Below are 144,179 nucleotides of genomic sequence, written 5' to 3' on the forward strand. Positions count from 1 at the left end.
TATTTTCATTGAGTGTCTGCTAAATTTGAGCCAATAGTCCTTTCCAGCTTGAGATGCAGAGGCTTTATACCTAACCTATGTATTGATTTCTCTCATCATAACTCTTTGTTGAGTATCTGAACTGACACCTTATTTTTACCTCATTCTACTATATTTAGATTAGGGAACTTTCTTTATGGAACACGGTTGTTGCATTATGACAATAATCACTGTTATATTGATTCATTTTATTTTACCTTATATTGAAATATCAATTGTTAGATTATGTTAATTTCTAGTGCTAATGTTAAAAGGAATAATTCATATTGAATAAAATAATAAAAAACTTAGAATAAAACTCTTTAACTCATTCAAAATCTTTTTATTGACCATATTAAAAGTGCTTAAGGAGTTAACATGTCAGTTGGATTAATTAGATGATTGCTCCTTACTTCTCCGTATTGATAAAGAAAAGTTCATATGATCAGAGGCAGGGGTTATTTAATGATTGCACCTGAAGATTGAGATATAGAAAACACCGCTCCCTCAATTGGTAGCGAGAGGCACGGTTTATGACACAGGAAAAAAGGAGCTTACATAATTTGCCCAAGTTTAGAATTGCCAATGTCCCCTAAGTCCAAAGCTCAAACCTGAAGACTGAAGGATTTCATAGTTTTAAAGGCATTTGCAGTGGTGGAAGTGTGAGCATCAATAGGGTTATGCATCACAATTGCTTAACAGGAGTTTGTCATTGTTTGAAGTTATGTGTTTTATGTTTGGTAAAATTAAATAGAATAGTTGTGTTTATCCTTAAATGTTGAGCAGTTGAAGTTGTGCCTAAGGAAGTTGCAGGGTGTTAAAACCATATTTCCAATTGTTTTTTGCATGAGTGATCTACTTTGACAACAAAAGCCATTTGTTCATTGCGCTTGCTTGGAGTTGTAGAATTGTTGTGTGTGAAATTTGTAAACAAGGATGAACCACTGCAAGGAATGAAGAATTACATCAAAGTGTGCCTCGCTGGGATGGCTCAGTTGCTGTCAAGTGCTGCACAGAGAATGGTTGATGAGTCATCAAGTATTAAGCTGCAATAAGCTAGTGAAAAAATTGTGACAGGATTAGAGGAAAGTATGAATGTACAAGAATGTGTACACTGAACAAAAACCTTGAAGTTTTATGAATTTTATTACAGTCCAATTATTGTTGAATTTTTGCAGTCATGAAATGCTTTAAGGTTCTTAGAAATTTGATGAAGGGTGATGCATAGATCTCAGTTCAGGAAAGTGAAAAGGCACCACTGAAACGTATGACAGCTCATTATATGGCTACCAATGTAAGACTTTTTTCATTTTTGTGGCCTTGTTAATGGTACACGATTACTGAAAACAAGGGGCCCTTCATATTTCCACAATAACGTCCTTGTGATTAAAAGATTATTGCAAACTAAGGAGAAAACATATATGAAATGAAGCCACCTCCTAGCCCTACACAATATGAAGCATTAAATGCTTAGGAGTGAGTATCTCATGCCCAAGAGAAAGAAAACTGACAGAATAGATCAAAGAGAGCAGTGCAAAATTAGTGCTCAATGGGATTACGGGCAGCAGGGATGGAAGAAATGCAAAGTCGAGGGAGCTAGAATGTACTCAGCAATGGCAATAGAAATTACCATAAAGAACCGAAAACAAGGAAATGATGATAAGGAAGCTATATGAAAAACAGGCACTAATAGCGATTCAGACGATGACAATTTAGATGCTATGTTATCCTCATGTCCACTACCATATGTGGCCTCCATAACAAACATGCAGGGTGAACACTGCAGAGCATATAAGGGTGCTGAGTGGTATTCACAGCAATGCAAAATACCAATTGCACTTACAGTGCATACTCCTCAGCACCTTTGCATACTCTGCAATAATCACTGCAAAATATGTAAGGGTGCCGACATGTATGGACTGTAAGTGCATTCGGTATTTGGTTGCACTATTTCTTAGTACAAAATTAATCCTCACATCCATTTTTAATACAAGGGTGCATTTTGCGCTAAGAAAATTGGGTCAAATGCCCACTCTGCCTGACACTGAATCTTTTGGAATTTTACTGTAATTCCACAGAATTCTGCAGAATCAAATTCTGCCAATTTTGCCCACCCCTACTGAGCCCCCTAGAGATGCATGTAATTATGCATTTTCATCTGTGGTAATGACCAAGTATGATGAGGTGATTACCTTTCTGAAAGGAACATTTCCAGCTAGGGACATCGATTGGCTAACGATCAATAGAATCACCCAAGAACCTAAAGAATCAGGGATGCTTATTATGAATGATTGTTGCAGTTGTTTAGACAGCATAGCAGACAGGAAAATCCAGGCAACAGAATTTGATTTGTTGGCAGACAAAATCGTTAGATAAGGTCCCGAGGTATGCAAAAGGCTGTAGTGATTGTCACAACCAATAGAGGTTAACTAACCTTGTACCGGATACAGCAGGAGTGATGCTAAGATACCTTATCCCTTTCTATGGCACTACCTGCGAGTTTTAGTTACACTCCACAGACTATATCATATCTGGGGAAAGGGTAAAACGGGACAAAGTAAACAATAAAGATGTGGCAGCATAAAACATCTAGTGGCGGGCGGTGGAATGTAGCGACCTCACCTTCTTAATCGCCCCAGGTTTTCTGTAGCAGAAACACAAGAACAAGGTGAGTATGTCCCTGCCCTCCCCTAGATAGACATACGATATCAACCAGTAATTCAAACACTTAAATGAATAAGCAACCACATTCACTCCAAGAAAAAAGGCTCAAAAAGGAACAAATAAATGAATGAAAATAAACAAGGTGCAATGTCTTTGCGTTCGTCACAAATTGAGATACAGCTCTCAATCCAAATAGGTCAGAACTCCTTAGAGAGGAATAAAGGAAATGTTCTTAGCTCAATTCACAATGTCGAGGATATTTCCAAGCAGCGGTACATCAGTTCAGCATGAAACTTCAATAAAGCGCATTGTCTCGGGCCAAGCCTGAAAATAACACAACTCCGGCTCCAGTTAAACGTAGAACTTGACAGCAACTGGATTGAATGTAAATGGATCTCTTCCAACTGGTACGCTGTGTTAGACTGCCACACAGTGTCTGGGATCAATACCGCGCCGACAACAAACAGCGCATAAAAATACAAACGCGTTGTTCAGCGGTCTCTCTGTTACTGTACATCACCGCGTACAAAGAGAATTTCATTACTGGCGAGCTGAATCAATAGGTCTCTCGCTTATCCTTAGCGAGGCAAGGAACAAAGCCGGGCAACGGCGCGACTCGAGGAAATCCTATATTTCATGGAAAAACAAGCCAAGGCAGTTTGTAAGCAGGGTATCTCTGGAGATTCGAAGATTATTAAAAAAAAACAGGGAACACGAAGAAAACGCCAACGAGCCCTCTGAACACGGATAGAATCACAGGTGACAAGCAAGAGGAAAAGGGAAGGAGAGTGTTTAGATAGCAGTGGAGATGAAAGAGAGGAAGGACTGCCATACAGGTTTTCTGGGATACGTAGTCATCCTCACATTCCTCCTGATCTCAGCCTATCCCCTAGGTGTGACAGTGATGAGCATGAAATGTAGCATATGAGACTTAAAAAGAAGTTTTTTGCTTGTACAGACTAATCTGGCTCAAAAGGGATGCCAGAGTCAATTGCGTGGAGGAATTGTTATCGGAATGCAAGGTGTTGGTTTTCAGGTTGGAGGTCAAGTTGCACAAGGTAGAGTTGGCATTCCACAGGGTAGAGGTTGAGCTGTGTCTGTTGATTCAAATTCTGGAGTAGACATTTCAACACTAAAGAATTCAACTCCTTGTTGCTATTGCAACAGGATCGGGCATTGGCAGAGGGAGTGTAGACAGAATTCAAATGGAGTGAGTGGTATTGTGCAAATGCAAGGGATAAATCAAGCACAAACGCAAAATGTTCCAGTTCAGGTTACAGTCCAACACATGTGTATGCAAATGCAGTCATAAGTTACTATGCTGCAGGTCCCACAAGTTCACGTGGCCCCATAGAATATGGGTAATTCCATATTCAATATGAATCAACTATCAAGAGAAAATGCAAATCCATTTCAAAATCAGAACTTGTTTCAAGAGTTCGCCATGTTGGAGAATTACATTTATGATTCTGAAATTTACCTGACAGTGCCTGAAGTGAGGGGAAGATTTCATACTTGTGGCAGTCTAAGAAACAGACCACAGTGGGTCATTTCTAGGGGAGCTGAATGGCCACCAAGTGTAATTTCTCATTGTTACAGGTTGTACCTAATCAACAGTGTAGAACCTGTCTGTTTCACAATAAAGCCAAATGCAGTTTTCCCCAAAACACCAGCATATAATCTAATGCCTGAGAGAGTGGCTGGAATAACTCCAGTGACTGAAAATATTCTAAAACACAGGATTTTGAAAGACGTTGTCGGAAGTCCTTTTAATTTGCCTATTGCAGGTTTACAGAAACCCAATGGGAAATATAGAATTGTACATGATCTTTGAAAACTTAACAACGTAATTGTCCCATGTTGTCCTGTAGTATTGAATCCAGCTACAATCCTATTTTAGATTCCCTTCACTGCAGAATGGTTTATCATTGTGGATCTCTGTCTTGCCTTTTACTCTGTCCAGTTCTTGTTCTCATTTTATTCAGAAATAGAGTTTTGGCATGGTGATGAGTTCCACAATCTTGAAAAGCAATCTTGAGACTCTGCAGATGACTTGCAATTCAATTTTTGTGCAATATAATGATGACATACTTGTGGCATCAAGTGCTCAAGAAGCTTGTAAACAGGACCTGGTTGCTCTTTTAATTCATTTAGCTGAGAACAGACACAAGGTGCCCCTGAGTAAGCTAAATTACTGTAAAAAAGAAGTCCTATATGAGCGACATCTCATTGAGAGGGGAATGAGAAAGGTGTGGCAAGAGAGAATAGAGACTATTCTGAAAACGAACCTACCCAGAACTCAGCGAGCAGTCACAATGTTTCTGAGAATGGTTCGCTACTGTAGACTGTGGATACCAAACGTTTCCCAAGTGGCCAAGCCTTTACTGAGGCTCATGTACAAAGATGTGACTCATCCAATTCCATGGGACAATAATTGCTTGAAAACATTGCTAGAGCTGAGAGAAAGTCTCTGTCTGCCCCAGCACTAGAAATGCCTGATTACAGTACAATGTTTACATTGTTTTGCAGTGAGCGGGCGGGCTGTGCTCTGTCAGTACTTACTCAGTTACATGGAGACTCCAAAGACCTGTGGCATAATTTTCAACCACTCTTGACCCTCTTGCCGCTGGACTACGTGGCTGCCTCAAAGCGATTGAAGCATTTGGTGTCTGTATTGAGAGATGTGAGAGCATAGTGATGGGGCATCCACTTAGAGTAACGGTCCCTCACTCAGTGGAAATGTTGCTCATCCGTACCAAAACACAGTACTTGACAAATAGCAGACTTACAAAATATGGAGAACAAATACTGGCTTCTGATAACATTGCTCTGGAGAGGTGTCAAACACTCAATATAGCCACTTTGTTACCGTTGCCATTAGAATTAAATTGATGGGGATGAAGTTGAGCATGGCTGCCTGGATGTTACTGATTTATGCACCATGTCAAGACCAGACATTAAAGATGAACCTCTTGTTGAGCTTGACTATGTAATTTTTGTGAATAACTCATTTTTATGAGACAGTGAGGGAACTCTAAGAGCAGCTTTGGTTGTTTAAACAATTCAGAAAGTGAAAGAAGCCTCCTGGCTTCACGGTGTTGCCTCTGCACAAATGGCAGTATTATTTGCCATTACAAGTGTACATGTTTTCAAAACAAGGGGACCCACAATTCGAGAACCTGCGGTATTTAATATTAGACGAACAATGGTTCAATTGGGGCCAGTGGTCCTGTATAAGTTCCTTTTCAGGGAAAGGAAGAAGTTTTTTCATTAAGTCCTATACATTTTTTTGGGGACTCAAGAATATGCATTTTTTAATGCACAAAGGCAGGAATAAACCCGCCTCTAATATTTTTAATATAGTGCAATAATGTATTCATTGCAACATATTAATTCGTTTTTTAATATTATTATACTCTTTTTTTGTTATATAATTTTCATGATCCAGTCCTCACAAAGAAGTGAAAAGAAGGTGCTCTAGTGTGTGGGGGAAGGTAAAAAAAATGCAACTCTTAAAAAAACATAACATTAAACTCCTTTTGATGAATTTATATAATGAACCAAGGAATTAATTAGTTTGAGGGTGTTTTGATATCATTTGCTGGGGGTCACACACAAGAGTATGCAATTGTTTAGCTCAATTGAGAGTGACTACTTTTACAGAGAGTTAGTATAGCTTTGGTGTGGTCCATGATTTTGGGAAGTTATGGTCACACAGGGGATTTACAACTTCACCTGGCTCCCCTATCAGAAATGCACAGTATGTGATGAAATTCTTAGAGGATTCACATTGCCCAATGAGATTGATGTAGTTAAACGTGCAGCTCACATAAGTTGAAATGCTTATCTCACTGTTGGAAATAGATATTCAGATAAAGTTTAACAATATTGAACACTATCATGCACATTTAACTGAGAATATATAAATGAATCAGATAAGAACACTACCTTTTTGATGTTGCTGTCAGTAGCTGATATGGGGGAAGAAATAAAAAGGCTGCAGGAAGACGTTTCAGCAGCATAACAGTAAGGGTGGATCAGAACAGGATGTTTTGAAAATGCCAATGGAATTTGGGTTTCAGCTGATGAAAGACCAGTGTTGCTAGATAGCCTGATATTTCCAATGGCATGACATTTCCATTGTCCTGTGCACTTTGGAAGGGATGCAATGGTTAGATTGTTTAGACAGAATTGGTTTAATCCCTGATGCACAGTTCTAGCAGAAGAGCCATGACACAGATGTGCTACATTTCAGCAGATAAATGAGTGGAGGAGAAACCCTGTAACATTGAGTCACATTAGTGGAGGAGTGTGGCTCAGTGGAGGAGTGTGGCTCACTGATTAGAGCGGCAGACCCTGATGCAGAGGTCTGGCCTGGGACCAGGGTTCAATTCCCGACGCGGCAGGGTCCTGAGCCCAAAATGTCCACGGACTCGATAATTCTCGCCTCGGTGCCTATTCTAATCATGGGGTCCCACGCTGCAACTCTGGGCAGTAGTTGCTTAATCTCCACTACGGCGGCCCACCCGCTGCGGGATGCCTGGATTTCACCCTGGGGATACCCAGTAGGGGTTATCTCACAGGGAAAAGCCAGGACGGGTTCCCAATGCAAGCGCCTTGATGCCTTCGGGTGATACGTGCGCTATATAAGTCGCAATACATTTACATTTACATTTACATTAGAACATCGGGAGGAATTTTAATAGAATGCATTTGGATTTTATTGAAATATCTGCTTGTAATGGGCTGAGATATATCCTGGTTATAGTATTCATTGTCTCCCTATGGCTAGCAGTCTTCCCAACATGGAGAAATGACAGCCTTACTGTAGCTAAAGTACTGCTCTTCGAACTCATTCCACAGTTCAGATTCCTGGTCTCCCTGATTTCAGACCGAGTGACCCATTTTAATAATGAGGTCCTTAGAGTGAGGTGTGTGCAACTTCAATAGGAAAAGAGATTGCACTGTAGCTATTATCTCAACGCTTTAAAGATAGTCGAGTAGTTGAATGACAAACTGAAATCTCAATTGGCCAAAGTCTGGGCATCGACCTCTCTGAAATGGCCAGATTTGTTACCACTATTTTGATAAGTCTTTGAAGCACCCCTGACTGGATTATCTCCACATTAAATTTCAAAGGGTAATGATATGAGGAATATGTCTCATTACATCACACTGCATTACATCGCATGCTTTCAACACGACTGTGTTGATAGTACACAATGCATTTACATCGCAAGTCATTACAACGACTTACACTAGGGGGCACGCTGGACTTACGAATATTATTAATTACTATTACTACTCCAGTTTGCGCAACAGTAGGGAAGGTGTTGGAATTCATTTTCAATACCTCAGCGCCCCCTAGTGCAAGTCATTGTAATGACTTGCGATGTAAATGCATCGCGTGCTAACAACACAGTCGTTGTAACAGCTGCGTTGTAATAATAGCATAATGTAATAACAGCATTGTAAACGCTGATTCCCACTATGAGGCTTCCATGCTGCACATGCAAATGTGCTTGTAAACATCACAGATTACATTATACTTGATTACCGCAAAGGATTAGCTGAATATCTCCCACCGCAACCACATCATTGGCCACCTGAGAGACTTCCACTGGCTTATAGTCAACAAAAGAATCAACTTCAAGCTCCTAACACAAGCCTGCAAAGCCCTACACAATTCAGGACCTGAGTACCTCAACCACCATCTCAAATTCCACATACTTTCTAGAGACCTCCGCTCCCCCCACCTAGCCCTGGCTACCGTCCCACATATCCATAAACCCAGGAGGAAAATCCTTCTCCTACCTTATAGCAAGGACCTGCAACACTCTGCCTCTCCACCTCAGGCAATCGCCGTCACTGCCTCATTTCAGGAAGGACCTTAAGACCGGGCTCTTCAACTGAACCACAGTGCCTTTCAATAGATCAGCCTCCCTCCCAGCGCGTTGGGTCCCTACGGGTGAGCAGTCGTGCTTTACAAGTCACCTGATTGATTGATTGATGTGGTACATTCTGTTTCTCACCAGGTTGCAGCTGCTACAGCCAGTCCACATCAGGAGGAGTGTCATTACATTAACCCAGGTGACTGGGTTTTGTTGGAAAAGCATGTGCGAAAATCCTGCCTTGAGCCAAGGGGGAAAGGTCCCTACCAGGTGATCTTGATTACCAACATGGATGTCAAATGCGCTGGGAATCCAGATCGGGTGCAATCCTCGCACACGCAGAGAGTGAGATGTCCATATAAAGAAATAGTGTTCTTTGAGGCAAATCCAAGAGTATCTGTGTCCAGGGGGGGTAAAGTACAGCAATATCTCCCACCGATATAAATTCCTGAAATCTTGCAAAGTGATGTGAAAATACCCACTGAAGAAAACAAATTAGGAACAGAAAAAAGAACTGTTGAAGCATTCACGAGAAATCAAATGATACAGTTGAATGAACAAGCGTGAGAAGAGAAAGGCCCCTATGGAGATACGAATGGGCAAATGGTAAGAGGAAATTGAGGGCAAGTGTTTGAGTTGAATGCATACCACAAACCATCATCAGAGAAATAGAATATAGTGGTGTAAGCGAAACAGAAGATCAACAGACAACAAGGAGACCTAAGCGAAAGAGAGTACCTTAATGCAGGTATTCTGCACCTAAATGAGCTTATTGCCAAATGAATGTGCCGAATGTATCAGGTCACATTCTTATGAACGGAGATCAGATTCATTTGAACCTCCATGATATACCATACTAAAACAGTATTGGTTAAGTAAGATTTCTGAAATTAAAAGTTTTAAAATGCAATTAAGCGCTTAACCAGCACTACTTAGAAAATTCATAAACTGAAGGGACTGTTGTGACACAAATAAAAAACTGTTTAAAGCAGATAATAATAAGACTGAGATAAATAAACTTGACAATAAAAAACTGACAAGGGTGAATAAAAAGAATTAGGCAGAATTCTCTAGGGCCAAGGTTGGAGTAGACATGTAGGAATAACTAATTTAGATGAGGATGTTGTAGGGCCAGGGATATCTTATTAGGATTTTTGTATTCACGCTGAACGAGATAACTGCAAATTAATCATTAAAAAGGTTTTTCTCATTTGCACGAGTAGAAGTCAAGCACAGAATATGGAATTTGTCTGCTGCTATAGTCTACTTATGGTCTGTTTATAGACTAAGATGTGTGTCCTTACCAAGGCTAATTGTAGAATAGTGATTATTGCCAAAGTTGTTGTCTTAACATTTATAATCTTCTTAGCTGGGATGAGTTTTACACAGTAAATAGAAACACTTTGATCTACACCTGCACCAACAACTCCTGCTCACTCAATAGATGAAACAAAATTAAAAGCTTCATTATAAACATATCAAAAAAAGAGTATTCAACCATTGTCTAGTCTAGATGAGTTCAGGCATTCCCTCAAGCTTTTAGACACTAAAGACTTTTATGTCTGCACACGCATGCCTTCTTCAACTGCTGAAGATGTGACCTACCATCAAGTCCTTCTTTCATATGCAATTACATGCGGTATTTTACTCAGTTTATGTTATAGACAGAAATCTTTTATATATTATTTATCAAATTATGACGTGACTTACTACGGCTCCCCTTCAGAAAATAATGAACCCTCATCCACAAGCAAAAGACATGGAAGTTGGCTGATATATTTTTTAGATCTCCCACAGTTATAGACACTGTTAAGGCATATATGAGAAGAATCTAACCTTTTTAATGAGGCCTTTAGAAAAGAAGATCATTTTACCATTAGAGGAGGGAAGAGCTCACATTTTTCATAAGATAAATGAAGAGGAAGATGTTTTAAAAAATGTTTGGAAGAAAGAGGAAGAGGAATACAATAAGAAAATGGTATACCCTAAATTAAAATTAGATAGATGACAACAAGTGAAATTATGGGTTTACAAAAGGAGAAACCAGTTTAGAAAGAGACATATTGGAATGGGCAACTGTGAACACACATCCAAAGAGTTGGGTGGACCTGTTCAAATTTTAGCAGGGCAAGAAGGAGTGATTCCGGAGTTTATATTTTTTGTGGATAGGATGCCTATATTTAGTTACCTGCTATTTGGGAGGAGGTTTGCTATTTAGCTTAATTGATCCAGGGGAGGTTATTGTCCTGATGAAAGCCCAAGGACCCCTAGTGGCCACAATCTATATCTGAAACATGTCAACATGAGAATATAGTTATAGAGTTCTTGTTCCCCATTGTTACCCACCATATAGTTTTTAAATATACCTGAGCAACCACCAAGAAAGGGGAAGCCTGGGTTACCTACGGTATTGTTATTCTTTAAGGCCCTGGCTGCTAACTTCTATTCAAAGTGCTCCCTGGAATATGGTCAAACCCATCCTTTTTTATGGCGAGGATGAGACCCAATGATGAAGCATGCCACTACTGGAGTAGGTGATGTTCCTCAAAAAGTAATGCTCATATTTATGGAGCAGATGGTGTTCAGCCCAAGAGATCTGATGTAAGACAGACAGTGAGGATACCAGCGGCGGTCGGTAGTAGGAGTTTCTGCAGGGCGGTGATGTGGGGGGGGAGGGGCAGGGTGGGGGGAAGTAATGCATGGATTTCGGAGTTTAACAGGTAAGTAAACATATAAATAAATAAAACGAATTTCGTTGCACGCACTGCATTGCATTTTGTGATGCAGTGCACGCAACAATATTTGTTTTATTTATTGATATGTTTACTTACTTGATACACTCTGACATCTATACATTATTTCACCCCACCCTGTCCCTCCCCCTCCCCACGTCACCGCCCTGCAGAAACTCCTACTACCGACCGTGGCTGGAGGATACCCTTTTGTGTATGTATAGGACAGTGTTGGGAGAACTTTTCCTTTCCCCTTAAAAATTATCTCACCACTCCAATGGAAGACTCACTGCTGTTCTTGTGTTCATTTTAGATTTTGTAGATCTCCCACAGTTATAGGCACTTGTAAGGTACACAAGAACGATCTAACCTGTTTAATGAGGCCATTAGAAAAGTAGTTCATTTTAACAGTAGAGGAGAGAAGAAGTAATATTCTTGTAATACAAATACAGAGGAAGATGTTTTAAAGCTTGTTTGTAAAAAAGAGGAAGAGGAATACAAGAAGAAAATGGTATACCCTAAATTAAAATTCAATAGATGACAAAAAGGGAAACTGTGGCTAAAAAAGGAGAAACCAGTTTAGAAATCAACACATTAGGATAAGCAATTGTGATCACACATTCAAAATGTTAGGTGGATCTGTTCAAATTTTGACAGGGGAAGAAGCAGTTTATTTTTTGTGTGGACAGGATTCCTATTTTCAGTTACCCATTGATTGGGATGGTGTTTGCTATTTAGCGTTATTGTTTCCTAAAATGTATCATGTAAATAGTAAGGTTGATTTAACCATCACACCATCCCATAGACACCCACATGATACAAATGATCATACACAATTAGTGACAGACATTTTCGGAGCAACCATACCACTAGCAGGGGCAGTTTCCAATGATGAGAAAATTAGAAAGTTATCAACAGTAGTAGATAAACCAGCTACTAGTACATCTGCTGCTTTGCTGGCTATTACCAGAGAATGGCGATTCTCCAATTATCATACAGAGAGAACCTTGATTTCATTAAAGACAACGGAGGCTAACATTATGCAATATCTTTTATTGCTGCCCAGAACATGCAGTCCTTTAAAGAATATGCAATACATCATGAATAAAAACTTCCATAGAACGTAACAAAATGTCATGGCAACCAAGTATCTTCCTCTTAGAGCTATGACAAGAGGAAATAAGAGTAGCTTCGACTTCTTCCATTTTAACTGCACTTGATAAGGAGAAAATAATTTTCACAAAGATGCTGAGTCTGGAAGAAAAGAAGGGGAGCAAGTAATATCTGTGAGAAAGTGCAATCTTTCTTGCATGGTATTCCCCCACTTTTTGCTGAATTGCTGATGTGCTTTGACTGAGTGTGCCCTGGGCTCCTGCCAATCAGGTGCCTATGGCCTGTGTTCCTTCCCTAAAACTGTATTGAAGCTGAAACCCAGTTGACATCCCTGGTCACATGTCAGCCCCTGGTAAATGGTACCCTAGGTACCTAGGGCATTATGACAAGGTAAGACCCCTAAGGGCTGCAACACTGATTGTGCCACCCTTAGGGGCCCTGCACCATGACACACACACACACTGCCTTTGCAGGCTGAGTGTCCTGGTGCAGAACTAAACAGAGTCGACATGGCATACATCCCTGTGTGCCAAGCCCACAAACCCACTGCCCTTGCATACATCAGTCGCCCCTCTAGCTGGGTGCCGTATGCCAGTGGTGTAGACATAGGTGCATGAGCCCTGTGGCCCTACAGTACCCAGGGCCATTCCTGGGCACTGTAAGTGCAGTGATGCCATTAGGAGTATATGGTGCTGAAAGGTTGTCATTACGATCTCCACATCAACATAATGGCTACACTGAAGACTGACAGGTTAGATATCAAACTTCTCAGCACATTAAACCCACACTGATGCCAGTGTGGGATTTAATGTAAAATGCACTACAGAGGGCATCTTAGAGATGCCCCCTGAAACTTAACCTACAATCCACGTCTTGTCTGAGAGGCTGCCTAGACTGCCACACAGCAGAAATGTTGCTGAACCCTGGGTGGAGAGCCTTCTGCTCTCCTGGGCCTGCAACAATGCACATCCTGGGCGCGGTGCTAGGTCTCCTCCCCCAGGTTGGGCAGTGGGAAGCTTCAAATGCATACCGCCTTTGTGAGCTTCTCCAGACCACTTGCTGTACTCAGCAACTGGCCTCCACCGGTTCTGACCCCCACTCTGGCAGGAAGACTGGCGGGAAACCCTACGTGAGGAAAGGGGGTATGCCAGCCTGTGCCAACTCCACCCCTCAGGTGGGAGAAGCGAGGTGAAGCACAACTCCGGGCTCCGGCCATCTTGCGGATGGGGAGCACTGCCCAATTAAAGATAGGCTCCTGCCCCCCTCCCACAGGAGAGGAGCTGGATAGGGGGTGTACTCACCCCAGGACAGGGACCTATTGGCCCCTGCCCTTCCCCTACCTGTAACGCCCCTAAATTTAGTATTTAAGGGCACCCTGAACCCTCCTTCCTGAGATCCCGATTTTGAAACAAGAAAGAAGACGAAGAAGAAGAAGTCTTACCGTGCAGCTGCTAACAAGAGGACAACACCAACTGACTTGGCCCCAGCCCTACAGGCCTGTTGATCCTTGAACCTGCTCCTGCCTAATCCCGGCATCGCCTGTGGACAGCAACCTTGAGAACCCTGGAGGACCTGCCTGCCTTGACCCTCTTAGAGACTGTTACGCCCACAAGCAGTTGTTCTGCTCAAACAGCAATATCCCTGGTGCCAGCCAGGAGCCGCAAATTCAGCCCACTCTGCATCCGCCGTGCACGGCCTGTGCCTGAGTGGACAAAGACCCTGAAGACATCCCCCCAAGCAATTCTGCCCTGGAATCCAGTGCCCAAGGACCCACCTCGACGACCCCGAAGACGCCTGCAGCCTCAGAACCAGGGACCCCTCCAACCGCGACCAGCAGAGGGTAAGAGTTCCCGACGTCAAAAGACACCCCTGCACCCGGTGCCCCACTGCCCCCGAGCCTGCAGCCTTGGTCCACTTTCCAAGATCTCCGTTGAATAACATTGAGCGCCCGACGGCTCAAAAGCACCCTGCACCCAGCCGCCCGAGTGCCTCTGCCAGTGCAACCTTTGTCCTAACCTACTTCCCCATTTGCTCTGAGCAAGTGACCAGTAGCCCAGCTCCCACAGCCGCGTGGCCTGCTTGCCAGTAGCCACCAACCGAAGGCCCCCTGCCTCTCTTTGGATAACATTCGGCCTAACTACTTCTGCACCCCCATCCCCCTGTGGAACGCGGATAAACTTGGGAGCTTGTGGAAATCCAAGGGATTTCATAAGTGGGATCTCATTGGAATCTCTTGAATCAAAGATGTTTGGAGTGGTGATACGATACATACCTTTGAATCCCTTAAGCAACAGTACAGTCTACACGATAACGAGTATTATCGGTAACTCCAGATTAGACATGCCCTCCTCGCCCACATACCCGGGGGAACCCAGCTTCCGGAAGCCTCAACCCTCGAAGACCAAGTGCTAGATGGACATCTCCCCGAGAAAACAATCTCTTTAATATACAAAAAGCTTATCAACCATATGGAGAGCCCCCTGGGACTTGTCAGATCGCAATGGAGCGCGGACGGGATAGAGCTTGATGATGAGGATTGGACTGTGACGATTTCCTCCCCGAAGGTGGTAGCTATCCAGATGAGGCTTCGACTGGTGCAATTAAAGATCTTGCATAGGTAGTATATTACAGGGCCGAGATTGGTGCGGATGGGGTGAGTGGAAAGTGGTGAGTGTCGATGGGCATGCGGAGAGCTGGGCACCTTCATGCACATTCTGTGGCACTGCGTAGACATGCAGGAGTATTGGATGAAGGTTTATGACGAGATAGCGGATGTCATGGGGGAGAGGATTAGACCAGAATCCCGGCAATGTATTCTAAATGTTTGGGAACCCACAGACCTGAATGTGTATCGTAAGCAATGGGTGACGCTGGCATGTATGATAGCCAAACGGAATATTGTTCAGTTGTGGGGAGATAGCCAACCTCCCCGGGTTACTAAATGGGTGGAGGACCTAGATTGGTGCATGTTCAGGGAGAAGTCGGTATATGTGGCCAGGGGTTGTCCAGAGAAATGGGGAAAAGTCTGGGGTGATTGGAACAGCCACCTTGGAGAGATCCGGCGCAGCGAGCAATGGAGGAGGCGCAGGAATCCCCGTGATCCTTTGAATCATATATTGTTTTATTGATTCTGTATGTGCGATACTGGATTCATTAACTGTGAAGTTATCACCTCACCTGATGTATTTTCTTTACTTTTGATTCTTAAAAAAACTGCTTCTGCACCCGGCTGCCCTTGTGCCGCTGAGGGTGTACCAACTGTACCTACCTGACCCTGGAGACCCCTGAGTCTATGCCCAGAACCTTAACTCTGCCAGTCGAGTACTTACCTAAAAGCCAATAACTCACTTTTCTTCTATAGGCTAACAAATTCTTCCAAGTGTGGAGTTTTGGAACTTTAAAATATTCATCTAAAATAAGCCGAACACCAAATTCCAATTTACTCACCTGTTATCAGGAGAGACCTCAGTGCTGCATCTTTTAGCCCAGTACTGACCCTGAAAAGTAATTTTAACTGTACTTACCAGTAACTTGAATTTCCTTCCATAGGATATCATTTACTGATTATTGATTATTGCTGAAAAAGTTTGTGTCGATTTTTGAAACTTACAAATATTCTTTAAAAATCGTACCAACTAAAAAAACCTAATTACGTGCCTGTTTTAGATAGATGTCCCAGTGCTAAACCTAGGAGCCCAGCTCTGGATTACAAAAGTAACGTAAACATATTTTACCTGCAAACTGAACTGATTTTAATAGTAGCAGCCCAGGGGCACAATTAAAGTTTTTTTGCCACCCCACGAGCCAGGTTCCTTTTTAAACTTCACTCACTTAGAAAACCCCACCCCGCACTCACATAAAAAACCTCCTCCACACCACACATAGTCATTAAAGTGCTCCCGCGTATCTGTAGGTTGCAGCACGCCGTACCCCGTAGAGGGGCACGATGACCCCGATGATGAAGCATGACACCAAGGGGCCTGTTGGTGTGTGAGGGGACCAAAAAACAACGAGGGTGTGCCCCACCACTGGAGGTAACACCCATCACCAAAGGAGTGGATTCCTTTTGTTTATTTGTATCAGCCCAGGGAGAACAAATCCACCTCGGTTATTACTCTCTCTCTCTCCCCCCCCTTGTTATTACTTATATCTAACTTTAGCCTCTACTTAACCTTTGGGGACTGTGGTCTCTGTACACACTGTACCTTACTTTTGTCCAGTATATACAGAGTCATTTTCTTACAATATCTATTGTAGGATATGAAAAAGAAAAGACAACAAATCATTACTTAAGTAGAAGAAAAACAAGAATATACATTTCTTAAACAAAAAATATATATCCACCAGGGAGTGGTGGGAGATAAAATGTTAGCCTCCGTTGCCTTCAATGAAATTAAGATTCTCTCTGTAGGATAATTGGAGAATCGTCATTTCATTACAAGACCGGAGGCTACATTATGCAAGTTTAAAGCTTTTCAATGCTATATTGCTTACATGCTCCACAAGTTTAAGGTAAAATTTAACAAAAGTGGAAGCGTTCGACCAATCAGCAGCTTTGAGAATATCAGAAAGGGATCCTCCACCCCAGAAACCTTACCGGCCATGGCGCCACGGGAAGAATGTGCGCCAAACTTGGATGAATCTATACCTGCTTCCATTTCAAAATTGTGGCAGAAGAGACTGCTTTAAAGAGTTTAACAAAGGAAATTAGTAATTGACTTTCGTTACTAGGTCTAAAAGTAATCATTTTCTGTTTGTACACTTTTTATACAGCTCACTACACAAAGGCATATTATCAAGTAGGGTGTTAAAATTATCGCCGCTTTGGCGGCAGGAAACAGCCGCTAAAGCGGCGATAATGAGCTTGATAATATGCCTTTGAGAATTCCCATAGAAGCCCATATTCACACCAGACATGGGCTTCTATGGGAATTCACAAGGGCATATTATCAAGCCCATTATCGCCATTTTAGTGGCTGTTTCCTGCCGCCAAAGCGGCGATAATTTTAACGTCGTTTCTTGATAATATGCCCCATAGTTTAGGACAGTCCAAGAAATAAGGGTAAAACATGTTCTCAGTCACGGTTTTGGTCCTTTTTCATATTACAAACAGTACTCCATCTGGGGAATAGATCCTATTACAAGTTTCTAACACTTTAACACCAGACACTCATCCAAACGAAATTAGGCAAAGAAGTGTTGCTAACCTAATGGATAATTGTTTTTTTTTTAATTTGTTTTTTTTATGGTGATGGTTGTTTAGGAAAGAAAATAATTAATTCTGTTGATCTTAAATGCTATAATAAAATATCAGAATATTCCCCTCTTGAATGCTTAATCAATATCACTTTTCCTACCATAAATTGGGTTTACGAGGCTCTCAACAGCTCTGAGAGACAGAGTCTGTTCGCTCTGCGCTGTGCGTTGTCATGGAAACGCATAGCGTGAGCCACAGCAGGTCCACCTTGAGCCTTTAATTTTCATACTCAGGGCCCAAAAAGGGAAAAACATCAAGGCAAAAAGGCCAGAATTGGGTAGGCCTTGTCCCACGACCATCGAAGGATGAGGCAGAGCCAGAGAGCAATGGAGAAAATGTAGGAGGTCCACGAAGTGTGGAGATTGAAAAAGTCGTTGTGAAGTCTATTGGTGGGGGTTGTTCTCCTTCCCACACACCGTGATTACTAGAAATCTAACCGAGGTTTGCAGGGGAAGGGGAAAAAACCCTTCTTTCGATGCGGGCCTGCCTCGGGTGCGACACAGATATTACAAATACTCTAAGGAGGTAAAGAAACGGCTGAATTAGGTAAAAACATAGTTAAGAAGTGAAAACATAGTTAAGGAGGCAAAACAAGAAAAGGGAAAAGAGACCCAGCCATACATTTGGATGGGTGTTGAATCTGGAAGTTAGGAATTAACTTAACTGTTAATCAACCATACAATTAAAGTGTAAGGTTGATAAGGTTACCTACCTTACCAGGAATCTTAAATAAATTAGAACTAAAGGTCTAAAAAAATACTCATAATCATTATACATATTGGAGATAAGGAAGAAGTATACTTAACTGTCCTGGAGCAGCGAATAAAAGAGGAAGATACTTGGTTGCCATGACGTTTTGTTATATTCTATGGAATATTTTTATTTATGATGTATGGCATTTTCTTTAAAGGGCTGCATGTTCTGGGCAGCAATCCAAATTATTGCATAATGTAGCCTCAGGTCTTTTAATGAAATTAGTGGCTATTAGATCAATGTTTTTGCAAGATCGATTAGCATTAGATATTATCTTAGCAGAGAAAGGTGGAGTCAGCAAAATGTTGAAGTCTCCAAATAGCTACTTATACATTCTCGATGAGAGTAGAAAGATAGAATTTGCAAAGAACATTTTTGACCTGAAGTCGGATATAGAACCTTTATGAACTAGTAGTGTAATAGGTAATTTAAGCAAAGGAGCTTTTTTTATTGGCAAATGCTTTGCAACAGTTGGAGGAGGACTTTTTCGAGTCACTTTAAGACCTGTATTACTCCTTAGCATTTGTTTAATATGCTTATATGCTTCGCATAAGGGATTAAGAATCTATATAAAAAGGAATCAAAATAAAAAATGAGAAAGAGAAATCCTAGGAGAATTAGAAATGGGAAATAGAAAGAATTGAAAATATAGGGAGTTGAATGGAAAATATAGGGAGATGAAGGACATTGAAACCCCAAAAATATAAAGAATGACTCAGCAAAGAAGGAGAGTGCACGCTAAAGATTCATTTTTTATCCATCAGAGAGAGGAAACTGTCAGAGCAAATATAATTTGCAAATCTGAAAATGTGTTTTTTTTCTTTAATTAAAAATGTGCCAAACCTATGTTTAGATAGAACATATACTAAACACAAAGATTTGTAGTAGGCAATCATACTTAAAAGTTATAATCCTAAAAGCAAACTAAATAAGTGCTGATTTAAATTAGCCTGATTGTCGATACCATCCTTGTTAACTGGAAACAATACTTTAACATCCAAAGGCCTGTTTGCACAAGATGTTTTTCTCATCTTTGTTGTAGATGTTGTAATTTTCCAGAAGCTTTCTGTTAGCAAGTGAATAGGCAGTTGTTTTGTATTTGCCACTCTGATAGTCACGTTATCACAGAGAGGAGAGGAGGCAAGAGGAAGAAAGAGTGAACAGTCTTGACCTCGATGTAACTTTTCAAGGTCTAACATCTGAAGACAATTGTACAAACATAAGAAAAAGGGGCGTCTGCCTATTCCCAGGAGTTTACTCAAACACTATTGGAGGACACAGAAGGCAAAAGAAAATATTGTTGCAACATAAAATATTGTGTGTTTATATTAGGGCCTGTTCCTGGAGTAGCAGCCAGATGAGGAATTCCTCAATTCTTTATCCACTGTCTAACAGGACTCATCATGGAGTTTTATACTTCTCTACATGAGAAGTTGCTTAGTCGATTTTACATTGATTATCCACTGATTTTAAGCTGAGAATACTTTCCACTTTGAGATGCAGAGGCTTTACGTCTATATACTGATTTCTCTCATCGGAACTCTTTATTGCGTATCAGACCTGACACCTTATTTTCACCTCAGTGTGATGAATTTAGATTAAGGAACTTCCTTTATGCAACAAGCTTATTGCATTATAATAATAATCACTGTTATTGTGACTAATATTAATTTCACCTTATATTGAAATATGTTTATATTTGCTGCTGATGCTTAAAAGATTCATTCTTATTGCATACAATAATAAAAAACAAAAAATAAATAAGAAAGAAATCTCATTCGAAAAACTGTTTATTGACTGTACTGAAGCTTTAATGATTTAACTTGTCTTGGATAAATAGAGATCACTGCTCCTTACTTCTCCTTGCAGACAAACAAAGGTCCAGTGGCGGGGGTTATTTAATGATTATTTAATGATTACACTCTAAGATTGAGCTATAGAAAACCTTGCTCCTAAAACTGTATCCTGACTTTGGACACTACAAGACTTTACAGTGGCTGATCAGGTCTTGAGGGAAGTTCTATTGGTGCTTGACAGGATACCATTCTCGGAGAAGTCAGTTTTTAAGCTGCAGAGCAATGTACCTAAGGTGGGAATAGCAAATTCTTTGTATTTATGAAAGCACATTAGTACATTTGTTTAAGTGAGAAACTACACTACATTAGCTAGATACACAAACTTTCTTTTTTCATTATGGCACTTTGTTCTCATTAAGATATTTATTTTATTTCTGGTAATAAAAAAAAAATAAACTTATTGTGTTTTCCAATTTTCTTTTTTTTACCTAGTTGGAAAGCATAGTCATCTTCTTGTACATGAATGCTCATTTTAGAAGAACATTATATCTTGCTGCGATCATTACAAATTTTACCTCTGCACTCAGAGTGGGATCTAGGTGATTTGAAAAGCAATAAAGTAATCTCGGAAAGCTTCAGTCTCTACCATTTTGGTTGCTGCCATTCCTTTGAATCTAAATGTAAGTTTTGACACTGGAATAAATTAAAAGCTTGGGGCCAGATGTATCGAAGAGCATTTTGCAATTCTCAAATAGCAATTTTTACTGAATCGCTATTTGGGAATTGCAAAATGCTATTTATGTAGGAATTTGTAACGAATTAACGGTTTCTTAATAATACCTAATAGCGATTCGGAAAATAGCAAACCGCTATTAGGTAATATGACTTCATTCATTCTTATAGGCCTAAAGGCCCATAGGTGCGAATGGTTTTGCATGTATTAATTTGCAATTACCGAATTGGTAATCGCCAATTAGCTAATGCAAAGCCAAGGGTGCCAGGAGGCCTAACACCCCCTGAAGCACCCCCAGAATTTATTGAGCACATGTAAAGCGCACCACTGCCCTAGGAGCATATGTGCACAACATTGCACATTGAAAAATACATTTTTGTGCATTTTTCAAAATTCACACATGGTTACTATCAACTTAAAGTTGATGGTAATTAGCATTTCCTAAATGCACAGTTCGCATTTAGGAAAGGCTTCTTACATGTGCATTAGGAATTCGCAAATTGTGATACATTATTTACATTCACAATTTAGGTAATCACAAAAAATTGTGATTACCTAAATTGCGAATACAAAGCCTTTCATATATAAAGAAAGGTCTTTTTATATTTGCAAACAGCTGAATTTTGTTATTCACACCGTTTGCGAACCCAAAATACTTTCATACATCTGCCCCTTGGTCTCCTCAATGTTAGTTGTGATTAGAGACCGTACTCTTTGTTACAAATTGTAACTGGCCTTGTAGATTTTGTCTGTTTGGGCATTAGTTTTATTAAATGGATGTGAATAATGGGATATGACCAGAGTTAACCCCTATATTTTTAACTTCCGTAACGCTCAGTTTGTGGATCTCTGCTGGAGTGAGTGTGAGAAAGTGGATTATTAGTATGGGTGGAGGTTAGTCCTACATAAGTAATAATTTTACCATTCGTTTTAGGTCCAATAAAGGTACCAATAATTTAAACCTGAGCTCAACCCCTGGTTGCCATAGCACAGTGCAGACAGGCTTAACCTAAGAAAATGTGCAAAGCATTTAGAAGTATCAAAACAGTCAAAAAGCAGAACCACAATATCCCACTCCAATTTATAAAACTAGACAGTATTTCAATTACAAAAGAATGACCAAAAATTCAACAAGGGAACTGGAGATGTTATGTTTTAAAGTTTTAGATAGAAACAGTGCCAAAATGGGCAACTCGCCAACTGTGGATAACTTGTTGCTGTAGATTAGGAGAAAGGTTAGGTTTGAAGCCGACCACGAATGAGAGTGAGTCGGACAAGAGGACCGGGTTAGTCGCAGTTAAAGGGTTACCTTTAGACTCACAAATTAAGGTAGGATCTTCAGCGAGCCAAACCTGCAGGCTGGATCCAAAGGCAAACTTATCAATAATGGGATGATGAAGGACGAGGTCTCGGGGAGGCTGTTTACAAAGACGGGAAATGCTCAGAGCTGAAAACGTCTTGAGTTCACACCCAGGAACTCGTATAGTCAATTTGATGGTGTTCATCCAGTGAAGATTTCTCCTTTCAGAATATACTCTTTTCAGGAAGTTGGACGAGGTCTCGGGGAGGCTGTTTACAAAGACGGGAAATGCTCAAAGCTGAAAACGTCTTGAGTTCACACCCAGGAACTCGTTTAAGTCAATTTGATGGTGTTCATCCAGTGAAGATTTCTCCTTTCAGAATATACTCTTTTCAGGAAGTTGGATTTCCTTAGCAGGGCAAGGATGCAGGCTGCGGCTGATAAGCTGACGAAGGTTCGATGTTGTTGTATGGCTTTCGCTGTTAGGACTGCTGAATTGGATTTACTGCTGCAGAGAAGAACGTAATGGAAGCTGCAGTGAAGTCAAGCCCGTTGACGATGCGCCCATGGTGGATCGGCTGGCATGTGTAGGTCTCGTAGAGGCGGGGGCTGAGCAGCGAAGCTGCTGCCACGCCCTGTGAAAGATATTGTTCTAAAAAGGGTACTGTAAGCCTCGCCCCTCCTTTTCATTGGGTAGCATCAGCGTTTAGGGTAAACGCTGGCTTCCCATTGAAAAGGAGGGTTTTCAGTTGCCGCCTGATCCAGCGGGCTATAGAAAATATATCATAAACTACGCTACCCAACTTCATAACCTATAAACAAAATTCTATACTAAACATGGACCCATTTATGAACCTGATATATTTTGGGCCTACTGAATCAGGTGGTCAGAATAAATCTATATACACATTATTTACAAACTATAAACATTTTATACATTTGCAGAAAGAATATTGTCATTAGAATAAAACCCAACCATTTAAACGACCACCATAGGCGACGTGATCTAGCTAATGGTAACCTATACTTCTAAATAACCAAGACCAGCTTGTTTGTTAAAAGTAAGATTTTATTTTCTAAATTATGGTATATATGTTGTAAGTTTTATAAATGAAATTTATTTGCAATAAAGCAAGCATGATAGTAAGAAATAAGAAAAATACAAATTAAGCAATTGAATCAATTTAAAGAAATTATATAAAGTTTAGCATTTCTAAAACCTATTTCCTTAACTGAGCTAAATAGACAGAAATTAAAGTAAAGTTCTTTGAGGATTCTTACGTGCTCCACGCAAAGTCCAGCAGCACATCACCCTCATCGGAAAGTCAGAAAGCAGTAGCCAGCCCAACCCTAAGGGCATGACTTTTTATACCTTTCTACGCTAACTAAACTAGCAAAGGAAAGTTTTCAGAAATACTCGACGTCCCATTGGCTGAGAGTGACAAGTGACATGTCACCCGATTCTTAAAAAGTTCCACAAAATCATGTCTTACAAAGACCATTGTCTCTTCCACGTGAAGCCAGAGGCTTCCTGCGATTGCAACTTTGTTTTAAGTCATCCTCGCAGCTTCCATAGTCTTACGATGCAACTTCCGCGGATGCCAAGTTAAGGACTGACAAAAAGTTCACTTTCGACCTTGGCCATGTCCGACAGAATGATGTCAGCTCATCAGTTTTTGCTTTGTGAATGCAGCTTCAATAAACGTTTTAATTCAGAATGGGCGTCTCGTGACTTTCTGCAGAAATATAGATCAGCTTTTATTTTGCGGCTCAAATAGCTAGGCCTCAAAAGCAGGCAACTTATGATTTCTAGTATAAAACAAACACAAGAAAAGTATTAATGTAAGAAATAAAGTATATTCTGTATCCACCCCATGGTTTACTAAATAATTAACCCACCCGATTAATCAAAATGTTACCTAGCCATTGCAAACAAATAAAGCAGCGTTTATATTTACCAGTCTCCGTTTTTCTATGAGACCCATATGCACCTAGAATAGTAGAAATGACATCACACAGACAAGGAAAAGCAAAACAAGCACATGCTTATTTTAAATATGCAGCAGTTAGTAATGACAAAAACGAAAAAAATAAATTATTTTATTATTTTGCACGAACAAAAGATGCAACAATTATGCACGTTTATGAGCACACATGTTAGTCCCCCCACGTGTAAAGTTTAATCTAGGTTGTATTAGCACGACATATCACAAATCATTAATAATTTTATTCATGTTATGGAAATGTGACTTTGCGAGTTTAAACAAAATTTTGTTTTCTATCTCGCTCCATCAACTCCCTCATCTGGTGATTAACAAATCACCACACCAGCACTCAAAATTTTGGTAAATTTAATTTATAAGAAATCGATTCAAATTCATTGTATTAGTAAACCTAAAAGTCTGTTTCAGCATAATCTTTACAATTAACATGACGCTCTCTATGTAACTCCTGCAACTCAATCTCCCTTTCCTCTTCTTTTCTGAGTTTATAAATTCTCTTCTTTTCTCTTAAATGCTTCTTTCTTTTATGCAACAAACAACCTACTTTAGTCAAAATAAAAATAAATATAACTATAATCAAAGGTGCCAGAATCTTGCCAAGAATTGAACTTCCGATATTATGAAACCAGTTTTTAATTGCTTGAAACCTATTTGAAAGTTTCCCAGTAAAATCTTCTTCTTCTAAAGGAATTATTTCAGAATGCATTTGTGTAATATTCTTAATATACATTTCAATATTTTTACTTTCATCCGGTATATATGTACAGCAATGTTGGACATGTAAAATGCCACAGACTCCTCCCTCCTTTGCTAGGAGTATGTCTAAAGCAAGACGGTCTTGAATTACCATGGATCTAATTGCAATAACTTCAACATTCACTAATTGAAACCCATCAGCAGTGTCAGTTGATAATCTATCAACTATAGTGGACAATTTTCTGATTCTCCCTGCATTTAGGGTTATACCAACAAAAGGTATTACAGCTTGGAAAATATCTCCCAGAACTTCAGTAAAAGTTTCTCTTTTAGCTCTATTTACATAATTATGAATTTTAAATAATCCTTCTGAATCTCTGTCAACATGAAACACTTTAGGAAAAACAATTCCCACATAACAAGTTCCATACCAATGGTCTGGAAGGTTGTAGTAGGCTTTGTCACCACAAACAAAATAAATTCCAGGAAAGATAGGATCTTTTCCACCTTTAAATCCCCAACCTCCCATAATCTGATAAGTATCTTCACAGTTGCTTGCACCTACAAAATAATTATCAAAAAGTGTGTTATCTCTTCTAATGCAAAGCTTTCCACTAACAGGTTTGTCTATGTGAATTGCAATATTTTCAAGCATTTTGCCATTTAGTTTCTCATCCTCTTTTTGCCAGAATGATGACTTAGTCTGCTTGACTAATTCATTTCTCTTATAAATTGCTCTTCTCTCCTCAACCATATTCAGAAATTTCTTCCCTTCAGCACTTAATTTACATGTTAGATTATTCTTGTAAGCATACTCATAAGTGAGTTCGTTAGTAACAAGGAAATATTCTCTCATTTGTTTAGCTTTCTTATGCTTATTTAAAGCATTATCAATCTTGACATTAGCAAAAATCTCATCATAATTTGAATAGTAATATTCTAAACGACCAGTTTGATAAAATAAACTAGTTAATACACTACATGTAACAGCATAAGTGAGAGGAAGCATATTATATGTTACTCCCTCAGAAACAGAAGCGGGTAACTTAACGCATACATAACAATCCTTTGCATCCATTACCTTTACATATTCACTCAAAAGCTTTGTGAAAGTATTACTTGAAAAATCACCTATTGATTTATCTTGATGAATGTTAGGCTGATGATCAATTATTTTTGCAGATGCACTATGTTTAGTTTGGCTAACCAGAGCTTTGCTTGTTAAATTAACTTTGTGTAATTCTCTATTCATTTCTAAAGGTATAATCACAGCTAGTACCAACCAGAGCAGAACTAAAATGAGCAGACACACCAGAGTCATCTTACAGCATCTTTTAAAAACAGAGCATTTTGAAGTGCTCTCCTTAATGTAAGGCATTTTTAGGTTAGTTTTAGCCTCAAAAATAAAATAAAAAATAAATTTTAAAATTTATATACACCCCCCTTTTAAAATATATTTTTTCTTCTATAACCCTAAACAAGATTTCTTCGACCTTATGTCATACATAAGTTTTCTTCTATTAGACAGTTTTCTTCGACCTTGTGTCAACTAACAGGATTTCTTCAGCCTTATGCCAATTTAATAATTTTGTACTTCAATCATTGTCACTAATTTCTTGGATTTCGTTTTCTTCTTCACTACTATCATATATGTCTATAACAGGTGGAATTACTAAGTAAGTCCACTCAGGAGACTTGTATTTCTGGTTTGGTCTAATTATTCTCTTCCCTTTTCTTGATATCACTTCTATTTTCCTTCCAACTCCAACCTCTTTTCCAGGACTCTTTTGACTACTGATTTCTTCAACTTGTTCTATTGGCTTTTTAATCAATCTGACTCTCAATCTTCCACCAGGCCAGTAGTCTGCTTTTCTCACGTACTTTTTCTTTGGTTCAGAATTATTCGATTCAGATTTCCAAGTCCTTTTCTTTCTGCTTTCACTTCCACCTTCCACGTCACTTTCCTCAGTTTCGTAGTCTGAAATTTCAATTGACTCAGGAACTTCTCTATTCGGCAATTTCACTCCTTCAGGAACTTCGCTTTGTCTTCCATCACTGGTACTCGGTAATTCGTTCTCCTCCTCTTCCTCAATTACCTCTAATTTCCCAGATTTCGGATTTTTGTTCCTTACTTCAGAGCTTGTTCTCTGCCTTTCGATACTCTCCTGGTCTGAAACTTCTTTTGGTTCAGCTTCTCTGTCTTCAACATAGACAACCGAATCCTCAGTTATTTTTCCTTTTAGCAGATTCTCTTCACCTTCAGAATCTATTTCAATTATTTCTAAGTCTTTTCTTGTCAAATTTCCATTCACTGGCACAGTTTCCAGATGTCGACTTTCTTGTCGATCTTCAGAATCTGGAATTACTTCACCTTCTGTTCTGTCTTCTGCTTCAGAATCAGAGTCATCTGTGGTATCACTTTCAACATCAGAACTCTCAGGAGTTGGTATTGGAATAGTATGACTTGGATGAATCCAGCGCTTCAATCCTCTGCACTTTACAGCATTAGTAGTGATCAAGATTACCTGCCTAGGTTTCTGCCATCTAGGAGATAGACAATTCCTCCTCCGATGTACTTTCGTTCTGACCCAGTCTCCAGGTCTCAGATCATGTGTCAAAACTTTGTCATTTGATTGTGCTTCAGTTCCCACCTGATTAGACACAGAAGTTACCATATCAGATAACCTTTTACAGTAATCCAAAATTGCACTGTCATTTATGCTCAACAGTTTACCTACAGGTACAAAAGCTTGCCTCATAACTCTTCCCATCAAAATTTCATGAGGACTCAAACCTGTCTTTTTATCTGGTGTACTTCTTATTGACATCAAAACAAGTGGAAGAGCATCAGTCCACTTAACTCCTGTCTCTAGACACATTTTTCCAATTCTGTTTTTGATAGTTCCATTTATTTGTTCAACCACACCTGATGCCTCTGGTCTGTATGCACAGTGTATTTTCTGCTCAATGCTCATAGCTTCACAAATTAACTTCAACAGTTTATTATCAAAATGGCTTCCTCCATCACTCTCAATAGTCACTGGAAAACCGTACCTTGGGATGATTTCTCTGAGCATTAGTTTTGCTACTGTAATTGAATCACAATGTCTTGTAGGAAAAGCCTCTACCCACCTTGAGAACAAGCATACAATTACAAGTACATATTTCAAACAGTTGTGTAAGGGCATTTCAATGAAATCTATTTGTAACCTGGTGAAGGGACCACCCTCTCGACCAATTATTCCTGTCCCCACCACTGATTTTCTGTTTGGATTCATTTGTTGGCATGACAAACACCTTTGACAAAAAGATTCTGCAATGGTTCTAAATTTGGTATTGAACCATGTTTCTTTAAACAGTCTGACCATAGAATCTCTTCCTAAATGTGCAGGACCATGATATAATCTGGCCATGTCAGAAATCATGCAATTTGGTAAAACTACTCTGCCATCTTTGTAAACCCACACTCCATCTTCATCACGTTGTCTACAATCTGATCTTAACCACTGGTCTTTTTCTTCATCATCTGCTTCGTTTTGTAAATCTCTAATCTCATTCCATGTTTCTACAATAGTTGTTAGCATTAATGAATTTGAATCAGTTTCTGTACTTCTATTCCGATTGTAAGAATAATTTTTCCTTGCGCAGTACTTTGCTGTTTCATCAGCGAAGGCATTTCCTTTGGAAATATAATCAGTTCCTCTAGTGTGTGCTGCACACTTGACTATGGCAATTTCTTTTGGCAATTGTATTGCTTCAATTAATCTTCTAATGAAAACTGCATTTTTAATTGGTGATCCTGTTGATGTCATGTATCCTCTCTGTGACCAGAGTTGTCCATAATCATGCACAACTCCGTACCCATACTGACTATCAGTAATGATGGTAACTCTTATATCTTTTGATACTTCACAGGCACGAATTAAAGCAATCAATTCAGCCACTTGTGCTGAACGAACTCCTTCAAGACATGATGCTTCTTTAATGTTTTCGACTGTACAAACTGAGTATGAAGCTTTCAAGACACCACCTTCGGATCTTAAGCATGAGCCATCTACAAAGTAGACAAAATCCGATTCAGGCAAAGGTCTGTCTTTGATGTCTTTTCTTGGTTTTGTGCAGAATTCCATGACATCTAAACATTCATGTTCTGTCTCAATGTCATTAACGATTTCTGAATCAGGCAGTAATGTAGAAGGATTCAGATTCAAACATCTTGAAATCGAAACATTATCTGCTCCTAGTATGATTTTCTCATACTTTGTCAATCTGCTACTTGTTAAATGTTGAGTCTTACCTCTTGTCAGTAATATTTCAACTGAATGAGGCACAAAAACTTTCACAGGAAATCCCATAATAATTCCTTCACTTTGTTCAAGACTGATACTTGTAGCTGCAACTGCTTTTAAACAACCTGGTAATGCTTTTGCAATTGGATCAAGAACTGCAGAGAAATATGCAATAGGTTTCTTTAGGTTTCCATGTCTCTGTATTAACACAGATAATGCACATCCTTCTCTCTCACTGCAATACAGTTCAAAATCTTTCTCATAATTTGGCATACCCAAAGCAGGAGCTTGGCATAAGCTCTTTTTCAAGTTTTCAAAAGATTCCATCTCAACATCATTGAGAATAATTGGATCTTTTACATCTGATTTGGTCAGTCTTTGTAGTGGTTTCGCAATTACTGAAAATCCACTTATCCATTGTCGACAGTAACCTACCATTCCCAAGAACATTCTGACCTGTCTTTGTGTTCTTGGCGGTAACATTGCTTGAATCATTTTTATTCTCTCTATTGTTACTTGTCTTTTTCCTTTCGCAATTCTGTGACCAAGATATTTCACTTCCTGTTTGCAAAACTGTAGTTTTGCTGGGGACACTTTATGTCCTTCTTCTGCAAGGCGATTTAACAGAATTATTGTGTCTGTTACACAATTTTCTCTTGTCTTAGCAGCTATTAACAAATCATCAATATACTGCACCAACGTAGACCTACCTGGTAAGTCTAAATCTTCTAATGATCTTTTTAACAGTTCGTTAAAGATTGAAGGACTTTCAGTATAGCCCTGAGGGATTCTTGTCCATCCAAGGGTCTTACCTTGGAATCTGAAAGCAAAGATTTCATAACTGTCTGGGTGTAGAGGAACAGTAAAGAATGCATTGCAAAGGTCAATGACTGTGTACCATTCAGTATCATATGGAATCTGAAATAGAATCACTGCTGGATTTGGAACCACAGGACAACATGGAATAACAATTTGATTAACCTTTCTCAAATCTTGTACAATCCTAAATGTTCCGTTAGCCTTTTTAACTCCCATAATTGGTGAATTACAAGAGCTACTCTTCATTTCTTCCAATACACCTTGCTTGATTAATTTTTCAATTACAGGTGTAATACCTTCAATTGTCTCTGTTTTCATTTTATACTGTGGAGTGTTTGGAAATTCTATTCCCTGCTTCAATGCAATTTTAACAGGATCTACGTTTTTCATCAGACCCATCTCATTCCCAGTAAAATCCCATATTTCAGATTTCACTGTTTCTTTTAGCTCTTCAGGTAAATCTTTTTCTTCAAATGCAGGAAACAATTTTGTTTCTTCTGCTTCCATCATCATCATTGTCATTCTGTACAAACCATCTTCCTCCATTGTTTGTAATTCAACTCCTTCAGGAGAACAATATATTCTGCAATTCATTTTACATAGGATGTCCCTACCTAATAGATTTACTGGACTACTATTACAAACCACAAATCTGTGTTTGTCTCTGTAATTTCCAATTTCAACTGGTACTGGATCAGTTAAATCTGTTTTAATTTGCTGATTACTTACTCCGACAACTTGGATGGTATCCCCAGAGAGAGGTAGGTTTTCAATTTCCACTGATCTAACAGTAGAACGGGTAGCACCAGTGTCCACTAGAAAAGTGATGTCTACATCATTAACTTTCCCGTTTACATAAGGACCGGACTGGTCAACCTCAAGAGTGGCTCCAACAACACACTCTTCCTCCTCTCTCGGGCACCGTCAGCAATAATCATCAGAATCACTGTCTTGGCTTTCTGTTAATAAAAATTGTTGTGAAGCATTTTGCATTTGAACCCTTTGCTGCTTTTGCTGTTTTTGTGGTTTTATTACCTGTTCACATCCCTGAAATCCCACGTTTGGATTATATTTTTGAACTCCCCCACAATTCGGAAAAGGTGGTTGTGGCAATTGGTCTTGACGATTATTCACCTGTTGTTGTTGCTGTTGTTGTAATTGTCGCTGAATATTAAATTCATTTAACCCCTGTTGCATCTGTAGCTGTTGTTGCACGTTAACACCATTCTGCATCTGTGGATTCAATAAGGGATTCTTTAAGTTTCTAGGAGGATGAGGACACTCGTCCCTCCAATGTCCAATTTCGCCACAATTAAAACAAGGTAATCTTTGTTTCAGCTCTTCTATCTTTGGGCTAAATTTCTTTTGGAAATTATTACCTTTAAACTTTCCTTGTATCTGGTTCGTATTTCCAGTTTGAACAAAATTAGTGTTCTTATTTCCCATGCTGGCAATTTGTTGCTCAGCCACTTTTACCTGTGCCCACATGGCTTTCTCCTTTAGCTTCTTCTGTTTTACTTCTAATTCATCGCTACAATATTTTGCTTTTCTCAGAATATCATCAATAGATAGTGCTTGCCATCCGACAATGCTAGTTCTGATCATTTCTCCAATTTCAGGTTTTAGTCCATAAACAAATCTATAGATAAAATGACTCATGTCTTTCTCATCTAATTTTTCATAACCACTGTATTGTTTAAAGATTAACAGTAGTCTTTCATAAAAAGAATGAACTGATTCTTTTGTTTCCTGCTCTGTTCTTTCTATTTTAACCCAATCAACTTCTTTGGGTGGAATTTTGTTTTTCATCCAAACAATTACTTTCTCATAAAAATCCATTACAAGTGGATTTGGGGCACCTGTTTCTTTGATTCGCTCAGGTTCTGTTTTTGGCCAACTAATAGATATTTTACATTCTGTCCAAAGATCAGATGGAACAACAATGTCAAAAAATCCATCCAAATCAATCCACAGAACTTTTGACACTTTGATAAATCTATCGACTTGCCTGTACCACTCAACAGGTTTCTCTCTTAATTTAGGAAAATCATTTGTGAATAACAGAATGTCTTGTCTCGACCATGGGACATGAACATATCCTCCACCTGCAACTTCTCTCATTGGAAATTGTTTTGACATTCTTTCTAATCTTTCATCTTCCTTCCTTTTAGTCCATTTCACTCTCCATTTGTTCAGTTCTCCTAGCTTTTTGATATAGACAATTAAATCTTTAATGTGAACTATTCTTCCCATTGAGTTCAAACTCTCAATGTCGCTTTCTGAGAAATCTAATCTGTAATGTTTTGCAAAATTCTTTTGTTTACTCACATCAATTTCAAGTTCTGCAGCTAGATCCTCTAGTTGATCATATTTATTTTTCGTTTTCCATTGAATACTTTTGCAAATGAATAATAGTTCATCATCCCGATAGTAATTTAAACTATCTGGGCCAATTGTTCCAATTATTAATTCTTCAATATTTGCTTTTAATTTGGCCACATCAAGCTTTGGTGTGGTTACCCTGACTTCAGGACTTCCTACATCTGACATAGCACCCATTGGTGTTTTTGGAGATAAATCCTCATTAAAGGTTAAATCAGGCATTCTCGATCTAGAAGTGTTTAATTCAGTCAAGTCTGAATAAAATTTTTCAGCAGGCTTTTGAATTTCTGTATTTAAAGGAATAGTTAATCCAGTTTTGTTTGTATTTCTTTGATCAAATACAGGCTGAACAGGACCTATTGTTACTGGAACTGTGACAACTTCCATGCCTTTTGTCATTCTTTTAATTAATTCTTCTTTAGACCTTAAGTATTCATTATAATCATCATCCTCAACATTTCTTGTCTCTCTTGTATAATCTTTTGGAGGTTCCCTTGCTCTTGGAGTCATTGAAAAATGTCTACCCTCATTTCGAGCATTCTCAAATTCTGGTCTTCTAGGAGTTTCAGTGATTTCACAATTATTTGGATAAAGTTTAGGAGCTTCACTAATTGGAGGTGCACTCGGTGAAGTTTCAGTAGAAACCACCGGAGTAGACCATGATCTAGAAGGTCTCAAAGGCTGATTAGATTGTTTATTTTTAGCAGTTGTATATATTTCTTCCATAATTGCATCCTCAGATTCACTTTCCATAGATTTTCCTGTAGGAGAACCCATTACCATTTCATGAATTAAATACAATCCTTCACTCATGTTTCCCTGTCTCCACATTCGTAATCTATCTTCATGAGTTTCTCTTTTCCATGATGGATTTTTAGAAGGTCTTTTAATTCCACTAGCTTCTCTTTGTAACTGATACATTTCATCTTCCCACTCAACTAAAGCTTCAAATTGAGTTGGTCTCGGTTTTGGAACAAGAGCATTCATTTTCTCTCGTAAGTTTCTTAAAACTCTTACATTAAATGAACCATCATCAGGCCAAGCCAAAACACCATCGTTTTTAGTATAACGTTTCCAACTGTCGAACCATAAGACAGTATGATATCCGTATTCACCTTCCATGTACGCTGCAGGTGTTTTATACTTATGAAGTAGTTTACCACCTCGCGTTTCGATTTTCTTGTCAGGTGAAAATAAATTCTTAAATTTCTGAAATAATGTTGTCTTTTTCTCAGCATATTTAAAATGATAACTCATTTTTAAAAGTTAAATTCAATTCACAAAATCGTTCGTAAAATATTTCCGGGATGTTCCGCAAAACAACCAATCCGTGCGCGAAACACACCAACAAGCCAATGGCAGTTGAGTTACGTCAGTTTCCTGCTCAACCAATAAATTTGGAGATTTTCCTAAGGACCAATCAGCTCACAGGCCGTCAGAGACTCAGGAGCCAATCAGAATACAGCTTGTGACGTAGGTCACCCAATCCCAGCGCGGCTCTGTGACGTACACAGCAGCTGCGGTTTCTCGCTTCTCACTCCTGGCGCTTACCCCTCCTTCACAAAATCTTTTCACAGCGCCATTTTAAGAACACTTTTCAGTGTAAATTAATTCTTAACAATGACTTATAAAGACAACACCTGTTCGTTTCACTAATTAGGATAGTTTACATACATTCAAGTATCCACACTTCGGAATAGACGGCGCTATTCACACTAAGGATAATATTCAATTGTCAGTAGAGTAACCTTACCCCACCCTTCAAGCAAGTATAATTATGAACTCGCTTTGCTCTGAACCCACCGCGAAGTGAAAGTTCTAAGAGTTCCACTTGAACATAAAATACAACTCAAACTCGCACTTTTACACGGAAAATTCCCTAAATTCAAACACACACGAAATCCGTACAGGACTCTCACCTGTTTATAGAAATCATGCACCGTTAGCAAAATAACGACGTTATCCGTACAGGGCTCTCACCTGTTTATAGATATGAAACATGTACCCGTACAGGACTCTAACCTGTTTATAGATAATCATGCACCGACGTAAAATTTTACCCTTCACTCAAGCTTGGATATAACTAATACTCTCATCACAGTGAGTTTTATGGAAGGCGCTTTGTCCCTATTCTCATGCTGCTTTGATTTCTTAGAAAATCCTCACTATACAAGATTCAGACCTAGCCCTAAAACTGTGCTGCTCGGCGACAACACTATGGTACACGGCGATACCTCTTGTGATACTCGGCGATATCACTACAAACGAACAGATGGCTTGCGTGACTAATTTCTCGCCACACAATCTATACCGGTATAGCTTACAGATAGGCACGAAAAACGAACTTAACAAGTGTTAAAACATTGATCCTATTTTCATACCATAACGCAATCCTTAGCAACCAACATGTTACCTTGGTTACCGCTTAGCAACCATCAATTTCTGCTACCAGATAATTGATCCAGCGGGCTATAGAAAATATATCATAAACTACGCTACCCAACTTCATAACCTATAAACAAAATTCTATACTAAACATGGACCCATTTATGAACCTGATATATTTTGGGCCTACTGAATCAGGTGGTCAGAATAAATCTATATACACATTATTTACAAACTATAAACATTTTATACATTTGCAGAAAGAATATTGTCATTAGAATAAAACCCAACCATTTAAACGACCACCATAGGCGACGTGATCTAGCTAATGGTAACCTATACTTCTAAATAACCAAGACCAGCTTGTTTGTTAAAAGTAAGATTTTATTTTCTAAATTATGGTATATATGTTGTAAGTTTTATAAATGAAATTTATTTGCAATAAAGCAAGCATGATAGTAAGAAATAAGAAAAATACAAATTAAGCAATTGAATCAATTTAAAGAAATTATATAAAGTTTAGCATTTCTAAAACCTATTTCCTTAACTGAGCTAAATAGACAGAAATTAAAGTAAAGTTCTTTGAGGATTCTTACGTGCTCCACGCAAAGTCCAGCAGCACATCACCCTCATCGGAAAGTCAGAAAGCAGTAGCCAGCCCAACCCTAAGGGCATGACTTTTTATACCTTTCTACGCTAACTAAACTAGCAAAGGAAAGTTTTCAGAAATACTCGACGTCCCATTGGCTGAGAGTGACAAGTGACATGTCACCCGATTCTTAAAAAGTTCCACAAAATCATGTCTTACAAAGACCATTGTCTCTTCCACGTGAAGCCAGAGGCTTCCTGCGATTGCAACTTTGTTTTAAGTCATCCTCGCAGCTTCCATAGTCTTACGATGCAACTTCCGCGGATGCCAAGTTAAGGACTGACAAAAAGTTCACTTTCGACCTTGGCCATGTCCGACAGAATGATGTCAGCTCATCAGTTTTTGCTTTGTGAATGCAGCTTCAATAAACGTTTTAATTCAGAATGGGCGTCTCGTGACTTTCTGCAGAAATATAGATCAGCTTTTATTTTGCGGCTCAAATAGCTAGGCCTCAAAAGCAGGCAACTTATGATTTCTAGTATAAAACAAACACAAGAAAAGTATTAATGTAAGAAATAAAGTATATTCTGTATCCACCCCATGGTTTACTAAATAATTAACCCACCCGATTAATCAAAATGTTACCTAGCCATTGCAAACAAATAAAGCAGCGTTTATATTTACCAGTCTCCGTTTTTCTATGAGACCCATATGCACCTAGAATAGTAGAAATGACATCACACAGACAAGGAAAAGCAAAACAAGCACATGCTTATTTTAAATATGCAGCAGTTAGTAATGACAAAAACGAAAACAATAAATTATTTTATTATTTTGCACGAACAAAAGATGCAACAATTATGCACGTTTATGAGCACACATGTTAGTCCCCCCACGTGTAAAGTTTAATCTAGGTTGTATTAGCACGACATATCACAAATCATTAATAATTTTATTCATGTTATGGAAATGTGACTTTGCGAGTTTAAACAAAATTTTGTTTTCTATCTCGCTCCATCACGCCCTGTCCATTTTTTTGACAGCCCCTAAGGACACTGTGGCCTGTTTTCCGGCTTGTTGTGACTTTTCTTATCTGCTTGTTTATTTAACAAGCAGATAAGAAAAGTCTTCCAGGCATGGAGAGCGGAGGCATAGGGGGAATAGGGAGTGCAGCTCTCCCCCCACCCACCCACCTCAGCAGGGCTCTCCCTCTCAGCGTCTGCCGGCAGACACTGTAGCAGGGGAGAGTGTCTCCCAAGCCCTCCCACCTTCAGCCTCTTCAGTTGTTAAGGCTTTCTTTTCTTGTTATGATACAAAGAAAGGGAACATTACCTGCCCCATATATTAAAGGGAGGCCTCTAAAGGTCCGACTATGTTCAAATGAGCCTCAAGCCACACAGAGAGTTCTTGAACACAAAGTTAACAAAATATAGAAATGTTTTTTTTATTTATTATTATTTTGCAAGACAATGATTTTTATAGCGTTTAAAATAACCCAGAAAAATCTCATTATATGTAGTTCACAAATATTAAATACAACAGAACTATAGCAAAAACACGATTTCCAATAAAATTCATACTTTGGCCCTCGCTCCAAACTACACAGTCATACCAACATGCATACATCTCAATTCATACTACTGCCACATATTCGTAAATCACTCCACGCAGATGTATAGATCAGCGAACAATACGGGACAGTGAGAACAATATCCCAAATCACTCGGACGATCTTCCGATGGTGAAAACGCCAACGCGCGTTTCGGTGTGAGGCCCCGTCCAGGGCTACACCTTCATCAGCGCGGGAGAGTACGGGGGGGGGCACAGGATGACAAAGCATCTGCAAAGGAAATATGCATGTATCAAAATTCAAGAACTATCTCATGTGGTTTCAGGGAGGTCAAAAATAAGGAAACAATCTTAAAAGAAGAGAGACTCCCAGAGGATCACTGCAAATGGGGGTAGATAGGAGCATGTATGAACTAAAATCACAATGGGGAAATAACTAAACAAGTGAAGGTAGAGAAGTTGGAAAAGGCTAGCGCCCATTTGGGGGATAAACCTAGACCAAAAGGGAGACATCTGCATCCACAATAGAAATAGACAAAAATAGTGCCAGAACAGATATCACACCCAGAGAATAATGAAAGACAGAGAACCTGTCGCAATGATTTCACACGGGTACCTTGATACACAGGGCCAGGCCCTGAAGAAATTTTCACACAAGCCGGACAGGTCTTGGAGACACCAAGGTTATCTTGATAACGGCTAAAAATGAAAAAGGAATGGCCCTAGTGGTAAGATCTCTGAGGGGGGGGTTTATTCGAGACAAAGGTATAAAGGATAGAAGGGGAAAACACAAATCTCATACCAACACACGAAGAAAGGGGGGCCTCCAAACGCAGATCTTGAAGAAGTTTTTTTCTTTTTTTCCCCCGGTCTTAAGTCAGATATCAGGCAGCCTGGGAGCAGGTTTCCTTCTTCTTTATTTCTTGCAATTTTGCGGATGGGCTCTTCTGGGTACAGGGGGAAGAACAAGATAGGAAAAGACACCGTCAGGGGACCATTGGAAGGAATAAGAACACGACTATAGCAAAAGTCAGTAAGCCCGGGTACTCAATATGGTCGGGGAGCCACGTCTTAAAAATATAGGAAAAGGCGCATTTAATACTGACCCCAGCGTGGTCCAGATACTGAAGCACAATAGTACAAGTGAAGTCTCATATGTAAAAATACATGACCAGCAAACTTAAAAAGTATATATATACATAGGTGGGTTCAAGGAGAGTATATGAGGAGGGAGGGGTTTCTAATCTGTCCTCCCCAAGGTCCCGACGGTTGGCTGCTAATACAGGGAGTCTACAAAATGAACACGGGCACTATCGCATACCGCTGGGCATATCCTAGATCAGGATTCCCCCCTTAACTATCCGATAGAAAAGTGCCAGCAGGGCGGGAGTAGGATTACGGGGAAGAGATGCCGCGATCGAACAGGTGGTCTTTCCTTACCTCTAAGGATGAGAGGATGATCGGACCCTTGATTACGGCGAAATGCGCGGCGATGACTCCGGCAGCTGCCGGACGTGACGTGAACCTATTTTGGAGATCCGGGTATTTAAAGGAAATACTAGGGTCGCGATCAAGATAACCTTGGTGTCTCCAAGACCTGTCCGGCTTGTTTGAAAATTTCTCCAGGGCCCCTTCATGTGTATCAAGGTACCCGTGTGAAATCATTGCGACAGGTTCTCTGTCTTTCACTATTCTCTGGGTGTAATATCTGCTCTGGCACTATTTTTGTCTATTTCTATTGTGGATGCGGATGTCTCCCTTTTGGTCTAGATTTATCCCCCAAATGGGCGCTAGCCTTTTCCAACTTCTCTACCTTCCCTTGTTTAATTATTTCCCCATTGTGATTTTAGTTCATACATGCTCCTCTCTACCCCCATTTGCGGTGATCCTCTGGGAGTCTCTCTTCTTTTAAGATTGTTTCCTTATTTTTGACCTCCCTGAAACCACATGAGATAGTTCTTGAATTTTGATACATGCATATTTCCTTTGCAGATGCTTTGTCATCCTGTGGCCCCCCTACTCTTCGGCCCTGATGAAGGTGTAGCCTTCATCAGGCCTCACACCGAAACGCGCGTTGGCGTTTTCACCATCGGAAGATCGTCCGAGTGATTTGGGATATTGTTCTCACTGTCCCCTATTGTTCGCTGATCTATACATCTGCGTGGAGTGATTTACGAATATGTGGCAGTAGTATGAATTGAGATGTATGCATGTTGGTATGACTGTGTAGTTTGGAGTGAGGGCCATAGTATGAATGTTATTGGAAATCGTATTTTTGCTATAGTTCTGTTGTATTTAATATTGTGAACAACATATAATGAGATTTTTCTGGATTATTTTAAACACTATAAAAATCATTGTCTTGCAAAATAATAATAAAAACATTTTTTTTTCTATATTTTGTTAACTTTGTGTTCAAGAACTTTCTGTGTGGCTTGAGGCTCATTTGAACATAGTCGGACCTTTAGAGGCCTCCCTTGAATATATGGGGCAGGTAATGTTCCCTTTCTTTGCATTGTACTTTCCCCGTCTACCTGCCGTTATTTGATGTGGGGTCCCCCTTCTTTGTGGTATTCTTTTTCTTGTTATCCTAGAAGCAGTTAGCTGTTCTTCTGTTCCTCTGTCTCATGAGAGAGGCATGAAATAAGTCCTCTCTCACGAGCCCCAACTTCCTCCCATTGACCCTGTGCAGGCCTGTGCGTCTAAAATTAGACCGAAATATGCCAACTTGTATCATCAGTAGAACTAGAAGACCAGACACCATTAGCACGCTGGGTGATATCGTCTTGGTCCCAGGGCCTCAGTTCTGTTATCTGCCAGTTTCAGAGATTTTAGAAACTGTGTGAACTCCACTTAATGTTGGTGCTAGACAAGGGCTGGTCTCCACCGCAGGTCTGGTCCAAGCTCAGGTCGACAGTACAGAGGAGAGCTGCCCCAGGTGCCCCTGGAGAAGCATAGCTAGGGTGTTGTGACCTCACCAGAAATCCCAGAACATGGCCCACCCCACAGACTCAGCCCAATACACAGGTAAGGGAAGATCGCTCCACGAGTTGTGCACCTACTGCAGAGATCTGCATGGAACCGGATAAGCATTGGTGTCATCATTCCACTGGACTCTCAACATGCCTCCGTTGCTCGCCCCACCCCCTCTGCCTTCCTGCTCCCCAGCTGAGTAGCTGGTGGAAGTGGGACAGCTGGTACACTCAGGGGAGGGGGCTTAGATGGAGAAGAGAAGGGAGGCCCTAGCTCTGCATCGGCACCCTCCCCCGAGCAGACCTGCGCCGAGGCATAACTATGCATTTCTTACAATGGATCCAGCTAATTAGGGGTATTTAAGTAGTTCGAGCGTCATCTCCTGAAAATAATAGCTGTGATTTCTGACTCACTGGATGCGAGCAACAGGGGGAACCTGTCACACTTATCACAGCCCGGCACGGCTGATGCCCCTCCATGAGTGACGTAACCAAACTTAAGTGGTCCCCCTGCAAGATACATGGAGGGGCCACACTCCGGATTTAATCAGGAGCTCTCTGACCAGAGCGCAGTGCTGAGGGGCCCTCTGCAGCTTCCCCTCCCCCTGCACTGCGGGGGCCTGTGTTACACCAGTGACCTCCATCTGAACCACCCCTGGTGCCCCACTCTTAGGACCCACACCCAGCTCAGACAAATCACCTCAGTCGTAAAGTGGCCCCCACAGAGTTCCTTTGAGTACCGACCCCAGCGCTGATGGTTCACCCCAGGCTTGTCCTGCAGAACCCCGTGCTATTCTAGTACTGAGGCTCAAGCGTGGCTCTCTCAGGACCCCTCACTCCTGGCCTGCAGCAAACCGTGCTTTTCTAGTACCGTGGCTCTCTCGGGACCCCTCAATCCTGGCCTGCAGCACCCCGTGCTATTCTAGTACCGAGGCTCACGTGTGGCTTTCCCAGGACCCCTCAATCCTGTCCTGCAGCAACCCATGCTATTGCAGCACTGAGGCTCATGTGTGGCTCTCTCGGGACCCCTCAATCCTGACCCACAGCACCCCATGCTATTCTAGTAGCGAGGCTCACGTGCGGCTCTCTCGGAACCCCTCAATCCTGTCCTGCAGCACCCCATGCTATTCCAGCACTGAGGCTCACGTGCGGCTCTCTCGGGACACCTCAATCCTGACCCGCAGCACCCCGTGCTATTCTAGCACCAAGGCTCACGTGCGGGTCTCTCGGGACCCCTCAATCCTGTGCTGCAGCACCCCGTGCTATTCTAGTACCGAGGCTCACGTGCGGCTTTCCCGGGACCCCCTCAATCCTGTCCTGCAGCACCGAATGCTATTCTAGCACCGAGGCTCACGTGCGGCTCTCTCGGGACCCCACAATCCTGACCCACAGCACCCCGTGCTATTCTAGTACCGAGGCTCACGTGCGGCTCTCTCGGGCCCCTCAATCCTGTCCTGCAGCACCCCGTGCTATTCTTGAACCGAGGCTCACGATCGGCTCTCTCAGGACCCCTCAATCCTGACCCACAGCACCCAATGCTATTCTAGTATCAAGACTCACGTGCTGCCCTCTCGGGACCCTTCCATTCTGTCCTGCAGCACCCCATCCTATTCTAGTACCGAAGCTCACGTGCGGCTCACTCGGGACCCCTTAATCCTGTCCTGCAGCACCCCGTGCTATTCTTGTACCGAGATTCACGTGCTGCTCTCTCGGGACCCCTCAATCCTGACCCGCAGCACCCCGTGCTATTCTAGCACCAAGGCTCACGTGCGGGTCTCTCGGGACCCCTCAATCCTGTGCTGCAGCACCCCGTGCTATTCTAGTACCGAGGCTCACGTGCGGCTTTCCCGGGACCCCCTCAATCCTGTCCTGCAGCACCGAATGCTATTCTAGCACCGAGGCTCACGTGCGGCTCTCTCGGGACCCCACAATCCTGACCCACAGCACCCCGTGCTATTCTAGTACCGAGGCTCACGTGCGGCTCTCTCGGGCCCCTCAATCCTGTCCTGCAGCACCCCGTGCTATTCTTGAACCGAGGCTCACGATCGGCTCTCTCAGGACCCCTCAATCCTGACCCACAGCACCCAATGCTATTCTAGTATCAAGACTCACGTGCGGCCCTCTCGGGACCCTTCCATTCTGTCCTGCAGCACCCCATCCTATTCTAGTACCGAAGCTCACGTGCGGCTCACTCGGGACCCCTTAATCCTGTCCTGCAGCACCCCGTGCTATTCTTGTACCGAGATTCACGTGCTGCTCTCTCGGGACCCCTCAATACTGACCCGCAGCACCCCGTGCTATTCTAGTACCAAGGCTCACGTGCGGCTCTCTCGGGACCCCTCAATCCTGACCTGCAGCACTTATTCTAGTACCGAGGCTCACGCGTGGCTCTCTCTGGACCCCTCAAACCTGTCCTGCAGCACCTGTGCTATTCTAGTACCAAGGCTCACTTGTGGCTCTCTCAAGACCCCTCAATCCTGACCCCCAGCACCCCTCGAGGGCCCAGAAGCCCCCGTCAGAGCCACCCCTCTAGTAAGAGAGGGCCCAAGGAGCCCCCGTCATTGCCCCCCGGAATCCAAGCTCACCCCTGCAGGTGGCGGCCTCGGGTCACACCGCCGCTCAGCCTCTCTGCAGGGCCGGGCTCTTCCCTCCACGCAGAGCCCCGGCCCGCACTGAGCAGGGGCCGTGCATCAGGAAATGAGAGGCGAGCCTGGAGCCCTTGGCAGAGATTACAGGGTCCCCCGGGGGCCATGTCCAGCACAGCCTAGCAGGCAGATCTCGGCAGAGGGTGCGATGGAGAGTCTGCTCAGGCCTGGAGAGGGAGGGGGGCATCTCCAGACGTCAAGCGAGAATGCTAGGACACTAATTCAACTATCCCGAGCACCTAGGATGAAGGGGCCGGGGCCGAGTCACAGGAGAAGTGCAGTTCGATGGTTGGAACGGGAGATGGGCAGAGGCTCCGGGCAGTGGTTTAGTGGTGGTCTCAAATGGGCCTGGAAAACATCCTCTTTTGACTACTAATCCTAGAAATCCCCCACTTCAGCCCCTGATCCCCCGGAGGCAACTCTGGGAGAGAGAATCAGTGGTTTGTGGTGAATTCTGGCCAACAGGATGCCAACGTCAGCGCCTCACACAACTCTGGGTGCCGTCGAGGAAAAGCGGGCCCCATGCATACCCCTGGGGGGCGACCACCATTCAACTCCATGAGAGATGACTGCCTGGTCAGTGGCAGTATTAATTTGCCGGTGCAACTTTGTTTGCCGCTTAGAGAACGGAATCATCACTCCAGACTGTAAGGCTTTAACTAACTACAACAAGCATTTGCAATGCAATAGGTCTCTCATTTGCAAGAGTTTATGCTATTGGCATTGTAAATAACAATGCCTTTTATTTATGTTTTAAAAATCAACACGTAAATGAAAGGCATTGTCATTTCCATGCCAATAGCTCAAACTCTCAGAACTGCGAGACTTATTGCACTGCAAATGCTTATTAGTGTTAGGCAGGAGGAATACACTATGACACCCGGCAAGGGATCCAGGACCTCAGGACCAGAACTTTATGGTCTGGACTTCACTCCAATAGAATCTAGGGTCCAGGCCAGGTCTAGTAGAAATTGGCCAGCTGGGAATTTTCAGGAAAGTGGGCTTTTTGCAGCTTTGTGTTCCTGTAGTTTAACATGAGGTCAGGCAACTGATCCTGGCAGTTTACTTCTTTTTCCTGAGTACAAGCAGGAGTCCTCAGAGTTCTCCTCCTCATTCTCAAAAGCAGGTGCACTCCTTTTTCTGTCTCCCACAGGTCTAGTAATGTTCTGAAAAGGGTGCCCGGGGTGCCTCACAAAAGCCAGTAGGTGGGGGTGACTCCTGACTACTGACAAACTGACAAATAGCGAAAAATGTAGCTTTTCCTGTGTGCCCTACTGCAAACAATCCCACAGTGTCTCTCACTACCTAAATCCAATGTGGTATAACCTGGCATAACCTTTTCTCACCTGTGCAGAGCTCCTTTGCACTACCGACAGGGGTGGCCAGGGAAATGAGTAAAACCTTCCATGTAGCCATTCAAGACTGGTGTTTCTCGGAGCATCTCTCTGCCACTGGGATTGGGTGACTGGCTAGGAAGACAATGAAGAGGGCAGTACCAGGTGTGTGCTACATCTGACTATGACAGGGCAGGGTTCTTTAAAGTTAAATAAGTTCTTGTGCACTGCCCAAATGGTCATCGTGTCAGAGGAACAGAACACCACCCAACACTTGAAAGTCTTTTTCTCAACTCTTTCAAGCCAATTCACACCTCATCAAGGACCTATGTGTCTACTGGGTAACAGATGAAACAAATGGGCTTCCAGAGGCTTTAGGATTGTAAATGTGACTTTTTAAAAGTACCTTTTGTGAAAGTATTGTTGCATATCTGACTTTGCCAACAAACTGGATTTGTCATAGATAGTAAAAAAGTGTAACCATGTTCTTTTTATCTTGTTCTTATGTGGAGCTAACTTGATTAACTCTACTAATGTATCCTAATGCTTTCCTATAGAACAGCACATCATGCTACAGTGAAAATTGCTTTTAGGCCATTGTCACTGTAAGGACTAGTTCAAACATTAAAATTCTACTTGTCTTCCTTTGAAATATCATGCACATTGCCTTAGGGGCGTTTAAGGGCTATTTATAGGTGACAGTAATATTTAAAAGCATGGTTTAGGCATGCCAAAAGGGGTTATTCGAGAAGGTCGAATTTGCAGTTTAAACCTTCCCACCAAGTCACTGTTGGCAGGCCTGAAGTCATGTTTTTCATTGTCATTTAGTGTGGCACAATTAGTGCTAGGTCTAATAGTGAAATTTAACTTACAGTGGGGATCTTAGAAAAAAGGGTTTTTTCTTACAGTGAGTCTCACTAACTGAAACATACTCAGTGTAAACTCTGGTAAAAATAATTTGAGTACTTATCTTGAGTGCCCACCTTTTAAAATAAGGTCCACGGCTATGCAGCTGGATTAAGAGTCTCTGAGTTGGTGACATTTGATCAAGCGCTTACCAGTGTTCACACACATGTGCATGTGCATCCGGGTTGAGCATTTTGGAGCACTGCCAAACCTAGGCTGGTATCCGTGCACATGTAACCTGTTACAAATAACACCCTTACTAAACTGATTATAGACTCAGCATGGTTTTTCTCAGGCATTAAAAAAATAAATGGCCCCATTCCTTTTTGACTATAGGAGCAAAGCTATAGTGTCTGTAGTGCTTATCTCTATTCAGGTCAAAGCTGCACCTAAATACCAGTTTTTCATAAGCTCAAACAAGAGAACAGTTCATTGTCACTTTCTATAGATCAATAAAAAAGTCTTAGTATAAATATAATATTAAGCTAACCATATGTGCACCAAATCTGCTCTCTCTCCCATACATTGAGTTTTGATCAGAACTCCCTTTTCACCTGAGGACCCTGGAGGATGCCGACATCCCCAATAAGTACTTTATGGCGGATTGGCCCTCTATTTCCTGCATTGATAGGATTGTGCCGATGATGAGATATCAGCCAGTTGATTGAACTCTTTGACAGGCACAATGTGGTTAGGTATGTGGGGCACCTCCTGTATATTTTTATTACACATTTTATTAATTATTTCACCTTTTAGCCACATTGTTTTGACTGTCACCATTATATGTCATATCTTTTTGGGGTTTCAACAGTTCTTTTGAATACATTTGAACCTCATTTTTTGAAATGATTCCCCAGCTATGTGGAGTGGGCCCTTAGTTCTAATAATAAACATGGGTCTCTTTTCATGATGTATGATCAAAGTGATATTTTGTTCTCATTGTGTGTACTTGACCGGTACCTAGAAGTGCTTTAAGGCCAACCACAATGGAGCTCAGATTGGATACAGAAACTTAGATCAACCTGGTCAGAAGTTTTACCTTCTAACTTGGGTGTATATTTACAAAGAATTGGCATAGGGCAGTGCCTCAAGTCATTTTGCTGCACTGCCCTACTGAGCATTCATGTCCTTTCAGCCAGTGCTGGTGCACAATTAGCAGCCGTCCGCCAATGCAGGCACCATTGCACCATGGTGCAAGGGTGTCTGTGTTGTTGGCATTATTGTTTTTGTACAAAAAGGGACACCTTCCTGCAAAAAACAATCGCAAGAGGGTTTTTTTTCTTTGTGTGTGCAGAATGCAGCACACGTGGAAAAAGGAAAAATGAGGAGAAATGTAAGCATGTCTCCTCTTTATACCTGCTCTTAGGATGCACAAGCTTTTGGCATTTTCCCAGGTTCACAAGATATTGTAAATCTGGGACAGTGTCATAGTCCATGGGTGTTGTATGGGACCACCCACAGCAACAGGTACTTGCGCTGCTTTGCCTTACTCCATATCTACAGGCAGATGAAAAGCGATGCAGGGTGGCTTTATATGGACTTATAGATATGGCTAAGCCAGGTGGGCCAGCAGCACTTCACAAAAAGTGATGTTTTGGCAAGACAGAGGAATGCAAATATGCCCCTTAGTCTCTGAAATGGAAGTGAAAAAGCTTCAGAGGGTGAAGACAGTAGGCGGTTGCTTGTGGGGGGAGGTTCAAGGGAAGCTGTTAGATTCTGGTTGGAAATCTCCAAGCATGAGATATTTGAATTGTGCGACCAGAGAAGATCCCTTGCAAGTCAGATAGATTTTGTGCCTTCATCTTGACTTTACCACTTTTTTGTAGGTCAGATTTATCTGGTGACGCAAGGCTGCAGGCTGTAGCCAAACAGGGTTCTGCGAGGGCAGATACCATATCCAGGAGGCCCAGCTAAACTGAATTTGCTGCTACAGAAAAGCTCTGAATGGGAGAAACCTGCTTCTTCATGCACCTTCGTAAGATTTAATTGGCAGGTTTGTCCCGACCCTCTGGGGGACTTTGTAGCCAAAACAATTCCAAGTTACTGATCTTTCATAGGTTGTGTTGGGTGATAGGAGGAGTGTTAACGCCACATAAGAATCCAGGATCAAATAGACAGCAATTGGAGGTCAATACTCACTCCAGAAGAGGTCAGCAGCAGGGTCCTTGGGTGGTCCAGTTGGGACTGATCATCTGGGCAGTTGCAGGAAAAGGCCTTTTTCAGCTTGTTGTGTCCCTGTAGCTTGAATGAGAGGTCAACTGACCCTTAGAGTGACTTCTTCATCCTGGGTACACGGGAGAGAAGGTCCAAGCATTTATGTGCTTATCACAGGTCACAGACAGCAGGTTCAGTCTTCTACTGATTCATCTACAGGTCCTGTAGAGGTCTCAGGAAAGTAATAGGGATGCCATATTTATGCATGGCAACAGCTTGTGGATGTGGATAACTCCTGTCCCCTCCTTAACCCATAGGATATATGTTCCCAGGGCTTACCCTATCCACTTTATCAACATTTTGCATGTGCCCTACTGCCAGCAAACCCTGAGTATCCATCTTTACATAAAGTCATGATGGGGAAACCCTTCTCCCCTTGTGCAGAGCCTATGTGCCCACCCATCAGGCGTAGCAAGAGAAATGTGATCCCCTTTGCTGTGGTCATTTCAAATCAGTTATGGAGCAGCTCTGTTCCTACAATACGGCTTTTCAACACATCGCATAATTACAGGAAAAATATTAATTCAAGATGTACCATTCATATAGTTTTGGAATGCGAACAGCATTTCAAGGAAGAATTATTTGTTTACACAAGTGGACAGTTCAGGTAATATTTGAGACATAACTAGTTTTTCATTTGACTCCGGGAAGTGCACCCGGATAGTTTTTTGCATATATTTACAATATTTGAATGTCAAATTAAAAAAAATTATGATTTTCTTCGAATAGATTTTTAGAATTGAATAATTAAAGTCATGGCATACCATTTTTTACAATGTAATTGATAAAGTGTTTGACATTGCAAGGCACTTTTTCACTAATATAATTTACATTTTCTTGATTACCTCTTATTAATGTTTAGGTCAATACAATGCTCCTAATGTACTCCGCACTCAGGAATAATACTTAGAGTTATTAGAGCTAATCCTGTGCTCCTTAGAAGAAGATACTTCCTTCAATCGCATTATTGATGTGGACAATGCTCCATCAATCCTTGAAACGGAAGGTAATGTTGCATTGTTTCTGATGTAACAACACACCTTTGATTCCTGTCATAGAGGACCGTATTTTCCTCCAGTGGATGACAAAGTAATCTTGAGAGACTCAGCCACAAGGCCCAGGAAACAATTGTAGAGGAAGTGAAGAAGGACATGGACACATTCTCAGATGCTCTGGAAGGGGTCCGCAGAAGTCTGAGTCCCAATAAAAAAATTGGCTGAATCTTAGACATTTAAGAAATTCATTCATGTTCAATGGCATTGAGAAGCCATTAGCTAACATTATCAAAGCCATTAAGGATTGATCTCGAAGATCAGAACAAAAATTCTAATTTACAACATTGAGAAACATTTGGAAAACATTAATTCATCAATCTTCAGTTTTGCAAAATGGATCAGAGAAAAAATGGACAGCATCCTTAACATCATGAGTATCCTACACCAGAACATTGTCTCTGTGTATCTTACCACACCCTTGCCAGTGATATGACTACATCCTCAAGTAGAGTACTGATGTCCTGCATGCAGCCAACACCAACAAAATAAACACCTAAACTTGCGCCTGCCCCTCTAAAAAGCATTAGGAATCATGGAGGAATCATGAAGAGGATAATGATGGGAAAGTGACTACTCTAGCCCACAATGTCCCAAAGATAGAGATCTATGTAGCTGTTGTGTTTGGCATTCACAATTGTTCTGTGTTTGTAATTATATTACATGTTTGTTCTTACCAAACAGTCTTGTATTAATGAATAATATATTGGCTTTGTTGTGGGCCCTTTCAGGCTGTAGTAACAATAGAAGTGGAGTTTGTGAACAGCAATGTTCTTACTCTTTTGTGGGTGGGTTGCATAGGTTATAACTTTGACATAACTCTACAAGGTGTGCTTTACGACTCACTGTGTTAGAGGTGAATTTGGCCCAATGTACCAGAGATGAACGTGAAAGACTAGCTATTGTAGCCCTACAATTTGCTATTCAGTGTATAATTGACATAGAAGTTTTGCTTTTGGGTTACTAACAATCCCATAAAGGGATCAGGTGCACCATGGAACCAGCAACAAACCTAATTTTGTTATTCACAGTATCACAGCACTTTACTAAGAAGAATGAACACGTTTAAGTTAAAAGTATTTATTACTACAGGAACAATCTGTATCTCAGTATATCTAAAACAACTGCACAGGGTAGTAAACCAACAGACATGTTATAGATAACAAGAACAATATGAACATTTACAGCATTGCTAAATTGTCATTTAAAATGTCATCCAGAACATAACACCATAAGCCTAAATCTAAGTGCTATTCAATGAGAGCATGAAAGGTAGAGCAACCTGCAAAGTAGAGTTTTGTGGAGAGAAGAGATGCACTGAATACCTTGTTGTCAGCAGAGGCTGAAATTATCAATGGGGCCATGAAGAAAGTGTTTCCTCAAAGGGCGCATACCTACAGCAGTAGTAATCAGTCAGTCGGTCTTCCTCGAGACTTGGCTTCATCAGCTTCAGTTTTTATGCAAGATGTATCATCTTCAAAGTGTGACATGTTCTGGCAGCAGGTGCGTCTGTCTCTGGCAAAAACACAGACGATAATTTGGGCAAAGGCCAACTCCTGATGAGTGGCAGCCCTTTTATTCTAAATCTTATCAGAAATGTAAATATCTGAAGTAAGTTTAGGAATGTCTGACATACAGTGTGTGGCTCAAGGTATGCATCCCAGACGATATCTTATGAACATATAAGGCAAAAGGACGTCAGTTCAGAATACATTATTTTGATTATATGTCTGTATGTATTCTAAGGTCGGGCAGAGAACTCCGTTCTGCCAGCGGAGTGTGCATAGATTTGCCTACTCCACGCTCCAGTGAGAATGCGGGGTTTAGGCAAAACTCTGACTCTGATGCAGTGCCACGTTAGCCACCCCCCGAGACAAAAATAGGGTCCCTGCCTCCACCCCTAATCAAAAATATATTTAAAAAAATTCAAATAGAAAAAAGGCACATACCTCTACTGTGGCGTCTCGGGCTGCCCTCCTCCTCCTTGCCGTAGTCTCTTTTCCACAAACCCCTACTTCGGACGTACGTCTTGGTAGGTCTGCGCATGCGCACATTAGTACTGGATATACTGACACTATGTACCTTGCACACAATCACGGAATTGAAAACTGTCCATAAGCACAGACCCTGATGAACTCTCATTGAACAATGATTAAGCCATGTGCACTAATTAAGTGCACCTGGCGGGTACCATAGGTAGCCCCCGTTTGCACCCCCAACACTCTGGGGGCCCGCAACAGGCCCCCATAAGCAGAAACTGCATGCCTTTCCATGGTGGCAATGGTGGCATGGAAAAGCACATCTTTGCCTGCATGTTAATATGGATGGCGGTGTCTTGCAGACACCGTCACCATATTAAGCCCCTTTTCCACCCGGTCGACTCATCGATGGGCAGAAAAGTGGCAGATGGTCTTCCTTTCCCCCACGGACCCCAAAGCCATCCTAATATGGCAGGAGTGGATGGCGGGTGGATCGCCTGCCATCTAATTAGACCCCTAAATGTTGTTGTGCTGAATTTTGGGAAAAATTACTTTGAAGTTACATGGAATCTTGTAAAAATTAAATTGCACTGTAACATGCATGAAAATTGAACATGAGGGCACACCTCATTTTTGATCATCATGCAAGATTCGAGCAAGGCTACTTGTAGGGGAAGTATGACATTTACTTCTCCAGCCTGTCTCCTACTTAGAAGAATGTGTGACATTTGCAATTTTGTGAATTTGGCTGTAAAAATTTCTTACAGATCTAGTCCAGCCGTGGCTGGCACAGGTAAATGCTGTGGGGCGTTGAGGCAGGGTGGGGGCGGGTCAGGGTGGCGGTAGTGGAATCCAACATACAACAGCAATGTAAAAATGTACAAAATAAATAAATGAAAGCACTTACCTTGCGCTCGCTGCATCGCAGACTTCAGCGATGCAGCGAGCGCAAGGTAAGTGTTTTCATTTTTTTTTTTTTTACTTTTTACATTGCCGTCGTATGTCCGATTCCACTACCCCCCATCCTGCCCTGCCCATTGCCCTGCCTCACTGCTCCACAGCATTTACCTGTGCGAGCTGCAGCTGGTCTAGTCCCAACTTTTTAGGTAAACTAAAGACTAAAGAACTAACGAGGATTGATTTTGAGTTGGTGAACATTGCATTCTGTCTCAAACGTGGTAGACCCTGTCTGCCAAAGTTTATGTTCGCCATCTCTATTTAGAATCAATGGACCATCATTTTTCAGCCAGCAGAGACTCCACTGGCTTAATTGGTGAACAACTTCCACTGACAGCCCGACTGATATTCAGCCATCTGTCAAAGTACCTCAGTGCATCTGACCTATTTAGAGCACTACGTCCGATATAGTTTTTCCTGTTTTAGACTGCTAGGGAAAATATGGCAGTCCCACACAGTATAACAAAAGAATGGCTGTAGAATATCCACATTTTTGCATGGTTTCTCTTCTTATTTCTCTGCTAAACTCTGTTAGTTTTCTGTGCATTGGGAACTCACCAAGCCGTTCATCGTCACCTCTGACTCTAAATACCACTAATGTTTAAACCACGCATATGCATAGTAAAGGCATGTGTATGGTTTAGACGTGCATTGTTCCACCTGCGTTGTTAAGCCATGAATTGTTTACACTATGTGGTTTAGGATGTTTCCCGTAAATTAAATATGCCAATTGGATATAAGCCAATGTTAGCATCTTTTAAGGAGTGAGCGCATGCACATTAGCACTGTTTAGCAGTGGTAAAATGTGCAGAGTCCTGATGCCAGCAAAAACAAGATCAGCAAAAAATTGAGGTGGAAGGCAAAAGGTTAGCGGGAAGACCACCCTAAGCAATCATGTTCTTGGCAAAGTGGAAATTATGACCATACAAAAAGGTATGAACTTCTTAGTCAGCCATAGTTTTTGGTAGATCTCAATAGTTACTTAGAAACCTTTACATCATACCTAGGAAATGGCAGACAGGTGTTTGGTGTCCCCTATATTCACACAAACCATATAATGAAAGTGACTAAAAGGTATGTTTATGAGGAGGAAACGGACAAATAGATGATATGCTTGGTATCACAAGAATTTTTTTTCCACAGCATCAATTTCAGAATAAAGGTTTCTATGTATGTTTGTTGCGGTGTCTATGACATTTAAGCTTTGACTACAATGTTAAGGTCGGTAGGCAGACAAAATATCGAAATCAAAATATCGATATACAATAATATCGATGTTTTAATATCGATGGTATAGTATATCGATGTGCCATAATATCGACAGACAGAATATCGAGATTAAGGTATGTATGTTAGTAATATCGAAATTTTGATGTTTAGTGTTATGTATTTTATTATGTTGTTTATATGTTTGCTAAATATGTTTAGAAATGTATGTTTGAAAATTAGTAATTATGTTAACATTTTGCGTTTTAGTATTAGAGCGGGTTGTGGGTTTATAGGGGAATAGGGTGGGAAGTAATTTAATAATAATTAAATAATTAATATATATTTTTTAATATTTTTTAATTAATAATTAATTTGTAATTAATTGAAACTAATTAGTTAATTACATTAATTAGATTTAATGTGGTAATATATTTAATTTATTGTTATTGTTAATTAATAATTAATTGGTAATTAATTAGATTTAATGTGCTAAGATATATAATTTATTGTTATTGTTAATTAATAATTAATTGGTAATTAATTAATGTTAATTAGTTAATTATATTAATTAGATTTATTGTGCTAATATATTTAATTTAGTGTTATTGTTAATTAATAATTAATTTGTAATGAAATACTATTAAGTAGTAAATTACATTAATTAGAGTTAATGTGTTAATATTTTTAATTTATTAATTTTTGATATTGTTAATTAATAATTAATTGGTAATTAATAATTATTAAGTGATTAAATGATTTCATTTATTTATGTGTAGTGGGTTGTGTGTTTATAGGGAAACAACCATTACAACGCAACTTTTACAACGCACTACCATTACAACGAAACTTTTACAACGCAAAAACTATTACAACGCATGCATTTACAACGCATGTTTTTACAACACAGATACCTTTACAACGCATACCATTACACCGTAAGTATTGGTAAGTATATAATTATATTTAAAATGTTATAGTTTTGGGTTTTTGGGTCAAGGGGTATTTTTAGGGTTCAGGGTCAGTTTTTAGTTTTTGGGTAAAGGGGTATTTTTAGGGTTCAGGGTCAGTTTTTAGTTTTTGGGTAAAGGGGTATTTTTAGGGTTCAGGGTCAGTTTTTAGTTTTTGGGTAAAGGGGTATTTTTAGGGCACAGGTTCAGTTTTTAGTTTTTGGGTAAAGGGGTATTTTTAGGGTTCAGGGTCAGTTTTTACTTTTTGGGTAAAGGGGTATTTTTAGGGTTCAGGGTCAGTTTTTAGTTTTTGGGTAAAGGGGTATTTTTAGGGTTCAGGGTCAGTTTTTAGTTTTTGGGTAAAGGGGTATTTTTAGGGCACAGGGTCAGTTTTTAGTTTTTGGGTAAAGGGGTATTTTTAGGGTTCAGGGTCAGTTTGTGGTTTTTGGGTAAAGGGGTATTTTTAGGGTTCAGGGTCAGTTTTTAGTTTTTGGGTAAAGGGGTATTTTTAGGGTTTAGGGTCAGTTTTTAGTTTTTGGGTAAAGGGGTATTTTTAGGGTTCAGGGTTAGTTTTGGGTTTTTGGGGTACAGGGGTACAGTGTAAAAATTAAAGTAAAAATAATTTTAAATTAAATTAATTAAATTAAATTAAATTAAATTAAATTATATTATATTAATTTTTATTAATTTACATAAAAAATTATTATATACTTACCAATACTTACGTTGTAATGGTATGCGTTGTAAAAGTATCTGCGTTGTAAAAACATGCGTTAATATTTGTAAAATTATATGTATTTTTAAATTAATTTTAAATTATTATTAATACATTTAAAAAAACGATATTTATAATTTCGATATTTTTGTACTTACCATTATGTAGATATAATGTCGATATTTTTGATTTCGATATTTTTGTGTCGATATTTTTGTATGTAGATATTCTGTCTGTCGATATTATGTCATACAACCGTTAAGGTCATTGTAGGACTTATTTAATTATGTGCAAAAAAACATATCCAGAGGAAATAGTGCTTACAATTGCAAAAGTGGGTTAGTAACATGTGCTAGATTTACATAAACTTACCTAAACTGGTGAAGAAGAATCCTACTTTAACCAGAGAAAACCATCACCCATTTTAAAATGATGCAGAGGTATCACACACCTGTGTTGGCAGTGTGCCTTCTCACAAATCATTTAAGGAGTATGTCAAACTATAAAGCAAGTAGATAGAATCTATTACTGCTAATTAACAATAGCTTTTTAGGCGAGCAAAAATAATTTTGTAACTACGTTGTCAATGAAGTAAGTTACTATATGTTGGAATTTTTTTAGTCAAGGACTTCTCAAAATCCACTTCCAGCTCTGAGAGGCAAATGATTAAATCCACCTTACTGAGAGCTGTGTTGATTTTGATCACTATTTCCCTTTCTGCTTTCTACCTGCTTTCATGCCAGGCAGAAAAAGTCACTAACATTACCAATTTTATTTCTGTGTATGCAGAATTGTATATGGATCTCCTACATAATGCCCTTTCTCAGGCCATTCCCTCCCTTCTCAAGGATTATTCATTGACTGTAGGCTTTGAAATCTCCAAAAGACCAGTGCAACAGATTTTTGAGTTGATCTGGACTTTCCATATCATTATGGTCTTTCAGCCCTTAGCAGCCCTTACCTGAGGATATGTACTCTGATCTTAATTTGCCCATAGTAATTCCACATATTGTATATCTTAGAAGGTGGTTCTGACCTTCTGAGCCCCGCAGATGTCTTGCTTTTTGAACACCTATTTGTTGAGCTTTTACTGTGGGAGAGCCTCATAAGTTGGGACTCACCCACAGTGAACTCAAGATGAAAGGGACTGCATGAGTATTTTAGTAGGCCGCTGTGCTGCATCCAGAGTAAGGGGCACCGTGCTGGTTACATGCGGATACGTGTGTACATGCTTGTGCACAAGTGTAAGGGCTGTGCAGGGGAGATTCCTGGTGTGCGCAGCACAGGAGCAGCTACAAACTGAATGGTGTGCAGGACTTACGCAGAGCTGGGTTGCAACATGGAATAGGCTTTCTACAATGGGGAGGAATATTTGAGGAAAAGTCAGTGTGCTTTACTGCTTTCACTCCAGTACTCTCCTAAGAGGATGGGGGGCACATGGCTAGTTGCACTTTCCTAGGGCCTACAAATTCCAGACATGCACTAAAGTCCACTGTAACTTATGTGATAAGAAGTATTCTGCAGAGTCCAAAGTCATATTTATACTGCTTTTGGATCATCCAGAAATTTCATATTTCTCTGAGTCAGCTCATAACCAGGGCCTGGCTGGGGATGACCCTGCCAGGCTAAAATAATGACCTTCCTCGCCACGCTGTATCATCAGAGGCCTAGCCCTGCAGGACAAGCATTCCAAGGGTGAAGACCTCCTCTCCAAGAAGAGATAGGTAGTGCTACAGTTTAATCTATCAGCAGCTGTCACCTGGTGCCAGGCACCAAGCTGCTCTGGAGGGAAAGCAGTGAGGGGGGAATCAGCTCTCAGAGACCATCTGGCATGAGACCCCTGGATGATGCCATTTTGAACAAACCCAGAGGCCTGGGCAGGAAGGAGGGAGCAGGGGCAGAGAAATTATGTGTCGCTGTTTGATAGGGCAAACAGAGACTTCCTCCCAGCCCTCTCCCCATTCTTTAAAAAGAGTTTGTACAGCAAGGAGCTCTCTGTGGGTTGTGGTCTGCTGAGGACGACTGGTACTGAAGCCTGGCATCAAGGGCAACTGGAAGGACGACCTCCAGACTGGCCCAGGAGTCTGTCTTGCACCACAAGGGAAGACCAGGACCCGGACCAGTGAGCAGAAGCCTGGGCCTCTGCGCAAGAAGAAGAGAAGCCCAGCAAGAGAGCCAGGTGAAAAGCAGGCAAAGGAAGCCCATTCACCCTCCTGGAGATCAAGAGGGTGAAAGGAAAGTGCTCCCAGTGACTCGGGAGCACCACCAGGAGCAAGAAGAGGCCAAAATCTTGATGACCGCTCCCCTGGGGGCTGAGATATGCCCCCCAGAAGGTAGGCAACCATTGACCTCTGATTAGACCGACGATGAAGTGCGTGGGGCTCGGCCGCCGGTCCCAACCATGCCCCCAGGGTGGGTCAGGTCCCTGGGGCTGCCCCCAAAAGAAGTAAAGTCGGGGAGTGCGGTTGAGTTCCCCGTGAAATTGCCAGGAAGGGTGCAAGGAGCCCACCCTTGCCCCCGAACACAGCGTAGGAGGGGAAGTGCCATCACGGCCCCATCTAAGGGATCTCTGGGGCCTGGAACCTCTCAACTCCGGGCTCCGGTATCGGCCCAATTGGAGGTAGAGAAGGGATCAGGGCCGTCACCCTACCCCCCTGGGCAGAAGAAGCCGTTGTGCTCCCTGTGAAGATGGCCCAGGGGCCTGGGACCCCAACTCCGGTCCCCAAAGTGCAGAAAGGGGATGGGGAGCCCTGGGGCACTCCCCGCGCAGCTGTGGGAAGGCAGAGGGAGTGCCGTTGCACTCCCCTGACGATCAGCCGAAATGGAGGCTGCCTCCATGTCTGCACACTCCGAAATGATCACCCCAGCTCTCGCAGTCACACTAGAGGGTGCAGAACGAGTGGGGAGCCGGTGGGAGCCACCGGGAGTGGGCTCCCCAGGTGGCTCTCCACCAGTTGGGACAGGGAGTGAAGCGAGGGGCCTGGATGGGACCCGGAACCGAAGAGCCACCAGAGCAGCCGGGGTGGACTCCCGAGCTGCTATCACTTACCTGGGGATCCAGGTGGAACCGGACCCCCCACCGAGGCCGGAAGATGCAGCAAGGCCACTGGTAGTGCAGCGCGACTCTCCCTGCAGCAGTGGGAGAGCCGCAGCTACCATATGCACAGGCCGGAGAAAGAGCGCCCCATAATGGCTAGCGGGGTAGGAGGAATCCGGCTTGTTGGTGGCGTGTGGTGGCCCCTAGCACATGGCGTCACTGCCAAATGAGTAAAAAAGGTGCAGGGGGAGCGCAGCAGTAAGGCAGTCTCCCCCAGCACAAATATGAAATTCCACCCTTAAGTCTCATTGGGACTTAAAAGAAACAACCCCTCAAGGGCTCAGCTAGCAATCAACTCTCCCCTGGGCTGGAACTTTTGTTCTACAGCTGGGGGGTGCCTTAAGGATTGTCTCAATGTGTGGAAGGTCCGGAGAAGGGCATCCCCTGGAGGTGAAGAGGTGCAACTGCGCGAGAAGTGCATTTACCAATGTTATTTCTTTTAGAGGGACTGGAAGTCACATGTGTAACGTGAAGTAACTGTGTATGGTGGAGTCATAAGCGGGGTTATGTTGCCAGACATTTATGTTAGGGTGTCTGGCTGTAAATGCTTAATCCTGTGATTTTACCTGTGATGCCTGTTAGAGGCTGTGATTGCAATGCATTACAACTGTTATCAGCTATGAAAAGTACCTCATTTAATGTGATGCCCAAACATGTATTCTTGCTACTGCGTTAGGGGAGGAACAGCCCAGACTGTTAGCATTTAAGATGTAGAGGTGCATACGGTATGGTCAGTATGACATGCACAGTCAGGGTTATGTGTCTCCAGGGCAGGTGTACCTATTTTAATGCTTGTTGAGATGATGGGGTGGGTCACCACTGTGATGGTGCCCTTGAGCCAGGCCCTCGCTCCAGGTTGTGTCAACCCCCTGCATTAGGGGGCAAGATGATGTGCATACATGGGAGTGGTGGTACTAGACCCGACCCCTCCCGCGGAGTGTTGGAGATGTTATGCAATGTCATAAAGTAATTCCAACAGCTTATGTAAATTTGTAAATTGGTGCATAGTATTAAGTTCTGTGTGTGTTTAATAATACCCTCACTTTTATAAAGCAAAGTACAGACTGGACAATCAATTATTGAGTGTTATTTCTGCGCACCTGTAATGGCCATTACTAGTCCACACCACCTCCCTTGAGTACGCAATAGACTGCTCTGCAATGCTGCCCTCTGAGAGTCAAGCGCTACAATAGGGTGTTTGGTTCCCAGTGAAGGATTATGTGACATGTTGTTTGTGCAGGCCTCACAGATACTGCCTCATTTTCCAACAGTATATTGATCACTTGCTTCAATGTCCTTTACCTACTACTTTCAAGCCTCGTGCCCATGCCCATCACCTTCTGAATGTGTTGCCTCAGTTCCATGGCCCGAGTGTTTCAGAGAAGGCACTCCCTAAGTAATTTCACTATATCTCCCAGGTCAATTGTCTCCAGAGTGCACTCTTTAATTCCAACAGCCTAAGAGTGTGTATCAATACTGTTAGGAGAATGCTGGGAAATGTGTCCTCCAACACTCCTGGGTCAGCATTGTCTGTGATGGCTCCTCGTTCGCCTCTTACCTTGCAGTTCCACCTAATCTCCTGAGGGCACCTTCACTCTCAGCCAGCTCTTCCCAGCTACCTTACCTCTCCATCCCCTCATCTTCCTTGGAGCCCACCTGCCACTTTTTGTTTGGGCAGCTTTATAGAGCACAAACTCGACCCAAAGTTATTTGAGCGCTTTACATGAGCACCGGTTATGTTACACAAGGACACATTCACTTTTTTTATTTAGATAGGCACGGGGAGATTAAGGGCCAGATGTAGGTCGCCCAATACCGGTTGGTAACGGCCGAAATTACAGAATTTCTGCCGTTACCGACCGGTATTTGGCATTTGGAATGTAGGTGACATTTTTGTAGGATTTGGTAAATTACCGATTTCTTAACATACCGATTCGGTAAATTACCGAATCCATAATGTAGAGGGCACTCAAGTGAGTGCATTCCTCAATTAAGGATTCGTTATTTACCACCAACTACAAGTTGGTGGTAAATAAAGAAAACCTTTGAAAAAGCAATTTTTTGCTTTTATAAAACTGCGATGTGCAGACATACATGCCCTTAGGGCATGTATGTGTGCCACATGTGCACCCATGCACTATTCAGGGGTGCAACAGGGTGTCAATGTGACACCCTGCCACCCTTGTATGTGTTCCCCAGTTATCGAATCGGTATTTACCGATTTGGTAATTCCCATTTACCTACATCTGTCCCTAAGTGACTTGCCCAGAATCACAGGATGTCGACGTGACCCCAGGGCTCGAACCTTAGTTTCCCAGCTCCAAAGTCAGCAGTCTAGCAGTCAGACCACATCCTCTCTCCTTTGGAGTTCCCTCAGGATTTGCTGGAACCAAGACTGATATTACCGATGAACATACTTTGCCCAAGGCTCTGTGCTAACATCCGCATCCCAGAATCAGTGGCTGGGACCTCCACCCCAAGTAGCCTACATACACACTGCAGACTTCCACTCCCATGCGTGGGTTGGGCCGTGAAGTGTCCCTCTCTTCCGGCCTCTGGTCATGACTACTCGCTCTCTCTGGCCCAGCCTGTCCCAGTGGCAGCGTCCCTTCCTTTTCAGACCTGCTGATGGCATACCAGAAGTCTGAGCTTAATTTTTACCAGCAGAAGTGAATGGCCGATTTACCACTTCTTTTTAAGTGGTGTTAACTTCAAAGTACGTTTAAACTTTCCATGAATAGAATGGAAAGAAGCCTCTCTCATTTCTGTATTGCTTATTTATATAGCATTCTTCACCACTTCGTATCCTACCGAATATGTGGCTATCTGTGTGTTAATAAAAAAAAATGTTCAGCCCCCCCCCCCCCCCCCCCCCAAACCAAAAAAACATACACTAGAACAGTATTTTTGTATGCGTGTACTGAATGCTTACAGCGCTGGGCTCGTGTTCTCTCTCGGGGGTAATTTAATGTTCAGCGTAGCATGTGCTCTGTCCACCAACTGTTTCTATGTTTTTCATGCTTCCTCTAGTTTTCAATTTGTGAAATTGCTGAGTCTGAGACCACATGCTGCTATTTTTCCAGTCAGGAAGCAACACTTGCTATTCCATAAATGTTTGGGTACAGCAAAGTAATTACAGGGGAAAAGAGAATTCACTCATTTTCTTTCAATAGGCCTTCTTCAGCTAACACATTGTTCACACGTGTAATTTGTTCTCAGAGGTTACTGTACTCAGCAAGGAAGAGCAATTATTCCCTTTTTTCGCTTGAATTGTATTTGTCCTTCTGTAGCGGATGTCAGAAAGCTTTCTGAGAAGCTTTAATTTCTTTAGAAACGCTTTAATTCAAAGGTTGCCCCAAACTAAGGAAATATAGAAATAATCACCGTACCTGCGGATTTATTGTTAACCTATTTGTTTTTTATGTGTACGACCTGTCATAACGCCTCTCTACACAGCACACTTCATTATGTCACCGATGCTTTTGCTGTACTTTTAAACTTTGGAGATATTATTTCATCATTCTTAATGTTCTGTGCAAGAGGCTGAAAAATGTGCCAAGAAACATTCCCAGACAACTGGAAAATGTATGCTTTGCAGAGTAATTATTTTTATAAACTTGTTTGCAGCTTCCGAGGCAATGTCGGGCTCTAAAGTAATAAAGCATATAAAATGACTGTCAAAATAACAAGACGCCCTCAAATATAAACACTTGAAAATGCACGAGATTGCAAAAATGGAAGTAAACTTCAGAAATTACACGTAATATGAATGCAAAGCAATAAAGAGAAATGTAATTTCAAGATTTGAAATATGAATCGCAGCTAACAACCAAGGACAATGCATATCTTGGTTTATTGAACGGAAATATCTCTTTTAATACAAGGACTGTTTATCGCAAAGTTGGGAAAATTACACCCAGTCTACCTGAATGTCAACTCTTTTGTACATTTTATTTAGAAATGTAATCTGTGTGATAGACTCAAATAGGATAACTGTTTATGTTCCATAAGCCCTCATTATCCGTTGCACGGTACTACGGTGGATTCACCACTCACTAAACTTGCCTGCAAATTCACTTTTACTATGTGGTAAATCCGATCCAGTACTGTTCTATTACAAGTTAATCTCCATAGAACGGGTAAATACCGTATGAAATTGAATATTCTGGTAAATAATACCACATGGAGATCCCAATTCCGTGGGTTTAGCACATACATTTACCATCTGTTATCGAATGGTGAGGGTGGGGGTGAGGGGACTTAGGAGGGAAGGTTATGTCAGGCAGGAGGGAGAATTGTAGGCTTATCCCTGTCAGGAAAGAAATACCAGAGAAAGTGGCTTGGCTGCTGCTGCAGCTAAAGCTTCTTGCGAATTTAGGGCACTATTATCAAGAAAGGGCGATACATTATCGCCGCTTTTATCGGCAGGAAACTGCAGCTAAATCGGCGATAATGGGCTTTATAATATGCCCTTGTGAATTCCCATTGAAGCCCATGTTCTGGTGTTAACCTGGGCTTCTATGGGAATTCACAAGGGCATATTATCAAGCCCATTTTCGCCGCTTTAGCGGCAGTTTCCTGCTGATAAAAGCAGAGATAATGTATTGCTCTTTCTTGATAATATGACCCTTACTGTGTGGCATACCACACAGTAAAACCGGGCCACATTCTACCACACCCTGAAAAACCAGGGGCCACATTATCAAGAAAGGGCGATACATTATTGCCGCTTTTATCGGCAGGAAACTTCAGCTGAAGCAGCGATAATGGGCTTGATAATATGCCCTTGTGAATACCCATAGAAGCCCAGGTTCTGGTGTTAACCTGGGCTTCTAGGAGTATTCACAAGCTGTGGGCTGCTTGAGGAGGGTGTTGATTTCTGCACGTTTCTATTCATTTATTCATTTATTTATTTTTGTAATTTATTGAGCGCGGCGAATACCCTTGGGCGTCTCGGCGCTAAATGATTCCAATTAATTCCCTCATTACTCATAGAGAACTGTTTCAGACTACTGATCAAATAGCCAAGTTTTTAATAATTTACGAAACTGCATAAGTGAAGGAGATGTCTTGATGCAGAGTGGCAAGGTGTTCCAAAGCTTTGAAGCCGCAACCAGAAAGCGACGGTCTCCCCAGGATACTGTCTTGGATCGAAGGACCACTAGATGGTTCAGAGTGGTTGATCGAAGCAGTCTGGTTGGTTTATAAGGTGTCAGCTTTACCTTAAAGAATTGGGGGGCCTGGTCATGTAGTGCTTTGTAGACTATGCATAGAGATTTAAATTTTATTCGGTTGCGGATTGTTAACCAATGGTAGTTCTTAAGGGTGTCAGATACTGAGGAGAATTTGGGTGTTCCTGAGAGGAGCCGTGCAGCAGCATTCTGCAGTAACTGAAGCTTGTTTCTTATCCTGGTTTGGGCATTTAGGAATAGCCCATTGCAGTAGTCAAGGGAGGAAAATGTCATCAGGGAAAATGGAGGACATGATGGAGATATTAATGATGTGGGTAAAGGAGGTGATGTTTGTTGATGTTCACAGGTTGCAGATGTGGTGAAGATGTGGTTCTGGTGGGGCCTCTGAGTGGATAGTCTGCATGATTTCCACTGTGTTGTTTCTGGCGAGGGTTGTCCATTCTGTTAGGTGACCATCTTGGTTGGTGGTGGGTAGGTTAGCAATGAGTTCTCTTAGTAGGCAGCAATGTTGTTGACAGTGACTGGGGATTGGTGAAATCCTTGAGGATCGAGAAACTCTCATTGCAGCTGTTGGAGCTTCCTTCAAGGCAGTCATCTAGTGCTTTTTTCTTGGTGTCTCAAATTTGCTGGTGATAGCTTCTGAGTGCAGCCTTGTAGTTAGCTCTGTAGGTGTGTTGTGGCTGGCTTTCTATTTCCTTAATAGCTGTTTACAGGGTTGTTTGGTGTCTCAGAGGTCTTCTGTGTACCAGCATGACCAGTTACTTTGATCTACTATGCTTGTTGGGTTGATGGGTGTTTAAATGCAGTTGTTGAAGTTGCTGATGTCCTTTTTGAGGTGGTCTGGGGGCTAGGCTGATCACTGCTGAGGGTGTTGAGCCAGTCTGCTTCTGTGATTTTGCCCTAGCTGCAGTTTAGAGTACTGAACATGGTTGGGGTGTTGACTTTAGGGGTGTAGATGTAAAGGGTTCGTTCATGTGAGCTGTGAGGTACAGTTGTATTTGTTACTTTTGCTTGTGGTGAAGATGGGGTCCAGTTTGTGTTCTGTGATGTGTGTTGGTTCTGTAATGAGTTGGGTGAGTCTGACATTCCTCAAGCTTTCAAGCAGTGATGTGGAGCAAAGGTCATTTAGGTCTTCCAGGTGAAAGATGAGGTCTCTGAGAAGAATGTAGGCTGTGGAGTCGATGTTGAGCAGAGCAACAAAGACAGTAATAAGGTTTGTAAAGGTGGCGTGTGGTTTGGGTGGTCGGTAGGAGAGGGTTCTGTTCAGCGTACATTTTTCAGAAATTTGCAGCTTGAAGTGCAGGTATTCCATGAATGGGGTGGCATTCTGTGAGGATTTTGTGCAATTGATAGATTCCTAGTAGATGATAGCGAGTCCTCCTCCTGGCTTGTAAAGGTGGTCCTGTTAAGCCATCTCTTGGCATGCTGGGATTGCAATAGCAATGTCAGGAGATGATGAGGGGTTGAGACAGGTCTCTGTGGTGAAGAGGATACCCAGTGCATCACTGTTCAGAAGGTCCCGTGTTTTGGTTGTGTGTTTTCTGAGTGATCCTGTGGTGAGAAGCATGCATGCAAGTGGAAACTGATGTAAAACATTTACTGTGGTATCTGGTGTAGGGTGGGAGTGTAGCCATTGTTGATACTTATGTGGTGAGTATGTTGGGAGGTGGTGTTGAGGATGTTGTTAGCATTTGTGTGGGGGTGTGGGTGGGTGGCTGCTAAATAACTGGCAGAGGGTAGAGGTGAAGCTCCTACAGTGGTGTGAGGTGTGGTGTGGCAGCAGTCTAGTGACCTAAGGAGTGCTGCAGACTATTGCTGGGTGTGATCTAACCAGGGTTCCTGGCGCTGGACATGGTCCAGGCACAGACGAGCGCAGACAGACAGCATGTCTGATGCGAGCATCCCCTGTGCATCCATGTTGCAGTTGCCTTAAGTAGGTACTGGGAGGAGTCCAGGGTGCCATGATCGTGTTTTCTTTGCTAATGGATAATGGGAATGGGAAGTTAAGTCCTCTTGCTTGGCTTCTTCTTTTAAAGAAGGTTTTGGTGGGAAAACCATTAATGTCACTTCCTCTCCAGATGGATGATGGGAAATTCAGTGATGTCCCTTCCTGTCCAGGTGGATTATGTGGGGATCCAGTGATGTCACTTCCTGTGCTGGTGGGTGGTAGCTAAAAGGTTCAGTCTGCTTTGTCTAATGAGTCCAAAATAACTGGCCCGCTTGATGGCTACAAATCAAATATTTGATGCCTAATTACAGACAGAACAAATAATAATTTAGAAAAATGCAAAATACTCAATAAAATTACAGGTTTATGTGAATATATTTTTGGGTGAATGCATTCTTGGTGCAGCACAGCAAGGAATGATGAGAGGCGAAAGGCAAGTGAGATTGATGAAAGTGGTCACACTAAGAATGTGAAGTCATACAAGCCGATGTCTGGGAATCACTAAAAGCACACGTGATAGAATACTAGCAAGAATATCTTTAATTATATTTCAGTGGTCCCCAAAAAGTCACATGAGGTACCGCTGTAATGAAACATAGGGTGTGATGTTAATTACAGCAATGCAATTTGAGATACCATTCATATGTGTAAAAGAGCATGTGCTTTGAAGGACTGCTTCCTCCCCAAACATTAATGTATATTTGAAAGCATCTATACTTTTTGATGTCATACTCATTGTAAAAAACATATTATTAGTTTGTGAGGATTTGAGTCCTTGTCAAGTGGCACGTCCAAAATCTTTTCAGGTCCAACACACAAGCTCAATAAAGAAACCAGGGGATAACCACTAGTGACTAAGGCACAGAGCAGACCCTTGACCCCACCAGCTAGGTCGCTCCCCCTCCGCACAGCACCGCCTGTGTCTCCCTGCCCCAGCCGCCTCTGCTGAGGAAGTTCGAGGCCCTCCTCCACCCACAGGCTACCACCTGCTCCTCATCCCTGGTGGCCTGTGGTAGGCCGTAGGTTTGTTCATCTCCGCTTTTTCCGCTAGTTACTGTATTGAGTGTATTGTTTTCACTGTATTGCATGATTGCCGTTATTTTCGTTGTTGTGTCTGTGACTGCTGTTCTCTGTTTTCCCCTGCTGCCTGTACTGGATCTGTGCCGTTTTTCCCTCTGCTCCCCCTGCTGTCCCCGTGTCTCTCTGCCCGGTTTTCCCTCTGTTCCCCTCACTGTCCCCTTGCCTCTCTGCCCGTTTTGCCTTTTGTCTCTAAGCTGCCCCTGTATTTCTGTGCCCTCTTGCCTCTTGTTCCACTCGTGTCCCCCTCATTTTTTGTGCCCCTTTTTGCCTTCTGTGCCACTCTTTTCCTCTGTCTTTCTGTGCCCTTTTGCCTTCTGTGCCATACGTTCCCCCTGTGGTTCTGTGCCCTTTTGCCTTCTGTGACACCCGTTTTTCCCCTCGATCTTTGTGCCCTTTGCCTTCTGTGACACCCGTTTTCCCCTCAATCTTTGTGCCCTTTGCCTTCTGTGACACCCATTTTTCCCCTCGATCTCTGTGCCCTTTGCCTTCTGTGACACCTGTTTTTCTCCTCGATCTTTGTGCCCTTTTGCTTTCTGTACCACTCGTTTCCCCCTTGGTTTTTTGTGCCCCTTTGCCTTCTGTGACACCCGTTTTCCCCTTGATCTTGTGCCAGAACCCTTGGCCCCGCTCCTGCCACGATGATCTCCGCCGCTACGATGCCAGCACACTCCACGCTCTCAACCCCAGACAAAGCCACACCTGCTTCAAGGCCGCCCAGAAATGCACACACAGTCCCTTAACCTGCCGGAACTGCAGCTACACCAGCCTCAGCACCGACGAACCACCCGCCAAGAAAGTCTGCACCGACCTGCGATGCATACTACTGAACACCCGCTCCGCACGCAAACACGCCATCGAACTCTGGGACTTGCTCGACACAACATCCCCGGACGTCGCCTTCCTGACAGAGACCTGACTGAACGACCCCTCAGCACCCAACATTGCCATAGCCTTCCCAGATGGTTATAAGATCACCCGCAGAGACCTTAGCAACGGAGTCGGAGGAAGAATCGCCATCGTCCACAAGAACAGCGTCAGGGTCTCGACTAGCACTGACGACGCGCTTAGCACCGCCGAACACGTGCACTTCCAGATCCACACAGACCCCAACGCCACCCTCAGAGTCACCCTCGTCTACTGACCCCCCCCGGACCCCACCCCCAGTTTAGCAACTCCATCAGCACGCCCGCCCTGACCAACACCGACTACATCCTCCTCGGAGACCTAAACTTTCACCTTGAGAACAACGACAACAACTCCACAACCCTGATCGATAACCTCACCAACCTCGGACTAAAGCAACTCGTCACAATGCCCACCCACTCTGCCGGCCACACGCTCGACCCCGTCTTCTCCTCAAGCCCGCATGTCTCCTTCAGCCACACCACCGAACTCCTCTGGACCGACCACCGCTGCATCCACTTCACCTTCCAGAAACCCACCACACACCACTGCACCCAACAGATCCCCCGCCGCTGCTGGAGCAAAATCACCGAAGACCAACTCCATGCAAACCTCGCTCTCAGCTCACCCACCGAACCCTCCAACACCGACGACGCTGCCCACAGCCTAAGATGCTGGATCGAGGACTGCACCAACACCCTCGCCCCGCTGAAGAAACACCCTACAGATACACCAGCAAGAGGGCCAACTGGTTCACCCCAGAACTCCTAGACTCCAAGCAAGCCTGCCAGAAACTAGAGAAGAAATGGCACAGCGCATAAACTTCGGACAACCGCGCATCCGCAACCACCATCACCTCACCTCATCAGGGCTGCCAAGAGAACCTCGTTCAAAGACCGCCTCGACAACAATGCACACAATAGCAAGGAGCTCTTCAACATCGTGAAGGAACTCTCCAACCCCAGCTCCAATACCAACGACCCAGCCGTCGCAAGCCCTGTGCGAATCCCTCTCCACCTTCTTCCACCGCAAGATAGCAGATATCCACGACAGCTTTAACACCCAGACTGAGCCAACAGACAGCAACACAGCAGACCCTCCACACACCATTGACCACGACCTCCTGCTAGCCTGGGCCAGCGTGTGCATCGATGACACCATCAAGACCATAAGCACAATCCACTCCAGCTCTCCGTCAGATCCATTCCCGCACCACGTCTTCAACAAAGCAAGCAACTCCATTGCACCTCACCTGCGCAACGTCATCAATCTCTCCCTCGAGACAGCAACCTTCCCAGAGAGCTGGAAACACGCCGAGATCAACGCCCTACTGAAAAAACCCAAGGCAGACCCAAGAGACCTCAAGAACTTCTGGTCCATCTCTCTGCTCCCCTTCCCGGACAAGGTCGTCGAGAAAATCATCAACCGACAGCTAACCCGTTACCTCAAAGAAAACAGAATCCTGGACCCTTCCCAGTCAGGGTTCCGCAGCAACCACAGCACAGAGACTACCCTCATCGCTGCCACCGACAACATCAGGACCCTGCTGGACAACAGCGAGACCCCAGCACTCATCCTCTTAGACCTCTCTGCCGCCTTCTACACCATCTGCCACTGCACACTACGCACCCGCCTCCATGCCGCAGGGATCTGAGACAAGGCTCTGGAATGGACCACCTCCTTCCTCTCCGTCAGAACTCGGAGCGTCTGTCTGCCGCCGTTCCGGTCCAAAGCCTCCGAGATCATCTGCGGCATACCCCAGAAATTCTTCCTCAGCCCGACACTGTTCAACATTTACATGGCCCCGCTCGTACACGACCTCAACATAATCTCCTACTGTGGAAAAGTAAATTTTGCCATGTTCTGTGTCCCTACGTGTCCTCCATCTTATGTTATGTGTGCATGATTAATATGCATATGTATTCCCCATGTTTGATTAAAGACGCAATTACAGTTGTGTCCATCTCTAGTATTCTAGTTTCCAGTTCTCGTGAAAGCTACGAGTATTAGGCCTATGTAAAGTTACGTTGCCACGTTTCTCAGTGTGCACGTTATTTCATTGAAAAGTCCCCGTTTCTAGGCCTCAAAAGGGCCCGGACACCAGATTCAGCTCCTGTCTCCTGAACCCTCGCTGAGGAGCGATACAGCCCCCACCTGTATCCTCAACCCTTCACTTACTTCCTGCCTCACAGTGCCCGGCTCGGCCTGGCTCTGCCTACGAGTCTGCCAAGAGTATGTTATGATTCTAGTTATCAGTCCAGCCCTCCTTCTCTGCATTCCTAAGCTACTGAATCGCATCAATAGTTTCCGTCATTGTCTAGCCTTTACGTCTCCATGTAAGAGAAATACTGTATTAATGGTCATTTAATATTCTTCATCACGCACTACATGTAGAATAATGCATGCTCCAGTCTAAGAGTATGTTAGCCTCTCCCCTCCTGACTTTTAGTTTATATCAACATGTTCTCTAAAACATCAGATACTAGATAGGGTTTAGGTACATGTCGCCCTGACTCTCCAGACTTCAGTCTCTACTCCTAGCACAGAGTTCATAGCCCCCAGCTTCTCCTAGTAACACGTCATTGTCAGTTTGCGCGCACCATTAGGTTAGAGGTCCCGGCTCCTTAGGTAGCCCCCTCCATGTTTCCGCCCCATTTATGACATATTCTGTTACGTTTACATCACATGTCTATGTATACGCCTCTTGTTACACCCACTTTCACCCTTATCTTTCGCGACTGCTATTGACCACACCCACTGCTCCGCCTACTGTAATTCACTGTAATGCAACTGTTTTAGTATATATGCTTGTGCACTGTTATTAAATGTTACCCCATTCCCTTACGCCAGTCCAATCCTGTCCCGTGCTAGCTAGCCATCCCAGATCTTGTCCGTGCAGGTTGTCCTGTTCCTGTCCTTTATGCTGTATTAAACCTGCAAACTCCTACTACCTCGAATCTTGACTCTTATTTATTGAGCTATCTGTTATTCATATATTCATTCAAAAATAGAGGTATTATTTATTTATTTACCACATAATGGCGCCCGAATAGGGACTTGACCTTTCCCCACGCGCCGGTGAAGCCACGCCGGCCCCCTGACCCTCTGCAGCCGTGACGGAACCATACCGTGCACGTGCAGATATTTCTGCTTCAAGTATCCCTCAGGCCCACGGAGGAGACGGAGGTGGCGGTCCAGCATCCAGACGAGGCGGTGGAGGAACGCGGCGAGTCCCGACCAGAGCCCAAGCCGAGAGTCCAAGGTCCGAGGTATCCGGAGGCCCACCCGTAACAGAAGTCCGAAGTTCGTCCGTCCGGCGTCGAAGCAGTCCAGTCCAGTCCGAGGCCTTCCGTTCTTGCTGCCCGGTGAGTACCGTTGCTGGGGTAGTATCTAGACAGGGTCAATCTAATTGACTCTGGTCCGTGGGTTTTGGTGGTACACAGACCCAAAACGAAGTGTCCCCTTCGGTGGATGCGGGTCCTGACGTGTCTCTTTATGAGACCGGTAAGTTTCGTACTGTTTTAGCAGTGCATCTAGTTTCTGTTCTAGTCAGTTCTGTTCTCGAGAAATTCATGTATTCTGTTTTCAGTATTCCAGGTAGTATTCTGTTCGAACTGTTATTTTAAATGTTCTTCATGTATTTTTAATGTCGTGGTATGAGAGTGGAGTAGTTATCGTGTTCATTGTGTATTGTATTGTGTCTAGATTACAGTTCAGTCATGCCCTTATTTTCTAAATTACGTCAGTTGAAAACTAGAAAAGGTCTGTTAGAAGCAGCAGTTCCTGTCCCGCCTAGGGACAGTCCAGGTCATTTTATGTATCAGAAGCATGGCATAAGTGCCATATTATATCTAGATTTATGGGTAGAGTACACCAAAGAGTTAGAAGAAAAGTATAGATGGCCCGTATCAGGTACATGGGATGCCGAGTGCATCATGCGAGTAGAAGAAGTATTGTGGAAAAAGAAAGCCCGACAGTCACAGAAAGATGCCATCGAGTTATGGCGCAAAGAATCTCATAAAAGAACCGAAAAAGAAATCAGAAAGTCAGAACTAAGTAGAGAATCCTTAGAACGAGCCCAAGAAAGGGAACTAATCGAGATAGGTGAACGAGTTAAAACCGAACAGTCAGACAGACAGAGGAATGCCCTTATTAAGGGTATGTATCCTCTTCTTGCCGAGGGCTTGCCAAAGGCAACCCCGAAGGCATCCAGTAATTTTCCGCCACCATTAGTTCCGACCAAGCTACGTCACAAACCGACCGCAGCCGATATTTTTATTTCGTCCTATTTGGACGACACAGTTCCAGAATATGCGAATCCTGTTCCGCCAGTCCCTGTAAATAATGTAAATCCTACTCCTCCAGTCACCGGAGTACCTGCTACGGTACCCCCGGTCCAGCCAACATTACAATTTCCCACTCTGCCAGCACGAAGAGTATCAGTCGACGATTCCAGTTTAGGGGCCGCAGGAGGAGGTCCTCCTGGTACCCCGCCACCACACCAACGTAGAACGTTGGCCGAGTTACATGAATGTGCGTTACAGCGTACGCCCAAATATAAGTCCGTTGCAGATATCCGACGAGCTCTCACTGAATGCCGCTATGATCCAGTTGCAGGTGATGATAGTACAGTAATATATTCCATCCGTGTAAGACGGGTGACCGGGTATTTGGACACCCTACCGAATATGAAAGAAGATCTAGACAGAATATATTGTTTCATCCGTACAGGGGATGATCCAGAAAGTATTGGTGAAGCCATGTCTCAAAGGAAAGCTGAGATCCAGCTCATGTTATTAAAGTTTCTGATTAATTGTCTAATAAGAGAACAAGATTACCCGACTAAAGATCCGGCCGAAATGAGAATCCTGACAAGGTGGAGTGATAATATAGCCGAGGGTGAGCACAGAACCATCAGTAGTATAGAGAGTATGTACAAGAAAATCCGTAAAGAAATAATAAGGTTACACGAGAAACGCAAAGAAGCACAAGTAAGCGAGAAAGAGAATGACTCTTCTACTGAAGAGGTAGAGGACGAGAATCCCGCCAGAATAGCGTATGTAGGAAAATCTAGATTTCCAGACCGCCATTTACGCCTAGAGCACAAGAAAACTGTTCCTCATCCAGCACCAGAACAAGGTTCTCTAGAAACAAGTATTTCAAGCTACCGATCACATTCTGAAATCACAAATCGGTTATAGTGAATTAAGTACTATGCATGAACAAGAACTAGCCCGATCAGCAGTCCGATGGATTACTGATTCTACCACTTTTCCAGATGAAATAGTGGCACAAATGTTTCTGAAACTGCCCCCAGCCGAGCAACGACTGGTGGGTATGTATATGATCCAGCACCTCATTACTCTGTATGAGGGTCAACACTCTGATCCAGGTCCGTTACACGATGTCCTGAACGAGTTACTCCAGTATAGATGGAAAGGTCTAGGTACCGATTTAATTAGTGTCATTCTAGAACAGCGCCACAAATATAGAACGTTCCTGAACCCGCATTTTGTTCATGTCTCACCCCCAGAAAGTAAACCCTTTTACATAGATAGACAGAATCCGTTACGAGAAGTACACCCAGTTAGGACAACGGATGGTGAAATGCAACGAGTGTTTGTTTACACTCCAGTTACCAAGATGGAACTCTTAGAGATGAAGAAATTAATTCCCTGTCATGACAAAGATGCAGCAGGGTTCCACCGAGAATTAAAGGACATGCTCCGTATGGGAGAATATACGTATCCAGATATTATTAAAATGTTAAAAGTCCTGTTGCCCGCAGGGGTATATGAAAAACTCAAGGAAAAAGAATGGGAGGTGGGAGAGAAAAAGATCGATTGGGCAGTTCTAGAAGCTGAAGATAAGATACGAGTACCAGGTACCGGTCTAGGAGAGAAATGTAAAGAATTACCAGAACTGCTAATACAAGTTTTGCCCAGATTATTAGCCACTAAAAAGGAAGACTGGGATGCAATCTCAGCCTGTAAACAGAAACAAGACGAAGACACTAGTGATTTTTATTCTAGATTTGAGAAATGCTTTAGTATTAACAGTGGCCTCAAGACAAGTAGCGAGTCATACCCTCATCTTTTTGTTACTAAACTAGTCGAGAATTCAAGTCCACAAGTTAAGAATCGAGTTTTGAAAGTCGAAAGTACCTGGCAAGCTAATGCCCCGTCCCAAATGTTACAGATGCTTCAATACCACCAGAATAGAATCAGAGAAGAGCAAGATCATGAGAGAAAACGTATGAAAGACATGAAAATGAAAGTACTAGTTGCACAATCTGTTCCTCACGACAGTCAGAAGAGGGGTACGAATCAAGCCAGTCATCCTGCAGTTCCCGTTAAAGGGACCTGCAATTATTGTAAACAGCCAGGTCATTTTATAAACGAGTGTGCAGTTCTGAAGCACAACATAGCTACCGGTAAGACTAAAGAAAGACCACGTCCGCCTAGACAAGAACAAGTTTCACAGACTTCTCAGCCACAGAATGCACAACAGATAGTTCCAGCACCGCAGCCTATTGCTGCAACTCAGCATGTTACACAGCAGATGTACCAGTATGCACAGTCCGAGTATCCAGAGTATCAGCCATATTCATGAAACAGCCTAGAGAGGGAGGTAGGCTTGCCTCTCATCGAGATACCTATAGATCAAGAAGGTCCCTATGTTCATAGTCAAGTACTAGGGAAAGACAGAAAGTTTCTGATTGATACAGGGGCAAGTAGGACGACTATAAGTCACGCCGAAGTTCCAGGGGCTCCGCTCTCAGGCTCTAGAAATGTTTCCCTTGGATTTTCAGGAAAGCCTATTGTAAACGAGATATCTAAGCCAGTTACTCTAGAAGTAGGTCCATTGTCCCGCACTACTGATCTGTTACTTACGAAGTCATGTCCAGAAAATCTGTTAGGCATTAAGACACTGAAAGAATTAGGTGCAGTTATTTGCTGCTCCCCAGAAGGAATACGCCTGTTTCTACGTGACTTCAAGGGTCACTATGTATTACGAGATTTTGATCCAAGATTGTCCAATGTTCCGCAGCATCTATGGGCACAAGGTCCAACTGATGTTGGTTATATGCAAATCACACCCCATCGTGTGACTCTCAAACCAGGTGTAGTCCTGCCACGAATCAGACAGTACAGACTGCCACCTGAGGCTGTAGCAGCCTTATCCAAAATTATTGACGAGCTCATTCCTCAAGGAGTAGTTGTAGAAACTGACTCCAATGTATGTAATTCTCCGATCATTCCAGTCATGAAACGTACTGATCCAAATGCACCCCCAGTATATCGATTAGTGATTGATCTTCGAGAACTCAATAAATGTATTATTCCCCAGTACCCAGTTGTCCCAGATATCTCTTCCCTATTGACAGCCATTGATTCTGAAGCCACATTTTTTACAGTCATAGACCTCAAGAACGCGTTTTTCAGTGTCCCCATTCATCCAGACAGCCAGTTTCTTTTCGGATTTTGTTTAAATGGAAGGAGCTATATGTTCACACGAGCTCCTCAAGGTTTCACAGAAAGTCCAAGTATTTACAGTCAAGCACTTAAGAGACAACTAGACAATATTCACATGCCAACTGACACTGCCCTGCTCCAGTATGTCGATGATCTACTGATCACAGCCCGTTCTGAACGTGCTTGCGAGCGAGCATCACTTACAGTCTTGTATTTCCTTGCCGAGATGGGGCACAAGGTGTCCCCGTCGAAGCTTCAATTCTGTGTCCAGCAAGTGATATATTTAGGCCACTTACTGTCCAAGAGGGGTAGGCAGTTGACACCTGACCGTATCCAGTTAATAGCGAGTCTTCCTCAGCCCAAGACCCAGAAGGAGGTACGTGCTTTTATCGGCCTTACTTCTTATTGCAGACAATGGATTCCTCAGTATGCATTTCTAGCCAAGCCACTGATACAGTTAACGACACAGGAGGCAGCCGTATCGACTGTCCTCCCTTGGACATCTGAACATACACTTAGTTTTAATGAGTTAAAGAAAGCTCTATGCCAAGCTCCAGTTCTAGCTACACCGAACTACAGTAAGCCTTTTACACTTTTCGTCACAGAACGTGAAGGTACAGCATTATCTGTTCTCACACAAGATCAAGCAGGACAATACAAGCCCTGTGCTTATTTTTCGAGCACACTAGATCCTGTAGCCCAGGCTCTGCCTGCGTGCCTCAAGTCAGTTGCAGCCACAGCACTAGCTATCAGACAAAGTGATTCCATAGTATTAGGACATTCCTTGACAGTACAAGTTCCACACTCCGTGGAAGTTCTTTTAAACCGAACACAGACTCAGCACTTGACAATTGCACGTTTGACAGGTTATGAATTGACACTGTTCCAGCCACACATAGAAATCAGACGCTGCAACGTTCTAAATCCTGCTACACTGTTACCGTCAGTTAATTCGAATCCTGCCACACACGACTGTGTGGAAGTAGTTAATATTATGACAAAGCCAAGACAAGATCTGACAGATATTCCATTACCAGATCCCGACCTGACACTTTATGTGGATGGTTCATGTATGAGAACAAGTACAGGAGAACTAGTAGCCGCGTATGCAGTGACTACTGACACTGAAGTTATAGAAACACACCGTATTGACACCCTGTCTGCTCAAGCAGCAGAGCTAGTTGCTCTGACACAAGCCTGCATACACGCCAAGAACCTGAAAGTTAATGTTTACACAGATTCACGTTACGCATTTGGAGTCGTACACGACTTTGGAGTGCTCTGGCAGGAGAGAGGTTTCATGACTTCTCATGGAACCAAGATTCAGCATGGTCTCCTTATTCAAGCTCTGTTAGATGCCATACACTTACCGACATCTATTGCTATCATGAAGTGCAAAGCACATACGAAAGTTACTGATATTATTTCTCAAGGTAACGATCTAGCAGATCGCACAGCCAAGCTTACAGCACAGACTCCAGACATTCCAGTTAATCCGACACAGACACATACTCCAGATCCGACTACATGTATGACAGTTAAGGACCCCACTCAAGATGTCATAGATATCCAGTTACATGCTACTCCTGATGAAATCAAGAAATGGTCCGAACAAGGAGGGGTCCAGACAGATCAGGGATGGGTAACGAAGGGAAAAGCCACATGGTTTCTCCCCGACTCTATGGTTCAAGTCATTATCAATACCGCACATAGTCCAGCACATTTAGGAGAAAAAGCTATGTTAGACAGTATCCAGAACATTTGGTCCAACAAGCATTTACGAGCTGCAGCCAAGCAGAAAGTCCGTACCTGTATGATATGTTGCCAGTTTAATCCAGGTAAAAGTGTCCCGGTGGAACAAGGTGGATTCCAGCCTCCTGACCACCCTTTTGAAGTCCTCCAAATGGATTATATTCAGATGGAGCGATGTCGAGGTTTCAAGTATGTCCTTGTAGTTGTATGCGCTTTGTCCAGGTGGACAGAAGCATATCCAGTTCCAGATTACACAGCCGCGACCACTGCCAAGCAGTTGGTTCGTGAATTCTTCCCCCGCTACGGACTCCCTAGAGTCGTATATTCTGACAACGGCCAGCCATTCTCATCTGAACTCATGAAACATGTTTCCCTTCTGTTAGGGTACCAGTGGAAGTTTCATTGTGTACGCCATCCTGAAGCAGCCGGTCTTGTAGAGAGACATAATCAGACCCTGAAAATCCGCATCGCCAAAGTATGTAAAGAGAAAGGTGTGGACTGGCTAGTAGCTCTGCCAGTTGCTCTGTTTTATATGCGCATGGTCGCACATTCCAGATCAGGTCTGTCCCCGTACGAGGTCGTATTCGGCCGCCCCCCTAACATGTGGGGTACACCTAGACCCCGAAGTATTACCGATGTTTCAAGTAATATGCTGACAGATTACCTAGCTTCCTTGATGTCTGCCCTACACTCTTGTCGTTCACAGGTTGCCGCCGCATTTCCAGACAATACCGAGGTGGCACCGCATGAAATCGTTCCCGGATGCATGGTTCTTGTGAGGAACTTTGATCGTTCAAGTCTGCTGGAGCCTCGCTGGAAAGAACCCAAACAGGTCCTCCTGGCCACCCGTACTGCCGTCAAGTTGGAAGGCAGGAAGGGCTGGGTCCACCTGTCACATGTGAAAAGATTTTTTGGACTAAAACCTGTTACCAAGAACATTTCCGAGGATTTTAAGGATTGCCAAAGTACTATTCTTAAGGACTGTCCCGCAAAAGACTATGATACAGATTCCTCCCCGTTAGAGAAAACTCCGCAGCAGGAGTATAAGCTTAAATTAAGGTCTAGTAAAATAAGTCAGCCAGTTTGATTGTCTAAGTCCTCCCCTAGGTGAAACGGTTAGACCGGTTTCTGACATGTATATAATAGACCCCCACAGAGAGAGAGTTAGTGAGAACTCTAAAAGTTGCATTATTATTTTATGTTTTCTGCTATATTTTAGCATTATGATTTCCTGCACAAGTTATGCCTTTTATTTGTATTCTCCAGTTCCTCATGTAAATAAGTCTGCTAATGTTACAGTAGAACACACGTTTAGTGATCTGCCTCCTCATGAACTCTCATATCGTCTTGCTATGCGTAATAATTCCTTCATCCGCATGTTACATTATTCACACCAGACCAGCAATGCCACTAATTGTTGGGTGTGTGGTCGACTCCCCCCTTTCCAGACCCCGAAGGGAGTTCTGCCACTCTTTCCTTATCCATTTTCACATAATGGTTCGTGTGGAGCATGGTCCACGTTAACGTCATCCTCAACAGATATGTCTTTTCTTAACAGTCCATGTTTTCCAGACAAGCAAGGTCTTCCCCACAGAACAGGGTTAGATCTAGAAAATGAAGTTTATAATTTGGGTAATTATTCTTCGAATTTCATGGTCCTGAATGTTCAGTCTGATTCTACTCCAGACTTACCTGCTATGTCAGTATTACCAGTCAAAGGCGAATTATGTGTCCGAAATAATGGTTCCGTACATGTAGGCCATAGTGATTGTACTACTATTATCAAGTATAGTGACAGTAGGAAATCTACTTTCAAAGCTTCACGTCACTCTTATTTTGTTTGTGGTCAGACCGCATATGTTCGTCTGCCCCTCGATTGGGAGGGAACCTGTTACATTGCCTTCCTACTGCCACCAGTTTTTCTAGCCCCACCTGATTATCATAGGAATTCCCACCTAGTACATACTAGACACAAGAGAGACCTCCCGATTGTCGATTATACTGAAACTGCTCTAGAACAATACATAGATATCAATAAAGGTGTCTTCCCCTATTTAGGTACTGTCGTGAATAGTAAACTGATACGTAGATTAACGAGAACCCTCGAAGCAGTAGTGATTGAGACTACTTCTGCTCTAGGTAACTTAACCGAAGAACAATCCTTTATGAGAATTGTCGTGCTCCAGAATCGTCTCGTCCTTGACGTCATACTGGCCGATAGGGGCGGGGCATGTAGAGTCATCGGATCTAGTTGCTGCATTTTCATTCCTAATAACGCACCGTTTGTTTATTCAGCTATTACCAGACTCCATAATATTGCCCATATGTTACACCAAGATCCAGGCACCTGGACATGGTCCGGTTGGTTCTGGAATATAATTTCCGCCTGGGGATGGAAAGTATTGTCATTTCTGGGTATTGCAGTAGCGATCATATTCAGTTGCTGCCTCTGTTTACAATGTGGCCCTGCGATGTGCGGCATTTGTGCTACCTCTTGTATTCCTAGCCCCAAGTCCCGTTCTAAATCCCGTTCCAAGAATATTCAAGACGAGCAAATGATACTGTATGAAATGATAGATGGTATCATGAATATTGATGTTTCCTGATGGAAACGTAGTGACAAGGAGGGAATGTGGAAAAGTAAATTTTGCCATGTTCTGTGTCCCTACGTGTCCTCCATCTTATGTTATGTGTGCATGATTAATATGTATATGTATTCCCCATGTTTGATTAAAGACGCAATTACAGTTGTGTCCATCTCTAGTATGCTAGTTTCCAGTTCTCGTGAAAGCTACGAGTATTAGGCCTATGTAAAGTTACGTTGCCACGTTTCTCAGTGTGCACGTTATTTCATTGAAAAGTCCCCGTTTCTAGGCCTCAAAAGGGCCCGGACACCAGATTCAGCTCCTGTCTCCTGAACCCTCGCTGAGGAGCGATACAGCCCCCACCTGTATCCTCGACCCTTCACTTACTTCCTGCCTCACAGTGCCCGGCTCGGCCTGGCTCTGCCTACGAGTCTGCCAAGAGTATGTTATGATCAGTCCAGCCCTCCTTCTCTGCATTCCTAAGCTACTGAATCGCATCAATAGTTTCCGTCATTGTCTAGCCTTTACGTCTCCATGTAAGAGAAATACTGTATTAATGGTCATTTAATATTCTTCATCACGCACTACATGTAGAATAATGCATGCTCCAGTCTAAGAGTCTGTTAGCCTCTCCCCTCCTGACTTTTAGTTTATATCAACATGTTCTCTAAAACATCAGATACTAGATAGGGTTTAGGTACATGTCGCCCTGACTCTCCAGACTTCAGTCTCTACTCCTAGCACAGAGTTCATAGCCCCCAGCTTCTCCTAGTAACACGTCATTGTCAGTTTGCGCGCACCATTAGGTTAAAGGTCCCGGCTCCTTAGGTAGCCCCCTCCATGTTTCCGCCCCATTTATGACATATTCTGTTACGTTTACATCACATGTCTATGTATACGCCTCTTGTTACACCCACTTTCACCCTTATCTTTCGCGACTGCTATTGACCACACCCACTGCTCCGCCTACTGTAATTCACTGTAATGCAACTGTTTTAGTATATATGCTTGTGCACTGTTATTAAATGTTACCCCATTCCCTTACGCCAGTCCAATCCTGTCCCGTGCTAGCTAGCCATCCCAGATCTTGTCCGTGCAGGTTGTCCTGTTCCTGTCCTTTATGCTGTATTAAACCTGCAAACTCCTACTACCTCGAATCTTGACTCTTATTTATTGAGCTATCTGTTATTCATATATTCATTCAAAAATAGAGGTATTATTTATTTATTTACCACACTACGCCGACGACACTCAACTGATCCTCTCCCTCACCAAGGACCCCATCACCGCCAATGCCAACCTCCACGAAGGAATGAAGGCCGTTGCCGACTGGATGAAGACCAGCCATCTGAAGCTGAACTCAGACAAGATGGAGATCCTCATGCTCGGCTCCAACCCTTCAGCCTGTGACAACTCCTAGTAGCTAATTGCAATAGGAGCAGCCCCGACACCCACCGACCACGCACGCAACCTGGGAATCATCCTCGACTCAACGCTCTCAATGACCAAGCAGGTCAACTCCGTCTCCTCCCCCTGCTTCAACCCCCTCCGCATGCTCCACAAGATCTACAAATGGATCCCGACAGATACAAGAAAGACAGTCACCCAGGCCCTCGTCAGCAGCAGACTCGACTATGGAAATGCGCAGGAGCCCCGACCAAGCTCATCAAAGACTACAACACATCCAAAACGCCTCGGCACGACTCATCCTTGACGTACCACGCCACAGCCACATCACCCCCCATCTGAGGGACCTGCACTGGCTCCTCGTCAGCAGGAGGATATCCTTCAAGCACCTCATCCACGCACACAAGGCACTCCACAAGACCGGCACAGCCTACCTCAACAGACGCCTCTCCTTCTACATCCCCAACAACCAGCTATGCTCCACCAACCTCGCACTCACCACCGTCCCGCGCATCCGAAGGACAACCACCAGCGGGGGATCCTTCTCCCACTTCGCTGCAAAGACATGGAACACCCTCCCACTGAGCCTACGACAGACACAAGACCTGCTGACCTTCAGGAGAATGCTCAAGACCTGGCTGTTCGATCAGTAGCAGCCCCGCCCCAGCGCCTTGAGACCTCGCGGGTATGTAATGCGCTTTACAAATTAGTGATTGATTGATTAGCTTAAGGAGAACTGTGTAAATTATTAGGAGTACCAAATTAGTTACAAAGTCAAAACACAGTCTAATGCAAATCCCCCAACCAGAATTTCAAGCAAAAGAGAAAAAATGAATGAGAACATTGACATGAACCAAAACTACTAAAGTCCAATAATAGAAACCAGAGATTCTCCTTTTTAAGATATAGGGCAAAAATAAAGCAACAAGAAAAGTAAAGCACCTATCAGAGGTCACTGGTCCAGGTTGACCAGGATCTAGGCTTGATGTCAGGCCTACCATGATGGAGCAGAGGTCATAAACCCCAAGGAGGTCATCCTGGTTAAAGATGTTACCTTCTAACTTATTCTATGAAATGGAGCTCAAAATCTTCCATAGGGGCAAGACTGCAGAATACATTAGGCGAAGTTCTCTCAAAGTTGAATAGCCATTGGACTAACTTCTACTGAAGCTGTTGGTTGTGCCAAGAAAAGCTGCAAAAGGGGACATTTACATTCTAGGCCTGCCAAAGTTCTCTCATTGGTCGGACACTCTTTACATCTTTGCCCATTAACTTTTTTTCCTTAGGATTTTGACCTTTTAATGAGCTCAGAGTGGGGCAATGCAAGCCTGACATTGTTTCCATAGAAGTCCTCTGTAAATTGGACACCTTTGACAGAAAGTCCGCTGAAGCTCCAGAACTCTTGGAAATCAAACAATTTTCAGAATTTGTGGATTAGTTCCTGTTGGTCTCAACTAAGGCTCCTTGGACCTCAGGTACAGCACTTAGGGGCTAGAACTCAATCAAGCATAGGCCACCAGCATGGCCCTGTCCAGGTCCAGTTGTTACTGGTCAGCAGGGCATAAACGGCCTCTTTCAGCTTGTTGTGTTACTGTGGCCACAAAGGGGGTCAGCCATCTGACCCTCGGATTGCACTTCTCAGTCTTCAATGCAAATGGAAGTAGGTCCTGTCCCTCAGACCTCCATTCAGGTTACAAACAGGAAATCTAGTCTTCTGTTTTTCTACAAGTCCAGAAAGTATGAGCTGTGGGTGAGGAACCACTTGTGGCGGATTCCCTGGCCAGTGGGTGGTGCAGACTCTTGGCCACTCCCTAAGCCATTAGAAACAACTTCCTGGGACAACCCTTACCACTTTTGCCACACATCCTGTTTGCCTTCCTGCAAACTATCCCACATTGCACTAATTTGAAGTAAATCCAATATATCAGCACACTTCTTCCTTTGTAGGTTTTCAGTGAGACAGCCAGGTGGGGGTGGGGGTAGGGGGACAGGGTTAGGGAAATGATCAGTCCTCTCTTCCTCAACAACACACTTATTCTGGAGCCCGCTCCCCTTTCCACTGGGGTGGTTCAAAGCTGGCTATAGATGGGCCACAGAACAAAGGCTTCTCTGTCCCAGGTGTAACTTAACTGTGAAAAGGCAGGCTTCATCATTCTCGCTTTCAAGTTAATGATGATCCTGAACCCTCCACAACTACCCTTCCTTAACTAACAAGAGTCAAGTACCTCATACCCAAGTTTTCCCACCAATAGGCCTAAGCCTCTGGGAGTAGTTTTAACACCTCATTAATTGAAGTACTGACAAGGCCCATCTGCTGGCAGGCTTAAGCTAATTACCCCACTGGAGTTTCAGCAGTACAAAGTCAAACATTTTCAAAGTTACTTTTCCTAAATAGAAAAAACTACTTTTATCAGGGGACTGAGTTTTGTTTTTAATATACATTACAATTAGTGGTGTTAAGGTAGCAGAATTATTGTTATTTTTTTTATATAAGCTTTAGTTTTTTGCAAAGAAGAAGCTTAAGCCTTGTACAATGAAAATAGCTTTTAGGGGCTAGTCGCTATAGGCATATGTCAAATCTAAAATATTTTTATATACAAGGCACATTACCTTGTGAGCTACAAAGCTACTTAGGGGTGACTTACATAATGTTTAATAGTTGGGTTACTTTCTGTCAAAAAAGGGCATTTTGACAGGTTTGACTGCAGATTTACAAATAGCAGCAGTCAGGTGTGCTACAGTCCACATGCTATAGTGAACATTCCATACCATTAGTGTATTTTCCTACATCATATGCTCTGGACTTGCTGAAAATTTGAATATGCCAATTTTTTAATTTTTTAGAGGTCAGAGCATGTACAATGGGGACTGACTTCAATGCCTCTGTGCGGGAATCAAAAAGCCTGTCATCCCTGTCAGCAAAAAATTGTGATGATCATGCAAAAAGAAGGATTTGCTCATACCCACTCATAATACATGTTTCGCAGCTGCTGTCTTAGGTTATACTGTTTCCGATTATCTATATATTCTCTTAAATGACTACTGTCTGGGAATGTAGGATTGCTGAATTGGGCAACTTTATTAGACAGCACTGTGACAGCTTCTCCCACTGGTTTCTTATTATGGGGGACTTTAATGTGCACCCCTTTGGGAATCCTATGAATACTGCTATGGGAGTATTGGGTTGCCATAGGATGGGGGGCCATCACTGAACACTCTGGCCGGGGTGACATGCTGAATCAATAATTAAACAAATTTGACCTTATCTCAGCTATGTCCTTGGTGGATGCTTGTAGTCATCAGTCCGTTCCTACATTCAAAGGTCACACTGTTTTTTTTTTTTATTGATCACATTTTGCTTTCTAATGGCATACAATAAATTATATCGGGCTTTAAAATCTTGGAAAGCATATATAGTGACCATAACTCAGTCTGTATCCTATTGGATGGTAACCTATTAAACTTACGGGCAAAGATGACAAACCAGGGTGTTTTGAAATGTACGGATGGAAGGCGTCCCCTGGTCTAAGGTGAACTCGGTCCTACTTTATGATAAGATCCATAAAACATGTGCCCCTGAGTTATCATCGTGTGTGTCCTCTGCATCTCTTCCACCAGATATCCTGCTAGCCTTTGATGGAATTGTCTCAAAAGTAGGCTTCATGCTAACTGTTCTGTCATCGGGCCCCTCAATCGGGGACCCTAAATGGTTTGATCACTCTTGTTCAAAAGCAGCTCGAGAGTTAAAGGCAGCACTGAAGATTAGCCCGAGAGAAGCAAAGCAGAAATAAAGGATAAAACCTGGCAAGAACTGTTAGATCCCAACACTCTTGGTAACAGTGAGAGATTTTGGGGAATCATTAATAAACCACTGTTGATAGGGTAGGGGATAACTCAGTTGGTACTAACATTACTGAAGATGAGTGGGTGTCTCATTTCAGTCTCATTTTTATTAGCAGCAACCCTCAGACAGAAGTGGTTAGTGGTGAACAAAGTGTAATTTTACCACTCTTCACATTGAGCGAGGTGGAGAAAGGCATCCTGGGGCTATCGAGCAACAAAGCTCCAGGAGCTGATGGTATGCCCCCAGATTTATTTAAATCCAAAGTGTCTCTATGGGCGCCGGTTCTCACTGCTGTGCTTAATGCAGCTGCAGAACATGGCTGCCCAAGGTCATGGGGGACTTCCACGATAGTACCAGTATTTAAGAAAGGAGACCGTAATAGCACCACCTGTTACAGGCCGATCTCACTCATTGGCTCTGTGGTCAAGGTAGTGGGAGGAGTAATCCTGAACAGATTGACAGCCTGGGCAGATGAACATAGGGTCATTTCTAAAATCCAATATTGGTTTCGACCAGGCCACTCGACAATGGCACAATGCCTCAATTTGTACATGGTCCTTGGGAAGTATACCATGGCTCGGCAGGGGATCATCTACATGGCGTTCATGGACCTTTCCTCCACGTTTAACTGTGTCAACCGGGGGAAATTATGGGACTCCATGGGCGCCATGGGGGTGGAGCCTACTCTGGTTAATTTTCTGAGGGACCTGCATCGGGACACAAAGGCTAACGTGAGGTACTCGCAGGACCTTAGGGTATCCAGGGATTTTATCGTTCATAGGGGTGTTAGGCAGGGCTGCATCCTGGCCCCCTTTCTTTTTAATTTATATATTAATGATTTGGAGGAGTGCCTACTAAATACTGGAGCTGATTATCCTTATGTTGGCCGCCAGGGTCTGCCTGTTCTATTATATGCAGACGATGCCGTCCTCTTGGCTAGAACTGCAAGAGGTCTCCAATCCTTATTATAGTTTTTTGGCTGTCCGTGATTTATAAACCAATAACACCAAATCCTATACAATGCAGGTGGGGCAGCGCAACAAGAAACTGTACTCATTTAGGGTAAATATGGAGAAGATTCACATGAATAGAACATTCTCTTATTTGGGAGTTTTGTTCGACAATCAGTTAAAATGGGGACCATTACTCCAAAGGAAAAGGGGTGAAATTATTCGGGCAAACGCTGCTATTTTTAATTTTGCAAGGAAAATGGGCAAACGACCTATCGCTGCAATACTAAGAATATACCAGGCAAAAAGTTTGGCACTAGGTAGCTATGGTAGTAAACTTTGGGGGTATGTGGCAGCTGATGATATCGTGGTGGCTGAGAATTTTTTTTTGAAACAGCTGTTGGGGGTTCCAAAGGGAACTTCCAACTTAATAGTGCATGAAGAAACTGGCACACCTTTTATTAGTGATACCCTAGCACTACGGCTATTAATCTTTTGGCTAAAATGCTGGCTTAACAATGACTTGGTTCTAAATCACCTGCTTTTAAAGGAAGTATTGTCCTTGGATTGTATGCTCAAAATCCCCTGGCTAAAATATTTGAAAGTTTGTTTTCTTGCATTGGGGCGTCCAGAACTCTTCTTAAATCCCGATTCGATCATTCTTGCTGACGTGGAGTACGGGAAAAAAACGTTCTCCCTATTAAAACAAATGTATCGAGATGAGGTCGAACTAATTAAACCCAGTGTCCACAAACACGCCATGCTGAAAACTACACCATTAATGGAACCATGTTTATCATGGCCCATATCGGGCTATGAGCGGTTTTGTTAACAAGGTTCCGACTGGATTATTATCACCTTTTATTAACTGTCCCAAGGGGCTCTTATAGAGGTCAGGTGCCACCGTCCTGCGGCTGTGACAATGAGTCTCCACAGGATTTGATGCACTTTTTATTTATTTGTCCCCTCTATGATGCACCCCTGAGGTTCTTCCTAAAGCCACTTTTAAAAAAACAGAACTTTACCCAGGTCCGGCCAGCTCTTTGTTACTTGCAATTGTTAATGCCTGAATGCACTTTATTTCTGATTGGTTTCCTAAAATAAGCCCTAAAACTTAGAAACAGCAGGGAGAATTAATTATTCTTAAATGCTGCTACTTTTATACCTGCTTATCAGTGGCTGTTGTCGTTGATATATATTTTAATGGAATGTTCTTTTTTAACATATGGGTTTTTTATGATGACTGTATATCAAGTTTTTATTGTGTAACATATATTAACTGTGATAGTGTGCTTTTATGTTTTTTTCTTTTTGAAAAACCGAATAAAGATTCTCTGATCCGATCTGACTACTGTTGTCTCCTTTCTCCTCTCCGTCTTCATTACTTATAAGGTTACACTTTCCTGTAACCTAAAAATACATCCTACTGTACTGTATTACAATCTTACCTGTATGATCCCTCAGTTGTACTTGATCGTCACTCTCACTTCTAATTACAAAATGCACTGTATGATTAAATACTGTAACTATACCTGAAAGTTTGGCATCTCCCACTCCAATCACATATTTATAAGAGAAATAGAATCAGAACTCTTGGTGTACACAGAGCCCTTAAAAAACCTTACATTAAAAAAGTTCTCTGGACAAGCCTTTCTAGAAAGCTTTCATTAGGCAAAACAATGTCATCGGCATCACTCCACTCCCCACTATAAGAAGTGTCAAGAGTCAGCATCTCTAGTTAAGATACTTAAGTACCTATTCGCTTATGGCTCGCTGCTTTTACCATGGCCTAGTCATGAAGACTGGTGTGCGTAACAGCAGGAGACGGCCATAAGTGTACCTGCTGATCTTTCCTCAATTATTTCATCTGCAAAATGAAGGGCTGAGATAGAAGCTGCTCCTGGAGCCAAGTCTCATCAGGCGCAGGCAGCTCAATGCAGATCTTCATTGACTCACCCCGAGGTATACTCTAGAGGATTGGGATCTCTCATAGCTGATGGACTGCTATGGACACCAGCACCTCTATCTGGCAGAAGACCAGAGACTCCTGTGTTTATTCACATTTGGTGAATGTGTATATACACTCAATCCTGCGTTGAAATCAGTTTTGGGCTCGCACTGAAGTGAAACAAATATCACTTCCTCTGGCTTTGCTTTCTTTGGGTTGGGCTACTTCATACTAACCTGTTCTCAGTGTAACTCTACAATATTGCCCAACTACCTCAGCCATCCCAAGATGACTTGAGCAATCCCTATACCTGGGATGTGCCTAGGATGATATGTAATTCTTATTGGTTATTTGCTCAGCTGTGGTCGATAACAAGAGTTTCACACGTTGTTTATTTTAATATAAACATTTTCTGTTGCATTTTGTCTTACTTCGAAAATTAAAAAGAGTCTGCTGTGCTTTCCCACATGTATTTTTTAATGTTTTCTTACCCATCAATGCTCACCAACATCTTCTTCCAGCCACATAATTTACCCAGGATTTGTCTCATGCTAGAAATGTTATAAATATTCTATCCAATTTACAAAAACGTTTTGCATTCTCAGCTGCTCCTTATCTGATATTCACTAAGGATTCAGAAAACATATTCCCAAGAACCTGTGCTTAATTGACTGTATCTCTCTTATTACTTCTCCGTGTTCATTCTTTATATTTCCCCCTGAGGTTTCGTAGACCTCAGCCTGTGCTCACTTGATTTATTTTCTTTTCTTTTGCTGTGTGCTCATTGTGCCCAGAGTAACACGTGGACCTCATTTTTTTGTTACTATTTAACTGGTTTGACAGTATATTTTGCTCTCCCCACTTTAACTGACTTCCTGTTTGGCACCTGACCAGTGGTGATAACTTCCTGCCTGGTCAAACTGGGTGTAAGGCATAGTCTGATCGGCTTTATAATGACAATCGCTTCCCAGACACCTCACTGATTGATCCAGCAGCCATTTGCCTTACTCATTGCTAGCCCTCTAGCCTATTTTGACTTCACCTCACTCTATAGTGGTTTTATCCTTTTTTGTCACTTGTTTTCTTTCCTTGCATTTCCACCCAAGGGTTGCCTGGACCTCAGTCTGCACTTACATGTGTGTTTTAAATATTTATTTATGTTTCTCTTCTGCACTGTGTTCCCTGTAAATCGAGGAACATCTGGGAGTCAAATTTTTTGTTTACTTTTAATACATTCTCTTTGGTGCCCTACTAGGAACAGTCACTTACTGTCTGGTGAACTAGGCAGGGGTGAGGTCTGACTGGGCCTATCTTACCCAGCTTTGGAATATGGCAAACAACTGGACATGTTCATCTCCAAGGGCACATCCCACCTTCCTGCTTCGACCAGTGGATGACTCTGTCAGTTTTTGAGTGGAGGTCAAAGCCAGATTGGGTTCTTATTGCTGCAGATAGGCCTTCACAGGGTAAAAAATAGTTTGTAGCAAGATGCGATTCTGAGATAAATTCCCAGTTTTAGCAAATAACCCCAGAAAGCTGTTGCATTTTGACATTCTGGCCAGTCGGTCATTTGATTCTACATTAAATATACATTGGTGTATATGTGAGGCGTTATTGAAAACGTCCTCCGAGACTAGATTGATACAAGTTGTTTTACTAAAGAAGGCATTACTGGAGGAGTTATGAGTAAAGTTTTGCATCATCTGAAAATATTTTTAAAAAACACACCTTTCGTAGAATCTACAGGCTTCACCTTCTGGCTTCATAGTATTACTATAGCAGTTGCACTTTTCTCTTATTTTTCATTCATTCATTTATTCAACAGATTTGTTTGTCACTTTTGTTATCATTTTAAGAAGGCAAGGCGTTAGTGTTGCTACAGAATATTATAAATCTCTGCTGGAATTCCACCTGCACCAGAAGATCTGCATTTGGGTAGTCAGCCATTCATTGCCAAGGGTTTTTGCCAGAATTACTGGTCTGGCTAATTTTTGGACATCTATGTCCTTCAACATAGGAAAGTTGTTTTCAGGTATTGATCAAGGGAAGAATATCTTTGGAGTACAGTTCTTGTTATAACTGCTGGGGTGTGTTCATGATGCAAGATCTGTCTGCTGGTGTCCGCCTGTCATTCATATATATTACTGCTAAGTTTCTACTATGATGGGCCAAGCTAATATATGCAAGGACATAGACTGACTTTTCATTCAACTCAAATAAGAAAATTCAACTGATCATAATTTTTTTTGGTGCTAATTAGTTGTAAATATTCTTTGGTCATATTTAGAACTGAGAAAAACTGAGCTCTTCTGCGGATGTCCAATATGGTCCATTTGTCATGCTGTGTTTGAGTAAGCCTATTTTAACGGCCTAACTTTTATTGAGTTAGCCTCCTCCTACTGACTTTGACTACCCATAAATGATCCAGGAATCAGCATCGTAATTAGTGTACTAATCAACTGATATTTATTTTCTAATTAGTGAAAAAAACGTGTTTTCTTTAATAGAAGTCTACTAAAGTTCTATTACTTTGACTCAGGTGATCTACTTGGAGCACTGATAACCATCAGAACAACTGAGTTATCAGAAAACAATGGATCAATGTAGATGAGCAAAAAAGTTAGTCACAATTCGACCCTAGAATACTGACTTTGAGAATTGAACTAAAGGTGTATTTTCTGCTACCAGAATTCTCAGTTCACCGAATGGACCGAACATGCAAGTTCTGCCTTAAATCCCTACCATAAGCTCCTATGAGGCTGATTAACTTTTGGCAGCTTCTGGTGTCCAGGTTCGTAATCCCCTACTTCATTGACTGTGAGATTGACTTGTGATTATAGGTGATGTTTGATTAGAGGTGATAGAAAGCAAAAAGGGTAGCAACGCATCAAAGTAATAAAAGAGAACCATCAGCAAATAATACTGAAATGCCCCGAGTAGATTTTCTGAGATTTTCTTGGAATCAACTTTTTTCAAATAACATTGTATATTTTAAAAGAGCCTTCGTTGGAGATTTTAACAATATAACAAGTATTGTTTAATTGTTGACTAGCTGAATCCATTGAAGACAGCAGTTCCTTTAAAAGTTATCAACAACATTTCTGGTTTTTGTAGAGATGGTTTTTCTCTAAACTCTAGGGGGCAGATTTACAAGCCCCCTGCGCCTCTTTTACGCCGCCGTTGCATCACTTTTGTGACGCAGTGGCGGCACAAAAGATGCGCCATGGTGCGGGGTATTTACAACGTGACGCATCTCCTAGATGTGTCACGTTGTAAAGTCCTGCGCCAGATGGAGGCGTTCCATCGTGGGCGTTCCGGCGCAGGAACGCCTCCCAAAAGTGGCTGAGTGAAATCTACAAGATTTCACTCAGTCACTTTTGGGCCCATGCTGCGTCAAAACCCTGCACCTGCTTGAAGCAGGCGTAAGGATTGACGCAGCATTGTTGGAGATAGGGCCCCCCAGAGCATTGCTGGAGCTGTGTCGCGCATGCGACGCAACTTTAGCAATACGCCGCTTTTACGGCACAGATGCGTGACGCATATGTGCCGTTTTTGCCCCATGGTGCGCCGCATTGTAAATGCGGAGCATCCAGGGTGGCGGAGCTGCGGCGCACAATAACTGGCGCATCCCTGCTGATATGCAGGGATGCGCCAGTTATTGTAAATCTGCTCCTCCAAGTGTATTTTCATGAATTGTCAATGTGGCCACCTTCTGCTCATCATAGATTTAGAGTTTAGACCAACAGTAGTGGGACTGTAGGCTGAACATTTGGAAAGAGCATCTTCCTCAATTTAAAATCCATGAAGTTGACTAGAAGCAAATGGAACATGGAGGGGTGTTTAGGGAATCTCAAGGTGCTCTCTGACTTTTCTTAAAATCTCATCCCAATAGGTCAGCAAATGTCTTCAAGAACAGTTGTCAACTACTTTGAGATCTTCACGTATTGCAAAAATATCTAGTATGTTTTGTCAGCGAGGTTCTCTAAGTTCTTACTCATAGAAATAATAAATGCAGTTTATTGGTTGAACTAATGGAGTAGTGAATCGGCGTGGGATGAAACCATCTTGATTTGTATTACTCTTGTTGTTATGTCACATATCTGTTGCTGTATTTTATTGATGGAGGTTTAGACCCATCTGCCTAAGCAAAAATATTCCTGATTCATTCTCCTTGAGTGTCTGTGTATCTTTTCAGTGAGTCAGTTGGTCAGTCTTTTAAGTCAAGAAATGTTTATTTTGACCCTTCGTCTTTTACCAAAATATAACACACCGATATTAATCAACATAAAATAAATACATTCAGATATATATATCATAAAAATGCTTTAGCAGTAAAAGCCAGTCATAAGATTCACAAGAACTTGTCATCATAAAATACAAAACATAGAGTTGTGGAGCAAACACATGCATCACCATAACGTTCTTAAAAACACTTAAAAAATGGCAAACTATCTCAAAATCCAATAAAAGGCTTTTTATGGCAATCATAAATCTCCAAACGGGGCAAGCCATTTCCAAATAGTGCGTGTCCGTTAAGAGTGTCTCTGCTTGCACGTGGTTCCTGGTGCCATATTTAAAAATAAAAGTGGTCTTAAAATGGTCTCTAAGAGCGGCAGGAATTGTAGGCAATCCAAAAGAATGTGCAAATCATCACATTTTACACTCAAGCCATATGTACATTTGCCTACTGCATCTATCATCATTCTATTTTGCAAAGGTGCTGGGTCAACACTGCAGTTAATGGCAAGTTATCACTCATGGGGTTCCAGGTCAAAGAGCTATAGGATTGTGAAGCTGATTTTAAGTGAAAGCCAGTCTTAATACCCTGAGCTCAAGATCTATATCAAAATACACATAACTCTTTACATTTTATTCTCTGCCACAAATAGATTACAATTGATCAAATGAATATCTCTGAGGTTCCCATTGTTCGAGAACTCTGTCATGGCACTATTCGCACTGTACTTGCATCCAACCTTTTTCTGATTAGTTTCTTGTTTGTGTCAGCATTGCAAATGGCTTTCACCTATTTAGTATTTAGTTTTTGATTTTTGATCACTCGGTTCTGGACATTTATGGTGCTGAAGGCTCGCTACCTGAGTCTCACTCCCATTAATTTCATGTTAAATGCGACGGCCTGTGCCTATTACCAACGTCTGCATTTTAAGAGGAGATCGCTGCGATGCAGCTGGAGTAAGGGTGCCTGGATTGGTTACATGTGAACGTGCACACATGTGTGTGCTCGGTCGCAGCATGCACGTAAGAGATTGCAGTCATTGCACAGCCTAATAGGTGTACCCAGGTAACCTGATTGTGGCAGTTTTAAACTACTAATTGAACCTGTCAAAATACTTTTTTTGACAGCCTTCATTTCAAATATTAATATGTCACCCACATGTAGACTTAGGGCAGGGTGCAGATGTTTAAAAGTAGGGGATGTAGAAATCAATGTTGAACATGTTCTTACAGTGATTAGCCCGAAAACGACTTTCATTGTAGCTAGGCTTCCTGCTGCAAAAGAAATCATTGGGCTACAATGTTACATTTATTAAATGCTAAATTCCGATTGGTAGCAGCTAGGAAAATACTTCTTGCACTATTTTGAATTATAATTTAAAGTCCTCTTTAATGGTGGGGTTAGATTTTAAATTGTTACTTTAGAAATGCCCCTTTTAGAAAGCTAGATTGGTTAATTTGTTTTCTTATACTGTCCATGCCCTTGTTGCAGTTTTACCATTTTTTTTCAAATGTACAGTAATTTTGCTGAGATTTCTCCAATAAGGTTAGTTGTAGATATTATAAAACTGTTCTCAGAAAAGTATTGCCCAGTCATTGCCTCTTCTTTGAAAAGGGAAACGTGCATTTAATACACACACACACACACACACAATATAATATACTAAAAAAGAATTTACAAATAGATACATCAGACAGATAGAACTATCTTAGGTGACATTCTGACATTACATTCGATCCCTACTAGGTTATGACTCACAATATCACAGTGCCTATACTATATAAAACATCACAATATAGGATGTATCACTATAAACAAGGCAGTTCTATTAGCTTTGTCAGAGTTCTTGAGGGATCAACTCAAGGCACACCACCCTGGAATTCCCTTGGTGTTTACTTTTAGTAGGTTTCTATGAGTGGTGGTCAAACATTTTCCCAAATACCACAGCTACCCACTCACTGATCTCTCCTTTCTCCATCACTTTAAGCCCTTTCGTGTGGTGGTCTCTTGGCCCACTCACACAAGTGGGGTACGAAAGGATTTAGCATTTATTAATGGACCGAATTACAATGTTGGTCCATTAAAAAATGCTAAATTGCCTTTCCATATGTACAAAGGCAGTTAAGAAATAGCATAATGTGATTTCTACTCAGTAGAATTTGCATTGTGCAATTCTCTAAACAGGAAATTGCAATCAGTGATTTCCTATTTGCAATTTCCTAAGCACATGTACAAAGCACTTCTTAAATGTGGCAAGGGCATTTAGGAAATGCTATTACCATTGACTCCAAAGTGATGGTACCCTTTGTGTAATTTTAAAAAAATGCATCCAAAATGCGTTTTTTAAGTGCCATGTAGCATGCACATGCCCCTAGGGCAGAGGTCTTCAAACATTTGTAGGTTGGGCCCCCCCAGCGGATTTGTTTTAAATGTTGGGCCCCCCACCACATCACAGAAATTTCTGGAATCTAGTACGCTACATAATCGACCTCTATGCGCATATCCCGGGCCATAGCCAGCAAATAATGTTCAACACAATAAGAGTGTTTAGTAAACTGCAGGTTTGCGATTGGATGTGGTGAAATGACAGAGGTTTATTACACAGCTCAAAACACTATTTTCCAAGATAAAATGTGCGCCAATTGTTTTCACTAGGATGCTTTGTGTGGTATTCCATGCTTTGTTTTACACATGACATAGATTGATAATAGCACCACCAACATAAATGTGACGGGTGTGCCAGTTTTTCGCCACAGAGACGGTCAATCTGTGGATGGATTTTTGCTATTGCCTTCCTCAGGTTGTGCTCCACATCCAGTCTTGAGCTGCACTTAGTCTTTAATACTGCATGTGCTGAGAACCCAATCTCACATAAAAGGTACGAGCTGAAAGGCAAGAGACTTTTGATAGCAGTTTCTTTCAAAACTGAATATTTTGCAGACATTATCAGCCAAAACAGGGACTCAAAGGGAGACAGTGTTGTCAGATTTTTCGAGCACTCCTCCAGAGCTGGTACACAAATCTCCAGAAATATTATAATGGGGTAATTGCCCACCAAACAGTTATGGATCCGAAGACAACGTTGAATGTCCACACCTAATTGAGAATTCCTTAGTGGTACAATAAGTAGCTTGCCTGAAGTGGGGGTTTAGGACACATCGGGCTTATGTTTAAAAAAAGATAGAACTAATAATAAGTGAATTATGTTGTCTATTTTACTTCAGAGCAATGTTGTCTGATAGACTTTGTACCGGCAGGGACATGTTAAAGATTTTAGGTGCCCATCTAAAATTCAGAGATTGTGATGTGTTTTCACTGTTGTAACAAAGCCCACTAATTTTACAGCTAGTAATGTCTGTGAAATCCTCCAATTTCTCATATGTGAGGACCCACTTGGATCTAAAAAAAACTTTTTTATGGTCGTTACATGAAACAAACATTTCTCTGCAAATAGTAATAGACTCCCTCACATCAGTTACATTAAAAAGAAATGAAACAAAAAAGTATTTACAAGAATCTGTTTAGGAATTATTCCAGGCCATCAGGGCAAAAAAAGAGTTGTCTCTATCAAGGGCCACCCCTGGAAGGCTGGATTGCAGTGCATGTAAATGCGTAATTTAGGACGAACACCATGATGGGGCACAACATGCCCATACTTGTGTACAGGGGTGCAGCTAGACCCGAACTTCGGGTGGGGGCTAAGACTCACAGACAGGGCTGGCCATATCACTTGTTGCACAGAGTGAACCAGTTTTTTTTGCGTCCCTCCCCCATTTTCTCCTTCTCCATAAATGTCCTCACTACTACTTCCCAACGGTGCACCTCATCTCTGTATAGCACCTTTCCGGCAAACATTTCATTTTTTATAGCGTTACTCAATGTTTAGTCGCACTCAGTTCAGTGATCTGCTTGGTACATGTTCTTTGTAGCAGGCATATTAAACCTCTGCACTGTGTGGGTGGCAGGAGTGCCCATGTGATTGCACAGTAGCCATGCGTCAGTGTGAGAGTAGGGTAAGAGGAGTGACTGCAGGGTGAGTGAGGTGACCATATGAATTTGGGTGTGGATGTAAGTGCAGAGTGGGACAAATTAATGTATGGTTAGTGGTGGGCTTATTTGAGTGAGATTGCAGATGAAGCAGTGAGGGGGACAGGTGAGTGAAGTGTCACATAAGTGCAGATTGAGTAGTGTGCTCCTGTGACTGCAGGATGAGGTACAGTGTGAACAGCGCAAATGCATTGTGAGTGGAGACTGACCACTGTGAGTGCAGGGTAAGAGTGGTGTGAGTGCATCGGGATCAGTGTGAGTGCATTGTGATCGCTGTGTATCCAGGGTGACCATGAAAGTGAAGGGCGAGAATGAGGAGTGAATTGTCTGAATGCAAGGTGCAATCCCAGACAGATTTGCAGTAACTCAGCATGTTATTGACGGTGGCGTAGGGTTTCAAATGTGTTAATGCTATTATGGCAGCAACCAGGGATCAGGGTGGAGGAAATAAATAACGGGCTGATCCTGCAACAAAATCCCAGTCTTGTGATTAGGGTTGCCAGCTCATTATTTTGATGTCCCATGCGGTACAAAAACAAGCAGTCACATAAAGCTGTATTTTCAGCACTTGTCTGTGCATACTTTGAACAGCAAATATAAATAGAAATAACTTTTAATTGTGTTCTAGGGCTGCCTGAATGATCCATGACTGATAATAAAAGGGCATAAAGACAAAAAAAGTCAGATTAAAAATTAATGAATATGCCTCTTCACTCCGCATACCATTATCCCGCATGCTGTCACAATGCGGTTGCATTAGATTACTCCGCAAGTCGTTACTACGACTTGCGGAGGGGGGCACTGGATGTTGGAATACTAAAATTTGCAATTCCAACTCCAGTCTCTGTGGACTTTAGGGAAGGTGTTGGATTTAAAATCCAACACCTTCTCCCCCCTCCGCACGTCGTTTTAACGACTTGTGGACTAATGGTATGCGTTGTCACAACGCGGTTGTTATAACAACCGCGTTGTGACAGCATGTGGGGTCACGGATACGGGGTGAAGGTGCTTTACTCAAATTAAGACATACTTCTTTATTTATAACCATATTCAAGGAAAGCAATCAGTATGCAGGCTGTTTAAACAACACATGGCTAGTTGGCATTTTGCGCGCCTGCCTGTGTAATTTTTAAAGAAATTTTGTCTCCTTTCTGGGAAAAGCTAACCCTCCCAGGAAGGGGTTAATTCATAGAGCTGAAATGATTCAGCTGCAGTGGGAGGCAGGATGTCTCCTCTGCTTAAACTGAAAGCAAACCAACAGTAATTTCAGCTGCAGTGGGAGGCAAGGAGTCTCCTCTGCTATGAAATCAATCCTAAAGGAACAGGACTGTCTGTTTGTTTCGGTTTCATAGCAGAGGGCAGAGGAGACTCCTTGCCTCCCTCTGTAGCTGAAATTAATGTCTGTTACTTGCTTTCATTTTTAGCAGCTGAAGCATTTCAGCTCTATGATTTAACCCCCTGCTGGGACAGTTAACACAAGACAAAAGCATGGGCATGTCATGCCCCATCGATTCCCCCTCCCTCCTCCTCCAATCATACCGGAGTCCGGAGTCCTCCAGGAAGACTTGCAACACTGGGAACAAAGGTGAGATTAGAGTGGAATGCGCTCCCCCTCCTGAGAGGGTGTTGCGCCCCTCCAGGGGGTGCGCCCCACAGATTGAAGAACCCTGCCCTAGGGCATCTGTGAGTTTTTATGTGCACCACTTGTTTTTGGGGTGGATCAAGGGGGGCCTAGGTCCATAGGCACCCTTGGTGTTACTGTTCCTACTTTGCAATTTTCTCTTCTGAAGTCACAAATTTGGAAGTGCAAAACCATTCATACCTTTGCCCCCCTTGCCCATAGGAATGAATGGTTTAGCATTTCCTAAATGGCGATTTTTTTATAGAAATTCCTTCCCTGTAGGCATTGCTATTAGAAAATCGATATTTTAGTACATTCCAAATAGAGATTTCTTAGGATTCACTATTTAGGAAATTCAATGACAGAATTTCGTATGTATGGCTCTCAGAGTAGTACAAATATGTGGCTCCAAGCAGATTCTAGAACTGTCTGTCACAGAAGGATGTATGTCACTACAACACGGGCTATTACCACGCGTGCCATTGCAACGCTGTTTTTACAATGCAAGTCGTTACAACGACTTGCGCTGTAACGGCTGGATAGAGGAATCGTTTAATTTTCTATTCCAACTCCAGCCCACGTTGACAGTAGGGAAGGTGTTGGAATAGAAAATTAAACTATTCCTTTGCCAACAGCGCCCTCCAGCGCAAGTCGTTGAAACCACTTGTGTTGTAAAAGCAGCGTAGTAATGGCAGCGCATGGTAATACCCGCGTTGTAAAGGCTGTTCCCCATCAGAGAAATGTGAGGGAAATGTGTTTTAAGCCAAGGTTTGAGGTTTGCCAGGGCTTTGGGTAAACTTACCTGGAGTCACCTAGGTCATACACCCCTTCCCTGGTGGTTTTGTTTTAAAAAATGTGCATGTTTGCTAGGTTTGCCTAGGTGCCGGCTGAGTTGGACCCGATATCCACTACCCACTTTGCAAAAACAGGTTACATTTTCATTGGAAAATGGTGATGTTGTATTTTGGGCACTTTCATGTAGCTGGCACTAGGACTACCCCAACAAGTGATGTATAATTTTTAGCGGGAAACAGGGAATGCTGGGTGGTATGACATTTGTGGCTCCCTACGGATTCCAGACTTTTCATCATAGAAATGTGAGGAAAAATGTTTCTGTAGTCAAAGTTTAGGTTTGAGGGCTTCTGCATAAGAAAATCTGGTGAGAGCCACTCCACCCTGGATTCTCCCAGGGGTCTAGTTAGCAAACGTGCAGGTTTGCTAGGTTTTTCAATGTCCCCGCTGATCAAGGACCTAAAATCCATTGCTAATGATTTTGCGAAATAGGGACAGTTTTCAGTGGAAAAATGTGATGTGTCCATGTTGCGATTTGGGCTCATTGTCACAGCAATAGGTCCTAATCATACAAGTGAGACACCATTTTTTTGGGGAGAACTCATAATAGTAGACCATTTGTTATTACCAGCTGAATTTCTATGCTTTTTTGCCTTCCAAATAAAAGCCAATCTGTAAGAAAGAAGGCATTTTGAAAAATGCCCTCTGCATCACATGCTAGTATGGTTACCCATAAATTTAGAGTTGTACAAGTAGCCACTGCTCCTAAACTCCGTATATGGTGTCCATTTCAGAAATACATAGGTTTCGTTGATACCCATTTTTTACTCTCTTTATATATATCATATGAATTGCTCTATGCTCTGAGCAAAATGAAAATCATTGTAAGGTGCAACTCAGTTGTTGTCTCTCTGTACTTCGGGTCCTTGGACAACACACAATCCATATATATCCCTGCAACAGAAGGGTATATTGGACATTATGAGATATAACTTTTGTAAATCAGCCATAGTGACTCAAAGTTCCATATTTAAATGTTGTCACAAATGGCACTTTTTCCTACTCATTTTCAATATTTTGGGATTTCAACAGTTAGTTTCTTTAGGAGCCACTTGAGAGAATATCACAAATGATCTCTTGCTGAATTCATAATCATTTTTTTTGTTTTATTTTATTTGAATTTTTTCCGAGTTTTATATAGTGCGAACTTGAACGGAATCGGGTATCAGAGCTCTTTACATAGCACCAGTTGCATTACATGAGGACAAATTCATTTTTAAAAATCATTTTTTGTAAAGCACGGGCAGATTGTTCAGCGTCATTGCTGAGTCTCAAACTCAGTTCCCCAGATTCAGGGTCGACTGCCCTAGACGTTAGGCCAACTCCTCTCCAATTATGTAAAATTTTCAGAAATCTATAGCTTTCTGGGATTACCATTAGATTTCATTCTAGTTTCCACTACAAACTAGAAGCAGGTTCAAAACACAAAAACTAGGAATAACTTCCCGCAACACAATGCAGCAAGACACCTTTTTACACTATGTGGAAAGGGTAAAATGTGCCATATTTAATGTTATGTGACGCATTCCTGTACTCTCCTTATACTGGCGCTCAATGTGCTGCCTTGCACCAAAGAAGGCACTCTTATGCCATGGTGCAAGGGTGCCTGTCCTGTTCAAGATTGTTTTTGTGCAGGAAGGGATTCATTCTGGCATATCTGGAATCCTCGTCAGCTTTTAGATCTGGCTATGTGTGCTGCAGATTGAAGCTCACATAGAAAGGGGAAAAACAATGAGAACTAAACATATTTCTCATCATTACACCCCTCCTTAGAAAACTTACAATTTGGCACATTTCCAGGTCTACCACTGATGGTTAAATCTGAGAATGTGCCAAAATCAATGATTGGATGTGTGTGAACACCCACACTACAACCATGGAAAACCTTCCCAGGACAGAGTAACACAAAGCAGCGAAATGCACTGCCCCACATTACTACCGATTTACCAAGCACGACAGGTCTTTGCAAGGTGACCTTTCGTTGATGGTAAATCTGACTTTGGTGTTGCATTACCCTTGTGTTACCTTGCATGATGCAAGGACAGCGCAACACTGTGGTAAATCTGATGCTAGTTTTTTTGATTCAGCTCTGCATCTTCCTGAAAGCTAGGCAGATGGTGACTTTAGCACAGCAAACTAATTAATTGCATTACTATTGCTTTTGTATGATAAGAAAATGCACTTTCAATTAAGGATATAAGAATTGTTCGCTATCGGCATACTATTGTTAATTATATATGTTATATTAGCATCTAATCTAGCAGAATCTAGGATTAACCTAATCACTCTGCCGCCATGACCAGAGCCCTCTCTGTTCCATGCCCCTCTCTGAACCCATATTGTGAATGGTCCCGGAGGGTCCTAGATGAGATAAAGGCAGAGAGCTGTGTATTGCGCAGTTTCTCAAATACTTTACCTGGAAATGGAATTCTGGAGATCAGACGGTAACTTCTAGGCTCCTTAAGTTTCAGATTCGAATTTTTAAGAAGGGGTAAGACTGAATTAATTTTCCAAGCCTCTGGATAGGAGGCTGACTGAATTATCTCCTTAAACACTAGGCTTAGTTGTTCACTTGATATTTCTGGGAATCAATGCAATACTTTGGGGGGACAAGGGTCTGTTGGCGCCCCTGACCTGGTTGTCTTCACCACCTGATTAATCTGTTCTACTGAATGGGGGAGAGAAACTGAAACTTGTGCTGAGGGTAGGGGTGTCCAACCCTAGCTCGATGTACATGGAAGTAGAGTAGTTGCCAATCTTAAAGGATTTATAGACTGTTGAGACTTGGTCTAAGAAAAACTGTCCCAGAGTGTTGCAAAATGTAACACTCCTGTCCATCTGAGTTGTAGCTGGGAGATTGGCTAGTTTTTTACTGTCGAGAAGAGCTCCTTACTGGAGTGCTTAGCCTCAAAAAATGTTGTTGTAAATTAATTACTTTTTTCCTCTATCACCAATTTCTTGTAAACAGCCAACGTTTGTGCGTATTCAGTCTTCCCAACCTGATTGTATTTTAATCTCCATTTTCTTTCATCCCTTCTACACCCTTGTGGGCTCTAAGTTTGTCCATTAACCATAGTTCTGATGCATTTTTCCTCCTGGTGATAACACTTTTTATAGGGGCTGTGATATCTACCGCAGATTTAATCCATGTAGATATCTTATGAACAGCTACATTGGTGTTGGCCGCTAGGTTTGGTTTAGTTCTGAATAATACATCTTGTATGGAAGGAGCATACATACGGCTCATCATGTCCTTCACTGTTTCCTTCGCAACTTCAACCGCAAACGCATTCCCTCGACCAACATCGTCCACAACTTTCTTATGCGCACTACATTTCACAATTGCAATCTGCTTTGGGAGAGTGAGAGATTCCAAAAGTTCATTCACTAACTGCCCATGCTGAATTTTAGTTCCATGAGAAGTAAGGAACCCACGCTCTCTCCACAAACGTCCAAAACTGTGCGCAACACCAAACGCATACTGACTATCGGTATAAACATTCACTCGCTTTCCTTCCGACAACACACACGCTCCAGTCAGTGCAATCAACTCTGCTGCTTGCGCAGAATTCTGTGGTATGCGTGCTGTCTCAACAACTGTATTTAAAGTTGTGATAGCATATGCTGCAGTCGTTTCACCATTCGGAAGCTTAAAACACGAACCATCAACCCACAGCGTACCATCAACATTCTCAAAAGGAGTGTCCTTAAGATCCACTCTAGCTTTTGTTTCTTCCTCTGTACGAAGAAAACAATGATGCTGTTCTTGAGCATCCGTCTCTGTAGAGATCGGCAACAACGTAGCTGGATTCAACACATTACATCTTTTAATGGGAACATGGCTAGCCAACAGTGTCAACTCGTAACCGGAAAGACGTGCACTAGTAAGGTTCTGTGTCTTAGTCCTATTTAGTAAAGTATCCACTGCATGCGGAACCATCACAATCAGCGTATTATCCAATACCAAACCAGCAGACTGTCGAATAGAAACGGCAGCTGCGGCTGTAGCTCTCAAACAACTCAGCAATGCTTTAGCAACTGGGTCTAACGTTGCTGAGAAATACGCACATGGACACTGCTTGTCCCCAAAAGATTGTGTCAACACTGACAACGCACATCCTTCTCTCTCGTGCACATACACTGTAAAAGGCTTGCTATAGTCTGGAGTACCCAACACAGGAACCGAACACAATGCATTACATAATTCAGAAAAACTTTTCTGGCATTCATCAGACCAAGGAAGAGGATACGGAGTATCTTTCAGAGTCAATGCTAACAGAGGTTTCGCCAACAGTGAAAAATTGGGGATCCACTGTCAATATGACGTAATACCCAAAAAGGCACGAACTTCTCTCTGTGTCGATGGCACACTCATTTGCGCAATCGCTTGAATTCTTTTGGGGTCATTTTCCTTCCCTCCTTCGACAAGAGATGACCTAAGTAGGTTACCTCTTGGCAGCAATATTGCAACTTCGAAGGCGACACTTTATGATGAAGGTCAGACAAATATCGCAAAAACGAAAGAGTAGCCTCTTTACAAATCTCTTCGTCATCAGCAGTAATCAACAAATCATCGACATACTGAATAAGAGTAGAACCAACTGGTGACACAAACCCGTCAAGCTGAGTTTTCAACGCTTGACTATAAATTGAGGGACTTTCACAATAACCTTGGGGAGCTCTCTTAAATCGGAAGCTTCGTCCTCCTAATGAGAAGCCAAAAATATCCCTACTCTCCTCAGCAATAGGAATACTGAAGAAAGCATTCTTCAAGTCGATGACAGAAAACCAAACTGCCGAAGCAGGAATCAGAGTCAATAATGCAGTAATATCAGGTACCATGGGAAACTGTGGCACGACAATCTTGTTGACCTCGCGAAGGTCGATCACAAACCGGTACACAGGTGGCTGAGAAGCATCTGTACGCTTAAGAACAGGCAAAACCGGGCTATTGCACACGTTACCTCTCGTTTCCTCTACCACACCCTTCTCAACCAGATCATAGACAATCGCTAAAAGAGCTCTCTCACCATCACCCGAGATCTTGTATTGTGGTATACGAGGCAACTCAACATTCGACTTTAGCGTAACAACATACGGTGGAATCTGCAAAAGACCAACATCATTTGGACCTGTAGCCCAAAGCGTTTCAGGAAGCAAACACAATTCCAGTGGCAAACAATCCTTAGACAAATACATTGGAGAAATCACTTTCTTACCAAGAGTAAGTTGTACTCCCGAAGGAGAACAATGCAATGTCGCATACAATCTTTTCAGCAAATCCAATCCCAACAAATTCTCACCACAACCAGTCGTTAGAATAAGTGGAGCTTCCAATTCACAAGGGCCAATAGAAAGGGAGAAAGGACTAGAAACCGGATTACGAACTGGGGCGCCTGAAAATCCTACGGAAACATTGGTCAAGCCAGACAAAGGTGCGCCAGGTAGTTTAGAATGCATATTAGAACTCTTTGTCGCACCAGTATCCAAAGGAAAAGGTTCTACTACACCTGATGTAATCACTTCAACATACGGTCCACTCTGATCTACTGGAACTGACACTACTCCCCTACTTTGTCCATGGCTGTCCTAGTTATCATTATAACCAACACTCTCACCTTCAACATAGTAATCCTCAACATAGTACTGAGGAGACTGACCACTCGGAACACTCTGTCTATCAAAATAATTCGCAGAATTCTGTAGGGAAGAGGAACGCTCATTCTGGGGGATCACACCACGACCTCTTCCTCTAGACGCTTGCTGAAAACCACCATGACCTCTCTGACCAGGTGCACCATTCGCACGCTGTAACAAAGTCGGACAATTATTCTTGAAATGACCTTCCTCTCTACAGTAAGCACACTGATACGGGCCAGGAAAGAATCGCTGAACATAAGGCTCAGGCTTCTGTAACAATCTCTGAAATTGTGGAGGTTGCTGAAACTGAGGCTGATTCTGACGAGGCGGATAAGCTTGCTGCAAAAAAACTTTCGTCTTTAAATCCTTCGTTTTCTTCTCTACTTTATCCTTCTCATCTTTATCCCTATTCTCGTAATATTGAGCAGTAGCCAATATCTGGGCCGACGAAGAAATGGCCCATGAACTCTCAGAGTCCTTCAACTTATTAGAAAGTTCGGGAAGCAAATTAAAGACAAATTTATCCACGAACAACCTTTGACCACCTTCCGTACTCATATCCTGACCACTGTGATCGATAAACATCTCTTCAAACTTAGTGAAGAAGTCAGACACACTCTCATCTTTGTTCTGCTTGCATGCTGCTAACTTATCCCAATTCACTCGTAAAGCAGGCATCATCGTCTTCATCAAAGTAATAATTCTACCAGGTAATTCTGCGAATAAGGGTTCAGGTTTAGCACCTCCTACTTGTCTACCATCTGCAGCAACAATATTCGCCCAAGTATCACCTAACTCTGCTGCATGATTCTCATGACGAATCTTCGCCCACAAAGGTTGCGGAACTACATTACCCATCAACATGTCAACGTCGGCTAAATTCATTATACACGCATCTACTGTCTGAGACAACTCTTTGTAGTAATCAGCAGGATTCTAACGAGGATCAGGTAAGGTCTGCTTAAGAGCCAAGACCTCTGCTCTCTTCCAAGGGACCTGTACCCATATTCGCTGAAAAGGAGGCAAAACAGGCGGATTAGCAGTTGCGTCTCCTTCTTTCCAAAGTGGAGGAACCTCTCTCATTGGATACTGTCTCACTTTCCTCCTAACAGAGGGATCAGGTTCATACAACGTCTGAGGTGGAAGTCTAGATCTAAAAGCCAATATCGTCTCTACAGCATCTGTAACATCAGTGTCCACTATCATCCCTTTAGCAAAATCTGACTGAACATCAAACACATCCTGCGGAATCGGACCCAACTCATTATCTTCCCATTCCTGACGCAGGAAAGTACACATCACATCGAAAACATACCTTTGCTTAGGCGGTTCCCACTGAAAGAAAACATCCATAACCGCTGGCAAATTATACCTTGAAGCATTCAAAATTCATCTACGAGCCAACAAATCCAACACTGTCCGTTCCTCGGAACTAGGAAGCTGACTACGACTCTGCTTACGTCCCGAAACAGGGGTCATATTCAATGACCCAAACAATGGAGACAACAGATTAACAACAGTCTCGGTCATTCGTTTTCGAGCAGAAGGAGAAGAAGCAGACATAAGAACAGGAGAAGAGAGTATTCTGAGGCAAAGAAGGTGTAGGCATAAAAACAGTCGGAGTCGAAGAAGCAGAAGTAGAAGGCAAAGGAGTTTGAGGCAAAGCTGGTAGCAAAGATGGCGACCCTAGAGCGGGTTGCACAGGAGAAGGTAAAACCATCTGTGGAGCACCGGGTGGCTGAACAACAGCTGGAGGTTGAACAACAAAGGGTGGAACAACCGGTGGTAATGGCGGCGCAGTAGCACCCTGCACATAAGGAGGTGGCAATTTCAGTAAATGAGAGATCAAAGAATCTTTTTCAAGATCTTCAATCGCTTTCGGAGGAGAAGACAGCAAGGCCGGATAACATTTATCTATGGCCATGCAACGTTGCCTATCTGACACCTCAATTGCTTTCTCTTCTTCGTTTTCTTTAAACTGCCTAGCAGCTTGCATTATTGATACATCCTTTTCTCTTTTATCTCTTTTAGCTTGTTTAATTTCTCGTTGTCTGTCTTCTTTACACCAAAGGCGAAAGGAGTCAAACATTGCCGGCCGGGCATTCTTCCTAAATAATTTAGTTTCTAAATTGTCTAAAATCTCTGTATTAAAGCTACCATGTTGGGGCCATTGCAAGACACCATATTTTCTAGTGTAGTGGACCCATACTTCATTGAACGTAATGGGGCCCACGCCGTGTTTAAAATAGCGCTCATAAGTCGGAGTTCCAACCGGAGGTATCGGACACGAATCCTCCAATCGGGAATCCCTGTTGCAACCACAACCAAACCAATTTGCTACGATTAGGCATCTTCGCTCACTAATCGAGCTTCAAACTTCAAGGAATTATCTCTACCGATACACTCGTAAATATACGAGACCCTCGGCTTTGGAAATTGCAATTTTCAAATCAAAACTAAGGACCAAACAAACTAAGAACCAAAGAACCAAAAACTAAGGACTGGGAGCCACCCACTTATACTTAACTGAGGTATCAGTCATGCCACCAGAAGACCCGTCTATCGTCTCGCCGTACAAAGCATCACAAATGGGTCCAAGACAGGGCGACAGTCAGGGCAGCAGTCCTTCGTAGCCGTCAGGAAAGCGGGAAGCCTCGCAGAAAAGACCTTCAGTCCACATTCGACATGCCGGGGTCGATGAAGTGGTGGCCGTCCTCCAGAATTTCCTCACGAAGCTCCTAACGATCTTCAGGCTTGGACCGGTACCACTGAAGTCGCCCCACGTTGGAAGCGCCAACTAAAGAACCGGGTTATTTAATACCCAGCGGCGCCAGGGGCACGCCCAAAGTCTTCGGGTTCACCTGTCTTAGAATACAGAGACACGGGGTACTTCTGAGTGGCGTCAAAGATCGAATTTATTGGCTGCAGCCAGTAACAGAAGTCCTAGAAATCATCACGGTATGAGTTCTCAGGATCCTGCTCAACTTTACAAAGCAAGTCATCCCTTTTTATGCCAAACATTATGCCTCAGGCAAACATTCCTTGTTTACAGTTTAACCAATCAAATGGTTCGACAACAAAAGTATTGCATGACGACAAACCCATTTTACAGTTGTCCAGCCCATAATCAATCACTGAACAAACCCAATATTCTTCTTTAGACAAGCCGGACAAACCCATAATAAAAAGGACCACAACCCATATCGTAAATAGACCATGAAAGAAGAAACAGAAACAGATAGAAGTAGGATAAGGCATGTTTGTGTGCAGTAAAACTTTATGATGTCCTGTGCTCTGATCCTTAATCTTGATCAGCTAAAGGGCAGGAACTGGTTTAACAAGGTCAGCTTCAGGCAACAGGGTCAGTTCACTCAGGTCAAACAGGAGTCAGCACGAACTCGAGCTAAGGTGTACATGTCCTTAAAAGACTAGTTCAACCACAGTCATCGGCCTATGTGAGGGCAACCACAAAATGGCTGCCATATATAAAATGGAACCCACAGTTCAGAACGAAATCTCCACAAACGTAGTGAATCTGAAAGTCTAGCGTGACAAGATCACTCATACTTGCCGAACTCACTAGTTACGGTTTGCTATTATCAAATTCGTAACAAAACCATGCCATTTATAAAACGGGTTCAGAATTCACAGAACCTCAAATATTATGATTTAATAATGAGCGTGAAATATTTAACATCACCTGAAAGGTCTTTGTAGTGTTCTTGTGTATAGGTCTTTGCTGTTGTTTAGCGCCTCAATATTCATAAAGCTAAGCAGCAGCTTACAGTGCTCGCATTGCTTCTGCTCTTTCTGAAGATCCATTAAAGGGCAACACGTGTTTATGTTTAGTCTAAGACATTCATTTTTCGAGTACGTTATACTCTTTAGTTCGCCTAAAATATGTGCAGGGATTTTAGTGCTAGGCGCGATCCATGTGTGGACTGAAGCAGTCAGGTTTGCCTTTGGCGTGCCGGCAGCGTGTGAGCATCCGCTCTGGTATCAGGCTAGGTAGGGGGTGCAGCGGGAAAGACTAGCCTGCCCACCATCCGGAAATGCCTATCTCACCGGAAGTGAGGCAAAAGAGTAGTTAGGAGCCCAGAGGAAATGCCTTCCGCACAATCGGCACTTGCCATGGCGGACTGGGGTGAAAGTGGCAAAATCGGGACCCGAGGTCACCGGTCAGACCGCGTGGGAGGAGCCCATCAAATTTAGGTAAGGCTCAAGGATCCAAAGTGCAAGTGCAATACGATCTTACTATGTGGACACATACAATAACAGTACAAGATTCAATGGCAGCAGCAATGAATTAATACGCATAAAATCAGAGCAGACTAAAAGCATATGTTTAAAACAGTTTAAAACAGCTTCACAGCAGTCCTACTGCTTCTGTGAGACATGAATCCAGTTTGTATTCCCAGCACACTAACAGCAGAGCTTCTTGTCAGTATTATTAAGTAGAGGCCTTTTCATCTGGGATTAAGACAAGACTTCTGAACGTGCTTCTTGATCACATCCCGGTCAGAGGCCCTGAGGTTGTGGCACTGTTCTTGATGAGGATCTTATGTAGTAACTAGCACCTGAAAGAACAAACTACATCAGTGAGTGTCTTGAAGTAGTCCAAAATCATATCATCTGTGATGTTCACTAGGGCATTCACAGGTACAGCTGGTAGTCTCACTTCCCTCCCCATCAAAGGTTAATGGGGGTAAAATGTCTATCTTCCTGTCTGGAATACTTTGGACACTCATCAGCATCAAGGATAAAGCATCTGGCCATTTCAGTGTGGTCAAATCACAAACCTGTACCAATCTGAACTTTATTGTTTCGTTCATTTGCTCAACTACACCTGATGCTTCTGGTCTGTAACTGCTGTTCAATCAGTAATGCAACACATGGCATGTTCATCAATTCACTGTTGGAGTGTGTTCCTCCATCTGACTCAAAAAGGACCGGTATCCTGATCTTGGTATGACCTCTCGCAATAAGAGCTTAGCTACAGTGAGACTGTCAGTTCTCCTTGTTGGGTAGGTTTCAACCCATCTTGCGAATACACAGATGATCACTACGTTATATCCGAATCCGTTATGCACAGGCATTTTGATAAAATCCATCTGTAGTCTGTTAAATGGTCCATATGATCTCCCTATGTGTGATCATCAAATGCGTGTTGTTGTTCCTACGTTTAGCTGTTGACATATCATACGCATTCTGCAATTCTCATCAGCAATCATTTGAAACCTAGGGTTAAACCAGCTTTGTCAGAAAACCTTCACCATGGCATCTGTCCCTAAATATGTGTATTCCTGGTAGTATCAAGTCATTGGAAACAACAGACTATCAGGCAACACTGGACTTCCATCAACTGACATCCAGGGATCACTGACATAATATAGAATACCAAAATATAGACCTACCAAAATATCGACGAAAAAATATGGAATGCAAAAATATTGAATTCCTATCTACAAACAGGTAAGTACAATATTATCGAATCAAAAATATCGTTGTAAAAAATATAGTTAGTCAAAATATCTAATTTTTATTATGTCTTAAAATTAATTGAAAATTAATGAAATAATAAATATAATTAACTTAAACATACTTATAATACTTAAATAACCTTAAAATAATAAATAATTAATATAAGTTAAAAAAATCCTATTTTATTTTTTAATACATATATATATATTAACGTAATATTAATAAAAAATATACAATATTTTTACCATACGATAGTGGGAGAGTAAAATGTAATATTACAACTCTAGTGAGTGCAACAGTAGGGAAAGCGTTGGATAGCGTAGGGGTAAAAATAACTATTCCCACTCCAGTGAGTGCAACAGTAGGGAAAGCGTTGGATAGCGTAGGGGTAACAATTACTATTCCCACTCCAGAGAGTGCAACAGTAGAGAAAACCTTGGATAGCGTAGGAGTAAACATTACTATTCCCACTCCGGAGAGTGCAACAGTAGGGAAAGCATTGGATAGCGTAGGGGTAAAAAATACTTTTCCCACTCCAGAGAGTGCAACAGTAGGGAAAGCTTTGGGTAGCGGGAGGGTAAAAATTACTATTCCCACTCCAGTGAGTGCAACAGTAGGGAAAGCGTTGGATAGGGGGAGGGTAAGAATTACTATTCCCACTCCAAAGAGTGCAACAGTAGAGAAAACGTTGGATAGCGTAGAGGTAAAAATGACTATACCCACTCCAGAGAGGGAAACAGTAGGGAAAGCGTTGGATAGCGTAGGGGTAAAAATTACAATTCCCACTCAAAAGAGTGCAACAGTAGGGAAAGCGTTGGAAAGCGGGAGGGTAAAGATTACTATTCCCACTCCAGTGAATGCAACAGTAGGGAAAGCGTTGGATAGCGTAGAGGTAAACATTACTATTCCCACTCCAATGAGTGCAACAGTAGGGAAAGCGTTGGATGGGGGAGGTTAAGAATTACTATTCCCAATCCAGAGAGTGCAACATTAGGGAAAGCGTTGAATAGCGTAGGGGTAAAAATTACTATTCCCACTCCAATGAGTGCAACAGTAGGGAAAGCGTTGGATAGAGAGAGGGTAAGAATTACTATTCCCACCCCAGAGAGTGCAACAGTAGGGAAAGCGTTGGATAGCGTAGGGGTAAAAATTACTATTCCCACTCCACTGAGTGCAACAGTAGGGAAAGCGTTGGATAGCGTAGAGGTAACATTTACTATTCCCACTCCACAGAGTGCAACAGTATGGAAAGAGTTGGATAGTGGGATGGTAAAAATTACTATTCCCACTCCAGTGAGTGCAACAGTAGGGAAAGCGTTGGATAGTGGGAGGGTAAAAATTACTAATCCCACTCCAGTGAGTGCAACAGTAGGGAAAGCGTTGGATAGGGGGAGGGTAAGAATTACTATTCCCACTGCACAGAGTGCAACAGTAGGGAAAGCGTTGGATAGCATAGGGGTAAAAATTACTATTCCCACTCCATTGAGTGCAACAGTAGGGAAAGTGTTGGATAGCGTAGGGGTAAAATGTACAATTCCCACTCCACAGAGTGCAACAGTAGGGAAAGAGTTGGATAGTGGGATGGTAAAAATTACTATTCCCACTCCAGTGAGTGCAACAGTAGGGAAAGCGTTGGATAGTGGGAGGGTAAAATTACTATTCCCACTCCAGTGAGTGCAACAGTAGGGAAAGCGTTGGATAGGGGGAGGGTAAGAATTACTATTCCCACTCCAGAGAGTGCAACAGTAGGGAAAGCGTTGGATAGCGTAGGGGTAAAAATTACTATAACCACTCCAATGAATGCAACAGTAGGGAAAGTGTTGGATAGTGGGAGGGTAAAAATTACTATTCCCACCACAGTGAGTGCAACAGTAGGGAAAGCGTTGGATAGGGGGAGGGTAAAAATTACTATTCCCACTCCAATGAGTGCAACAGTAGGGAAAGCAGTGGATAGCGTAGGGGTAAAATTTACTATTCCCACTCCAGTGAGTGCAACAGTATGGAAAGCGTTGGTTAGCGGGAGGGTAAAAATTACTATTCCCACTCCAGAGAGTGCAACAGTAGGGAAAGCGCTGGATAGCGTAGGGGTAAAAAAATTTATTCCCACTCCAGTGAGTGCAACAGTAGGGAAAACGTTGGATAGCGTAGTGGTAAAACTTACTATTCCCACTCCAGTAAGTTAAACAGTAGGGAAAGTAATGATTTAATATATTAATAAACATAAATTAAATATCAATACCAATAAAACATTAATTAAAATTAATTACCAATTTTATATTATGTAATAATTAATTAATTAGAAATACAAATAAATATTAGTTATTAAAATCAATTACCTATTCATAATTAATTAACAACAAATTAATTTTCAATAACAAAAACTAATTATGAATACAAATTAATCGCACGTAATAATTAATTAACAGTAAATTAATTATCAATACACAAAAAGTATTTTTAATATGCAATTAATTACAATTACATTACTTCCCACCCTATTCCCCTATAAACCGACAACTGCTACAGAAAATAAATGAATAAAATTATCATAATTATCAAAGAATTAATTAATAAAAACAAATTAACAATTAATAAAAAATAATTACCAATAAAAATGTATTAACAATAAATTAAAAATCAATACCAATAAATAAATAAATAAAACATATTTACTTAATTACAATTAAATTACTTTCCACCCTATTCCCCTATAAACCCACAACCCACTACGGAAAACAAATTAATAACATTAACATAATTATCAATTAATCAATTAATAAAAATTAATTACCCATTAATAAAAATTAATTACCAATTACAAAAGTAATTAACAATACATTCAAAATAAATACCAATAAATAAATACAAATATTTAATTAATTACAATTAAATTACTTCCCACCCTATTCCCCTATAAACCCACAACCCGCTACAGAACTAAAAAGCAAAATTAAATTAAAAATCATTGATAATTGTTAAAAATGTATAGTTAATTTAATATATTTAAATTACTTCCAACCCTATTCCCCTATAAACCCACAACCCGCTACAGAATTAAACTACGCAAAAATTAAATAACATAAAATTAATTATTTTAAAAAAATTAAACATACATTACAAAAATAATATACACTTTTCACACATATACAAAACACATAAAAAAATTCGATATTATTAAAAATGCGATATATTTTAATGCCTATATTATATACTTCGATATTTTAAACTTCGATATTTGACAATTGATATTACTTACCTTCAATTCGATATTTTAACAACTATATTATGTCCATTTGATATTTTGTCCATTCTATATTTTTGATTCGATATTATGTCCATTTTATTTTTTTACTTCGATATTATGTCTTGTTACCGACATCCAGATGTCATTTGGGTTCTTTGTGCAACCTGATTAAATTCACCTATTTTGCTCTGCTTCAGGTACTTTTTCTTAAACCCTTTTTAGTCTTCCAAAGAATCTATTATTTCCATCATCCTAGGAAAAGCTATTTCTTCCTCGGATTTCTCTGTGGATCCTCCATTATATCTGCATGCTAGCAGTGCACAATACCTGGCTCCACCATTTAAACATGATTTTGCATGGGAATCTGCATTTGCTGTGCAGACATTCTCTGACCTGTCACACCTTGTGAATTTTGCATTAATGCGCCTGAATGATCAGGATTAAATCGACATTCTCGTCTCCAATACCCCACTCTATGACAGACATGACAAGCAGTAACCTTTTTCATAGCAACAATGTCTGTTCCAGATCCCACTCCTGTGGGAAACCCTCTACCATGGGGCATTCAAACTTCATTCTAATTCACTGTATATTCAGCCTGTGGATAAACCACTATTTGTATAATTCTGTGATTTCCCGTAAACAAGTGGTTCTGAAAACCTTTCTAAGCCAATCTTGTCTGTGCCCATATGAATTCGTCCTTTAGTTTCCTTTGCTTCATGCCCAATTTATCACTGCAATTCTTTGCATAATGCAAGATCTCATCTAGTGTTTTGGCCTGCCAGCAGACAATGCTTTCCATAATGTGAGCACTAATTTCAGTTTTCAACCCTAAGGTGAACTGAGATACAAAAATACCCATATCCTGTGTCTCAGAATATTCACATCCACTCTATTGCTCAAACACCTGCAACAATCTTTTGTAATATTCATGCACTATCTCGTTACACTCTTGTATAGTTCTCTTAATCTCTAACCCGTCACTGGCTCTGGGAGGTATCTTTCCGTTCAAAAAGTTAATTACTGCCATATATTTCTCCATCACCGTAGGAGATAGTGGACCAGTTCCACTTCCCCTCAGGGGTTCTGCTTTCGGCCACTGCATTGCAACCTTACACTCTGCCCACAAATTAGTTGGATGCACAATGGCCTTTGAAATCTTTACAAATCTCTCCACTTGTGCATACCACGGCAAAGGCTTGTCTCCCAATTTTGGAAAAGTGTTTGTAAATGCTGTCAGATCACCTCTATTCCAGGGAGCATGTACATAGGTACCTCCAGCTACTTGACTCAATGGATATGAAGCCGCCTCATCCAGCTCACCTTCTATGCCCTCTGCTTCCCTCTTTTTCTTTTCATGCCTCTTTGCCCATCTTAAATCTAACTTTTCAACAATCTTCCATTTGCATTTGCATTTAATTAGTTCAGTAATTTGCAACTGCATTCCTGTAATTCTCACGTTTTGTATCGCCTGATCATCCAACTCATCCCTGTAACCACGATGCAGGTTCATGTTTTTAGTGAGATCCATAATATATTTCCTTGCTACTTCAGCTCGCTTATCATGTAACGTAGCAGCTCTTTGAGTAATCTCCCTTCACAGGTAGATTAACTCATGCCTCTGGTACTGTTCTAGATGATCAAATTCAAAACAACCTGTAATCAGCTCTTCTATGTCAATTTTTAATTGGGAAATATCCAATGATGTATCTTTTCTGGAACATACTTCCTTTGGAGGCTCTGTAGTCTCTCCCCTCCTTTTCCTAGTAATCTCCTCAAGCCATGCTGGTAAACCTCCATCTTCATTGCCAAATAACTCATTTGGAGTCAAGGGTCTCATGTAGACTAAGGTTCCACCTCCATCTGCCAAAGCCTGAACAGAACTAAGGGGTCGATTACGATGGTAGAAGGAAGGACGACCGCCGGCCTGGAGTAGGCGGAAAATGCCTTATTCCAGTCCGCCTGCCGCTGTCACTCCGTCCACCATATTAGGATGGGAAACACTGTCAAATGTCCGTACGTGGTGGAAGAGCACACACCGCCGCGGAACTACACCCGACCCCGTGGCGGACGGAACCAATCCAGAGACACCGCCGTACGGAATGACGTCTCCGACCGTCCTCCAAATCACGATGGTGGAAAACACACATAAAATCGCTGCGGAAAAACAACCTGCCTGAACACGGCGGATTCACCACAGCGGAGATACAACACATTGCAGAGATACCCACCACAAGCAGATCGCCGTCATGGACCCAGCACTGCACGCATTTCCGATACTCTTCGTACTCCACCACTAGCAAGTCATGACCCATCGCCGACGACGACGCAGGTACGCCAAAACACCAATCGCTGTCGGAAGGGGAGTATCTGCCAGGGCTGTGACGTAGGGAGGGGGAGTGTCATGTTTGAGAAACTGCATTTACGATCGCACTCATATATCAACAATTGAAGTACACAACCAGGAATGACAGTGACAAACCACAACACATGATTGACTTGCTTTATTAAACATAATAGGGGTATAATCAAACACTACCCAAGAGCATGGGCACTGGGTAGAACAGAGCAGGTACATCTGAAGCAGCACATGAGAGGGCACAATGCAGCATCCTAACAGCGACAGGGCATTGTTCACAACTGAGCAGGTACATCAGAGGCAGCACATGAGAGGGGCTAAGTGCATCAACAGTCCATGGCAGAGAACAGAGCAGGTACATCAGAGGCAGCACGTGAGAGGGGCTAAGTGCATCAACAGTCCATGGCAGAGAACAGAGCCGGTACTTCAGTGGCAGCACATGAGAGGGGCACAGAGCATCAACAGTCCATGGCACAGTTCAGAGCAAGTACATCAGAGGCAGCACATGAGAGGGGCTAAGTGAATCAACAGTCCATGGCAAGGCACAGGTACATCAGAGGCAGCACATGAGAGGGGCTAAGTGCATCAACGGTCCATGGCAGAGAACAGAGCAGGTACATCAGAGGCAGCACATGTGAGGGCACAATGCAGCATCCTAACAGCAACAGGGCATTGTTCACAACTGAGCAGGTACATCAGAGGCAGCACGTGAGAGGGGCTAAGTGCATCAACAGTCCATGGCAAGGCACAGGTACATCAGAGGCAGCACGTGAGAGGGGCTAAGTGCATCAACAGTCCATGGCAGAGAACAGAGCAGGTACACAGGAGGCAGCACATGTGAGGGGCTAAGTGCATCAACAGTCCATGGCAAGGCACAGGTACATCAGAGGCAGCACGTGAGAGGGGCTAAGTGCATCAACAGTCCATGGCGGAGAACATAGCAGGTACATCAGAGGCAGCACATGAGAGGGGCTAAGTGCATCAACAGTCCATGGCAGAGAACAGAGCAGGTACATCAGAGGCAGCACATGAGAGGGGCACAGAGCATCAACAGTCCATGGCACAGTTCAGAGCAGGTACATCAGAGGCAGCACATGAGAGGGGCTAAGTGCATCAACAGTCAATGGCACAGTTCAGAGCAGGTACACCACAGGCAGCACATGAGAGGGGCTAAGTGCATCAACAGTCCATGGCACAGTTCAGAGCAGGTACATCAGAGGCAGCACATGAGAGGGGCTAAGTGCATCAACAGTCCATGGCAGAGAACAGAGCAGGTACATCAGAGGCAGCACATGTGAGGGCACAATGCAGCATCCTCACAGCAACAGGGCATTGTTCAGAACTGAGCAGGTACATCAGAGGCAGCACATGAGAGGGGCTAAATGCATCAACAGTCCATGGCAAGGCACAGGTACATCAGAGGCAGCACGTGAGAGGGGCTAAGTGCATCAACAGTCCATGGCAGAGAACAGAGCAGGTACATCAGAGGCAGCACATGAGAGGGGCTAAGTGCATCAACAGTCCATGGCAAGGTACAGGTACATCAGAGGCAGCACGTGAGAGGGGCTAAGTGCATCAACAGTCCATGGCAGAAAACAGAGCAGGTACATCAAAGGCAGCACATGAGAGGGGCACAGAGCATCAACAGTCCATGGCACAGTTCAGAGCAGGTACATCAGAGGCAGCACATGAGAGGGGCTAAGTGCATCAACAATCCATGGCAAGGCACAGGTACATCAGAGGCAGCACGTGAGAGGGGCTAAGTGCATCAACAGTCCATGGCAGAGTACAGAGCAGGTACATCAGAGGCAGCACGTGAGAGGGGCACAGAGCATCAACAGTCCATGGCACAGTTCAGAGCAGGTACATCAGAGGCAGCACATGAGAGGGGCTAAGTGCATCAACAGTCCGTGGCATGGCACAGGTACATCAGAGGCAGCACGTGAGAGGGGCTAAGTGCATCAACAGTCCATGGCAGAGAACAGAGCAGGTACATCTGAGGCAGCACATGAGAGGGCACAATGCAGCATCCTAACAGCAACAGGGCAATGTTCACAACTGAGCAGGTACATCAGAGGCATCACATGAGAGGGCACAATGCAGCATCCTAACAGCAACAGGGCATTGTTCACAACTGAGCAGGTACATCAGAGGCAGCACATGAGATGGGCTAAGTGCATCAACAGTCCATGGCAAGGCACAGGTACATCAGAGGCAACACAAGTACGTGGGTCAAGCGCCCCATCCCAAGGACATTAACAATGCATGGGTGGTTACAATGGACAATCTAGACACCAAGTCAAATTACATGTGAGTGATGGGAGCTACACCTCACAGCACAGAATCTGGTGGACTGCTTGAACTAGTCGCCTCGGACACACTGCTAGCACCAGAAACAGGAGTGTGAGACACAGCCACAGCTCTAGTGACTGGCACATGAGCCATAGACCCAGACACACTGCCAGCACCAGAAACAGGAGTGTGAGACACAGCCACAGCTCTAGTGACTGACACATGAGCCATAGACCCAGACACACTGCCAGCACCAGAAACAGGAGTGTGAGACACAGCCACAGCTCTAGTGACTGACACATGAGCCATAGACCCAGACACACTGCCAGCACCAGAAACAGGAGTGTGAGACACAGCCACAGCTCTAGTGACTGACACATGAGCCATAGACCCAGACACACTGCCAGCACCAGAAACAGGAGTGTGAGCCACAGCCACAGATGTAGTGACTGACACATGAGCCATAGACCCAGACACACTGCCAGGACATGTCCCTGTACAGTGACCAACAAATACTATGCCAGTATCTGAGACATGAGAGTGGCGGACACACAGTGCCAGTACCTGAAACAGGAGAGGGCACAACTGACACAGTGCTACTACATGATGCATGACAGCGAACAACAGACACAGTGCCACTATCTGACACATGAGAGTGACCTGCAGCTGACCCACTAGGACCACTCAAATGATGAGCCACAGGGCTGTATGGACCAGGAGGCAGTGTGGCTCTGGGACCTGGGGACAGCTGTACTGGAGCGACATTGGGGTGGTCAGGTGTCACTGGTGTGTGTCCCCGCTTCTTTGTGAAATGTAGGGGCACCCTGGACATGACTGGACTGGTAAGGAGTGTGGCCTCATCAGACATCAAAGGTGGATCATGTGTTTGTGGGGTTCTGCTCTCTGGGGACGTGCTGGACCCTGCTTGACGTTTGCTGTGGCCCTGCCTTCTGCCCTCTGCATCATGTGTAATGGGGGATGCAACAACAGTGTACTCCTTCCTCTGCTTCTGTGGGGTGTGGATGGGAGTAGAGGTATGTGGGGACTCCACCGCTGACACATGTGTTTTACGTTCCTTCAACAACATCAGCCTCAGGGCAGCCAGGGGTGTGTATGCCTGTCCTTGATGGAGCTCGTGTCCATGGAAGAACCCTTGTCCCTGGGATGTGCCTTGGCCGTAGGAGGTGTCCTGTCTCTGGAATGTCCCTGATCCCTGGGCTGTGCCCTGTCCCTGAGAGCAGACTTGTCCATTGTAGTGTACCTGTCCTTTGAAGTGTCCTTGTCCTTGGGAGTGTCCATGCTCTTGGGAGTTGCCCTTTCCTTTGAAGCATCCTTGTCCTTGGGAGTGTCCCTGCTCTTGGGAGTTGCCCTTTCCTTTGAAGCGTCCTTGTCCTTGGGAGTGTCCCTGCTCTTGGGAGTTGCCCTTTCCTTTGAAGCGTCCTTGTCCTTGGGAGTGTCCCTGCTCTTGGGAGTTGCCCTCTCCTTTGAAGCGTCCTTGTCCTTGGGAGTGTCCCTGCTCTTGGGAGGTACCCTTTCCTTTGTAGTGTCCTTGTCCTTGGGAGTGTCCCTGCTCTTGGGAGGTGCCCTTTCCTTTGTAGTGTCCTTGTCCTTGGGAGTGTCCCTGCTCTTGGGAGGTGCCCTCTCCTTTGTAGTGTCCTTGTCCTTGGGAGTGTCCCTGCTCTTGGGAAGTGCCCTTTCCTTTGTAGTGTCCTTGTCCTTGGGAGTGTCCCTGCTCTTGGGAGGTGCCCTTTCCTATGTAGTGTCCTTGTCCTTGGGAGTGTCCCTGCTCTTGGGAGGTGCCCTTTCCTTTGTAGTGTCCTTGTCCTTGGGAGTGTCCCTGGACTTGGGAGGTGCCCTTGCCTTGGGAGTACCTTTTGAGGGGGATGCCTGTGTTACATGTGAATCCCTTTGATTTGATTTGATTTGATAAAAATTTATATTGCGCAGAACAATAACCCGCAGGTATCAAGGCGCCTAACAATCAGATCAAAGTGGGAATGTACAACCTTACATATAGGCTTGCAGGAAAAGGCGAGTTTTAAGGGCACTACGGAATTTCTGCAGGGACGGTAGAGACCTGACATCAAGGGGAAGGTCATTCCACCATTTAGGGGCAAGAGTAGAAAAAGCCCTGCCACCCCACTTGGCTCTGCGTATGCGGGGGACTGTCAGGAGCAGTTTCTTGGAGGAGCGCAGGGCCCTCCCAGGGGTGTAATGGGAAATGATGGAGCCGACTCCCATGGCACTGTTCTTTGCAATGGCTCTATAAGTCATGCATAGGACTTTGAAGCGCACTCGGTGTTCTACCGGCAGCCAGTGCAGCGCTTTCCTGGCCAACGTGGCCGAGGAGCGTTTGGGGATATCTAAAACAAATCTGGCTGCGGTGTTCTGGACTACCTGCAAGCGCTGTAGAAGGCTCCTATTTAGGCCCGCATACAGCGCATTGCAGTAGCCCAGTCGTGAGCCAATGAGAGCGCCAGCTATTTGTTTTCTGGACTGCAGGGAAAGATACTTCCTGATTCTTCTGAGGGTGTGAATGATGCCCCAACAGGTGGAGATGGTTCTGCTAACCTGTCTGCTCATGTCCAGGGCAGGGTCTATCATCACCCCAAGGTTCTTAGCAGATGCCGTGGGGGAGGGACATATTCCTAGCGAGTCAGGCCACCAGCTGGCTGACCATGTGTCCTCTTTCCCTCCGAACACCATCACCTCCGTCTTCTCCCCATTCAGCTTAAGTGAATTGTGGATCATCCACAGACCAACCGCCTCCATACAAGATCTAAAATTGGAGGCGGTTGGTACATCTGAATGGGAAAGAGAGACGAGGATTTGGGTGTCATCAGCGTAAGAGACTACCTCCATCCCGAAAGATCTAATTAATCTGGCCAGTGGGGTCACGTAGATATTAAATAGGGTCGGACTAAGAGCCGACCCCTGCGGGACCCCACACAGCACAAATCGGGATGGAGATAGAAACTCTCCCAGCTTCACTCTTTGTTCCCTTCCAACAAGGAAGGAGGTCAAAAGATCTAGAGCTGCGCCCTTCACTCCCACTTCCCTCAGACGAGATGTAAGTACTGAGGGGGAGAGGGTATCAAAAGCCGCAGTTAGATCCAACAGGACTAGGAGGGTGGTCTGGCCCCCATCTACTTGAGTGCGGATCTTATCGAGCACAATAGTAAGGGCCGACTCAGTGCTGTGTTCCCTCCTGAATCCATGCTGGGAGAAGTCCAGGCAGCCCGAGCTATCCACAAAGGCGGCAAGATGCTTGTTTAGATGTGCCTCAAGCATCTTCGCAGGGGCTGGGAGCAGTGAGATCGGCCGGAAGTTTTTTAGGACCTCCGGGTTGAGGGAAGCCTTCTTCAACAGAGGTTTCACTACTGCACTCTTCCACTCCGAGGGGAAGACACCGTCCCTCAAGGCTAGATTTATAATTTCTAGTAGAGGCGGTAGGAAGGTTTCTCTACACTGCTTGATGATCCTCAATGGGCAACTATCTAGGGGGGAGCCAGATTTAGTTTTATTGAGCAAAATCTCCAGGTCTTGCAGAGTGAGCAGGGGGAAAGAGTCCAGGGTGCTCCGTGGGGAGATGTCTGGCGTGGTCATATTTGTCTGAACCAAGGCAGGGGGCCCACTGAGTGAGGCTCTTTGTACCTCAAGAGCCAGATAGATGTCCTGTATCTTAGAATGAAAGAAGGACGCAATATTATCGCATAGATCTTGTGAAGGTGCGACGGGGTCAGGTATTTGAAGGTTGACTAAGGAATCAACGATTCTAAAGAGCTCCTTCGGCGAGGAGAGCGAGGTTGTCATGGCCACAAAGTAATCTTGCTTGGCCTGCACAATCTCATTTGTATTTTCTGACCAGAAGTTTATGGGCTACCTTGTTCCTGAAGTCCCAGCTCGAATGCCAGAGCCTCTCCATCCTCCTCACTTCTTGCCTGAGGAGTCTGAGGGATTCCGAGTACCATGGGGCAGAGGGTCTCTTCCTAGCTCGGCAGCGGGTTTGAAGTGGGGCAAGTTCATTCAGGGCCTCAGTGATGACCTGTTCAAAGTGACCGACCGCAGTCTGAACATTGTCCATGCTGATAGCGGAAAGGCTAGCCACCCATGGCGAAAAGGAATCATTACCAATATTCCTAAAGTTTCTGCCAGTTTCCTTAGTGTGCTTCCCTGTTTTATTTCCATCCATCCGTGGGTATTCCAAAAGAAATGGAACCGCAAGGTGATCCGACCAGGATAGATGTACCGGATCCATGATGGTCAAACGCTGGTCATTAGAGAAAATACCATCTAGTGTATGGCCTGCACGATGAGTAGCGCCGCTGACTCGCTGCGTGAGTCCACAGGAGACCAGGGCATCGATAAGACAAGAAGTGTCAGATAAATCTAGTCGTTCTAGATGATAATTAAAATCTCTCAAAATGGAGAAGTTATCACGACCAAAGTAAGGTTCCAGGGACTGGAGGAAGTTGTTTGTAAACTCAGTCCTCGAGCCTGGAGGGCGATACAACAGAATTCCGTTGAAAAAAGGGATTTGCCCTTCCTTTACGGTGAAGTGGAGGGCTTGAAAGCTATCCGGAAAGTCGGATATAGATACTGTATGGCAATACAAGTGGTCTTGATAAAGGATCGCTATCCCCCCTCCCACTCGCCCCTGTCTGTCCAGTCTAGTCAGACAGTACCCTTCTGGGACCGCTTCGATCAGGTCAGGGCCAGATGACTCTTTAGCCCAGGTTTCCGTAATAAACACTAGAGCAGGCTTTCTATCGAGAACCATCTCCCTAAACATTATATTATTCTTAACAAGGGAGCGGGCGTTGATCAAGATGCCTTCCACTCCGACTGTCATAGGTCCAGTGACAGCGAGGCGGTCAGCTGAGGGGTGAGGGGGGGAGGAATTGACAGACAAACATGTGTGGCGACAGCCACATCGCACAGGGCGAAGAAGTTCGTATGGTTCGTAGGTATGCGAACAGATGAGGCTACGGGGTTTCAGGCGTACCATCTCATGGTGGGTATACTTGAAAGGGGAGACAGAGGCATCTTCTAAGTCCAGAGTCCAGCCGTCCAGCACGTCCTCAGCGCAGACGGGCTGGACTCTGGTGTGACTCCGGCGTCACTGTGGCGTCCACGCTGCGCGTACACGCTGCGCGCCATACCCTACTAATTATGTAGGGCTCTAGCAAGTCCACGTGTCGGCTTCAGCGAATGGCTGAGGAGTGCTTCTGAGACCGACCCAAGATGGCGCCCCAGGAAAACAAAGCGCGGGGACCGGGCCGCCCAAATGGCGGTGAATGCAGCAGGATTTTATAGTGCAGCAATGCGATCCGTGTCTAAGGGCACAGGTAGGGCAACTATGAATATCTAAACAATTCTAATCTGTAATTAAAACCAAGGTAAAAAGCGAGCAAAATTAAATAAACCAAAACGACAAAATGGGGCTTTTAAAATGACTGCAGGCTTCCAGCGCGTAGCGCTATATGCAAGGCGATATTCAAACAGAAGTAAAGGTCTCTCCTACCTGACTTAAATACAAGCACCAATTACAGCCTCTAGCCAGTCCACGTGTCGGCTTCAGCGAATGGCTTAGGAGTGCTTCTGAGACCGACCCAAGATGGCGCCCCAGGAAAACAAAGCGCGGGGTCCGGGCCGCCCAAATGGCGGTGAATGCTGCAGGATTTTATAGTGCAGCAATGCGATCCGTGTCTAAGGGCACAGGTAGGGCAACTATGAATATCTAAACAATTCTAATCTGTAATTAAAACCAAGGTAAAAAGCGAGCAAAATTAAATAAACCAAAACGACAAAACGGGGCTTTTAAAATGACTGCAGGCTTCCAGCGCGTAGCGCTATATGCAAGGCGATATTCAATCCCCCAACACCCCTTGAGGATCCTGTGTGTCAACTCCAGTGTAGCTCATGTCGTGATGGGTGAAAGATTTCCCTGTCCTAGGGGATGGTGTCTGTGCCCTCCGTGCCCTGCCTTGCTGCCTGTGGCTGCTTCTAGTGCAATACCCCGAAAATGACGCCTGGTCTGAAATTTCACTATCCCCTGAGACATCTAGTGGTGTGGATGGGGGAACAGAAGTAGCACCCTGTCCATGCGACTGAAGAATGGCTGAAGACACAGTGTTTGCTAATGACTGAACTGTTCTTTGGAGACCAGCAACATCGCCATGCATCCCCTCCATGAATGCTACCACCTGCCCCAACTTCCTATCGTGGTCTTGGAATGCATTGATCATGTTGGTCTGCCCTACACACAGCTGTCGCAGCAGATCAACAGCCTCAGCACAAAGTGCACTTTGTGGCACAGGGGCAGGGGGAGCGGTGCCTGCACCGAAGGCAACTCTGCTCCCCCTACTCTGGCGAGCACGAGCAGTACTTGTTGCAGTTGGTGGCAGTGTGGGCCCTGTGTGCTGTGTACCGACTGAAGGTGTTGATTGGCCACTCCCTGTCTGTGACAACAGTGCTGACTCACCAACATGATGGTGTATCCACATGTGAGTCCTCGGGGATGGTTCTGTCCCCCTCTCCGGGGCTGCCCTCTTCAGTATCAGTCTGCGTGTGTGTGTGATCTCGGATCCGGATGCATTGCCACCACTCATCTCCGTCGTCTGTGGATCAGTGCCCTCGACCAAAGCTGAAAGAGAGGGAAGAGATGTTAACCTAAGTGCCACAGTCACGTACTGAAGGTTACAAATTCACAACTATCCTTACAGTCGAGTAACATGTAGCACCCATCCTGCACACGAACCACTCCTACCAGACATCCTCATATCAAAGAACCGGGGGTGCCTGTGAAACATGTACATCATACAAACAGGGCAAGTGCATGCAGACCACCACACATGTCATGCCATGGGACCACAGACCTCAACGGCATGTCCTTGAACGCTCAACTACAAATCAACTGGTATGTCCACCTGGCGGACATGGATGCTAACGCTCACTCCGCTAATGGCACCAACATGCAATTGCTGCAAAACATACGCACCATGGATGTCACTACTGTGTCTGAGCACCAATACATGCATGCACTAACAAGTTACAGACACATACAGTCTGCTTACTGCTAGTTTGCTGTTGATCCCCTCTCAGCCGGACGGACAGGTCAGGATGCGTCACAGCAATTATACGGTGCATTAGAGGGGTCATGGTGCGTCGGGCAAGGCGTGTTGATCTTGGAATCATCCCCAGTGTCATCTCCGCAACATTCTTGCTGAGCCTGGATATGTCGTCCCAGCGCTTGTGGCAGTGTGTGTTTTTTGTCTATTGCACACCCCCACTGCCCATACATCACGTGCTATGGTCCTCCACACGGCCTTGCGAAGGTGCAGCTTGACCTACCATGATGGGAGACAAGAGGGGAACGTCAGTGGACAGTTTGACATACACAAACATCGTAGAAACACTTATCTTCGTGCAGACATGCTCAGTTCAACACATGTGAAGGTCCCACAGCACACCGCCAAGCTTGCAGAAGCCAGGAGTCAGTGACCACCTCATGCCCACCAACATGTTCCTCACTGCACTTACCACCTGTCCGGGGGCTCCGTAAAGCCATTCATAGTGGCTGAGCACACCGTTCACAAGGACATCCAGCTCAGCTGCGGTGAAGGGACGAGACCAGATCTCTCGCACTCTCTGCATGGCAAGGTCCAGGACTGTGGCACTACAGCAGCAGTTGTTGGATAGCTCTGCAGCAGCAGGTCGAGGTGACGGTCGCAGGCAGCAGTTGTTGGATAGCTCAGCAGCAGCAGGTCGAGGTGACGGTCGCAGGCAGCAGTTGTTGGATAGCTCAGCAGCAGCAGGTCGAGGTGACGGTCGCAGGCAGCAGTTGTTGGATAGCTCAGCAGCAGCAGGTTGAGGTGACGGTCGCAGGCAGCAGTTGTCCGATAGCTCAGCAGCAGCAGGTCAAGGTGACGGTCGCAGGCAGCAGTGGCTGGAAGCAGTTAATGTGTGCTGCAGAAATTCCCACATATATAGGGCGCTGAACTCATATCTGTGGCACACGTCTGCAGCAATTGGCTTTTCCTGGAGGCATCATTCAAAAAGAGCCAATGACTCGCCCTGGTGTGGCGGTGCACGGCTTCCGCTATTTTTGAATGCGCTTACGCGCCCCGCGTAACCTGTTTCCATTGGCTACATGTGCACGGACCGTCACGGTCACACACCGGCATCCGCATGTGCGCGCTACCGCGACGGTGCATCATTTGAAAATAATCACTGACTGGCGTCGCTATGGCGGTGCACGTATTCCGCGGGGGTGGTGCAGGCTAACACATACATTTGAATATGCAATTCGAAATGGCAGTTGATACCCCCCTTACAGTCACATTGCAGCACCCACTGCAGCCTGCCGGTCCTGACCGGTCACCCACCGCTGCTCCTGGCCGATCACCCACCGCCAGGTGCTGGCGGTGGGTGAGCGGCCTGTGCATTGAGGTCACCATGGCATGGGTGGCCCTGGCCGGACACCCACCGCCGGTCCTTGCTGGTCACCCACCGCCGGGTGCTGGCGGTGGGTGAGCGGCCTGTGCATTGAGGTCACCATGGCATGGGTCGCCCTGGCCTGTCACCCACCGCCGGTCCTGGCCGGCCACCCACCGCCGGGTGCTGGCGGTGGGTGAGCGGCCTGTGCATTGAGGTCACCATGGCATGGGTCGCCCTGGCCGGTCACCCACCGCCGGGCCTTGCCAATCACCCAGCGCCGGGTGCTGGTGGTGGGTGAGCGTCCTGTGCATTGAGGTCACCATGGCATGGGTGGCCCTGGCCGGTCACCCACCGCCGGTCCTTGACGGTCACCCACCACCGGGTGCTGGCGGTGGGTGAGCGGCCTGTGCATTGAGGTCACCATGGCATGGGTGGCCCTGGCCGGTCACCCACCGCCGGTCCTTGTCGGTCACCCACCGCCGGTCCTTATCTGGTCACCCACTGCCGGTCCTTGCCGGTCACCCACTGCCGGACCTGCCCGGTCACCCACCGCCGCTCCTGGCCGGTCACCCACCGCCGGGTGCTGGCGGTGGGTGACCGGCCATCTTCTGTGTTGGTGGAAGGCGTCCCCAGGTGGCGAATGTACACACACACTGCATGTCTCCGCACACATGTAATGTTCATAGTTGTACATGTGTGTCAGGACATGTCCAGAATGCTGCAAGAATAATTATGTCAAGTCAATGGCCCGTGTCCACGTGTGACATTCATGTCCATTTGTTGCATGTGTGCTCATACTGTTGACCTTGCCAGTGGTTAACAGAGGCTAGTGAGGTGCACCCAAGTTGCATCAGATGTACATGGCGACGTGTTGACGTCCTGGATTTGCGGACACACGTTTCCATTTGTACACATCTACTTAGTAAATCAAGGGTGTGTACCCACATTCAGAAGCTGTTGTGACTGTGTGGTTTGTGTTAACAAGTAACAATGATGGGGGTGTACATGCATTCTGTGTATGCGTGTCTGTTGTTGTGTGCCCATGCATGTCATGTGAGGATGCCCAGCATTGTAGGTGGGGTCATGGGTGCATGAAGACAAGGAGGGTGTGTTCCATGTTCGTGCATGTGTGTCTGTGGTGACACTTGTCCACATTTAGGCCCTCAGTCATGTGTTGTTGGCAGTTCTTTAGACATGTGTGCACGTTACATTGGACATGTTTGCACACATGATGTTGTTTGTGGGTGAAAATTGTGTGTGTAGTTATCTGTATTGCCTTATATATTGGTCACGTCACACATATAATCATTGTCTGCAACATGTCTTATTTGCATTGTGTTGGTCAAGATGTGATAGTGTGGCACAGCTATGCGTTGTTGGTCAATTGACATCTGCTACCATCTACTCACACACAGGAGGGCTCCTAATGTGCATCGACCATACACTGTGCTGGAGGACATAGTTGACGAGGAGGTGATCCGCAAATTCCGGCTTGATCGACGTAGATTGCGTGAGCTTGTAGCACAATTGTCACCTCATCTGCAGCCACGCAGGACATATCCAGGAGCTATTGCACCCACAGCAAAGGTGATGGCGGCACTTCACTTCTTTGCAACAGGCACTTTCCAGTACACAGTTGGACATGCCGGGGGGATGTCACAATCCATGTTCAGCATGGTACTGCGGGATGTTCTGAATGCCATGATGCTTTTCAAGGATGATTACATTCATTTTTCACGACCAGCAGAGTTGGCAGCAGTCAAAGGGGACTTCTATGCCCTGGCCCAGATACCACACGTAGTGGGTTCCATTGATGGCACACGTATTGGTCTCATTCCACCCCAGGCATGTGAACCTGTATATCGCAATCGAAAGCACTACCATTCGATCAATGTGCAAGTGGTGTGCCTGGCTGGCAACATCATCTCCCATGTGTGTGCCAGATTTCCAGGCTCCGCACATGACTCACACATCCTGCGGAGCAGCATCGTCCCCCAACTGATGGCTAATCTGCGTCCAGAACGTGCGTGGCTTGAAGGTGAGTATGCTGTGAGGACAATTGTGTTGTATGTGTGGCATGGTGTTCCCACCAATCCTGGTAATGATCTTTGTGTCTGTCATCCCCCCACCTAGGCGACTCTGCGTACCCAAACCGACCGTGGCTGCTGAGCCCCATACGGAATCCTACTACCCCTGGTGAAATGCGTTATAATGATGCCCATGGGAGGACACGTCAAGTGGTGGAACGGACTTTTGGACTGCTGAAGTCTACGTTTCGCTGCCTGGATAAAACCGGAGGGGCCCTGCCATACTCACCAGCCAAAGTAAGCAAAATCGTGACTGCCTGCTGCTTGCCCCACAACCTGGCCTTGCGCAATAACATCGAACTCATCATGGACCCTGAAGACCAACAGGTTGCTCCGCCTCCCATCCCACCCATGTCCACTGATGAGGATAGTGGTGAGGAAGAAGGTGTGGACCAGAGGCGTCAGCTCATTGATCGCTATTTTCCTTGAATGTGAGTAACTACCTCTTGTGCAGCTAGACAATGTGTGATGTATGTTTGCTGGTGGAGTGTGGATGTGGTGTGTCTATGCTGCCTGTTCTGGTATGTTCTGTTTGCAAATGTGTGTGGTAGATGGTGTACATGCAAAGCTCCCTGATGTGTGTCCTGTGATCCACTTAATTGGTGATGAGTGTGGGTTGTGGGATGTTGCAGTACAGTGTGTTGTGATGGGTGTGAATCACTATCCTGACCTGTGTTTGTTGTTCGCTCATTATCCCTAGGTCACTCCCACAGAGGCATGATTCTCAAAAACATTGATCCCTGCACCTGGTAACTTCAAATTCTAAGACAATCATGTGATTAAAACATGGAGGTCACACAGCATTGAGTGTTTACGTGATGTTTATTAGCAGGTTGTGGATTGATGTTGGTGCATATTTACAATTAGGTGTTGGGGGGAAGTGAGAGTTGAAGGTCATGGCAGATGAAAACACCGTGGGGACACCATATTGTGTGATGTCCACCTAGTCCAACAGACGTGTGCCAATGCTTGGCATTGTGGGGCAGGATAGTTGGCAGGGTGAATGGCAGGCACAAGCAAGGGTGAAGTCAGTGGCTGCCCCTCTTAGTGCTTGTAGATGGGGCATTTCCACTGCTCTCAGCTGCATCCAGCCTCGGACGGCCCTTCCGTCTTGGAGCCGGAGCGGAGACAGCTGTGGGTGCAGGTTGGTCAGGGGCCACCTCCCTGTCCGTACCTCAGGTGTGGGTGGCGGTGTTGTTGGTGACCTGTCCCCCTGGGCACTTGGGTGAGGGGGTGGTGGTGTGGCGCGGGATAACCAATCCCTCCACAGAGCAGTTTGCTGGCCCATGAGGTCCACAATTTGCCCAATGCGAGTGTCAATGGACCGCAACAGCTGGCTGCTCTCTTGCGAGTCTTGCTGGGCCCGATCGGCCTGTGCCTGCGACCGCTCATAGGAGGCATGGACTCTGGCGATGGCTTCCAGGGTCTCGGCCCAAGGATGGGGTGCGTCTCCTTCCCGACCTCGCCTAACAACTGCACTCCTGGTTGTGAGCTGTGGCCTCACCTGTGTCCTCTCCTGTCCACTCTCCCTGCTTGCCTGGGATGTCGATGGCCCATCATCGTGCGTGGGTCAGGCAGGGTGGCACAGGCAGGAGTGGTGATGGAGGTGGTGGTGGCGGTGGTGGTAGCTGCACAGCTCACTATGGCAGGTGTTGGTGTAGTGACACAGGCCAAGGTGGTGGAGGCCAGGATGTCCTGGGAGCCTGATGGCCCTGGGAGTCTGCTTGGGCCAGCATCATCCTCTGCACCCGATCTGTCAATGGGATTGTCCCCAGAGAGTCCGGGCTGTGAGGGGGGCGACTGGTGCTGGCGGTTGCTGCTTTCGCCGGTCAAGTTGCGATCACCTGCGGGACAAGATTTTAAGAATCAATGCTGTGGACATGACATGTTTTTGGTACCAACATTAGAAATCACAATGTAATCAGGACATGGTTGTTGTTGTCATCATGTTGTTGTGGTTGACAGTACAGGGCAATATGGTGGCGTGGAGGTGGGAAGTCAATACTTGGATATGTGTGGTCCTGTCCTGCTATTGGATGTTCCCCCTGTGAAGATGTCGATCTACCTGTCAGTTTGCAGGAGGAGATGCACTGGTCAGCAAATGGTGGGTGGACTCAATCTTGCTCTGGGATGAGGCATGGGGGTATGTGGGGAGTTGCAGTGCTGGTCTTTCACACCCCCCAACCCCCACCACTCTCCCTGTGGACATGAGGGCCTGTGGGGAGTTGTAGTGCTGGTCTCTCACACCACCCACCCACCTCTCACACACACCATACCACCCTCCATGTAGACATGGGGGCCTGTGGGGAGTTGTAGTGCTGGTCTCTCACACCCCCCAACCCCCACCACCCTCCCTCTGGACATGGGGGCCTGTGGGGAGTTGTAGTGCTGGTCTCTGACACCCCCAACCCCCACCACCCTCCCTGTGGACACGGGGGCCTGTGGGGAGTTGTAGTGCTGGTCTCTCACACACCCCAACCCCCAACACCCTCCCTGTGGACACGGGGGCCTGTGGGGAGTTGTATTGCTGGTCTCTGACACCCCCAACCCCCACCACCCTCCCTGTTGACATGGGGGCCTGTGGGGAGTTGTAGTGCTGGTCTCTGACACCCCCAACCCCCACCACCCTCCCTGTGGACATGGGGGCCTGTGGGGAGTTGTAGTACTGGTCTCTTACACCACCCACCCACCTCTCACACACACCCCACCACCCTCCCTGTGGACATGGGGGCCTGTGGGGAGTTGTAGTGCTGGTCTCTGACACCCCCCAACCCCCACCACCCTCCCTGTCGACATGGGGGCCTGTGGGGAGTTGTAGTGCTGGTCTCTCACACACTCCAACCCCCACCACCTTCCCTGTGGACATGGGGGCCTGTGGGGAGTTGTAGTGCTGGTCTCTCACACCCCCCAACCCCCACCACCCTCCCTGTGGACATGGGGGCCTGTGGGGAGTTGTAGTGCTGGTCTCTGACACCCCCCAACCCCCACCACCCTCCCTGTCGACATGGGGGCCTGTGGGGAGTTGTAGTGCTGGTCTCTCACACCCCCCAACCCCCACCACCCTCCCTTTGGACATGGTGGCCTGTGGGGAGTTGTAGTGCTGGTCTCTCACACCACCCACCCACCTCTCACACACACCCCACCACCCTCCCTGTGGACATGGGGGCCTGTGGGGAGCTGTTTGGTGTGCTGGTCTCTCACCCCCCCAACCCCCACCACCCTTCCTGTGGACATGGGGGCCTGTGGGGAGTTGTAGTGCAGGTCTCTGACACCCCTGAACCCCACCACCCTCCCTGTCGACATGGGGGCCTGTGGGGAGTTGTAGTGCTGGTCTCTCACACCCCCCAACCCCCACCACCCTCCCTGTGGACATGGGGGCCTGTGGGGAGTTGTAGTGCTGGTCTCTCACACCACCCACCTACCTCTCACCCCCCCCCCCCACCACCCTCCCTGTGGACATGGGCGCCTGTGGGGAGTTGTAGTGCTGGTCTCTGACACCCCCCAACCCCTACCACCCTCCCTGTCGACATGGGGGCCTGTGGGGAGTTGTAGTGCTGGTCTTTCACACCCCCCGACCACCTCTCAAACACACCCCACCACCCTCCCTGTAGACATGGGGGCCTGTGGGGAGTTGTAGTGCTGGTCTCTCACACCACCCACCCACCTCTCACACACACCCCACCACCCTCCCTGTAGACATGGGGGCCTGTGGGGAGTTGTAGTGTGGTCTCTAACACCCCCACCCTCCACCACCCTCCCTGTAGACATGGAGACCTGTGGGGAGTTGTAGTGCTGGTCTCTCACACACCCCAACCCCCAACACCCTCCCTGTGGACATGGGGGCCTGTGGGTAGTTGTAGTGCAGGTCTCTCACACCACCCACCCACCTCTCACATACACCCCACCACCCTCCCTGTGGACATGGGGGCCTGTGGGGAGTTGTAGTGCTGGTCTCTGACACCCCCAACCCCCACCACCCTCCCTGTGGACATGGGGGCCTGTGGGGAGTTGTAGTGCTGGTCTCTGACACCCCCAACCCCCACCACCCTCCCTGTCGACATGGGGGCCTGTGGGGAGTTGTAGTGCTGGTCTCTCACACCCCCCAACCCCCACCACCCTCCCTGTGGACATGGGGGCCTGTGGGGAGTTGTAGTGCTGGTCTCTCACACCACCCACCCACCTCTCACACACACACCACCACCCTCCCTGTGGACATGGGGGCCTGTGGGGAGTTGTAGTGCTGGTCTCTGACATCCCCCAACCCCCACCACCCTCCCTGTGGACATGGGGGCCTGTGGGGAGTTGTAGTGCTGGTCTCCCACACCCCACAACCCCCACCACCCTCCCTGTGGACATGGGGGCCTGTGGGGAGTTGTAGTGCTGGTCTCTCACACCACCCACCCACCTCTCACACACACCCCACCACCCTCCCTGTAGACATGGGGGCCTGTGGGGAGTTGTAGTGCTGGTCTCTAACACCCACCACCCCCCACCACCCTCCCTGTAGACATGGGGGCCTGTGGGGAGTTGTAGTACTGGTCTCCCACACCACCCACCCACCTCTCACACACACCCCACCACCCTCCCTGAAGACATGGTGGCCTGTGGGGAGTTGTAGTGCTGGTCTCTGACACCCCCCAACCCCCACCACCCTCCCTCTGGACATAGGGGCCTGTGGGGAGTTGTAGTGCTGGTCTCCCACACCCCCAACCCCCACCACCCTCCCTCTGGACATGGGGGTATGTGGGGAATTGTAGTGCTGGTCTCTCACACCCCCAACCCCCACCACCCTCCCTGTGGACATGGGGGCCTATGGGGAGTTGTAGTGCTGGTCTCCCACACCACCCACCCACCTCTCACACACACCCCACCACCCTCCCTGTGGACATATGGGCCTGTGGGGAGTTGTAGTGCTGGTCTCTCACACCCCCCAACCCCCACCACCCTCCCTGTGGACATGTGGGCCTGTGGGGAGTTGTAGTACTGGTCTCTCACACCCCCCCAACCCCCCCTGTCAACATGGGGGCCTGTGGGGAGTTGTAGTGCTGGTCTCTCACACCCCCAACCCCCACCACCCTCCCTGTGGACATGGGGGCCTGTGGGGAGTTGTAGTGCTGGTCTCTCACCCCCCCCAACCCCCACCACCCTCCCCGTGGACATGGGGGCCTGTGGGGAGTTGCAGTGCTGGTCTCTCACACCACCCACCCACCTCTCACACACACCCCACCACCCTCCCTGTAGACATGGGGGCCAGTGGGGAGTTGTAGTGCTGGTCCCTAACACCCCCACCCCAACCACCCTCCCTATAGACATGGGGGCCTGTGGAGAGTTGTAGTGCTGGTCTCTCACACCACCCACCCACCTCTCACACACACCCCACCACCCTCCCTGAAGATATGGGGGCCTGTGGGGAGTTGTAGTGCTGGTCTCTAACACCCCACCACCCTCCCTGTAGACATGGGGGCCTGTGGGGAGTTGTAGTGCTGGTCTCTCACACCCCCAACCCCCACTCCCTCCCTGTGGACATGGGGGCCTGTGGGGAGTTGTAGTGCTGGTCTCTGACACCCCCCAACCCCACCACCCTCCCTCTCATCATGGGGGCCTGTGGAGAGTTATAGTGCTGGTCTCTCACACCCCCAACCACCACCACCCTCCCTCTGGACATGGGGGCCTGTGGGGAGTTGTAGTGCTGGTCTTTCACACGCCCCAACCCCCACTACCCTCCATGTGGACATGCGGGCCTGTGGGGAGTTGTAGTGCTGGTCTCTCACACCACCCACCCACCTCTCACACACACCCCACCATCCTCCCTGTGGACATATGGGCCTGTGGGGAGTTGTAGTGCTGGTCTCTCACCCCCCCAACCCCCACCACCATCCCTGTGGACATGTGGGCCTGTGGGGAGTTGTAGTGCTGGTTTCTCACACCCCCCAACCCCCACCACCCTCCCTGTGGACATGTGGGCCTGTGGGGAGTTGTAGTGCTGGTGTCTCACACCCCCACCCCCCACCCCCTCCCTCTGGACATGGGGGGCTCTGGGGAGTTGGAGTGCTGGTCTCTCACACCCCCAACCCCCACCACCCTCCCTGTGGACATGGGGGCCTGTGGTGAGTTGTGGTGCTGGCTGCTTTGACAACATGCAAGGCTGGGAACGTAGGAGGCAACATTTGTGTTTGGTCTTGGTGGGTGCATTTGAGGCCAGGACTTCACATTTGGGTGACTATGTGACCCACATGCATGGATTGGAGCCTCTGAGATGTGTCTTGGCAGTTGTGCAAAGCAGACCATGGCAGTGTGATAGTGGTCATTGGTTTGTACTTACCAGCCTCTAGTCCCTCTTCGATTACTTTCAGGCTCTCAGGGTGCAGTATGCCCAGCACCTTCTCCTCCCATTCTGCATATGGTATGGGCTCCGGGGGAGTGCCGCCGCCAGTGTGGTGTGCCCGCAGGTTGTTCTCGGCCCTGATGCCTTTCACCTTTGTCTTGAGGTCGTGCCACCGCCTCTGGATCTCATGTTTGGTGCGTGGCACAGTCCCTGACGCATTGACTCTGGTCACTATCCTGTCCCACATGTTGTTTTTGGTTGCCAAGGTGGTCTGCTGGACTAGGGTACCGAAGAAATGTGGTTCTACACAGATGATTTCATCCACCATGACCTTCAGCTTGCTGTCTGTGAACTTGGGATATTTCTTTGGTGCCATGGTGTGTGATGTGCAAGGTGTTGGTGGGGTGGGGTGTGATGTGCAGGTGTGTGGTGTGTAGGGATGGTGTTGTGGGTGTTTGTATGGTGGGTGTGTTTATGTGCAGGTTGTATGTGTGTTTTTGTGTGTCTGCTGTTAGTGGTATTATGCCGCTTGCTTGCAGCTATGCTGTGAAGCAAAGGAGTGTGGTTGTGGGAGGGATCCATTTTATACTCTGTGTGGTGGTTGTGTCCCAATGGTTGTTGCCAGTCAGGTGATCTGTGGGTGTGGTGACTTGGGTGCATTTTTCGGTGCTTGGGGGGGATGTCATTGGGGCGTGTAGTTGCTGGAGGTGGGTGTTTCAGGTGGGTGGGTGTCCTGTTTAGTGTGTTTTCTATTTACTTCCGTCTGCCATTTTGTAATCGGTTTGACGCCAGGGATGGTGTTCGTATGGTCCTTCCGCAGTCATGCTCTGTTTGTCGATGCATTGTTTCCGCTGCGGGAGAGGAAGGTGGTGAGTTCCGTTGGAATGGCGGCGTTATCCTAATCGCGCTGACGGAACCTCCGCAGGTATGGCGGTGGTTGTGCCTGTTCCCGCGGTCATGTTCGTCTGCCGCGGTCGGAGTTTCTTGACAATATTATCCTAATCGCAACCGCGGATTATCTGCAGTACGGTCGGGAGTGTTTTTGCCGCGACCATGGCGGACGGAACACATTTCCGTCCGCCATCCTAATAGGCCCCTAAGTGTGTATTCTCTATTGTTGGTACATTTCCAACAACTGGTCTACTCACAATTTGGGGCGGTGCAGTAGGAACCACTCGTGTCACAACTGGATCATTATCAATAGGAACCACAGCTGCAGGTCTCCTCATAACTGAAGGGGCAATCTACAAAGCCTGAAAAGGCTGTTCAAATGGAAATGGATCAGATTTCACTGTAGCTGTTGTTATGACCTGACTCACACTAGCACTTATCTTTCCTGGATCAGTGGATTTCTCAGTTGGTGACCGGGAAGACAGCATTTGCTCAAATATTTCTTTTCCAAGAAGAGTAACTGACTCATCACCTTCTTGCTTAACTTTGTCCTCATCCTTCTTTGTATTTTCTGATGCTGGAACCTGATATAATCCGGTTCCCTCAAGAATACCATTTCTTTATATATGTTGCTCGTCATCCCACAAGGCATTTCCAATATTTTGCATTGCTCTTCCTGCCCTTCTCTGATATTTCTCCTTCTCCTTTTCCCTCGCAAAATTTTTCCAAGTGTTAAATGCCTCATATTGCATAGGTTAAGGTGGGGGCTTCATTTAGTACAATTTCCCTTCATAGAATTCTGGTTTTGAATGCTCCATATCTGGGGAAACGCAAGGTACCATCATTCTCCATAATGATCTAACAAACTGTTTTAACCATAAACATGAACTTAATCCATGATTGGTAGTCATAATGATCTGGAGTGCCCTCAGGACGTGGTTCCTCCCCTTTTGTACAGGAATAGTGACATCTTCCCTCCTAAATTTCTTAAAATCCTTCAAACATTTCATAATGACAGTTACATTTTCAGATTTATCATGTAAACCCAAATGTTTTGATTCTGTTCCGTATAGGTAAAATTTTATTAATCGATTAAATGACAGCTTCAATTTTCCTGTGATCCTTTACCAAATCTAAAGATCGAACTCAAATCAACAATGTACAGCCACAGGGCAGCACAGAAAACCTACTCAACCAATGAAGGCACAAAAGCACATCATCTGTCCAATCCCAGCATATGCAAATGCGTTCAGAAATGTTTAGCATTGTGGCGGGCGGTGCAGAGTGCACCGCCCGCCACAATGCTAAACATGTAGGATGTGCTCGCCACTGTGGCGGGCACATCCTAATTCCCCCTACGGGACCCCCGCCCTTATGGCGGGCGGTCCCGTTCTCCGTTAGGGTGGCGGGCGGACTTATGTGCCCCAAAGCCTTAACAGAAAATGTGGAGGCAAACTAGCAATATGTTGTGATGAAGCACACATAAAATGTTTAAATCATTATTCACTGTAACAAACAGAGCAAGCCTCATTGTATTAAGGTAAATGATCTAATATGGAGTGAGGAAGTTGAATGAATCACATGATAGGGTTAGCAAATTCCTAAAAGAGATGCTGGTGCTAGGCAAATGTTCTAAATGAACGTTTATTAAGCAATGAGAAAGAGTCTAAAGAAATAGCGTTGGAGGCCTAGCTAAATCTAAACATGTAAGAATGGTAGCTTAGTACAAAACATTTTTTAACACAAATGATCCCATTTTGTACAATAAGTACATGTTCCCTACAGCATTAATTATAATCAAATATTGTATGTATATTAGTACTACATTAGAAGGATTTCTTTCCATTACAATGTGGGCACATTTTGACATACACAGTTTCCTTGCATGTCCTCCTACATCACCATTTAATTTGTGTATACTAAAATAAGTGAGATATTTTGGCTCTGCATATGCCAGATGAATAACCTTTGTGATAACCCAATGCTTATATTCCTGGTAAGATTGCTTTTAAACAACTATGTTTTTGCTTTTCCCTATCCATTTTAAATTTAATGTAATCATGTGTATCAGTCTCCATGACACTAAATAAGATGGGATATCATATGTTCCTTTCTGTCATTGATGTTTTTTCCACTTGTATCATTAATTAATTTCCTGTGATGGATGCGGCCAGTTAGAATTGATTTCTCTTACCATTTGGTAAGTAATGGGGGTTGCTTAGCCCTGTTTATCACCTGTGAACATATGGCCAATTGAACAAAAAGACTCCACCTGGGAATATACACATGGGAATGTAGGCTCCCACTTTTTTGTTGATATAATCAACATTTTTTTTGTTTTCTAAATGTTTAGATGGCAACTCTAGGCCACTCATTCCTCTGTTTTAATCATTGATTGAAGCGCAAAAGAGTCCACCACAATCCTTAAAAACCAAGAGGGGAAGATCTACACCTCCCATTTCACACAGTGCGGCTGCACTGTTGTGAGGTTAGTACTTATCCTCATCAATTGGTGATGCAAATGTTTTTATGAGACACACTCTAGAACTTACTCAGTGTGTCTCCCTTTAGGTTGCCCTTGAATTCACCGTACTTCTCACTGTCCTGATAAAGACCTGCATGCTAGGATCTAAATCACCTCTTGCAAAAGTTGGGTCAAAACATCAAAACTATTAAACTACCTAGCCTGGACTGATTACAGAACCCTCTGTGGGATGGTTGTTCTATCCAGACTACAAAATACAAGATTGTACAAATTTCCCAGACTGGCTATTTGGACCTTGGCTAAATTGGATTCGCTCACTGCCATAGCTATTGAACTAGGACTACTGTGAATACCTGTATTAATCTTTACTTCAATGTTTTCCTTATCACTGAACAAATGAGCACTACATGAAACACCTCTTCTCTTATTCCTCTGGGAGCAACCATTATAACATTAATTTGATGTTTCCTTTTGTTAATTTATTACTAGTGAATTATTTGATAGATAACATTTGATGTGTCCGTTTAATTCAACATTGAGTTTCAATCATTTATTTTGTTGCTTTTGTTTTTTTCACTCGCCTACAGTGCAAACTAAATGTTGCATATTTCATTGATCACATACCAGTCGGACCTTATTGTTCTACGTACCAAATGTTACGCAGGTCCTATGGGTTTTTCTTTGGGTTACCCTAGTATTTTGGAATAATGTTGTAAATCTGAGAATGTGTCAAAATCCATGGGTGTTGCATAGGAACATCCACTGCAACGCCCATTTCATGCCTACCTAAATCAGTGTGAGGCAACGCAGAGACTAGCGCTGTATTGCCTTACACCATATCTATGAGGCCATGAAAAGCCATGCAGGGTGGCTTTGCGTGGCCTCATAGATATGATTGACATGCCACAGGAGCATCATTAAAAGAGACTCTCCTGGGTAACAGAAATATTGTAAATGAGGTCCCCATTGTACAATTACTTCACTGATAAATGAGTCGCAGTGTTCAGTTCATATTTACAAATTATTGTCCACAGTACAAAAAAAAACACCTGGGGACCTCATTTACTAGTTTTTGACACGGGGCAGCCCATCAAGTCACTATGCACACATGGAAAGAGGAAAAACGAGGAGATCCAAAACATTTCTTCTTGATATGCCTGCTATGTGGAGGAGTAATATTTAGGTGTTACATCAGTATTACGTGATTTTGTAAATCTGGAGCAGAATCAAAATCCATGAATGTTGTGTGGGGACACCCACTGCAAAGCCCATGGAATGCTTCCTTGACACAGAGTAAAGCAATGCAGCACTTTGCCCTACTCCACAACTATCGGGTGATGAAAAGCCGCACAGGGTGGTTTTGCGTCACCTCATTGATATGATTGAGTGGCTTGTACCACCGGAGCGTGAAAAAAGTAACACTCCGGTAGTACAAGCCTCTTGTAAAGAAGCCCCTACTTGTCTAGATACAATGCACAAAAAAAGCTGTTTGCATGATAATAGGTTTACACAAGGGTATGCTGTCCTCTTAATAGTCAGTATTGGATCTGACCATGCAACAACATCCTTAGTAAGTATCAAATCATCTAGATTTGTAATAACTTATTTATAAAAGTAGGGCCTCATGTACAACAATTTGATGCAGGGCAGAGCTGCACGTCATTTTGCTGTGCTGCCATGTGTCAAATGAAAAGGGCAGGAATGAGCAGTCTCTATGAGATATGGTGCATTCCTGTCCTCTTCCACTGTGCTGGCACACAAATGGCTGCCTAGCGCCAACGCAGGCACCCTTGCACCATGGTTCAAGAGTGTCTGCATTTTTAGCACGATTGCTTTCATGCAGGAAATGGGCACCTTCCTGTACAAAAACAATTGTTACCGCTGTGGCGGTGCACAGTTTTGATGCATTCCCAGATTTACACTTTGTAGTAAATCTGGGAATGTATCAAATACCATAGGCAGTGAGTGGGAACGCCCACTGCAACGCCCATGGCCCACCTCCCCGACTCAGTGAGAGGTAATACAGTGACTTGCGCTGCGTTGCCTTACAGCATATCTACAAGGTCATGAAAATCTACACTGGGTGGCTTTTCGTGGCCTCGTAGATATCGCTTTGCACTCTTCACCACCAGAACGTCAAAAAAAGTGACATTCCGGCTGTGCACAGGGCTTGTAAATAAGCCCCGTAGTTTATAGTTAGAAGTTGCAGTGGTCCAATATCTAAGAATGTTTAGCGGGATCTGCAGTTGCATTAATACATATCACTAGTGAACACACTTGCTAACACTTGCAGGAATAATTGACTCAAGCCAGAGGCTGGGGGACTAAAATGTATGTCCTGAAATATTGTGGAACTTGTATCAAGGCCACTAGAGACTATTTTTTATTTATGGTAACGCCTTTACCAAAGACATATTAAAGTAGAGATTTAAACTTCATGCAAACATGTTCATTCAGAAAAGGTCAAAGAACTTACAGCCTGATTCATCAAGCTAAATTGCACTCGCAAAGGGCAAGATTCTCAGAATCATGCCTTATGCGAGTGCAATTTTTGCATTTGGGATTCATCATCCCAAATGCAAAATTCGCTATTAAAGAATTCGCACATTTGCGAAGAATTGCATTTAAGGAATCTCTATTTGAGATTCCTTAAATGCAATTCATGAATCATTTTAAAATTGCGAAATCACAATTTTGGGCCGCTATTTACCGAGAGGTCAGACCTCGTGGTAAATAGCAAAAACTTAGAAAAATGCATTTAAATGCATTTTTCTAAGTTGCGTGATACACACACACATGTCCTTTGGACATGTGTGTGCGCAACACCAATGTAGATTACATTTCAGGGGTGCTACAGGGTGTCCTTTGGACACCCCTGTACCCTTGAAATCGCATCCTTATTTGCGATTAGCTAATTGCTAATCGCAAATAAGGAATAACTCCCCATTCATTCCTATGGGCCTGTAGGCCCATAGGAATGCATGGGGAGTTATTCCTTATTTGCGATTAGCAATTTGCTACTCGCAAATAAGGAACATGTAGGAATCGCAATATTTTTTGCAATTCCTACATGAATCCCGTTTTGCAAGTCCTTAATAGCGATTGCTTGTGAATCGCTATTAGGGGCTCGCAAAACGGCAGATTGATGAATCAGGCTGTTAAAGAGGAAACATGATCTGGTGACATTTGTCAAGAATAGCTCCTACCGTGTCAAAGTTCGGTAATCATGCCTGTGGTGATTAAGAACAAAATGTGAAGTGGTTCTTGATTGTTGCGACTTATGTTGCTGTATTTTAACTATATCATGGTGAGGAGATAACCCGTAAGCTTAATGATTCATTCAAACTTTCCGTTGAATGCCTTGAAATTAAAAAACGGAAATAATGGGGGAGGAAGTATGTGCTATTTATGCCCAGGCATGCAGCTTTTCACTCATTTAAAGATGATCATTAATCAATCATTTTCTTAAATCGACTGCAGAGAAGCAATAATGTACTGCTTTTTAGTTTGTCTGTATTTCCTACAATCCTGATTTTTACATTCAACCCCCACATGAAAGTGACCATAAACTTAATGGATAAATGGTTTGTTGACTTTGGACAGTCACATGAGTAACATGAGTGCACTATGACAGCTATCTTCCATTGCCAAGTAGGCTACCATATAAATGATAAAACCACCATCATTTAAGAATAATTCAAATTCATAGTAAACATTGTTAAATGAGAAGAGACGATGGAAGCAAATGTGTAGTAACGGAATATGTAGCAATTCATCACAAATTTGAAAGCACATTGACAAAAAGTCTTGATAAAGTAGGCTTTATTAATATTGGGGGCTTGATTTAGAGTTTGGCTTCATAAAACATAACTTTGTTTTCAATAGAAACCAAAATACTTAAGATTTTGCTGTACTTTAACTGTTTGATTCCCTCTATTATCAAAGCAGTATAACTGGGGACCTCTGAGCAGTTTTCGGTGATGGATGCTTCCACTATGACCCTCTTACACATGTTAAGCCATTTAGTATATCCCTTTGACCATCTGCAAGATCCCTGGACTCCCTGTCCTGTAGTCCCCACCTCACCCACCTGTGTGTTTGTGGACAGCGTAAACCTTGGGATAGTGCCAGACGGATTCTATGCACCCCTCAGGATATTTTATCGTATACACCAGCTAGCTCACAGTGCCACCATGAGCCCCCCTAAACCTTTTTGGACAGCAAATGGTTTATGGCAACCATTGGACATGACAACCCTGGTCCTCCAGGAGGTTTGGTAACAGATCTAGAACCCTTTTGTTCAGACACTTGTGCACAAGTAGTCTTAGAGAAATATACAAGCAATACACAGATGGATTATTTCAATATTTTATCGACCCAATGTGATTCTTTTATAAAATATATGTGTTGCAATGATCAATAGACAAAAGCAAATAAAAGTTACTAGAAGCACCAGAGTGGTGAACAGAATAAAAAGTGCCACCATGCTGTGGCGGTAAAAAAATGTAAATATGCAGGCATGGAATACAATATAAAGAATTGGTTGTACTCCTACTATGCAGTCCCTAACCTAGGCCTCTCGGGTGAATGTGTAAGTTTTGTACAGCCAAGAATCCCCTTCCTGGATGATCCAACCCCAGTTACCTGCTGGGAAAAAATATAAGTTCCTTTCTTGGTCGCAAGCTGGACACCCTTGTAAGCAGCAGTCAGCAATTTGCTGGACCTAAGTATCAGTGTGTTGAGACCTCACCAATATCAGCAAAGCACTCCTCTGCCTAATCCCAAAAATGTGTGTTTATTTATACAGAAAAGCACCCTTGCGAGTCCTGTGCAAGCCAGCATTGTTTTGGTCTATAGATATCCATATCACCTCGTGGATGAAAATTAGAACAACATCTGTACAATGTGTATTGAGACCTTGTATGTGGTGTTCATGGAATCGTAATAATGTTTGGCACAGTGGAACCTGTAAGCATAGCAGATTCAGAGAAACTAATCCTACATTGTAACACATGCAAATGTGTAAAGGGGAAGGCAACTGAAGAAAATGTGTCCATGATGAAAGATGGGATCGGTTCTATGTGGGCCTACCTTAGACACATAAGGTCCCTGAACCTACTTCCACATTCACTTTGAGAGCATGGCAGGTAATAATATTAAGGCAACAAAGATCACTGTGCAAATGGACACCTCTAGAATGAATGTCCGTCTATAAAACTCTGTCCCTAACACTGTTCCTAGAATTAAATGACATTCCTTCATTCAGAAGAACAAAGACCATATCATGAACTTCTTCAGCCACCAAGAGCAGGCCCTGAAGAGATCCATACACTGTATGTAGGTATGTATGTATTGGCATACTTGTATAGCGCAATGGCTCTCACCCAACGGGTATCCTGGCGCTTCAGACTTTTGTAATCCATACATGATGTTTCCAGCTACTGCCCAGCTTACATTGTTCTAGGAAAGAGGTAGAGAGTTCCACAGTCTCGCTGCGGTGAACCTGAAAGACCGACCTCCCATCCGGGTCCACAGAATCTTGGGAACTACTACCAAGCAAGCTGAGGCTGAGCGGAGAGATCTGGACGGGGTGTACCAGGAGAACAAGTCCTGCAGTGGAGACGGACCCTGTCCATGAAGGTCCCTAAATACAAAACAGAGGGCTTTGAAATCAATCCGCTGAAGGACTGGCAACCAGTGAAGATCCCTAAGTGCCATAGCAGATGAGTCAGAACGTCGGCGCGAAAGGGCCAGTTTGGCAGCAAAGTTCTGTACACGCTGCAGTTTTCCCACCAAAGTCGTAGGCACCCCCAGAAGTAGTGCGTTACAGTAGTCAAGCCTACTTAAGATGATGCTCCGCACTACCTCTGGCCTAGCCTGCACAGGGAGCAGGGGTAGAATCTTCCGCAGCGTACGAAGCAGTGCCATACAGGTGGCCACCGTTTTATTCACGGACACGTCCAGCTGCAGGTTGGAACCGAACATCACCCCCAGATTCCGAACGGATTCAGCCGGTAAACTAGTGCCCTGAAAAGAAGGAGGCCAAAAATCCTGTGGAAGAGGCCTAGGGGTGCGATCCATTGAGCAGTGCAACACCTCGGTTTTGGAGCTGTTAAATTGCAAGGAGTTGTGGCTCAACCATTCCGCCGTAGTAGTCATGCAACGGTGAAAGATCTCTTGTGACACAGCCTCCTTTCCCTCAAACGAGAAGATAAGTTGGGTGTCGTCAGCGTAATTGGTGACTGCTATGCCGAAAGATTTTATCAGCTTGATCAGGGGACGGAGGTAAAGATTGAATAAAATCGGGCTGATGGCCGACCCCTGAGGCACGCCCTGCCCAACCCTTCTGATATTAGATTTAAAGGGTGGCAGGGCCACCACCTGGTGCCTATTACCAAGGTAAGACACCAACCAGTCAAGGGCCAAGCCAGACACCCCCACTTCCTCCAGTCTCCTGATCAAGATCGTGTGGCTGACCGTGTCGAACGCGGCCGACATGTCGAGCAGCACTAAAAATACTGCTCGACCTTGGTCGGCACGCGCCCGAAGATCATCCAAAGCCGTCACCAATGCTGACACCGTCCCATGGGCTGGTCTAAAACCGAATTGAGCCACGTCCAAGCAAGCATTGGTCTCTAAGAAGCTGGAAAGATGTTTTGTGGCCAATTTCTCCAGAATTTTAATTGGAAATGGAAGTAAAGAAATAGGCCTATAAGGTTCTGCGGACCCGTTTTTGTGGACTTTCAGCAAGTTTTCAGCCCTCCACGCGCCGACATCGGTAGGCTACCAAAATGGCGCCGTGCTCTCACAAGAAATGAGCCTGACGTGATGCGCTGATTCCGCTCTCCAGTGCCAGCGTTCGAGGCCGGCGTGACCAGGGGGAAAGAACACCTCGCCCCAGCCTGTCAACAAACGCTCTATCAGGTGAGGATTATCACCGACCTTGGCCGAGGCAGCGCTTGATCTGCACGTCCTGCCTGACCTCAAAATTGCGGCTCCTCCTGAAACGCGAGCACCGATTCTAAACAACTAAATACACAAAGGAAACGAAAAATGATCAGTACAAGCTCTTGCTTGGCATAAATCCTCAATTGGCAAAATCCTCACTATTACCGCCAAAAGGGGGAGTATCTCTGCCCACGAGTCCTCACCACCTTAAACATGAAGAATGCCACCAAAACCCTCGAACCATTATCAAAAGGCGGAACCTAAGACAAACTCCTCTGCCAGCATAAGCCTCCGTCCTGCAATAGCCCTCATTACTCCCAGCATGAGGAAAGTGGCGCGAACCTTACTTTTATAATTGTCAGACACACTGAGAGCTCAGCAATTACCCCGCGTCCGCAGAACATGGGCGCCCACACGGTTTGATGCAAACACAGTGCTGATCATAGAGCCACGTGGAGGCGGTCTCCAGCAAAGTAGTCTCCAGCAAAGTAAGATCATATACTACTACTGAAGAGGTCTCTGCCGATCATAAAGCCACCGCAAACGGAAAGTGCTCACTTGCCCGACGCTCCTGTTTTTCCGTCTCATCCTTGAGACCCTGGTCGCCAGCTCTTGTCCAGACACCGGTCACTGGCCATTATCTACGTTCGCTCTCTATCCTGAATCAGCTTCTTTCTGCGCAAATCAGCGGTTGCTACTAGCACCAACCCACCCTATTATAATTGCGAACAGGGAAGACAGAAATAACCCAAAGAAGGTGAAACCAGAGCCTCTGATTTCCGACTCTCCCATTAAAAGCAAAGCGGACATGGCGGCAACGATGGATTTTTTTTTTTGCATTTGTAATGCGCACAGATACCCACAAAGGGTTTCCCGGCGCCATGGCTAAGAGAACAAGACACAGAAAGCAACTGCTGGCAACACAATGACCGCTATTTAATTAAACAGTTATTTATTAAACAGCCAGGTTTTAACTTGTTTCTTAAAACTGGCGAAGTTCTCCTCTTTGCGCAGAGCTAAAGGAAGGGAGTTCCAAAGAACTGGTCCCAGGTGGGAAAAGGATTTACCTCCCATTCGGGCCAGTTTGAATCTGGGTACCGTGAAAGTTGCTCCATTTAAAGAGCGAAGATT

Source organism: Lissotriton helveticus, chromosome 6 (genome assembly GCF_964261635.1).
Source record: "Lissotriton helveticus chromosome 6, aLisHel1.1, whole genome shotgun sequence".
Lineage (NCBI taxonomy): Eukaryota > Metazoa > Chordata > Amphibia > Caudata > Salamandridae > Lissotriton > Lissotriton helveticus.